Raw genomic sequence first — 120,865 nt, 5'->3', positions numbered from 1 at the left:
CCTCTGGACCATCGCAACCAGATAAATGATCCAGTGTGAATTAGGATTTTGTAAGCATATGAGCTATAAGAAACGGTGTTAGATTGACAGATGTAGTTATCACAAGATCAGAGGTTAAACTATTTTAGTTTCAAACTAAAAGTGCTATCCTTAAAGCTTGTCCACTTGAGCCAAACTTCAAACTGGCCCAACATGTTTTCATATACCACTGATCAGTCTGTCATGTTATTTTTCTTCCAACAGAACACTATATATTTTTAAAGTTCTTAACAAAATGATGGTGTTTATTTTGCTTCCTGACTGCTGATCCCCCACATGCCCCTGTTGCTGCCCCCTGCTGTAAGCCAGGTGAGGGTGTAGACCACCATGTTCCTCCTCCAGTCTATTTGCACCATCATCACACAGACAGAACTAACTCTGATAGATCACAGGAGCCATGTTGTTCACTCTTTGGTCTAGGTCTTTGGAAGGAAATGAAGGAATTTGAGTGATTATTGAAATCTTTGCCGCAAAGCTCAATACTGCTGACATAGAAGTGAGGGCAAGTGGAGATTCTGTGTTACAGTTTGTCAGAAATTGTGTGCAATATTTTGTATGTACGACTTGCAGAGGTGTGGACTCAAGTCAGACTCAAGTCATGAATTTGATGACTTAACAAAATCATAAAATACGATCATGATCATTCATAGATATGCTAGCCTATCTATGAAAGTGTTATGTTATGATTAACTCTTTGTTTTCCTAAGAGCCAACTATGTTGCATGCGTTGGAGGTAAGGTACACTCGGCATTTCAGACCAGCAGATAAACAACAGATGATACCTCAAATGATTACATATGGATTAAAGACTATGCTGATCATACAGTACCAATCAAAAGTTTGGGCACGCCTTCCTATTCACTTATAATACATTTCATAAAGTTTATTTGAAAGTAATGAATTAAGACTCACATTTAAAAAGCATCCTGCATTTCTGTAATTTTACTGTTATTCTGTTTAAAAATATAAATTGATTTTTAAAATTCTATATTTGGTGCATAGTGACTTGTGTATGTCACAAAACTTAGGAATTGAACTTGACTTGCGACTTGCACACTTGTTGTTACTAATTGTAATGAACTAACATTAACAATGGATCTATTCATTTTATTATTTACTCCTGTGCTTTTCCTACAGTCACATATCAAAATGTCTTCTGTGAAAAGGGCCTATGACTGTTCCACCTCTGACTACTGCTGTACACAGGAGAGGTGATACAAAGCTGTCCTAATGCAAACAACAATATTATTGGGAAAAAATTCTTAAATTGATCATTTAAAGCTGCATTTCTCAACTTCAACAGAGTGTAAGTGAGATATTTCAGGTCTGAAAAATGTAGGAGTAAAAAGTGTTTACTGTTGTTGTCTGGTTCATTGACATCAATTCACCTTCGCTGAGAGATATTTGACCTTCATCATTTACTGCTGTCCAGGACTAAAGGACACTGTCTCTCTACTGCAAAGTGATCTGTTTCAGTGTTTTCCCTATACTTCACTGTTAATTAAGTTAATTGTTATAAATCTACTCATATTGATTTATTGATTGTCAATATTATCCACTTATTCAATTTTAGGTGAATTCTGGGGGCTGTACAAAACTATGGACATTTAAAGGTTGTTACGAAAATGGTTTGAAACTTTTGAAATGCCTTGACATAATTAATAAAAGATGGTAATGTATCTTGTGAAATTCGCAATTCTCTCTCTCTCTCTCTCTCGCGCGCGCACACACACACACACACACACACACACACAAACAAATGCATCTCTTTCTCTTTTTTGAATCTGTTTATTGGGTTTTCAGAGCACAAAATGCATTTCTTATGGCACGTGCAGTGTGTCTATCCTTCTGTCTACATATAAACAGTATTTCAATAGTTTTTTTTTATTTTTTATATTTGTTTATCTTTTATGATGATTTTACAGGTTACTGCTGCTTGGAGTACTTCCTGCAAGTCTCTATGTTGTTGTTATTCAAATATTGAAATACAAAAGAGGAAAAAACGACTCTATTCACCAACTACGACGATAAAGTAGGATGGGTGAGGATCTTTATTTGGCGTTTAACTGACATAGTTTGTTTGGCTCGCTGATTGATTGGCGTTTGGTTTAACCAATAGTAACAGGGCAAATAGCATAACCGCGAGACACTGAACCAATGAGGTGTCAGTGGGCGGGGCTTAATGCCAAGCTAACGTAAGCGTTGTTAGTAGGAAGAAGAAGCCGATTCTGGAAGCCATTACGTTGCGCACATCTATTGAGTAAATCCTACTATTTTTGCGTACAATACGCACAATTACCTCTCCAAAAGAGGAATTTCTGCAATTATGGCATCGGTCGCGAAAAAGAGAAAAATGAATTTCTCGGAGAGAGAGGTGGAAATTATTGTGGAAGAAATAGAGAAACAAAAGCATACACTGGTTAACCACTTCAATGCTGGAGTCACCCACATGGCAAAGAATAACGCGTGGGTGGATATACTGAAAAAGGTGAACGCTGTCACCACCTGTCCCAGAGAGTTGCCAGAGGTGAAAAAGAAGTGGTCTGATATGAAGACGGAGGTCCGGCGGAAAGTGGCCCAGGCGCGGGCTGCTATAGAGGGGACCTCCGCTGACTGCACTCCGGTTCCCGTCATCCTCACTGCCATGCAGCAGAGGATCTGTAACCTCCTGGGGGAAGCCACCATCATCAGTTTACCTGCGGGAGACTCGGATGCTGAGATCACTTTACCTGTTACAGTGAACACCGCTACCACGGTCACACTAGCAGACAGTAAGTTGACTAAACTTTCACTCTGAGCATGCACAGGATGCAGTTACAGTCAGAGGAGATGTACTCACTGAGAAGTACATATGTTGCCCTCTGGTGGATCCAGCCTCACAGCTCAGTCAGTGCCTTTATTATTGTCTGAGTGTGTTCCCACAGCCCTGTTACATTGACTCAGTGCCCATTAAACCACACCACCCAACATGTTCCAGTGTGTTCATATGAATACATTTTAAACAGCTCATTTCATTACACTTTAGCCAGATATGTCAAATGTTTCTTCTTTACTTTAAGCTACGTATTTAAAAAAAATAAATCCATTACTTTTAGTTGTTGCAACTCTTTATCTGTTAAATTAACTAACAATTTAAACTGTTTATTCATTACGTTTAGCTAACCATATTAACCATTTATCCAGACAAAGACCAATCAGCTGTGTGACCACTGAGTCTAGTTTGCACTGTTAGTTTCTTTTTGACATTGTGAGTGTATGTAACATGCTGTTGTGTGTAGCTTTGAATTTTGTGTTTTGTATGGTGGGTTCTGTGTGTTTTTTTTGTTTGTTTTTTTTGTTTGTTTTTGTTTGTTTTTGTTTGTTTGTTTGTTTTTTTGTTTTGTACTGTTTTTTGTTGTACTGTTGTTTTGATTGTGGGGGACTACGGATGCAAATTAGCTTCGAGCTAACTCCAGTGCAGTGCGTCTTTAATGTTTAAAACTGGACACTGTCCCAATCAATAAATCAAATCAACATACAGTTACTTTTAGCTAACTGTTTAGACTTCTATGCTCGCTTGCTAATATTATAATATCTAATTTTTCAAATTAGTTGAGCCACAATCTTTCTATGTACTCCCTGGAACCTGCAGCAGTACCCCCTGGGGTACAAGCACCTCTCGTTGGCTGAAGTAAACTGTTCAGGCTATGACACATTATTATTATGTATAAGATTCAGTTCAAACTACACTGTTGACTGGTCTTGGAAATACATATCCAGCTGTAGAACAGATGCTGCACCACTTACAGTTCCTCCTGAGAAAAAAAAATGACAATAAACACGCAACCAGAGAAAAGATGAGCACATCAATATGGTTATCTTTGGGTCACAGGATTACATGTATTTCACTTGTTTTATTGAACTCGAGAAACCAGGCCTGGTAAGGATTAGGGGTAAGAGAAAATGCACCACAGTTAGAGTGATAAGAAGTCAAATGAAGAGGGCATGAATTCAGGATTTGATGTCACTCATTAGGCCCTCATCTCCCTCACTGAAGCAACATGAAATCAATGAAATCACTGTTTGGTTGGAAGGTAAAACTCACCCCAAAACTCCCAACTGTCCTTCCAATTTTTTATCGCACTCTCATAAAGTTGGGGGACTCATAAAAGAAATGTAATTGTAGCAGAGGCTGAGATTTCCTTACAAGCTCCAACAACGCTGTATCCTACAATTCCCATAACGCAACACCACAGTGTGTTTCTGTTAGACCCTCCTTTCCTGGTAAACAGCTTGTAACACAAGCTTTCACTTACACATTCATAGTCTCCAGTCCCAAGCTGAGTTTTTTTTTTCTCAGAGCTCTCAATGACAAAACTCTCAATGTTTTCACCAGCAAACTGACATGTAAAAATCAGTGGAATGCCCCTTTTAAGTTAAGAGGTGTCCTTTATTAAAGCTAAATATCCACACTGATCAGAAACGACACCTGTAGTTGACAAATAAAATGCAGTTAATATGAAATTTCACATTTACAGAAATACAGACTTAAACTGTATAAAGAGTAACCATTCCTGTGATTGGCTCCTGTCTTCTGCTCTTGTTCATCACCTGGTAGCTGATGACTAGGTGTAGTGAGGTAGGAGAGGACATGTGGCACATTTAGGAGAAAATGATTAAAGGGCCATACAAGTGTTTCTGCAGGTTTTAATTGCTTTATGATTGAGTGTTTTTAGATTGTGTCTTTTTTTTTCTGTGATTGCCGGTTTACTACAGTCTTGTGTTTTTCGCTCATATTCTATCTGTGTGTATTTTAGCTCTTCCAGCAGGCACAGGCGCAGTTTGTGATGAAGCGAAGCCATTGAACGGTGAGTTTTTTTTACCTTCTGCAAAAATTCCTCCATACATGCAAGAAATGGGACGAATTTTGAGCAGTCAGTGTATTTCCTCACTCCATCCACATGATACAAAGTAAGGTCTCCCAACATTGATTTGATCATTGCATATGATTTCTGATCAGCACAGACTACTGTGTGATAGCCTTGAAATGACATCTATTGCTTCTCCCTTTGAAGAATCTATGAATATATGAAACGAAATGTGTCCTACTTAATTGTGAAGTCCTCTCTCAATGTATAGGCTTCAAGCTTCCACATCACACTTGTGTAAGTTGTATACTGAACCACGATTGGTGCTAAGCTAGTTGTGCTGTCATAAATCTTGCTCATAGATACACACCTTAAACTCGAGGTGAGAAACGTTCCCCCTTCAGCAGATGAAAACAAACTCTGCACCTACATCAAGCAAAACATATTTTTTGAGTGGAAGGGGACTTTAAGTTTCCTTCTCATGGAAAACAGTACAAACATTTAGATATTCCTCAAAAAAAAAATAACAAAATGAGTTAAGAACACTCTTAGACAAGAGGGCATCAATAAAATGGCTTTGAGAATAAATCTTGAGATGAGACATACACAATCACCAGAGTTTGATGACCTGACCTCCAAAATCTAGGAGCCAGGACAGCAAAAGCTTGATCACTGTGAGTCTTGAGTGGGACACAACCAGGAGCTCTTGTTCTGATGACCTGAGAGGCCTCAGTGGACGTGTGTGTGAACAGCAACTCACTGATACATGGTGGAGTCAAATCACATGAAAACTGAAACTGAAATCCACAATAATTCTGTTGGTTGATCAGAGCTTTTAAATGCAACATGAACAGCTAGATGTATAGACCACACAAGATTTGATGCGGGTGTGCGTCCGGGACAGTTTGTGCTGATTTTCTGTCCCTTTTCCAGCTGAAACAACTTACCACACACTGGAGGACGGAGGCGTGGTGGAGTACTGCACCACCACCGTAGGCGATTCTGCTCCCACTGTTGTGGCGGCTGTTGAGGCTCCAGTGGAGATGCTGGCCTCGTCTTCAGCTTCCCCACCGCCGCCTCAGGGTCAGGCCAAACCCCAGGAACTGAAGAGCCGCATCGCCCTCAACTCAGCCCGCCTGCTGCAGGAGCAGAGAGTCACCAACGTCCACATCCGACAGATCGCCCAGCACCTGGAGGGCCAGAACGAGCTGCTGCAGATGATGCGGCGCTCCCAGGAGGCTCAGGCGTTTGCCCAGGAAAGACAGGCCCAGGCCCTGGAAGGTACCCAGGCTGCCCTGCTCGCATTAGTGCAGATGCTCAGGCCTGCTCTAAAAGACTTGCGCAAATTCCTTCAGAGTGGGACTGAGGTCGCAAACTCCAGCAGCACAGCAGTGGGAGCGCCGGCTGACGGGGCAGGAACAGAGGACCAGAGCAGGCCCAAAACACCGCCACCGCCTCCACAGCCAGCTGAGGAGACACAATAGACTGTTTGTGTGTGTGTGTGTGTGTGTGTGTGTGTTTGTGCTTGTGTTTGTGTGTGTGTGTTTGTGTGTGGTGCACTGACTCCTGCCTGCATTGCACTTACTGTAGAGGAGTCCATGGACACAGACTTCTAAGAACCATGAAAAACACGTCAGGAGTTGCCTTAGGAAGAGCATGTACAGAATTTTATCTGTTTTATGATTTGTTACAGGAGCCAGAAAAAGTTATGTTACCACATTATTTTTTACTTTTTACATTCTGTCAGTGTTTGGCAGCATGTTTATGTTATTTAATTCATCGGATTTGATATTGAAATGATGTTTTTAATTTGAGGTCATCCCCCTGATGTGGGCTGAAGATGAAGAAGTCATCCTGCATTTTGCCTAAAATGAAGAACAATCAGTCTTGTTTTTAAGATTATAGTCATTTAGGTTCTTCAGTTAGTGTGCACCACGACTTCAGAACTGAATAAAATTTGAAGAAATATGAGCTGCCTGTGTTTTCCCTATAGGCTGCATCACTAATAATCAATCAGAAGAGGTCAGTGTGTAAGCACGTTTCATCACTGGTGGATCAGCAGGAAAAACTGGGAAGGGTGTGTTATGTGAAATAGAGTATATGCTTTTTTAATCAGGAGTACTGGAGTCATATACCTTGATTTTTTGTAAAGTGAGTCAGATTTAACAGACGGGTTAAGCTGGTGTATGGTCTGATTTTATACATCAAGAAGGCTACATTATATCAACAAAAGACAATGTAAGAAACACTGAAAACAGGGTCAGAAAACATTTCTACATGTTTATAGCCCTCTACCAACAACAACCTAAAGACATTACTTAATTAACTATTTTAATTAATTAAACACTGAAAACGGACTAAAATAATGTTTCACCCTGTTCCAGTTGCATATCAGTTGCTCCATATCAGCTGGATGTATAAATAGATAACTGTCTGCTAACATGTTAGCCATTACAACTTTATAAATGATATGTCAGATATTGTGTTTTCAGGGTTTTTTCGGAGTTCTTCTGCCCCCAGGTGGCCATTATTGTAGCTTTGACAAGGAGTATATAGCACCAAGGTATAATACTTATGTTTATATCCTTAGCACAGGTGGGCTTCAATAATCCACTTCAGCCCTGTGGCCATGAAAAACAATGCACTCCAAAGAACCTGAGTAATGTGTTGTGTTTGTTATCCAGTAACCATGAGGCTCATCCTGGATTATTCTCTATATGTCATCTATATTTATGGACCATATCTATGTGTTAGCCAGCGCATATGTCAGCATATCACACAAAGCTCACCACATTTTCTCATTGGTGTTAATTATCTAACAATATGTATCATAAGATCAGTGGGGGAACAAAACAATTCTGAGAAACTCAAAAAAAAAAAAAAAAAAAATCTGAGATTTATTTATTTTAACGCAACTCCCACTAATCAGACTTCTAAAATCAAATCAACAACTAAAGTTGGTATTTTGAGCAAATTTGATTCTGATAAATTCATATTTTTTGTTTAATATTTTTTTTATTAATATTAATTAATTAATTTTCTATTCATTAATAGCGGTGGTAATAGTAGTGTTTTATTTATTTTTTATGTTTTGACGTGGCTCTGATTCTCTTCTACACACACACACACCTACTCGAACTTTGTGGACGGCCCCTAACCGGCCCCGTGAGATTTGAGACGTTCACGGAGCCTCTCTTGACTGACTGTTGAACTCTACTGGAGAGGGAAGAGTTGGGAAGAGTTGGTGAAGATGCATTGAAGCTGAGAAACTGCCAAGTACCCAGACTCCAGTTCTCTGCCGCGGTGCACAGCTGTACTGTTTACTAAGTATGAGGAGCAGCAGACCGACGGAACGGTAAGCTTTAGTGGACGTTTGCATAATAACAAAGTTACAGCGAGTCGCCGAGTCGTTCTGGTGTTTGCGTGGCAGCTGTCTGCACTGGGAGAGTCTGTTAATGTTGGAGAAAAGACGAACAACCACACCAATTTTTGGGCATAGTGTCTAAAACCATCATTTGAAAACACTTAATTCATTAGCCAACACTGGTGTTATAACCAGTATGGAAGTGTTGTCATATACATGCAATGTAGTGAAGAAAATGACCGCATGATTTCCACAGCTGTCATTGCTGCAAAACCCTCAACATGCAGTTGCAAATGAAACCCAGTTTATATTGTTTAACAGTCTCTTTTTTTTTTTTCTTTTTTTTTAAAAATTCCAGGTCTAAACAACACTACAGAAATGATTAACCCAAATGCAAAGAAGGATTTTCAACCTCCACTTTGAAGCCAAATACACTTTATTTATCTTTTTTTTTGTTGTTGTTTTCATTCATTGGTGTTCATCATACAATGAGCACACTCCAGCAGCTGGGGACAATGTCTTTTTTGATGAAAAAGAAGAAGTTCAAGTTTCAAGTGCATTTCACGTTGGAGGAGCTTACAGCAGTGCCCTTTGTCAACGGAGTGCTTTTCTGCAAGATCCGGCTGACTGATGGTGGGGACTTTGCCATCTTGTCATCCAGGTATCTAGAACAACCTTTCACTTCCTTGTTGTAACCCATGAAAACCTCTACTGCATGCAGAGTATTGACACATTTGGGAATTGAGCTTCCTGTCGAAAGTAACTGACTTTGCCTCCACAGGTGTTATATTCAATAGTTTCAATAGTTGATACTTTGCTGTTTTCTACAAATAGAGCTTGAGTGGATTATGCTCTATGCCCCGCTCTGTTTCAAAGGATTCACCTCTGTTTGTTGTTGGTTTTCCACCTCAGATAAGGGAGGTAATGCATTGTGACAGCTGTAAAACTGGTATGAAACTGAATGTCTTGCAGTTCAACCTTTAGTACACTTTGTGTTATTCCTGGGAAAGTTGCCTTCGTGCTGTTTCTCAGCTCCACCCTGTCGCACATTCACACTGGGAGCTGCCCAGTATCGTCTTTGAGCCGCTCTGCTGGAGTATGTTGAGATTAAGTGGTTTGCTCAAGGGCCCGTGGGCAAAGTTGTTGAGGGAGTCAGGAACAATAATCATTCAATCCTTCATACTGTTGGGATTCAAACTGGAAACCTTCCAGTCCCAGCTGGCTTCTCTTAACGTCTAGACAGTCCATGGTCGGTTCACTGAAACTACAAAAACACAGGGGCTATTTCTTGGTTTAAAATGAGTTCCTATAAAAACTGTTCACAGCAAGGTCTGTGGACTACTTAAAGTTGCTATTAATTTTTTAAAAATGTGTATATATATATTTTAATACTGTGATCACCTCCTCTGTGTTGGGCTGGAGGCAGAAAGCTCAGACAACTTCAACAAATGAAACTAAATAAATGTAAGTTTAGTTTTTTGTAGTTTGAGTGAACTGACCCTTTAATTATTAGCAATTAGTGGTTTCATAACAGATCAAAAGGTGACAGAATCACACACCCCCATCCTCTAGTGATTGGTATACACACCACTCTGGCATGACCTAAGTAAGACTCAATCTAATTACATTTGAGGCCAAAATGAGTAAGCTTTGGGGAACTGCCCTGACAGGTCTGCAGGTCTGCAAGAATAACAGACAAACCTTTAATGGGCCTCATCAAAGTTTTTGCTCGTGGTAACCCATTTGGAGCATTCCCCAAAGTTTCAGATTTTAAAAAATCAGATTTCCTCCCCTCCAGGCAGCCATCATTTTTCATTCTTTTCTTTACAATTAGGAAATCAGCTCGCAGACACTATAAAGTTTCTTGCTTGAAATAGTTATGCAAATTACCACTCAACAATAACTTTACTTTGACAGTTAATAGTTAATAGTCAACATTTTGACAAATATGCTTATTTGCTTTCTTTCCAAGAGTGACATGAGAGGATTGATATCACATCTCGGTCAGGGCGTAGTTAGCCTAGCTTAAGTAGCAGTAACAGATAGTTCCAGCACACAACCCCCTCACTTGTTTATTAGTGAGCTTTAGAGGTGTTGGTAGGCATTTTTTTCCCACTTTGGACAGAGCATCTACTCCCAGTCTTAATGCTAAGCTAGGCTAATCGCCTCCCAGCTCCAACGCACTGAAACTATTCCTTTAAAGCAGATGCTCACTGTGATGAATAATCTAAACAAGGCACGTTTCAAGTCAGTGCACGTTGAATTTCATACAATAGTGAAGTAAATAGAAAACAGTGGCTGCCTGGGAAATATGGTTAGCAGTTTATAACAGCATTTTGCAAAGTGAGGAAAGACATAACCTCTTGAAAGACAGAACTGAAATGAAATGAAATGGTAAAAAACACACCCAGCTGAGGACAAAATAAGCAGAATAAATAACGAATAAGGCAACATGGATGAAATGAATAAAAGTTTATAGAAAGTATGAAACTGTCTCAGACGCTCCTCACGCAAGCTGCAGAGTGGAAGCTGTGTCACCTTGAATGTAAATTCATGCTTTTATATCGTCCCATCTTGACTATTGTAACTCCCTTTTCACCTAAACTATTGACCAGGTCCTCCAAAAGGTCTCATGTTACACTGATTGCTCTTCACTGTCTCCCCATCAAATTTAGAATCCAATTCAAAGTTCTTGCGATCACCTATAGAGCTCTGCATGGTCAGGCACCTGCCTACATTAGAGATCTACTGCAGAGCTATGTTACCAGCAGGTCTCTAAGGTTCTCTAATCAGGGTTTGCTGGTTCTTCCTAGACCTAGGCTTAAAATTAAAAGAGACTGTGCTTTTGAGGTTGTGGCTCCTAAACTTTGGAACTCTCTCCCATTGGATTTAAGATCTATGGATTCTGTGGACACCTTTAAAAAGCACATCAATACCCATTTGTTCAGACTTGCCTTTGTGTATTTTTTTCTGTTTTTATTGTGTTTTATGTCTGTATGTATGTTTATGCTTTATTTCCTCTGTGAAGCACTTTGTGATGTCTAAAGTTACTCACTCACTTACTTACTTACTTTGGTCTTTAACCTGGACACAGGAGCAGTCAGGAGCTTCCTGCATGAGGGTCAACAATTCAGACAGATAACTGGGCCGAGTAGTGCAAAGCCTTTTTAAAATAATCGCTAAGATCTGTAGGCCAGTGCTAAAATGGACGAGCAACTAGCAGATCCGGTTCTGCGCCAGCACATTTACCTGCATGCAAATAACTCAGTTACTGTTTGAATACCAAGTATTTATGACACACAGTTACCTAACTTCCCCAGTAACCAAAGTTTATATGAAATACGTCACGTTCATGGCTGGACGAATGAGCAGTGAGCAGTGAGCCCTCTGGGTAAGGCTGCAACTAATGATTATTTTCATTATTGATTAATCTCTCCATTATTTTCTCAATGAATCAATTAGTTGTTTGGTCTTTAAAATGTCAGATAATGGTGATAATGTCTTCTTTTGTTCCAACCAACAGTCCACAACCCAAAGATTTTCAGTTTACTATATAGAAGACTAAATAAACCAGAAAATATTCGTATTTAAGAAGCTGGAAACAGAGAATTTGGACATTTAGAAAAAAAGACTCAAAACAATTTATTGATTATCAAAATAGTTCAATTGTTGGCAACTAATTGGTTCATTGACCAATCCTTGCAGCTTTACCTCTGGGTATAGTTGCTATAGCTATAGTATATCCATCCAAAGAACAGTGAATGATGTCAGTCAGTTATTCAACATTAAAGCCAATCACATATTCCACTAATCATGATGGAAAGTGCCCCAGAATGGGCCATATTTTTTGACTTGTTTGTATTTTTACATTATTTAAAGATCATTGCTCACCAACATAAGGAAAAGCATCAGCCCACTTTAAGCAGTATTGCTTTGCTGACATATAAAAACAATATGAATGCAGAATTTTGCGCACAACACCGCACACTACTCTTTCTTTAATGCTCCTTGAATCCTTCAATCAAAAAAGTAATCTAACTGTACTGGAGCTGGTGCCCCTAAGATCATGATACTGTTCATCTGCTGCCAACATTTAAGTCAGAGACACTTGAAAAAATTTCACTCCTATACTTAATTCAATAGAACACAGGCGTTGCCCCTGACATCCGGCACTGTTGCATAATGGATAAATAACAGCAGAGAGAGATTCAATAAAGACCTTCAACTCCTCAGCACAACACAAGGGACTGATTTTGTCAACAGGATCCTTCACAGTGTAGTAGTAGGTCTTTGTCAGTAACGTGCAATGTTCAGATGTCAAGAATAACTTTTTTATACAGTCAGACTTTTAAAAACATGCAAAGGCACTGAGTCTTGAAAGAAACAATGCACTTTCTGCCAAAGCACTTACAGGTGCCTGATTAGACCAACATTTAGTTGTGTTTACTTTGCTGGTATGAAGGAGAATTGGTCTTCTTTATCTTATATTTGCCTGCTGATTAATATCTTGCACTTGACTGCATATTTTTCTCTGTACACTGCAAGGGCCAGACACCGCAGATGCAGACTGATAGACTGAGTTAATATTAGGTACCTGGGATAGCTAGTTACTTTAAAAACGCCTTTGGCTCAGTACCCACAACTCATGAAAGCATTCAGCTTCATTAAAGGAATAGTTTGACATTTTGAAGTACACTTATTTGCTTTCTTGCTGAGAGTTAGATGAGAAGATCAACACCACTTTCATGTTTGTACACTAAATATGAAGCTAGAGCCAGCTGGAAATAAACTTAGCTTCCCTGAAAGCAGGGAAAATAGTTAGCCTGGTTGCTCAAATTTTAGATGTTTTATACAAAGTTTTGTCAGAGCTCTTTGGTGTTCCACATCATTTGGCATCTCATCCCAAATCTTGCTCTTGGACTCTGTTTGATCTTATCTTGATTAAATTTCCTAAGCTAGTGAAATGGGAGATACTGTTGGTTGTTGGTTTCCACTACCAATTTGCATTTGAAGATTAACTATTATTATGTTAGCGTCATGCGTCTAGAGATGGCATTGTCAGTCAGTTGGTTGGTCGGTCCAACACTTTGGTCCAGACTGAAATGTCTAAACAACTACTGGATGATTGCCATGCAAGTCTGTACGTTCATGGTTCCCACAGGATGAAGATGAGGTCATAAGTGCGGTGATCCCTTGACTGGTCAAATTTGTAATTTGTCCAATACAATATTATCGACTGTACTTGTGCTAATTAGTAGGTGTTAGCATGCCACATTATAAACCTTGTACCTGCTTCACATCCACATGTTAGAATTGTCATTGAAAGTGTGTTAGCATGCTCACATTAGCAGTTAGCTCAAAGCATTGCTATGTATAAGTACAGCCTCACAGAGCTGCTAGCATGGCTGAAGAGTTTTGTAGGTTATAGATCGTCATTACTGATAAATTACATTTTCCCCTCAGATCAGCTCATTGATTGGGTTGGAGCCCCTCTGAGACTTGTAGTAGACTTCTCTCTTAAAGTTGTTACATATGCAGTCTTGTACCTTGACCTTTCTCACTGAGTCATGTCTTTTAAGTTGCAGTGTCTAATTGTTTGTACTGATGATTCAAACAGGAGAGTAAAGCCCAACCAAACGTTGTCTGTGCAACAAATGAGTAGAACTGCCAGTAATAACCCTAACTATTTAGCTTCTTATTCTGCCAAGCATTTAAGGATATGGCTGGCAATTTTCAGTACTTTTCTTATAGTGTGCAGAGCCAAACCAACAACTGCTCCTACTTACAAGTATTGTTTATGTATCCAAAGCCTGATATATCTTATTCCTCTGTGCTGTAGAGCTCCGTCAGTGAGCCACAATGTTGCACTGGGTGACATGTTCCTTCACCACGAAGATTACGGTCACAGAAGTTTGTTTAGAAACGGCTCCAAAGAGTTATAACAGCGATCGAGTTTTCAGTCTCTGGAGAGGAGATCTATGTAAGGCAGATTCCACTGCGCATTGGTGTGGCTACCCCCAAAAATGTGTGTCAGTTTCACACTTCATAAAAACCTAGACAAAGAAATTTTCAGTTTTTTACATTGTTTAATATCCTTTGCATTTTAAACAGTAAAATTAACATTTTGACACCTGTTTAAATTAACACAGATCATGTTATTTTATTACCTCAGACCACTAATTTCCAGTGGTTGTGTAAGGACTAAGGTTATAATTCCGTGTACTAGTATTCAGATGTCTCACACGTGTGTTTATCCTAAGAATGGATGGTTTGCTTTGTAAATCAATCACACTGACCTCAGCCAATGTCCTTACTCAGCATAGTTTGGGTCGGCTGTGTGTATGCGTCATGTAGGCTCATGGCTTGACTTTTGAATTGAGGAGAACTCAGGAGCAGCTGAGAAGCTGTTTCTAGTTGTAGTAGTAGCTCTAGAAAAGGGAAGTATAACCAGTCTGATCTGATAGTCACTAACCAGTGAGTCTTCCCCATCTTCTGTCTCCTATGACTAGAAATTCGGCCTTTTCTGCTTTCACTATTTAGTGTCAGGTGTGTTTACACCTTTGGAAAGATCAGACTGGAAATATCCTACAAAGATATATATAAATATAATGTTACATTTAGAAATGTTATATCATGTTTAAACATAGATATATACTCTTATAATTGTCTCAAAGCTGAACATGTCTGCTTTAGTCAGCTTTCATAGCCATGTGGAAAAGGGAACCTACACAGTGAACTCAACATATTTTTATCAAATTACTACAATCTTGATTGTTGCTGATAGATGTTCTAAATCAAATGTGCCAAGATATGAGTCATAAGCCTCATTTTTGATTGCTTTTCCACTTCCTGTTTCTGTTTTCAGAGCTGGATATCTCTTCAAAGATGCTTAAAAAAACAAACCTGAATGCTCCTCTGCGTCACTGCGCTGTTATCATGAGTTTGAGCAAATCATATTGTGTCAACTTTGCCACTATGTAACCTGTGAAAGTAACACTTCAGCTACAATGTGTCAAGTACTGTAGTTCTGAAAGGTGACTTTAAAATGTTTGTATCTTTCTCCTTTGCAGGGCCGCAGCTGTAGTCAACATGGATTTACAGCAGTTACAGTAGATTCCAGCTATATAAGATATAATGATGTTTATAATACCATGCGTTCCAGCTTTAGCTCTAAATAAGTCTGGTGGGGAGAGGCTGACTTTGTGTCATTAAATGGGAATTATGCATTTGTTGCTCAGTCATGACATTACATGTGGTTCATAGATTTTTTATGCCTCCGTGCCAGCAACAGCCATGGCCGGAGGCATGTTTTCTGGTTGTCTGTCTGTCCATCCCATTCTCGTGAACAAATATCTCAGGAACGCCTTTCTTCACATTTGACACAAACGTCCACTTGGACTCAAGGATAAACTGATTAGATTTTGGTGGTCACAAGTCAAAGATCAAGGTCACTGTGACCATAACTCAAGAATTCATACACTAATTATAACAAAGTTTCACACAAATGTCTAATAGGATAAAATGATAAAGTGATGAGATTTTATATCCAAAAGGTCAAAGATCAGCTTCACTGTGACATCATAATGTTCTGCAAAAAGATTTTTCTGGCCATTATTCAACGTCATAACTCTATAACATAAGGGGAGATTGTGATCATATTTTACATTTTGTCAGATACTGAATTGGTGACACTAATCTTAGGTGCCCACCTTGAAACTGTGGTGATTGTATAGATCTTCTGTGCTGCTGGGTTGAAGATGTGTGTGAAGCATCCACGTTTTAGAATTTGTAGCTTCTTTGCATTTTGCTTTCCCAAGGTACTTAAATGAGTCCACCCTCTTCACTTCCTCTCCCTGGATGACAACCAGGACAGGGGGCCTCCTGTTCCTCTGCTAGTCCACCACAAGCTCATTGGTTTTGCTGATACTGAGGTTCAGGTGATTATCGTTGCACCATGAGACAAAACTCTCTATCAGTCCTCTGTACTTCTCTGTAAAAATAGTTAGTGAAGACTGCATGTTTCTCACTGGAAATCATTCACTGGAATCATACATGTCAATATAGTGATAACTTCCATTTTGCCAAAAAATACACTTAATACCTTTTATTAAATTCCTTCAAAGTCTTCACTACAAATTTTATATGATTCTGGACAGACATGGATGTAAACTGCAACTTAAAATGGAAAAGTACCAAGGGTTGTAGGGTTAGGTGCTGATCACTGGAAATAGACTTGAAAGTAGGAAAAAAGTGTCGCACATTCTGGCTTCATTTGCATTTCTCTTTTATTCAGATGATGTTTCAGCTGAACTGTTGAGAATCCTACTACTTTGTTTCATGGTTTGTTGATGTTGCTCCTCGAGCCAACAGATGTCTCCTGAGGAGCAATTTTGAAGAGCTGGCCAATCAGAACAGAGTGGGCTTCTTGGGGGAGGGGGGGTGCTTAAAGAGACAGGATTTAAAACAGCCTGTTTCAGACAGAGGCTGAACTGAGGGCCAGAATAAGATAAATAAGGAGATTTTTTAACTTTCTATCATGCAAAGACATTCCAGTAGAGCCCCAGATGAAAAATAAAGACCTGGAAATGTGCATGATATGTCCCCTTTAATGTTGTATAAGAATCCAGGGACTGCTCCTTTCAGTCTCAAACCCACATTTAACCTTTAAGCTACCTCCATCTTAGGGCATACATTTACTAACTAAAGTACCTATACATCATACTCTACCAGTTAACAGATCTAATAAAAACACACCTAAACACACACACACGGCAACCAGAAGACATACACTCACTAGTTGCATGTCATTTCAAATTATTGAAAAAGTAATAGCCTGGTTAGGAGATTTTAAATGTGAATGTGTGTGTGTGTTTGCATGTGTCTGCTTGTGTGGGTGTGTATGTCAGGCTCATTTTCAACTCCCTCTCATTCCTCCACCAGAAAAAAAAACAGAGACAAACCAATGGGAAGGCAGAATTTGTGAAGTGGGGAGTTTTTAACCTAAACACATTTGTAACATTTGTAGCACTTAAGTGTTCATGGAAAACACATTCATATCCACTTGACATAAGTGAGTATTTCCTACAGTATGTAAGTAAAGAAGTGCAGATCCTGTGTGGTTCCAAGTTGGTACGATAGTGAAGATACCATGGTCTTAAAATACAGTTTAAAAAGTACGCTCATATACTGAATTGCCATTTCGTTTCACTTCATTCATTCAGCCTGACATTGTGCTCATCTTAGTCGTTTTCTGTCTGGGAGGGGCTTACTTTCTCCTGTTTTTTCCTAACCAATTAGTAGCGAGTAATGAATCTGCTGATGTCAGTCGACATTTAAGCTGCAGTAATGGTTATCAGGAGGAGTTAATGTTTCCATGACGATTGAAGAAAAGTGTTGATTTAAGAAATGATCCCTATTCTTAAAAGTGCCCTGTAGACTTTTCTTGTAAACAAACAGAAGATATGTTAACATTCACTTCTTCTCACCAAAATGCATTGTGTGTATCCTTGAGGACTGACACACATGTAGAGTGCATTTTCTTCATTATAAAACATTATCAAAACCGATTTTTTACATATTGTAAATCTTTCTTTGTTTACATCTATGTTTGCTAGCTAGCAGTTTTCTTCTTCACTGCCTTTGTTGGTTCACTGCTACATTTGTTAGCAGAAAAGCATGAAACAAACTTTGTGAGTGTGCATAATGCAAACAAACAGGGACCCACTTGTAAAAACATTGTTTCATAGTTCTATGTAATAATCATCATTTTCCCATTCACAAACTATAATCAACCAACGATGTCTACTGGATTTAAAAAGCATGTATTGGTCACTAAGACTGACTATGACCCTTATAAGCAGTCATAAAGGTTGTAACCAAGCAGCCATGTAAAGCATAGCCTCATGGTGAGAAAAAGTGTTGCTTGTATCTACCTGCCGCACAATGGTGTGTTTGTAAAGGCAGGTTGGGCTCTAAGAAAAGAAGTGGCAGAACCTGTTTGGTCATTTTCTGCCTCTCTCCCTCCAGGCTTGTTGTTTCAAGAGCTGTAAACTTCTGGTCAACCTTTAGATAAGTGCAGTGGGAAAAGTCCCTCTGATAAAGTTAATGTGAATGGAAAAGAATGCCTGAAGATACCGAATTCAAGCTCTTATCATAGTGTGTGTAAAAACAAATATGGGTAAGAAACGTAAAAGTTATAGTACACGTCATCATTGCGTCTTTCACTCCATTACAACAATGATGAATGCCACTTAAAAATATGACGAAGAAAAAGGAGATAAAAAGAGACTGGGAATATAGGAAGAGCAAAACAAGGCTTAAGGGCCATGCTCCAACACGCAGCAAACCTGCTTTATGATAACTGATAGTGTGAGCAGACTTTAATTTTAGTGTATCTCAGCTATTTCTGTACTTCTTCGGTGTTTGAAATCGAGTTGAAGAACTAATTAGAATAGAATATAACAGTACAGACTTAAACCATTAACCAATGCAACCATTAACCTAAACGTATTTGGCAGAGAAAACATAGAGGAGACAATTATCACCCAACTCTACATTTCCCCTCAGATCTACTGAACATTTTAGCCTCTTTTAGCTCATTGTTTTGGTTTTATGGCCCACATATCAACCTGGTTTCCAGCAGCAGCAGGCAGCTTTCTAACAGTTGCTGAAAAATTAGCAGCTGGACCAATATTTTTCTCAGGAGTTGGTGAAGACCAAAACAGAGCTAAAAGAAGGGTGAATATTGGACTTACATTCATCAGGTGGACACAAACAAGACTCCAAATGAATGCTAATGTTGCTCTGTGTCTGCTGGATGTGTAAATAACTCACTATTTGCTAACTTATCCACCATAACAACTTTATAAGGTGATAATATGTTTTGTTTTCAGCTTGTTCTGCTGCCCCCAAGTGGCTAAAAACAGTTAATGCAGCTTTAATTTAGCAGTTAAAATACTTTGGTTGAAAACCAAGAAACTTGGTTTTGCAGTTTCAATATTTTCAGGATTTATTCCTTAAGTAGCCTAACTGTGCAGACATACACCCATGGAACAGACTAAAAGTTGAGAAAATGATGCATGCAGTTGTGAGAGAGAGTGTGCATGTACATAAGAATATAAATGGCTATCATAATAAAAGTTGTTAGTGAGGTGTACCTTGCTGGTTGGCAGATTTTCATGTTTGCATTGCACTTCCTACATTTTGACATCACATTCCAAAGAAAAAGCACATGGAACTATCTGTTATCAGCAAAGCGGCAGGCTGAGTCTGCACTTCTGCGTTGTGCAACTGAAGTGCTGATCATGTAGAGAGCTGGATGATTCTCCTGTAATGTTTCCTCTGACATGAGCTGGGTAGAGACAGATAACATCAGAGTTCACCATCCAAGTTGAGACAAGTCCAGTGTGTGTGTGTGTGTGTGTGTGTGTGTGTGTGTGTGTGTGTGTATGTGTGTGTGTGTTGTGAGAATAAAGTGTGGTGTGTAGTGAAATGAGTAAACTCTATTGATCGCTTAAGCATTCATTTCCTGATAACACTGTTGTGATTTCAGCTGGAATAGCTTACCTCTGCTTCTTATTCATCAGTTTAGTGAGAACAGCCTGTTTGCAGGCTGGGAGGTACAAGCTCATGGGACATAATCCCATGAGGCCTTATTTCACTCCGTGGCCTCCCAAATTCCACAAGTGAAAAGATGAAGAGTACACATTCTTTTTTGGCCTTCATTTCTCTAGCTAAAGTAGTCTGAGCTCCAGGCTGTTTCCTGGCTCCACCCTGCTTCACATCCACTGTTTGAGGCTGAGTGCCTTCCACAAGGAAATGTCAGTAGTTGTTGATGGAAGAAAGAACTCTACTCGTGTAGGTATAAACCACTGTCGTTTGAGATCAACATGCTAGTTACACATATCATCACCATTCACTGTTGGCTGGCTGCAATGACAAACATTGGCTTAATATCTACAGTATCTACGGTTGCTTGAACAAAACCTGAAGACTACAAGTTTGAAAAATGAAACAAATCTGGGGATGTGAAGTTAGACCAGACCTCTGTAGCCCGTTGCTCAACTCAGCTGGAGGTTAGCAGCTACCGGCAACATTAACTGCTACTAGCATAACACACCCAAATCTCCAACCTAATGCCACTTTCACGCATTGCCGCATTGGATGGAAAGGATCGGAAAAATATGCAAACGTTCATGCCATCTGACAGCTCAGGATGGTTGTATGATAACTGAGTTGGTTTTATGAGGGTTTAAAACACTTTGCATTGTCATAATTATGTAATATACATTAAATTTAGGTTTCATTACGTTGAACCACAGACATTGGCTGACGTGGCGTCCATGTTTTTTTTGCCAAGTCAGATACATCAGAGCTCTCAGTGCACATTATTACATAGATTCTTGTTGGAATATAAGGTTGATTTTCCATCAATACACATGTTGTGTGCAAAGTCAATTAAGGCAAATTCTGTGGCCCTTCCTCAACTGTGACCAAATATCCAGCAAAATGCTTTACTTACATTGTGTGAATGGCACTGTTGGACCGGATAAGATAGGCAACAAAACATACATGCTCTTCCTAGAGCATTTATGTAAAAGTGACTTAAATTTGAATGACAAAAAGCCATCATTTCTACAAACTGATGAAGCTTGCAGTGTTAAGTATTCTATGTCTGAAAAGCTGAAAAGGGCTTAAGAAACATGCCACTATAAATGGTTTTCATCAGTAGTTTTTAAGTTTTCTTGTTTATCTGTTAGTTTTGTGAATATCTAATAAACCCATAAAGAAATTGGACGTAAAGAAAGGCCATGGTTAAAGGAACAGGATGGGGAGAGCGAGAAATGTCCCACACCAAGTTACATGCAGATAAACACCGAATCTGTTTTCAATCTGTGCAAGTGGAAAACCCCTTAACAGACTGCTTAGTCTGACGTGTGACATCCCAGGATGAGATCATCTGGACCATCAACTGTGGCCTTGTGTATTTTTTTCAAAGAAAAGGCAAGAAATAGAGTTAATTCCTTACTGTTGATTCAGGACTTTAGAAAAGAATTCTTTTAATGTCATTTTCAAATACACATTCAAATACATTTAATCTTTCACATGAGCAGTTTGCAACATATTTGGTGGGAGGTTGTTTCCTGCTCTTCAGATAGGATTTTTCATCCATCTCTTTGGTTGCTCATCAGGTGTGACAATACCCACAATTCATGTTGTTTACTTTTTAGCCCATAAGTCAAATGTACTGTGGCCTTGTTTGTTTTCTCTTGTATGATGCAGGACAGAGGCTATGTACCTGCTTCAAGGGTTATCTCCTACTGGAAGGCAGAACAAACAGGTCTCCTTTTAGTTTAGTTAGTGGTCTCCATTTAATTCTTATAACCTCTTTGACTTATCATTTGAATCCCACAGATACAGTGGCCTTGGAACAGGGAGTATAGATATTTATTGTGTCAGAGGTGTTGTTGTAGCTTTACACAAAACTGTATGCTTTGTTAAACATTTGTCTTCCAACAGTCTAATCTGATCCGTGTGTGTGTGTGTGTGTGTGTGTGTGTGTGTGTGTGTGTGTGTGTGTGTGTGTGTATGTGCAGGGAGGAGGTGCAGCAGAACTGTGTTCGATGGAGGAAGAAGTTCTCTTTTGTGTGTAAAATAAGCGCTAATCCAATCACTGGAGTGTTGGACCCCTGCATCTGTAGGGTCTCTGTACGCAAGGTAAACTGCAATTCCCAGCAGCCATCTCTCTTTGATTCTCTGGGTTATGAATTCAAAGGCAATGCTATTCCCACCTCACTACCCAGTAATGCAATAATGGTTCCTCACTGTTTTGGTCTTTATCTTTACAGGAGCTCAAAGGAGGAAAGACCTTCTCCAAGGTAAGTTTATTTTCTCATTATGTGATTAGCAACTGCTTGTATACATTATAACATCTGTAGCTCAAATCCATTTCAAGATATGAAAACTCCAGAAATCCAGCTCAGCACAACTGCACTAACCTGTTGGACCTGTGAACTGTGGATCATAAAGTTGAGAGAGCCTCGCTTCCTTTATAAAACACACTTTTACAGTGTCAGTGATGGTAAAAGCTGTGTTAAATGCCAACCATGTCAATATCACAGGCCTTTGTTACAGAGGCATGTGACAGAGCACAGTCAGAGGGTAATAACTGTGTGAAGTGGCTTATAACACATCACAGTGTGTGTGTGTTTGTGTGTAGTGACAGCTGAACTTGAAAACTTGAAGCTGCTGTTTTAGCTACATACTGTAAGTGCTCAAGCAATGACAAATAATTTCAATAATGTCAAGGCCCACACTGATTATAGTTATTTTGTTTTATTCTTCCAGGTTAATGATTAGGGTCCCTCGATGCTGAGTAATGTGTGAGCAATGTGTTTGTTATAGCAGTTTGGAATGTCTCCACTGTCTTGTGATGTTAAAACATCATTAAATATCAGTCAAAGTAATGGTTAATAGAAGAAGTTAAGAGTATATGTCTAAAGTCCCCACAGGCAGGAAGGTAACTAAAAAGATTATTAGTCTATTTTGTTTTCCCTTAAACATGTTGTTTCAGTGAGGTCAGATACTGCCATCAGAAGTGAATATAGCATCAAGATAGGTGTACTGTAAAAGAACCAAGGTCAAATCACCTTTAGATCTTTTTACCTTGAATTTTGTTTTGCTCATATTTACAACCATGCTTTAATTGCTATAATACACCTCAAGGTATTCAAGTTTATTCAATACATTTTTCTGTGGTTGTTGTCAAAATGATACATTCTTGCATTATGCATCCATGAGAAGTAAAGATAGATGGCAACAAGGAGTAAGACTGAACATATTGTAAGTACAGTGTACACTTATAGAAATAACTGTGTATTACAAATAGACATGTTTCTTTGATTGAAGTTAACTGTTCCTGGTCTCAACTGAAAATGACATTAATGGGACAGAGTTCTCGCTTGCTACTGATTGGTCAGAGCAAAATAAATAATACTACCCCTCCCAAACAGAACCAGCTAACGTTAACCCAATGTCAGTGTGTGACTGAATGATGAAGTTACAAGACAACAACAGGACATTGACCATCTTGTGGGTCAAGAACAATAAAGTAAAGAAATGACTAGCATATATGGTACTTTATAAGAGAAGTTTGCTTAGAATCAGCCAGTGCTTAAGGAGCTGCAGCAGCAACTCTGCAGAAAAAAATGACCACCGTCTCAACAAAGAGTTTTAGGAAGCACAGACATGACGAATTTGCACAAATATGTTAATAGGAACAACAAAGACAATGCAACACACTTACACACACACACTCACACATCCTCACCACAAGCTGTGGCCCCTCAAGTGGGAAGAAGTGCTGACTGGACAGAAAATCATGAATGAGGAGGTTAAAGGAGGTTATTGACTTTTACATAAAGTCACTTTCTCCTGTTTCCCTTCATTCGCGGAGAAAATGAGATCTTAACCAAAAAGGATGTTTGAAAAAAATCTCATAAGAAGAAGAAGAAGCGTTCCTGCTGATTCAGAAGGGAACATAAATAAAAAGAAGTGAACCAGACTTGACCTGGATGGTCTTTCCATCTCAAATCCTTTCATTTTTCTGTTGTTTTATTGTGTCTGTCTGTCTGTCTGTCTTTCTGACTCTAGCTAGGCTTTGCTGATCTGAACATTGCAGAGTTCGCTGGTTCTGGTTCCGCAGTTCGCTGTTGCATCCTGGAGGGCTATGACACCAAAAACACTCGGCAGGACAACTCTATCCTCAAGGCAGGGCAAACACAGACACACACACACAGACACACACCCAGCACCTACACTTGGTAACACACATCTGTGTCGTTTGTACAGGTAACAATTGGGATGACTCTTCTTTCTGGGGATCCCTGCTTTAAAACGTGAGTTCTTCTTTGTTTTCTTGGACTGACCCACACATCTATAAACATGTTGAATGTGATTATGGTCACTTTTTGTCAGCTTCATTATGTTTTATGCATGTGGTTTTTCCATCAGGCCTCCCAGCACAGCCAAATCTGTCTCCACTGGGGACGAGGACCCCACCCTGCAGCTGGACTGTAAGGGTGAGAGCACTGATGACAAAGTGCAACCACTAGGGAGCGTCATGGAGGGACACCGAGCCTTCAAACCCAGACAGTCGTCAGTACGTAGCTCAGGTAACTGCTCAGCATTACCAATATTGTTCCCTGTGTCTTCTAACTGAGTTGGCTTTCACAGAGACAGCTGATTGCCCAAATGCAGTGCAACGAAATGGTCTGGTACAATCATGTGTAGAGGATATTCCGGAGGATCTAATAGAACTTACTGAGCAAGTGTACACAAAGTCACATAGTGGATGAGGGGCCAAACCATTTAAAATTTTATAAACCAGGCACAAATTTTAGAATAATCTAAAATTCTCAAAGCTCAGTAAATTGTATTTCTCCAGTACCCTACAGTGATGGAAATGCATTGGCTTTTTGTCCAGAGTATTTAGAGTTTGCATCATTGACGCTGACGATGGTGTCCTGGAACGTGCTCCAGATTGTGTCATGTAATGCAGACTGTAGGGCAGTCTCTGATTGGCCTGACCACTTCCTGACCTCTCATGTCGTAGTTCCTCAGAAAGATGGCCGCGTGGTTGTTCTTCCCTAATGTGGGTAGCGATTCTGCTCTGTAGCCGTTTTTGAATGGCGTGTAGCAGTGATCCACAGTATTTATTCTCTGTGTGGTGCGGTCAATATGTTGATGGAAGTCAGGCATAACCTTCTTAATGTTAGCCTGATTGAAGTCTCCAGTACAATGAGTACAGCATCAGGTTTACCAGTCTCTTAGCAGTTCAAGTCTTTGAAAAGATCTATAATAATATTAGAATATAATATTGATGAAATGACTGCATATATGCCACACATAGTAAAATGATGCTTATAGTATCTGTGATACCTGTTTTTGGTGATATCCTGCTATTAGATGTCAGTGTGTGTTTGCTGTATGTGTGTTTGCAGGGCTGCCTGAGGAAGGAGAGAGTGTATCCAGCCCAGACGAGGTCTTTCACACTGGTCATTTCCGCAGCTCCAGCTATGCCAGCCAGCACAGCAAGATATCAGGTCAGAGAGCTTTCTTTCCTCATCCTCCCATCAGGGTCAGTAGCATTTACTTCCTCATGTTGAGACCAGAGAGATGCTCTGATAGAACAGTCTCTTCGATCTGAGATTGCTGTGACTAATATGATTTATGAAAACAGAAAACTGACCTGGAGGTGAATATGATCCACATGCCCACAAACAGACGTCTGTTCTATAGTCTTTGATGCTTTAGGTTGTTCATGTTGTCCACTCAGGTATTTTGGATTGAATTCTGGCTTGAACATGTATGGATGTATTTGAGAAGTTTCCATTTCCAGTAAATAACAAGAAAAAGTAGTAGCTCTCTTAACCCCTGGAAATTGGCTGAAATGTATATATGTGATGTACAAAAACTACATACAAGCAACTGCAGTTGGGCCTGATTTCAGAGCCAGATTGTTGTTGTCACGTGATTCCAGCTGAAGTGCTCTTCAGTGCAGCCACAGTGGAGGAACTACAGTGACTGCAGGAGCTTCTGTTCATTCACATTAGAGATTTAATTTATTGTTTGATAACTTTCCTCTCATCTTTTTTCTTCTCCTCCCCTGTCATCTTCTCTTTAGGTTACAGCACAGGTCACTCTCGATCCTCCAGCCTGACTGACCTCAGTCACCATAGGAACGCCTCCTCCAGCAGCAGCGCCTCATGCGGCTTCGCCCACCCGGCCCAGCTGCCTCCCTCCACCCCCACCGAGCCGCGCCAACAAGCAACTCCCACCAGACCAGAGAGACCTCCTCCCCCCTCTGCAGCAGCCCTCATGTCCAACAGATCCTCCAGGTAGATACACACACACCTGTGCTTTTAACAAAACACACCTGCGCCTGCACGTTTTCCACAACAGTGTCACACAGGTGAGAAAGCAGAGGATCTCACTGTGAGGCATGTCTGGACTCCATCACCCCGATAGAAGTCAAAGTTGAATCCCAGGCATGTGTAAACGTACATGCCTGAAATTCTCCAGGAATTCATCCTAGTCTGAGAAGAGGAGTGTGTGTGTGTGTGTGTGTGTGTGTGTGTGTGTGTGTGTGTTCTGTTGGTCACATGGAGGGGCCTCAATTTGGAAGTGAAGCAGTACAAAAACAGGAGTGGAGCAGCTTCATACCCTGAACACATCATCTTCTGTTGTCTAGGAGATACTGTAAAAATAAAGATGTGTCAGAGCATGTAAATAACTGGACTAAAATACACTCACAGTATGTGTTTCAGTGTTTGTATTCATTCCTATTTGTATTCAGTCAGTCAAAATGACAATCAGCACCTTCACAAGTGTTGTCAATTAGTCTGGTTGATTAGGCCTCCACTCAGGTTGAAGTTGGATGAAATTATTAGGACATGTACAAACAAATCTTAAACATCACCTCTTCAAAGTGAGCTGTCTATACTGAATCACCATTGTCAATGACTCAATCAGTAGTGTTTAGCTGTAGGGCTACTCACTGGTGACTCAGCTGTGGCGAGCAATTCATTTCTTCCTCATTTAAAACTCATAAAACTGCAAAACCCACAGAAATAATCATCATGTGATAACTGTTGCTATTACCCTTATGAACAGTGCTTGTATAGGCCATTGCTGCTGTGTGGGACCGAACACATTTCCACTGAGAGTGAAAGCAGAGATGTTTGGGTCTGCATTCACCCTGTCTTACAGATGAAGGTAGTCTGTGTGAATGTGGAAGTTGACATTAATTAGGATGCTAACGTAGCACTTCTCTCTGACCTCCACAGTCTGTGTGCAGTACAGTAACTTAGCTTATTTTACCCAGCAGGAATAATTTGCTAGCCTGTTATTTAATTAATCAAACTACATTGTTTCTTGCATTTTAATCAGAATAGAAGCATCATTTAAGCTAGTAATAGATCAGACACACAGGACACTGTAAAAGTGGAACTTTGGCTAGGAAACGTAACATAGCAACAAGCTAACAGAGATCAGCGGGGTGCCAGCTCACCATCAGCCCTGTGTAAGCAGATCACTTGATCTTCAGTGTTACCTGGTCAGTCAAAATGTGATTAAAACATGAGGATTTAATGGAGATAAATTAAACTAAAACTGATTTCATGGAGCAGAGGCTTGTAACTTAGGCCTACACTTCCCATTTTTTTAAAGACTCAGTTTCTTTTTAGAGCAGCTGATAACAGAACAGCTCACAGTGAAGAGACGTCTGTAAAAACTGGACTAGTGGTTCAATTTTGTTGAAATATAAAGTTTAGTAGATTAAACCTATATTTTAATGGCATATGATGACTATATTTTCAACATATAACTGCTTTTATTGGATCAGCTGGACATATTTCTTGGCACGCACATCCAGTGAGATCCTCCTACATAAATCACAGGGTTATATGTGAAGTGCCGCCTCAGTAATGACGACTGGGCTACATCCTCCTGCAACCTGGATTTGTCTATTGTAGTACATGTGCATTTGAACAGTGAACTAATTACATAGTGATTACGAAACCATTCAAAACAGCGAAGTGATACCACTAGAAGCTATTCAACAAACTATGGGCCAAATCCACAAATGGATTAAGCCTGCCAATAGTACTGTGAATTATGCAGCATTTGCACCTGCATTCTGCTCAGTTTTAAGGTCCTGTTCACAAAAGAATTTTGCCCTCATTTTGCATCTTGAATATGACCTAATTTACATACATGCAAATGGCACAGGCACACCATGACGCTATTTGCTTGGCAGCGCAGTTTGTAGTGCATTTCACCTTTTGCGGATGCCTTCTTGTCTAATTTGCACAGATTTGTCCGCAAAAGCCGCACAACCCTTTTGTGGATTTGGCCCTAACTGTATTAATATAAATGATAAAGATTTGATTTGTCCTGCCCTAACAGGTGCAACAAAACTATCAGAACATGGAGAGCTGAAGAAAGTGTTTCCTGTGTGTTATTTTGTGCAGTAGTAGCTCCCCTTCGTGTTCAAGCAATTAACATGATTAAAGGATCAAGCTGGAGATATTCTACATTTTTCTTATTGTCAACAAATTTCATGAAAAAACCCAGACCCACAATGTGTTGGTCTGTCTCTCAATACTTTCTGACCTCATTATACTGTCTTTGGCTCTCAGCCTCAAGTGCACTGGTTCCTACTGAAGTAAAAAATCGACTCATAAATCTATAGTGTCATTTTAAATAAAACTCAGTTATTTACTAAAGCAGCTGGGCACTGTAGTTTTTTTTAACAAACATTACTCAAACAGGAGGAAATAGTGCATTTGTTGGGGACTATTTTCAGCGGTGGATGAATCCACATTTGGTGCTCTTGTGAGTATTTCTGGCAGCAGGAGGGTGTGTGTAGGATTAAGTCAAAATAAACTACAGTGTGTGTTCATGGTAGTGAAGGAACATGTCACCTAGTGCACCAATGTGACTCATTTACATGTTTTTACTAGTTTTTGGACAACAATGGAGCTCTATGGCACAGAGGAATAAGATATATCAGGCTTTGATACTCAGACAATACTTGTTAGTAGATCAATTGTTGGTTTGGGTCAGACAATAAGAAAAATATAAAATATCATCAAATTTTAAGGGGATGATTGGTGCTGCTGTGTTTTCAGATATGAATCTTCTTTGTCTTGACCAACAACAGGAGGAAGAAGGACACTGTGGAGAGGCAGCCCAGCTGTGTGGATGACACCCGCATCGATGCTGATGACATTGTGGAGAAGATAGTTCAGAGCCAGAACTTTTCTGACAGCAGCAACAATGAAGGTTGGACAGAGTTTCAGCTTGTGAGATTGAAGTTCAGTAGAACTTTTGAGTTTTATTGTAGTAACTTCTCCTCTGCTTCCTTGTTCCCCTCAGACAGCAACTTGAGATTGTTTGTCAGCAAAGACGGGACCACGGCCCTCAGTGGGACACAGCTCGCCAACAGGTACACTGTAGTCTATTTCCTTGATCTTTTTGTAACTTTTGATCAATCCAGTTGCTCATCTACATGATCATGTGTTTCTGTGTTCTCCCAGAGTGACACCCGGTATCTTTGAAGCAGTTGTCATTGAGACTCACTGAGAGATGCACCCTTTCATCTCCAGCCTGGTCAACTGGTTAATGATTCTATGACATCTGATTGTCCATGACTGTGTATGTATGTACATACCTGTCTCCGGTGCACACAGCTTGATATAAGACTACTATGATATATTGAGCCTATATAGTATATTTAATCAGGTGGAGGGAGATGTGTTACACATGATTACCGTATTTTCTCAAATAGTGGCCTTTTTTTTTAGCTTATATAAAAAGGGAACCAGGCCGTGATTTGTAATTTGACTTGTTTTATAAGTACATTTGAAAATATTCTGATCTGCTCTGGTGTCCCATATTAACTAGCAGTTCCTGTTGTTTGCTGTTAATGCAAATTCAACATATACTCTGTCTGTTTCACATTAAAATGCCTCCAGCAGTCCAGAAGGAACAGTTTCTTCCCTTCCCTGGGAAGCTTTTATTGTGGAACATCTACAGGAAGTGTTGGATTATATTAACACTAGCTGATTGTGGGCAAAGTGCATTGGCAAATATTTTTAGACTCATGTACAGGTTAGTAATTAATGCTCTAAAATGATAATGTATGTGCACCAATTACCACTTCCTTCTCTCTCATTAATGACAAGTTATGCCATAAATAGCAGGAACTGAAGGTTGTTGTGGCTACTACATTTCAGTAATAGTGGCCGGCTTTGGCAGCTATCCATTTAGTGCATAATACAGTGCAAAAGAAACACTAAAAGTCATTAAGAAAATCTAACTTAAATGAGCCGTTATGTTCCCTTAATTCATGTGCATACTTTTTTTTGGGGAGCTTTCATTACTAATTTTACTAATTACTGAGTTAGTATTTTCCCTCCTTAGACTGAGAGATGAGTATTTCTGTTAAAAACAGATACTGGTAATTTAGTTTTTTTCACTTTTTCAGGGCTGTTATTTAGTGCCGGGTGCTATTTGAGAATTTACAGTAATCCAATAATCATTTTCTTTACATTGGGTGTGTCTCAAACTAGTCCCTCGTTCCGTAGTTCGTCATTTTCTACCAAGATCCACTAGACAATTTGTGGAAACTTTGTTTCCATTCAAATGTAGTGCAAATTTGAAGCAAAATTACAGGAAATCTGCAAAAGAAAATGCAAGTGAACACGTTTCCATCCACTAATGTTATGTGAGTTTTAAGAATTGGTCTCATCAAGATAAAGAGTTGGTGACATTAATTCTCCAGTCTGTGCCATTAAACCATTGCAGATGAAAAGGGCGAAATCATTAAAGACCACCAGTCAAAGCTCAAATGATAGAAAATCATGTAGAAAACATGATGGAAATACGACATTCCTGTTAGTTTCATGTATTCTCTTGAGGAATGTTACGGTCTCCTCATTGCTCCACACAGATCTGATGTTTTCATGTATCATGTGCACCATCATTTATTCATTTATTATTTGGTTTCCATTGCACCAACTTTTACACCTCAGCCAAGTGCAAAACATTCTTGCACTATTTTGACTTTGACTTTTATTTTATTTAGAACTTTCACCACATTTTCATGTGGAAATTGAAAATGTGCATAAAACATGAGGATACACTTACAAACATACAAGATCCCGCACCATACTTTATTTAAAATATATTGTAAGCATTGTTACAACTACAGGTGTAGATACTGTATGTTGCTGATGTGACATCATTGTCCTGCGCTGCCTTAAAACTATGTGACATGTCACTGACCAATCAGTCTTCAGTTGATCAGTGAATTAGTCAGAAATCTACTTCGTCTTCACCTTCACCTTGCTCAATACTATGTACTGAACAAGGGACCAGTCTGAATCACACCCACTGAAACTTTAATGAGTTCTACTTGCACAAATTACTTGAACAATACCCTGAAAACCACTGCATTGTGGGAATCGTAGTGCAACACTGAAATGATGATGCATTGGAGAGGTCCTCGTCAACTCGTAAAATGGAACATTTCTTAGTTTACCACCAGGAAGTGGTACCTGATCAACTGACAAAATACAACAATGTACCAGGTTAATTTCAATATAACTTGGATGTCTCTATCATAAGATATATTATCAAATGTAACAGCCTACATGCAGTGATGAACATCATGTTCAGGCTGCTAACAGGGACAAAGAGTGCAGTTTATGTCTGGCTTTTTGACTTTTCGACTGGTCCAGTTCACATGATGGACTAACCAGTGACTGATGACCACTTGAATCAAATTCCTGGTAAATATGACTTCATCAGATAATTTAACGAGCTGACAAGGACCCAACAAATGCGAGAGCCATCAGTGGCTCTCACAGAGGGCAGACGCTCTGTAGAAAGAGTGAGTCAAAATCAGCCTGAAACTGGAACAGAAACATAAATCCTTTTATTATATTTTTATGTTATTTGATCACTGTATATACATATTATATATATTATACTATTTTGCACACATGTACTTTCTGAGGAGGATTGTTAGAAACCACTAAAGGGAAATTGAGATGACATTGTTTTCTGAAATGACTTAAGGACATGTTATGGGTGTTTTTTTTTTAAATTTCTTTATTTTTTTCTGTTACATTTTAATGCTTGAGCTCTTGCTAAAGGACAAACTGTCATTTGGTGAATCTGTCAAAGGCTGTAACAAAGCCTGTGTTCATATGGCTGGCCATATGTAACCATCCATCCTGTGCACTTACTAAGTACTTATTCACTCTTTGAATTTCAAATTCTCTCGTAAACTCATCAAGAATGTGAGATTTTCTGGTGATGTACTTGCTTACCTGAACTCTATCTGCTATTCACCCAGCAGTTTTTAAACTTTGGTCAGATTAACTCATCCCTGTCACAGCCTTTGATATACATTACAGTAAGTACACACAGATTAGTCGAACCCAGAAGGCAGGTATTACATGAACGTTAAAAGCATGTTACATTGCAACAGGCTGGATAAAAAAGGTTACTTAAAACTGAATTCATTATTTTTTTAGCCACTAGGAGGCAGCAGAACAAGCTGTAAACACAACATTGCCATGTTATCACCTTTATAAAGTTATTATAAGGAACATATTAGCATTTACTCAACCAGCAGACATGGAGCAACATTAGCATTCATCATTTAAAGTTGTGTTTCTGGCCTCCTGGTAAATATAAGTATTTATTCTAATTTTAACTCAGTTTTTGGTCTCCAGCAACTCCTGAGGGACATATCTGATGCTTTAGCTGCTAAATGCCCCACTATGCGAACTTTGCTTGTCTGCCATTTGGTGCTTGGCAGGTAGGGCACATTAGGTTTATCAGAGCTTTTTCACTGAATACAGCTTCCTGCTGGCACTGCAAACATGGTTGATGGGCTGGAAACCCACAGAAATGAGCAAAAAGACACTAACAAGCTCCATAGAGCTGAGGAAAAGTGCAGAGATGGGTGATAATTTCCTGTTGATTTGTCACTACAACTGACCCCTTTCGTATTACACAGTCATTTGATTTTTTATTGATGTATAAAAAAAATTGTTGACTTGGTTTGGATCCACAGCTTGTGCTGTTTTGGAGAATCTGATCTCTATATTGGCAGATGGATCACTGATTGATGATCAGTTGACTGCTGCAGGACCAAATAGTTTCAGGGTATTTATTTAAGTTAGTCAGCCAACTCATTTATCAGTGAGACAGACTCATGTTAATGGACCTGACCAGATGAATACTAGCCTGCTATAGGCTGTTGCCCTGCTTACATTCTGGCTTCACAGTGACACAGTGATTCTGGCACAGCAGTTACCAAAAAGACAAACTGGAGGACTCATTGCACTTTGTAGTATTAGCGGTTTTTGTTCTGTGAGGATGCTGCAGTATAGCCTACTGCAAGTTGTAATTCAAGAAATTCCTGTTTTCAATATCATATTTGAATGACATGTGTAAACTCAATCCCTGCCACTTTGTGTAGGGGGCTAACAGTGATACTGTGGCCCTGATGTTGTGAGGTCAGGCCCACAGCTGCAGCAGCACAAAGCCTCTGTTGTACCAGAACGGACAATATACAATGGATCCTCACTGTGTGTTTGTGTGTCTGCAGTATGTGAATGTTAATGCTGATACTGTATAGTCAGTGAGTGTGCCGTATGCATGCAGGTCATGCATATCCGACGGTCAGAGAATGGAAAGCTTTCTTTTAATTTTTGCTCTGATCCCTCAAACCCTGGTTACTACTGGGTAAATACTGCATAAGAATTAGGATCAATTGTAGGTAAATACTGGTGAACACTGGGGATACTGGTGTAAACTTTGCAACTGCTTTTTATGCTTCATAAGGGATTCCAGCCACAGCAGTTTTCCATTGCTGTCCACACTAAAACACAAAAAACTAGGAATGTATACGGTATACAGTTCAGTGCCTATAAAAAGTATTGTCATTTCTGTCTTTAAACAAATGTGCTTTTCTCTTGCAATAGCTGTCTAAATTTATCACTTCATGGTTATATAAGGTTATATTCCATATGTACATGGGCTCAGTCCTTCCCTGTACATATGGAAAATACTGTACATGGTGGAGAGATCTCATCTCAGTATCATTACACACATAACCCTCCAATCTATTTACTTTCCTTTACTTTCAGACCAGCAGGCTGGTCTACAGATTTGTACAGAATTGTCTGTAAAAGTAAATACTGTATGGTGAGATGGGAGTGAAAGGATAAAGTCATTATTTAACATTGAAGGGCATGTTCATTAGAGAATACTTACAGTAAAGGGAACAGTTGTGTTGGTGAGTTGACCGCTACTGTGATTTGTTCTAGAAAACCTTTTTCCTTCCTTTGTACTTGACAGTATAACCTGTGATGTTATTAACTACATTTATTCAACTTTCAAAGCTTTCTGCATGTGGTGAAAGGGTTTTTTTTCTTTCCTGATCATTGCATAATTAGATTGTCATTTTATTGCATTTGTAGCTGTGACATGGATTTGATTTGCATAGGAAGGAGGTTTTGGTAAAGAGAATATAAAAACTACTCTAACTTTTGTAACTTATTAAATTCAGTTTGTACCTATACTTGTCAAATTAATATATGAAATATATAAAACACTTCTCTTAGCATAAATATATTAAATAAACACCATTCTGTCTACATTTTAGGTATACTTTTGTTTTGTTTTCTTTAGAAGTTAACTTGTGAATGGAAAATTTTTATCATGTTTTTTTTTTTCAAATGTAATTCCACATACAAATATTTTCTCTCCTTTTATCAAAAGGTCAGGAAATACGTGTAAAAGTCACATCAAGAGTTGAGATGATCTGTCCTATTAATAACTGTGTGTAAACAAAGGAGCAATGGATTATGAATTATTTGCATTAACATGCACACCAAATAAAATTGCAAAGAATTATCATCATTCTGTGTTAAATGTGGATTTATTTAAGACCACACATCATTATGCAATCAAATAAACTGTAAATTGTTGAAGGTGGTGAATTTATTCAACAAAGCAGTGTAACAGATCATACCTGAGATCTCATAATAATAATAATTAATGTCAATTAACAATATCAGGTCATAACTTGTGATGGTGATAACATAAGTGTGTTGTACCAGTGTAACAGAAATGTCAGTGTGTGACCAAATATGGTGAAAGTTGGCAGTAATGACAATTTAAGGCATAACATTTATTTTCCCTTCATAGAACAGCCATTTTAAGTGGTTGTTGTTGATTGTATGGTCATAGTAAGTGATATATAATCAATACTGTAGCATGATTACAATATATTATTGGATCAAAGATGTAGAACATCATTTTGGTCGCATCTGAAAGCAAGTTGGTTGTGTATAAGAGACATTGTATACACACTATCAAAGTATTTGAATAGAAAAAAGTTCAAACTGCAAGGAGTCGTGGACTTCAACATGACATATGTGCAGTTTTTAATTCCAAATTTTATGATCAGTATATATATAAATTAATTAGTCACATTTTAGTCGTTTATTTTTGTATTTATTTAGAATGTATAGTTTAGATGGAACCAAAATATAAGATATTGAATGGGAACCTGCCAGTCAATTAAAGTCAGTACATTTACTCAAGTACTGTACTTGACTTTACTTGAGTATTTTCATTTGATGCTACTTTATACTCCTACTACACTACATTTCAGAAGGAAATCATGTTCTTTGTCTTCACTGCAGGTATTTAATAGCTATAGTTATTAGTTGCTTTTCAGATTCAAGATTTAACATAAAATATGTGTTCAGGTTAAACTACCCAACAGTGTATAAAACAGTTCAAATAGACTCGATCTTGACCAACTACAACATTATACTGCTTACATGTTCATGCATTAACAATAATAAGAGTAACAGTGAGTTTTGCTTATAATCGATTATCTTTATAGCGTTATATTGCTACTTTCACTTATTGATCAGAATACTTTTTCCTCCTCTGGATATTGTACATGGAGCTGCAGCTGCTGCAGTTCGCAGATTTACCAGCAGACGGCAGCAGAGACTCTCAGATGCATTTTGTCAGCCGGATTTATCACCAGGAAGAAGAACAGCAGGAAACGTCAGCAAACAACAATACCTGTCCGAAATGGTAAGAAAGATAAGCTGATTAAACTTAAACAGGTGAAATAAAGGCAGCTATTTGAAGCTGTAACTCATTAAATCTTAGGCCGGCTAACGCATAAGTTAGTGGAAGACATTTTCACATGTTAGAGACATTCCTGTTAACGTTAGCTTACACTTTGGTAGTTTGCGATACTTAAATCGTTTCTAATGACAACATACTTTCGTCTCTATCTCTAAAACGAATTTGCTTGATATTCGCCAACTGTAGAAAGTCCGTAAACAACTCAAGATCTTCACGACTCTCGACTTTACATCAGCTTTTTAACGCCAGTCAGTCATGTAAACCAAGAGGTTTTATAGGAATTATCCGGATAATTATGTAAAGTCTTCTACGCCGAATTTACAAGAGAGCACTGTTCATTCATAAATGAAATGTATTTGAGGCTGTGCTGCATTCGTATGTTGGCAAATAAGCGAACCCGCTTTTATTCTACAGATATTTGAATGGAGTTTGGCGTGGCTCCCTATACGAAGACTAAACTGTGAGAGCTGTGCTCTCAGTGCAGTTATGTCCCATGTCCAACCACTTTCTCAGTAATATTGAGTGGATGAAGATATTTCAGCTCAGCCACATGTACTCTTCAGACAGAAGCAGAGCCTATGGTACTTGAGAAATGGGACTGTATTCCGCCCAGAAATTTACTGAAAAGAATTATATGAGCAAGTTTTGTTCATTTAAAGGGGCACTCCAACAATTTTACACACAAAGGTCAGTTTACTAATCATGAGGACTACTACTCAGTCTGTGAAAACAGTTGTGTCTTTTGTGGCCCTGGAGGAGCTTTCTAAAGTCTGAGAAAATTACTCTTATGATGTCATCAAGGTTATCTTGAATGAGGCCTAAAACTCAAGCATGGGTATGGAGGTTGCATGATGGGAAATGTAGGACCCAGCATTTTTAAAGTTTGACTCATACTAGGGGCTAAAAGCCAGGATATGCCACTTTTAAATCAGTTTCACACCTTTACTGTCCCCCAACTTTATGGAAGTGCAGTACTACATTATGTCACCGAAGTATTCCTTTAAGTCAAACACTATGTATCTTGCAACAAGCACTTTTATCCTCGAATCATTCATGATTAGATTTTACATATCAGCTGCCAAATGCTTTCTGTTCAGTCGGTATTTGTGTGTTTTCAGGCTACAGGAGTGGATCAAGCAGCTGGCATGAGTCTCGTCGTCTTCAGCCTCCTGCTGTTTACATACTATTCTGTCTGGGTCATTGTCCTGGTAGGTGCCGCTTCTGCCCCTAAAATCCCATTTGGGGACCATCACTCTAATGTCCAGATCAACACAAGGCTTATTTCAAGGCATTTCAGACCTTGAACTTTGTCTCCCAAACCACACACTACGATTCATCAAACAACCAAAAGCAGGAGGCCGTTTCTTAAAGTTTGCATCACTCCTGGTCCTGTTGCATATATTTGTCTGTCAACAGGACACACTAACTGGAATTTCAATGTAAGCAAACCTTTTAAATGAAATATAGAGTATGATGTGGTATTTTGCCCTTTTGCAGCCTTTCGTGGACAGTGATCACGTACTGCACAAGTATTTTCTTCCCCGGGAGTACTCAGTCATTATTCCTGGCGTTGCAGCAGTAATACTGCTCCTCTGTATAGGTGAGTAGACTATCTGTACCTTAAAACACAGCACACACACACCCCAATGTTCACACTTATATATGGACTCTGCAGTCAACTCCTTTAAATTTTCTACACACAGTGCTGCTTGAAAGTTTGTGAAACCTTTAGAACTTACTCTGTTTCTGCATGAATATGACCTAAACGTGATCAGATTTTTACACAAGTCCTAAAACTAGATAAAGGGAACTCAATTAAACGAATGAGACAAAAACATTAAACTTATTCATTTATTTATTGAGGAAAATTATCCAATCTTACATATTTGTGTAAGGCAAAAGTATGTGAACCCTTGCTTTCAGTAATTGGTGTGATTTTTACTTTTGTGTCCATTAACGTTCCCAGTAACTGTTTATCAGCTCTGCACATCAGCTTGGAGGAATTTTAGGCCGTTCCTCCTTATACAACAGTCTCAACTCAGAGATGTTGGTGGGCTTCTCAACATGAACCACATGCTTCAGGTCCTTCCACAGCATTTCTATCAGATAAAGGTCAGGACTTTGATTCAGCCGTTCCAAAACATTAACTTTCTTCTGATCTCACTATTCTTTGGTAGAGTGACTTGTGTGTTTAGGGTCGTTGTCTTACTGCATGACCAACTTTCTGTTGAGCTTTAGTTCACAGACATCGTATTGTAGAATTTGCTGATACAACTCAGAATTCGGCACCTTCAATGATTGCAAGCTGTTCTAGTCCAGAGGCCATAAAGCAGCCCAACCCATGATACTACCACAATCATGTTTCACAGATGGGTTTAGGTTCTTATGCCGGAATGCAGTGTTTGCTCATCACCAAACATAAAACTTCTCATTCAAGCTAAAAAGTTTGATTTCGGTCTTATCAATCCACAGAACGTTTTTCCAATCACCTTCTGGCTTATCCATGTGGTCTTGAGCAAACCGTAGATGGCAGCAATGTTCTTTGTGGAAAGTATTGGGTTTCTCCTTGCAACTCTGCCATGCACACCACTGATGTTCAATGTTCTCATGATGGTGGATTCATGAACACTGACTGTAGCAACTGCAAGAGAGACCTTTAGTTTCCTAGACGTTACCCTGGGGTCTCTTATGGCCTCCTGGACTATTACACATCTGCTCTTGGTGTGATTTTTGTTGTTCGACCTCTCCTGGGGAGGGTAACAATGGTGTCTTCCATTTGTACACAATCTGCCTGACAGTAGACTGGTGGAGTCCAAACTCTTCAGAAATGGTTTTGTAACCCTTTCCAGCTTGGTGAACATCAACAACTCTTCTTCTAAGATCCTAAGAAATCTTCTTTGTTCCAGGCATGACACACTTCTACAAACCTGTGTTGTGAAGCTCAGAGTTTGACAGTGAAGACCCAGATCTCTTTTCTTTAAATAAGGCAGGGCCTGCCAGACTCACACTTGATTGTCATTCCATTGATTGAAACACACGACTCTAATTTCCCCCTCAAATGAATTGATAATCCTCAAGGTTCATGTACTTTTGCCACACACAAATATGTAACATTGGATAATTTTCCTCAATGAATACATTAACAAGTGTAAGGATTTTGTCTCATTTGTTTAACTGATGTCTCTTTATCTAGTTTTAGGACTTGAATGGAAATCTGATCACATTTTAGGTCATATTTATGCAGAAATAGGGAACATTTTAAAGGGTTCACAAACTTTCAAGCACTGTATGAAATTAAATGAGGTGTGAGAGTGTATCATTTCAACTTCAAACTTAATACCATACTTGTCTTCTCCACAGGGGCCTTCACTGCAGTCATCATATGGAAGAATCGCAAGCCAAAGAAAGTGGACTAATCAGGATATTAGAATGACTACTGTGGATTTAAGTATGAGATGATGGAGTAGCGCCACAGCTATTTTTAGGCCCTGTTTACACCTGACATTAACATCCGTCTTGGGTGATCTGATCACAAGTGGACAGCTTTAAGTACGTCTGTTTACACCTAGTATTAACACGCATCTCCACATGCGTCTTGAGTGACCACTTGTGATCGGATCCCACTTCCCTGCTCTATATGCATATAAACACGTGCATCATTTCCGTTTGCAAAGACCAAATTCGTTGTTGTTTTTAACTGACTGGCGGGAGGACCGTGGGTCTGTGTACCCTCCGTCCACAGCTGTGTTCAACTTGTTTGATAACAGGATAAATAAATCACGAAATTCAAATGCGTGTCCTATTGATTTACTCTAGCGCCACTTCTGAGCATATATATATATATATATATATATATGTATGTAAAAAATACAGAGTTATATACAGCGATCTCCCCGCAGCGAGAGAGAGAAGCTGTGCGAATTTACGCACAAGGCACAGCAGCTTTACCTCATTGATCATTTAAATCTCCAACACGCCGACAGGATCGGTCAGGATCTAATGTTAATAATGTTCTGTGTTCTTCTACACATCCAGTAGGTCAGCTGTTACACACACAGTCCAGGTTCATACAGTGAAACTGTTTGGAGTAAAGCAGTCGTCCTCTCGATAAATCCTGAGCTCATCATGTCGAGCAACGCAGCAAAACTAAAAACTGTCGTTATCAACTTGACAGGAAAGAAGAAACTATCCAGCAACGTTTAACTTCTGAAATATTCTTTTAGACAGACAAGCGAAAAATGAATGGTTTTATTTCAATTCAAATTGATTTGATGAGGGAAACGGGTTAGGGGAACGGGAAAAATGGGAAGTGGTTTACGTTTTTTAATTCACATGAAAAATGGAAAAAGAAAATAATGACTTTCTTCCTGTTGTCAAACAAGTTGAACAGCTTTGGACGGAGGGTTCACGGACTGGGAGGCAGCAATAGGCGCTCCTTCAATGTGGTCCAGGCCGCATTGTGTTTACACTGCTAAATGAATGTGGCCACATGCGGCCCAGACCACCCACGAATGTGGTCTGAGTGATCGGAACTCAATTCATCCTCAATGCATCTTGGGTGCGTTTACACCTGTATTTAGAGCTGCCCACTTGTGATTGGATCACCCAAGACAGATGTTAATACCAGGTGTAAACAGAGCCTAAAACTCTCTCTGGTGGCCCGACACACAAAAGTCATTCCTCCAGTCTCTGATAATGTCTCCTTAACAGCTGACATTCATGCTTACAAAGTTATATTTGTTAAACAAAATGATCTCTTGAGATTTATTTTATATTTTGGTTCTATTTTCAGTTTAATTAGAGTTGATAGAATTAGTAGTAGTATGATTTTAAAGCTACTGTTTGTCGAATGAGAAAACTTTTGACATTTCTTTAAAGCCAGGGATAGTGACAGTGAATGTGCTGAAAGCAATACATAGAGTGCACCAGCTCACTGAGATTATCTATTTTCTTTTACAAACTAAAACTCAATAACTTGAGAGGTCACATAAATGAATCAACACATAGCGGCTTTAAATTTGTCCAAAGGTCTTGAGAATGCTCAGTGATTACTGTTATCTGTTGGGTAGTGTTTAGATCAGTCACTGTTTTTTCCCTCTTGTAGGGAGAGGACAGTGTTACTGGAAAGTTGTTTAGCTCAAGGGTTTACGACATTGTGAGTTCTTATATCTTAATATCTTATTTCATTGGGATCCAGTACATAATCCCTCAGACCATCTATTGCAAAGGGAGAACCCCCTTGGAAGTTTGCAGGAGTCTGAATGGACTGATGTCACTTGTGTGTCCTCAGATACCGCACTGACCCAAACATAAGATGATCCTGATGATAAGACACTTCCCCCGTCTGACAGATGTTTTTTTGAAAAATACCACCTGAAGATCCAAAACACTTTGAGATTGATCCTGTTGGGAAAACATCCCAGAGACACAGACAGAGAGTCCTCAGCCCTGAAGCCACTTCCCCTGCAAGAGTGGAACATAAAACACTTCTGGGCAGAATGTAAATGTCAATCTCACGTTTGTGTAGCTTGTTTGATGTTCTTAAGTGGAGCTGAATGGATTTTAGCATTTTTCATCGTTTATCTCCTCATCATGACATTCCATGGCAGCGGTATTTCTTGGCTGCTTGCCAGATGATTCAGTACTCAATCTGTTTCTGCACTAAGGATATCACAGGGACCTTACCACTCATTTTGAGTCATCAGGAATTTTTTTTTTCACCGTGGAAATAAAAAATGTTAAATGAGCAGTCAGAAGCTCCTGCAGGCTAAACCGGGCTTCCTGAACACTTTTAGAGTGAATTAACTCACTACAAACTGCCTTGAGGAAACTCGCTACTCGCAACTTTAAAGGATAGGTCCACAATTTCTCGAGTGTGTCTTAAAACAACAGTCAGGTGTCCATATGAACAGTGAAAGAGGTTTTCCTAGCTGTAAACGTTCCCCCTGTTCATACTGGCTATTAAAGATCCCCTTCAAATGTGCTTTCAATGTAAGTGATGGCAGTGTGTCCACACATTTGTTTAGTGCAAAAAAGTAAAGCTTATATGAGGCCTCAGCAGTCTGATTTAGTCATATCAAGTGGATATGTGCCACATTTACAGTCTTTTTAGCGTCAAATTCCCTCTTTGTGTTTCCTCAGTGTTTCCCTGTTGAGCTGCAGGTGGAAGAATAGTAACAAAAAGAGGAACTTTGGCTCTAAAAAGACTGTAATGTTGAAAGATATCTACTTGATTTGACTCATTTGGACAACTGAAGCTTCATATCAGCTTCAGATAAACTTTTAAATACATTTTTGCACAGAAGGAGGACTGTGGATTTTGTCCCCCATCACTTCCATTGTAAGTGCATTATGAAGGGATCTTCTAATGGTCAGTATGAACAGGACGAGTGATTACAGCAAAAAAAAAAAAAAAAAGCATGTTTCACTGTTGTTTTAGAGGAACTTCAAAATACTTTGAAAGTCCTTTAAGGCTACAAACAACCCATAATGCAACACTGTAGGAGATGGCACCCTCCTGCTAGAATATGTGGTGATGGGAATGTGTAAATGTCCAGTCCTCAAACATGATAAGACCCCCACTATTTGCAGCATAATTTCCAGAAACAAAGTACTGTCTTATATTTGGGTTCATGTGGTGATTGACAGTAACACAGCAGGATGGAAGGAGGTGAATATGTGTCACTGTGTGAAGAAATGTCAGAATTCCAACTTCAGTAAAAGTAGCATGGCTCTTAAGTTCTGTCTTTACTATGACTTACTGTATGGGAGTCTATTTTAGTACTCTGTGAAAATGTGAATTCTGTTAATTGTGAATGGTTTTGGATGCAAACAAGCATTTTGTCTGCAGTCTGTAGCACAAAGATACAGTTTGTGGTTTCTCTGTTGAATAAAATATTCCTGCTGGGAAACATGTTGTGTTTATTGAATTACAAATGTTCAGTTTATATAGAGCTATAACAGCTTTAGTCATGGTGGTAGTGACAATAGCTGTAAATACCTACAGATAAGTGTGTCTTCTGGTGTACTGCTGCCTCCTTTATTCAGTGGGGGGAACCACAGCTGAAACAGTATTTGGATAATATTTCAATATTTCATTAACCATTGGATGGATTGCCATGAAAATTTGTACGGATATTCATGTTTAATAATAATATATCCCAATGAGTTTGGTGACCACACGACTTTTCTTCTAGCTCCACCATGAGGTTGACATTTGTGGTTCGAAGTGAAATATTTCAACAGCTATTGGAAGGATTTCCATGAAATTTGACACGGACATTCATGTTTCCCTCTGGATGAATTGTTAAAACTTTGGTGACTGCTTCACTTTTCATCTAACACCAGCATCAAGTAAAAAAAAATCCACTTCATCCAATACTTTGGTTTACCATTAAATACCTGCAAACTAATGACATACCCATTAGCCTCAGCTGTAATTTAGCACTTTGTGCTCAGTGATATTTAGCATATGTTAGCATGCTAACAAGTTATACTAAGATGTAAACATGATGAGTATTATCTGCTAAACATCAGCGTGTTAACATTGTGAGCATGTTAGCACGCTGATGTTAGCATTTAGCTCAAAGCACCTTTGTGCCTGAGTACAGCTTCACAGAGCTGCTAGAGCTGTAGTCTCTTAACGATAATTCTGGTTTATTTTAACCCAGCATATTACCAATAAATGTAGCCATTGTGGCTCTATGGGTCATGCTAACTTGCGCTCACCTGGTCCATTATAGAGATTATGGGAAATGAGGACTCACTCAGAACAACATATATCGGGGCAAGCTGTATGAGCCTCCTATAGATTTTTCCAAATAAGATTTGTACATGAATCATTTCAAACACTTGTCTCTGAGAAAGTTGAGATGCTCTGAGATAATGAGCAGCTGGTGTGCCTGTTGCCTTGTGACATCAATGTTATATATTTTGGAATAAGTTCACAATTTTTCAAGTCTGTCTTAAAACAACAGTCAGGAGCCCAAATGAACATTGAAAAATGTTTTTCTTGCCATAATCATTCCTCCTGTTCATACTGACCATTAGAAGATCCCTTCATGATGCACTTCCAATGTAAGTGATGGGGGACAAAATCCACAGTCTTCCTTCTATGCAAAAATGTATTTAAAAGTTTATCTGAAGCTAATATGAAGCTCCAGCGTCCAAATGAGTCAAATCAAGTAGATATCTTTGATGCTAAATGTGGCAGATATCCACTTCATGTGACTAACTCAGTCTGCTCCAGATAATTGACACACTGTGGATTTTGGCTTTCATCACTTACATTTAAAACACATTTATGGGGATCTTTTAACAGCCAGTATGAACAGGAGGAATGATTACAGTGAAGAAAACCTCTTTCACCGTTCACTTTCACTGTTATGGACACCTGACTGTTGTTTCAACAACTTGTACTATACACCAAATTGAATATGTTGAACCATCACTCTCCTTGCTGCTGCTGCTGCTGCCACCCCCCTCTGCAGCACGGCTGCAGTCGTGTTTACACTGAAAACAATGGAGGCGATGGCAGCAACCACTCACTGTCTGAAAAAACCTTTTGTCTTGTTTTAGGTTAAAGGTCTTATTCATTATGGATTATCATCAAACCAGTTAGTACACCTTCACCCTCTCACTCATCTCCCTTATGCGCTGCTAGAGAAAGGTCATGTCTCCATCCTGTTTCCTTGTTTGTTCTGTACTCCAAACAAGGTGACAGGATGAAGAGTAAACTCTCCAACAAACCACCACTCTGTCTGCTGTCTCCTTGTTTATACCGTCTCCAATGGGATGGTTTCCTCAACTGTTTGATTTGATGCCATGAGAAGTGTTTTTCACAGGCACTGTAGATCTGCAAAATATTCTTCATTCAAGATGCTGGAAAAGGTGACAAGTGGTAGAACAGGACCAAGCACAAACTGTACATTTCCATTAGATGCATAGTTGCAGTTAGAACATCTGACTTTTAAGAAGAGCACCAAGGATCATAATATGGTTTATCTCTATTTTGAACTACCCAAATAATGATCATTTAGCCTCAGTCTTGTATAAGTTGACAGCAAATACAATATTTAGGAATTGTAAGAATTGAGGGTTAATCTGGGAGGAATTTCTGAATTTCGACATCAATATGGATAGCTGGGTAATGTAGTATCTCTCTGGAGGGTTAATCAAAGGGGAATATCACTGATTTTATGTTAATTACAGAGAATACACAGGGTGGTCTTTGTGTGTGTGTGGGCTCTTATTTAGAGTAAATTCATGAATCATTTTTTAATGTTGTACTGGTGCCGTGGTGCCGACTTCAGCTGTGTTTTTTTTGTGTTGTTAGGTTTTTTTTATTATGTCTTTTCTGTTTTTTGTTGTTTGTATTCCTCTTTCTCTTAAATGGAAAACATTTAATAACACTAACAAAAAAGACGGGTATGAGTGTTTTGATTGACTCTAGGGCTGCAACTCACGATTATTTTCATCATTGATTAATCTGATGACTTTTTTTCACAATTAATTGATTAGTTGTTTGGTCTATGAAATGTCCACAAATGAGGAAAAATGACTATCTTTGTTTCCTAAAGCTCACATTTGAGAGGCTGTAATCTGAGAATGTGGACATTTTCTCTTGAGAAATGACTGATAAAACTCATTAATCTATTATCAAAATAGTTGCCAATTAATTTTCTGTTGATTATCTAATTGATTAATCGACAAATCGTTGCAGCTCTAACTGACTTGGCAGTAAGAGTGGTGAGATCAGTGTGGAACAAAGGGTTTGGGATTTCACATATGTACACAGCTGCATGTGCCCTGTTTCAGATTATGCTTCTGGCATGTGGGGTTTCTGTCGAAAGTGTAACATGATTGATTGCAGAGCTGTTGCTGTTTCTGGCAGTTCATAAATTTTGGGCACTAGTGGTAATTATAGTCTGTTTTGGTTTTGGATCAGACTTACGTAAATGCCTGAACAGCAGCTCACCAGAGAGGTCTGTAAGACATTTTCCATGAACATTCTTGGACTTATTTTTATTTTATCAATCAATCTTTATTTATATAGCGCCACATCACAACAGAAGTCATCTCAAGGCACTTTTCACATAGAGCAGGTCAAGACCGTACTCTTTAATTTACAGAGACCCAATAATCCCCCCATGAGCAGCGGTAAGGAAAAACTCCCCTTATATGATCCCTGCAGTCAACAAAAGCAAATAAGTTGCTTGCTACAGAGGGAAGGCACTTTAGCCTCCACAGTTATGTTATATATTCTTTTTCTCTGTGTCTTTCTCTGTCTCCCTTTTGTTGTGCATCCCTACACTATCCTGATGCCCCTAGCTTTTGCCTATACTGCCAGCTGCTGGCTCTGAGGGACCCACAGCTATATTTATACCCTAGAAATACTTATCTTCTTTCTTATCTTCATCATCTTCTTTCACTGGAGCCCTGATAGCTGGAGCATAACCAGCTTTCATCAGATGACTGCATGACTCAGCAGGGTTTATTTCCTTTCTATCTTTGGCCACTTTGTCATCATCCTAACAAACATTTTTACTCTTAATCCTTCTTTGAATGTATTTATTCAGTTAATTGATGTATTAATGATAATTTACTAATCCTTTAAGTTGTTTTTTTTTATTTTAAATCTCATAATTGCCAGCTAATTACTGCATTTGTGTGACGTAAACCTCTCAGAGTCAGATAGTCGTATGCGTGGCGCAGTGCGCGCGGCTGGCCGGTCAGTCGGTGACAGTGTGTGGGTGTGATCTGAACCGCAGGGTGAGCCAGACTCTCCTCCGTATCATCACACTGCAGGCTGACATGTGACACACACACACACACACACACACACACACACACACACACACACACACACACACACACACACACACACACACACGCTGTCACATACAGACTGACACGGACAGACCGAGCCGGACGGCTGCGCATCGACCTCTGCTCTGCTCTGCGTCCACGCGCCACACCGAGGCAAGTAAAACGCATTTATCTGAGGATATCAGTCCCTATGCAGTATTACATTTTATGAATAGTAGTTAATTTGTAGCTTGGGTAATGTTTTTTTTTTATGTTGGCATATCTTCTGTGTTGCCTGTCACTGCTACAGAGAAGAGAGGTAATGAACTTTATAGCGATACATCCTTTAATATCTTCCTCCTTAAACTCAAGAGAATTCTCTCAACATGCTGATACTGAGTGGCAATAGTCTATAGGTTCACATACGATGTCACGGTGTGGGATGTCATTGTGGGACAGCAGAATCAGGTTTTGTTATCCTCACTGACTAAGCATTTTGATAATCCTCATCAGCTATAGGAGGCAGTTCACCAAACATATGTAGGCTCCCATATACAGCTGCAAATACCTTTCTGAAACAATCACAATGAACTTGTCTTTCATTAATACTTTCAATACTAGTGATTCATTGTGAAATAGCTCCTGCAACACATACTATAACTGTAGAAGTGGACATGCAGTCAGTCATCATAAGGAAAACACCCTTAAATGGAAAAGCTGAATTAGTTGAGATGGATAACTTGAATGTTGGAGTGTAAGGGTGAGTAAAAGTGAATTTTAGGGGCTAAAACCCAGATCCAGGACTTGAAAAGACAGCCTCTATCCTTGCCGTTTACCAGTTACCAACATGTGTGCCATGTGAAAGGGATGGCAGCTGTTGACTCAAGAACATGTTATTAGACCCAATGTCAAATTGCCAGGCTGAAAAAAAAAGATAGAAATGCTACATTTTATCTCAAATTTCTGTATGTCCAAAAACATGAGATCATATGTACAAGTTTCCCCTCACTTGGCCAGTCCCTCTGAAATAACTCCGTGAAGTCTGCTGTCTATAAGGCTGTCTAATATTCTGCATCTAAATGATGGGCCAATTCATGAAGTCTATTAATGACATAAAGCCAAGAACCCAGGTTTACTCCACATCTTTGGGTCTACGTAACTTGATTGATCTCAGGTTATTTTGACTCATCCATATGGTGGGTGCACATTATAAGATAACAGTAGAACTGCTTTTGTTAAGCACATAAAAAGGAAGGAGAATTCTGCATATGCATCACTCATCAAGGCTCTCGATTCTTGTCCTAAAGATATTTTTCTTAACTAAATTCAACTACTGAGAGCAACTATTACTCTGCCCATGAAAGTTGAATGGTAGAAATTCTATTCTCCATTATAAACTAGATTAAAACATAGCTAAGCATTCTTGTTGACAAGAAGTTGTCAAGATGTGCAACTTTAATTCCAAAGAGAGACCAAAGAGACACTGGACTATAATGACATAATACATCCTCTATCCACTAGTGCATCTTATATATATTATTATATTGGTGAAATCATCACAGTTACTTGGGAGGACATTAAATAGATTACAGTCAGGCCTTAGTTCTCAGTGGAGGAGTGCTGCCAACAGTTTGTATGCCTGTATGACCATCAACTGGATCATTCTGCAGGAATTTCCCTTTTATTGCAGGTGGGCACATGCCTGGGAAGTCCTCAGAATCACAGGGAATGTTACAATAGAGGTTTGTGGCGAAACTGTAGATTCAGATGAGATAGTCATGTGCAACCATGTCACAGACATTTCACAGGAACAAAGAGCGTGACATAAACATTAGCTGTAATAGCCAAGTTTATTTTTCTTTTTAGGATCTGGTGTAATGACCTCATTTGGCGGGGGAGTAACAGTGAGATTGTGGCTGAGATTTCAGAATTTTGTTGCTGCAGAAGTGCCTCCCTTGCGTTGTTTTGAATTACACAAGCTAGCAAAGGGCCAACTGTCACACATACTATTTATAACCTTTGTAAAATCAATGATAGATATGTTACAAAAATGAAAACTATCAAGTGTCAGGCATTGTATGGAAATAATTATTTTCTAAAGGCACATAAACTTCCTGTTCCCGCATGTCCAAACTCTGCCTGACTAAATGTTTTGATAATAATGCTATTAATATTAAGAATAAGGCTTGTTACTGCACACATTTTGGCATGACTACGGGAAGTAACATTGTGAATATGTTGCATGTGACACCACAGTTGCACTTACAGCAGCTATAATCAATATTTTCATTTTAACAATGGATCACACTTGTATGTGAAATGGGTCACTTGTAGTGACAAACCCACAGAGAATTATTACCAGCTCTGCAGGTCCCCTGCAATCAATCAATCAATCAATCATGCAGGATGAGAGAGATGTACTGCGTGGTACAAAAGTGGTGATGCAACGTGTGACTGATGGTGAACAGTCATGATGAATAGTGACTGAAAAGTCAATATCACTCTGCTTTTAGCACTGTTGTTTCCACCAACTCCTGAGGGAAATATCTGGACTTTTAGCTGCTAAATGCTCCACTATGTTTATATAATTAGACATTAAAGTTGCAGGCCATAAAACCAAAACAATAAGCTAAAAAGCTCTGTAGAGCAGAAGGGAATTGCAGAGATGGTGATAAATTTAGCACTTAAACACAGTGGGACAACATGAAACAAAGGTACCCTGCAGGATTCAAACTAGGAGTGAAGAGGTCAGTGGTCACTGTCTCAATGTACATGTGTACATGTCTTTCAACATGTGACATGTAAACTGGTAGATTTAGATATAAATGCATATTTTTATAGACACTTTTTGTCAACTCTAGTGTGTCTAGGCTTTTTTGAGTGTTTTCAACTTACATACTTCTTATGATAAGAAGTATGTATGGCAACTTTTCTAAATTCTGCTTTAATAACACGAGGTAGTATTGACAACAGAATGATTCTAAATGAGAATTTTATCCAGCATCAGGTGTCGTTCCAGAAATAATGACTCTGCCTATCTGCACTGCACTTAAAGATGTGATGTGTTCAAACCCCTCGCAGACTAAACACTCAAGCGGACCATCAAACGGGGTCACATAAGGTTATGATCAGACAGGAAGCCTTTGTTTCATGGCCAAATGCAAAGGGAAGCTGTGAGCCTCGCTAGTAACAGAGAGAAGAGCTCAAAAGCCGCAAGGAGCGTCACATCATGCTTGTTGCTATGGAACTATCCAATGGCATAGCTGGTTAACTCACAAAAGGGGTTGATCTACTGATGTGATTACAGTGGCAGCTGAAGAAGTGGTGGTTGAGTTTTAAGGTGGACATTAGCTCTGGTTGTTGAGAAATCATCAGTAATGTTTAACATAATTATAATTAAATGGGTGTTACCATCAGTATAAGAGGATATAAATGCATTTTGACATATTTTTTTCAAATCAGCTAATTTTTTCCCCTCTTAGTGTAACAGGGAGTCATCTTAGTAATGCACACAAAGCAGAAGTAGTTCTACATCCTTCTTTATTAGTGTTTAAAAAGGAGCCAATGAGTTTTGTATTCACTTGATGGAGGTTAAAGAGTCACTTCACCCAATTAACAAAAAAAAAATAAAATAAAAAATGAAGAAACAAACTGAAGATATAAACATTAAAAAGTGGGTCACAAATATAAAGTTTCATTTCAGTCAATGTTACTCAAACAGGAGGAAATAATGCATTTGTTAGGGAATATTTTCAGCAGTGGATGAATCCACATTTGGTGTTCTAGTGAGTATTTCCAGCAGCGGGACAATGTGTGTGGGATTGTGTGAAAGTAGACTACAGTGTGTGTGTTCTGGTGATGAAGGAACATGTCACCCAGTGTAACAGTGTGACTCATTGATGTGCTTTTAATAGTTTTTGAACAACAGTGGAGCTCTATGACTCCGGGGGTGATGATATATCAGCCTCTGATACACACATTATACTTGTTAGTAGATCAATTTATTGCTGAATTGGGACTTTTTATGAGATTTGTTGACAGTAAGATGAATACAGAATATTGTCAGATTTGTGGGTAGTGTTTTTTTTAAACATTTTGCACTTGCACCATTGTTGTCCGCTATTCTGCTGATTCTTTGTCTTCATGTTCATTTACTGTCTTATGCTTCCAAAGATACATTAAATCATGTGGTATTATTGTACTTTTGCTGTCTTTCTCCACTTACTGTTAAAATGTAGACATAGTTGAACATTTCAAATGTGTTTTAATGAAGAGTTGTTTTGGTTGGAGGACCAGCGTTATGCCATTAACCACAGCATGGCCTATGAAGCTATTATCCCTTTGTGTCTGTCTCCATAGTTACCTTGTTAAAGACTCAACTGAGAGTCAGCTGTCTTTTGTGTTTGTCACTAGCCTCTCTGGCCTCTACTTACTCTTTGATTTCTCTTTGCTGGAGCTTTGAAAACCTTGTCTGCAATCACAGTGCCGTGTCAGGTAATAATAATAATACATTAATTAATACATTAATAATTTGTACATTTGCTGCAGTATTAATAACAGAACACACAACATAAAGAGAATAGTCATGAGAGTTAAGATGAAAAGGTTAGGGTAAAAGTGACTGCACAGCAGTCATATATTCTTGATTTGTATATTTTTCTGTAACCCAGATGGCGGCTGAGTCAGCAGCTGCGGGTGGCCTGAGGATGTCTGGTCACCGTCAGCGCTCCGGTGAGGTGAAAAGGAGGAGGTGGGGAGGTTTGAGGCAGCAGTGGAAGCTTCTGGGCTTATTTGAGATCGATCAACACCATGAGTTCTACAGCCTGACCTGCATGATGAAGGAGGGATTGGCAGCAGCCATCCAAATCACAATCGAAAAAGCACCTACAGTGAGTACGGGTCAGCAGTGGCAACATTTCACCTCATCACCTCATTGCATATATATATATACAGATGTCACTCCGTTCAACTGGCGCACTTCCTGCCATGTTACCAGTGATGTTGTGGCGGTAAAGAGGGAGGTTAAGTGTGGGCTGCACTTGATAACACAGATGCTGGGCGGCAGCAGAGTTCTTGAATCCTGGTTTCAGGGTTTTAGGATAATACACCCTCCGACCACAATGTGGGTTGCAATGGCAGAGTGGTGCTGTCCTTATTTCCACTTCCACTTTGACTCCATGGGAAGTGAAGACTGTAGAAGCAGTGATTCAAAGTTTATGACGAGCCTAACTTCGCTGAAAACTTAAACCAAAATATGAGATATTTGTGTCTTTTATGTTTATGGTGAATGAAACTTGCACTTTTCTTTGTTTAAGCTGATATTTATCTGCTGGCCTTGAATAGGGCCAGCAGTAGGTAAATGTTCCTGACATTTATTCAGCTGTTTTTTCACTGTGGAACCAGATGAACGGTAAGATACAGTGTTGATTTATCTGTCTACATTGCCTTCTATCTCCATCTAAGCAATCATATTCATAACGTAACATTATTGATAATCTCTCCACGTGATAACATTGGTAATATTAATTACCAAACAAATGAACGTACTGCTCTGTCTTCTATATTTGTGACTGACAGTAAACCACTGTAGCATTATTGTCTCTGATGTAGTCAGACAGATAAATTGATTCAGATAAACAAAGCCACACCAGGCTTTGTCTGATAAACAGTAGACAGAGATGTGTACAATGTAATTCAGTAAATAAATGATAATATAACTCAGTAATATTTGAAGTGTGAGTTATATAAATGACCTGTGTGGGAATTCTGCACCTTGTTGTCTGAGCTGTCAGAAACTGATCTGGAATCTTTCCAGAATGATACTGACACAAAACAGAAGAGTATAGTTTGTTTTTCCTTTTATGGAATACACATGCACTCTGAGATTTAACTAAGTTGTTGACCTTTTATTCTGAAATGTATTATTTAATTTAATTAATTTAATTTCTCTCGTTTCGATAATAGGCTGCCTTTCATGCTAACACCCTACCCCTAATCTGTCTTCCATGTTTTTATAACAGCAGATTCAGTAAATCAGTTCAATTTTAGGCTTATCTTGGACTTTTAGCTACTTGAAAATCGGTGCAGTTCAGGTATGAGGCAGCATGTAGAACAGCAGGACTGACTGATATGTTTGTGATTGTATTAATGTATTTTATATCTGTGGTTATATTTTTTTCTTGGTAAAAGCAGAGTCACCTCCTCTTGTCAGACTGCAGCCTCAACCCCCGGCTCTGACAGTACTACAACCAGCCAGACTTTTTGTTTTTCAACATCATCAACATATGCACAAGCCAACAATATTGGCTGTGTTATGTATGATTTGATCAAATATATTGAATTATAAGCCCAATAAATGTCTTCAAGATATCTATTGTCTGCCTTGATTAGTTGCGCGAATAACATTCAGTGATCTTTACACAGATTATATAATATTTATCAAAAATGACAAAGTTAAGAAAATGTATGAATGAAAAGATGAGAACCAACAAATAGTTAATAATGATCATTAGTTGATAGTAGTGATCATCGTCACTCTGGTCCAGGACACTGCTAGTTGTTATTATTATTATTATTATTTTTAGTTCTAGAAAACACCTTCTGGTGCTACTTGGACATGTCTTCAGTGATGAACCCAGGCTCATAGGATGTTTCAGGTCTTTAATCATCAGACACCCTCACCGGGGCGACCCAGCAGGGGATGATCAGCCCCCACCTTGTGTCCAAGCGGATCCCCCTCCAGAGTAAGTTCCAGCAGGCCCACTTGCTTTGTAGACTCCAATGTTAACACCATGGGTGGGGCGGAGTGGTTGTGATGTTTTCTGGGAACTTGAGCTGCCTTCCTAGGTTGACTTGTAGCTGCCTGTCCCATGTGGTGGCAAGAAGCCCTCTCGAGGAGCTAGGCTGATGAAGGTGATGGACTGTTTTGGGGCATGCTGATTCTTGCTGTTTTGAATTACTGTGCTGATTGTGTCCACAAAAGACCTAAGGACTTGGTCATGGCGCCAGTGGTATTGCCCTTCCCCCAACACCTTTGGGCAATAACTAAGAATGTGCTCCAAGGTACCCCTCTTCTGGCATAGAGTGTTGCCATGCCCCAGCTATGCAGGTTGGCTGAGCTTGGGAGAACGTCATAGACTGATTGGATGAGATAATTGATGTGCGATGGTTTGGCTCTCCAGAGCTTTGTCCAGGTGATCTTGTGAGGTTCCGCATGCGCCCATGTGGCTGTGGCTCAGGAGGTGGAGCGGGTCATCCACTAATTGGAAGATTGGCAGTTTGATTCCTGGCTCCTCCAGTCCACATGTCGATGTGTCCTTGGGCAAGATACTTAACCCCATATTGCTCCTAATGGCTGTGCCATCAGTGTGTGAGTGTGTGTGAATGGTTAGTGTCTTCTGATGGGCAGGTTGGGACTTTGCATGGTAGCCCCTGTACCCATTCAGCATATGAATGTGTGTGAATGGGTGAATGTGATTCGTAGTGCGCTTTGAGTGGTCGGAAGACTAGAAAGGCGCTGATAGGCTGCTGATGGGGAGATGCAGCTTGGTGGAATGCCCATACAGGGCAAAGCTGCTTAATGACCAAGTGAACCCCAACCACCTCCGGAGAAACTCACTGATGGTCTTCTCTAGTGCGTCCACTGTTGTCATTGGCACCTTGTAGACTAGAAGGGGCCAGAGTTACCTTGGCTGGACCCCATGTTGGTATGTCCAAGCTTCCTGGAAGCCCTGATTTGTCAATCGCAGTGAGCCAGGTTGTCAAGTCGCTCCTTGTTTGTTGAAGCACAGCTGTGTCCTTCAGGGAGCTGTTGAAGATCTTGCCCAAGCTCTTGACCAATTTTTCTGTCACCATTGGAATCTGGGTCCTTCCAGGGTAAAGCGGAACTGGCTGGCCACTCTTCCCTTCTTCACGACCAGAGACCTGGGCTTGGCTGGTTTAAATCTCATCCTTGCCCCTGAGATCAGCTGTTTGAGCCCTTGAAGGAGCCATCTGCACCCAGGAATGGATGTTGCTGTCACCATTAGGTCATCCATGAATACTCTTATGGGGGGCTGCCGTGTACCAGCTAAAAAAGATTGTAATATTTTGCCCCTGTCATGTATGTTAATAGAGTGGACAAAATATTAGGAACACTATCAATATAATGCACTCCAGTACATCACCACCACCATCACCCACTACAACCTCAATAATAAACATAAAGTAATATTATCACCTTTCTGACAATATCAAAAAAGCTGAAAATGTATAAGCTTCGTAAAAGTAGAATTTATGGCAGAGCTGTTGTATTGGATTGCATTAGATTGCACATGTGTAGTGCTGGTGGGGGTATATATTAGGGATGTGCAGAGAGCCCAGTATTTGTATTTGTATCTATATTGGTTGAGGCAGCAAAAATATATATATTTGTATTTGTATTTTAATAAAAGTGGAAATAGGCATAAAAATCCAGTTTTGTTTTTTATTATGCTTTTAATTTTAGGATGTTAAAGTGTTAAAATAAGTGTTTATGAAAAAACTATCTTATGAAGGAGATCCCAACACTGGGTCTCAAACTCAAGTCTCCCAGATCATAGACGACTGCACTGACCTCTGAGCTAAACCAAGTGCATTGCCAACATGCAGACAGACCTCTACTTACTAATACACCTATAACACAGAGACAGCACAGTGTGTAATGTGTAAAGAGGAACTTCAAAGGCGATTCTTGCTTTGCACATTTCATTGACTGCCTATTTTTTACAACCTCACTTTGTGGAAAGGAGAAGGGGAACAACGGGTTATGGAGAGTCCCTTGAGAGCACGTTGCTTGTGTCAGTAGCTCAGCTTTATCTCTGGCGAACACCCCCAACTCCAGGAGTGATGTCCAAATAATGAAATGTGCGTCATGCAGCAGATGGGTGTGACTCCCCTTGTTGAGACCTGCTGATAGATGTAACAACGGAGCAGAAGAGAGAGACTGAGATAGTCATTTAACTGACCTGCGTGCTGGTGTTTGACATGATTTTTTTCCTTCCTGAAAACAAATAATTTCTAAAATATTTGTATGAAATAAATGTTTGTAAAAAAACACTATTTTTGCTTTGCCAAATAACATATTTGGATTTGGGCACACCCCTTGTATATATACAGTGGAAACCACTGATACTGATCACGGTTACAGTGATCAACTGCTTATATGGATCAGAAAGCTTGGGACAGAATAATTCCTATACAAATACTATTTAAATAATTTGTTTATAGTAATCGCGTAATCCACTTACAGTGTCTTTGTCTTTGCATACATGACAACATATGGAAAAAATTTGAATAACTATGGTAATTCTATTTATTTATTTTTTACTTTACTCCCATGATACACGTACGTGTGCTTAGTGGCTGCCGTGAGACAGGTTACTGTGAGTGACTCAAAAGAAAAGAAAGTAATTTTCTCTCAGTGAAAAATACAGTCTCTTTGAAGCTTATGACAAGCTGCCAAAAACGAGACGAGCTGCAGCAGTGAAACAACAAGCATTTGAAACAGCTGTACTGTGTTTTGAAACAGTCAATAAAATTCAGTAAATAGTGAATCTGTCCGTTTCATTACTTTATATTCAAGTAATAAATATACAATTGTCAATTAAATGGTAATCTGAATGAAAAGGAAAAGAAAAATTTTTTGGTTATAATAATAATCTGCTTATAGTGATCAATTTGACCTGGACAGACGTGATCACTATAAGCGGTTTCCTCTGTACATACTGTATATATATAATGTTTATTTACTCTATATATACACTCTCATATATACTCTTCTCATGCTATACTCCTGTGCCTTGCTTCAGTTTGTCTGTCATTAAGTTTGTGGTTCTTTAATTAAACCTGAAAAAAATAATAAATGTCTTAAGTGCAGCACACCCTGTCTGTGTTGCATTATCATGTGAAAACACTGAACACATAAGTCATACAGACAGGACAAGTACTCACTAGTCACAAGATCACTTGCCATGATCCGCGGTTCTAGGGAGTGAATGTGATGATGTGTTAAGATGCCACTGATGTGTAGGCTCAAACAGAAAACAATAGGTGGAGATGGGCAGTTGCTTAGACAGGCAGTCTGTACAAATGCCGTTTTCCCATCTTGTCCTTTCTACCTGTGTGTCAATATGTCATACATTTTCCAACTAATTCTACTGTACTGGGACAAGATGTACCAGCTGTCATTCTGGGGAAAGCACGCAGTCATTGTGCAGTACCACTACCTGATGTATCTATCCCTGTGATACCACTGGTTAGGTTTAGACCATGTTACAAATCAGTGAACAGCATAAGTGAAGTACTTTGATTTATCAGGTATTTAATTCACTCAATTAGAAAAACTAATCAAATTGATCACTATGAGATGATTATTATAACCGTTTTTGTTTTTGTTTTCTTTTTCTTTTTCTTTTTCTTAACTTCTCATGCAGATTACCATCTAATTGACATTTGTATATCTATTACGTAATAGAAAGTGAAACGGGCAGCGTCGTTATTTACTGAATTTTATTGACTGTTTCAAAATACAGTACAGCTGTTTCTAATGCTTGTTGTTTCACTGCTGCATCTCATTGGCTCATTTTTGTCAGTTTGTCATGAGCTTCAAGGAGACTTTGTTTTTCATTGAGAGAAAACGACTTTCTTTTTCCCATCATGATTTCAGTGTGTATGCAGCACCAGTCTCAGGTCACCAGCTGGCAGCAGACGGGTTGTGTGTTTAGGCTGTGGGGGTGAGGCCTGCAGCGAGAAAGTTGAACCAGAATCAACTTTTGGAGAAACGCAACCTGTAACGCTGTTTTAAAAAGATGAGAGAGAGAATGAGAGAGAGAGAGAGACAGAGAGAGCGAACAGTGGTAGCCAGAAAGCTGGTTAATGAGAGGAATAAAACGTTATTTTCTGATTGTTTCATGGTGGTTACAAATGAACACGCCCACACCCCGCACCTCCACACAGACCTGCAGAGGTTCCCTGCAACGCCTGATAACGGTGCCGCAGCTGCTAAGTACATATCATACGTGTATCATGGGGGTAAGTTAATGAATTACCATAGTAATTCATTCTTTTTTTTTCCATATGTTGTCATGTATGAAAAGACCCAAAATGAACACTGTAAGCGGACTACTTGATTACTATAAGTAAATTATTTAAACAGCATTTGTAAAGGAATGATTCTGTCCTGAACGTTTTGATCCTTATAAGCGGTTGATCACTGTAACCATGATCACTATAAGCGGTTTCCACTGTATATTTAAACAGTTTTTATTTGCCATTATTTTTCCCTCTGTCCTGCTAATATGACTCTTCAGCAGTCTCAATTATCCAAAGAATGTGGGTATCTACCAAACTTACTGTCATTTTCAAATAAAATTATCTCTTTATTTTACTATATCTGTCTTGGGAAACTCAAAGAGGGAATTTTGTACTAAAAAGACTGTAACTTTGGAAGATATCCACTGAGACTGCTGAAGCCTCATATCAGCTTCAATTGAACTTTAGAGTGTATTTTTTACACAGAACTAAGACTTTAGATTTTGACCCCCTTCTCTTTCATTTGAATCCAGTAGGGTGGGATCTCTTGATGACCAGTGCGGACAGGGGTTGTAGTAAGATAGAGTATGAACATCTCATTAAAGAGAACTAGATGCTGCATGGCCAGTCATCTTGGTTGCCAACAACAAAAAAAACCCCACAACCCAAAAAGTATTTCCCTTTGACTACTATTATAAAATAGCTGGCTTGATGCCTTAAATTGAAAGCATAGTCAATTATTACTCTTTGTATAATTTTGATCCATGATGGTTTAATATTTAGAGATATTTAGAGTTTAGAAAAGTTATTTTGAAGGTATAAAAGTCATTTTTGTTAAAACCATAGTCAGATCAACTTTAAAGGACTGTGGACACACTGTGGATATTGACCCCCAACACTTACATTGAAAGCATATTTGAAGGGAATCTTTTAATAGCCAGTATGAACAGGAGGAATGATAACAGTGAGGAAAAGTTCTGTCACTGTTCATGTTGGCACCTGACTGTTATTTTAAGACAGACTTGAAAAATTGTGAACCTGTCCTTTAATGTGTGTGACATCATCCCAGTGTAAGCTCCAGTGAAGGAGCACCAATGGGTGAAACTTGAAGCTAAGCCAAAGCTCCCAGGCTGCTCTACACCTGCAGCATCTCAGCCTTGGTCCATTCAGGCAGGCAAATGTGGGTCATTCAGGCCCACGTCCCCCCGCCACTCTTGTGGTGGGGTCTTCCATTTTTCAAAATGTTTCTCTGCAGATTCTTGTTTTCCGGGCACAGTGCTATCTATGTAAACATCCATCAGCCTCATGTCTAATAGTTCATTCGGGCTCCTACGACCTGAAACTCCCAACAATCAGAAAAGCTCAAGGAGGATTTTAAAGACTTCCTCAACACCCTTATAGACTAAGGTAATCTCCGGCCCCCTGCTTTCCCCTCGTTTTGGTGATATTAAATTCAGTCGTGTTTGGCAACTTCACATTTGGCTGAAAGGTTACAGCAGTTCTATTGGCATCCCCTTTGTTAACGACTTCACCACCTTCCTGAACCGACCATATCTCTTCAGAAGAGATGGTCTACATCCTAATAGATCAGGCTCACAACTGCTCTCACTCCACTTGGACCTTGCCTTAAAATCCTGCATATCTCAAACTCATGCAATCTCATGACATTATACTGCAATCCCTATTCCTGTCCACATTACTCAGAGATATGTGAGATTTACTGATAAATGTACACTACACTCAGTTCGCCCTGTACCCACTGGTTTGTGGGTCATCAGATCAGATTGTAACTGTTAAGTATGGTCTCCTCGAAGTGAGATCTCTGAATAACAAGTATTTTATGTGTCATGATATTATTTCCTCCCATAATCTTAATTTTCTCATGTTAACAGAGACATGGTTAAAATGTAATGATGCCACCTCCTTGACTGAAGCTTCCCCTCCTAACTATTCTCACCTATCTAAACGTCGGCCGTCAGGCCAAGGAGGTGGTGTAGCTGCAATATATGGCATTAAGTTTAAATGTACTCCTATTTCCTTTGGTGAATTTACCTAATTTTAATATCTACTGTTCTCCATTAATAACAGACAAGAACTAATTGTCTGTGTGGTACTGTACTGCCCAACTCAACAAAAACCTAACTGTCCTTTCGAAGCTCTTATCATTTATAATCATTTATAATGTCCAGATCATTTATAATGTCCAGATGAGAAAACTGTTATTATGGTATTATTAATAAGTGGGTATTAATAGACATTAATGCTGAATAAGAAAAGAACAGAACTGTTGATGGAGTAGTATACATCTACATAGGTTACAAGAAATTGCAGTACAGAAGTGTCCAAATGATGTTTGAGGTCATGTAGAAACACCGACTGCATTACAAAATCTGTCCACTAGAGGGCACTGACAAGATTATTTTTGTACTGTAAAATAGTCCACGGTCACAATTCTATTCAATAACCAAATTTTAGGATGTTCTTTTCAAAAATAGTTGTTATGTCATGCAGTCATTTTTTTTTGAAGGGGCACAGTTTCATGATGCATATGTTAATGTTCACCCTAAACATAAGCCCCTTTGATGCATGCAGTCTATCCCTGAAATGTTCAGGAACATTTCCTGCATGGGGTCATGTGTCAATGGGAGCAGGGATTGATATTCAGGGAAATCTGTGTCGCCAATTTCCTACTAGTAACATTTCAGGGGAAATGTTGGTCCTAAAAATCACTAGCGGTGCCTGAAAGGTTATCTCAGGGGTACTCAGTGGTAATGTAAGCTGTTTAGCTAGCAGCACCGTTGATTATTTGAAGTGAAGTAAAGAAAGCTCACAAAAATGAAGCTACTGTTTTTACTGACACTATTTATATACACTGTTTTTTAGAATGCATTTCAGTGCTGCAAATTTGTTTGGACAAAAATAATAATTTAGCTTCTAATAATAGTAAATGACAACAAGCTAACACTAATGTTAATGAATTGAGAGTTATAAAGTGTTTGCACCTATGTCACAGTTTGGTCAATAACCCGGATGGTACCTGGATGATACAGGCATTACGGAGGTACTGGGATGTAAACAACAGAATGGGTTGCATGCTGAATGTTCAATTTAAGCTGATTTTAGGATGTTTAAACCACAGAAAACTTCAGGAAAATGTGTGGGAGCTACTAAAACTTACAGAAAAGGACTTAGTCAGCAGGAAAGGGTGTGATATTTTGAGAAACTAAGGTTAATAGGTGGTGAAGATCCGTACAAGCTGGCTCCTTCATCTTGGAATGATGACCCAACAAATTCTGCCTTCTATTTCCTATCCCGACATAGTGAACTATCTTATTTTTTCACCAAGCCCATACACAGCTGAAGACCTTAAATGTTACAAAGGTTTGGAGGCCTACAACCAGATGGTGTGTGGATGGGTGAGAGAGGCACAGTATCAGTGCATCAACGATGTGTATTGTGAAAGCCAAGGTAGGTGATGCAATAACGTCACCAGATCAACTGTTCTTTACATTTAAAAAAAAAATTATTTAAATTTAGAATTTCAAGTCTAATAGTCTACTAGTAATTTTTGGATCAAAATTCTGATCAGTCATAAACATATAAACAATTAAAACCTCCCTCTTCAACCAATTTATTAAAGAAGTCTATTGATGAGAAACTAGTTTGTTATTCTTACAAGCTTATATCTGGTTGTCTTGTCTTTTATTCATGTACTCCATTCCCAACAAATACAAGAAAACCCCCTGGAACCCTGGATAATTGCTGAACACAGTATGTGTATGGCCAGCCATACACATACAGTGGCCAGCCAGTCTTCTAAACTGTGGTTTCAATTTCATGCTGGTCGAATTACAGCATGTTGCACTGATCCAAACAAACCAGCCCATAGCTTGATCAAAAGTGTATGCTATCCCAAATAATGCAAATTTACACCAAAAGCCAGCAGATGTTAGAAATTTGCATATGACATGTTTACAGATGAACATCAGAAATTTGAGAGTGCACAACACAGATTTCTTTATAAATCCAAGTGTGCCATTCTTGGGTGCTTCCCTAGATGGCCTCGTTTCTTGTGATGTTTTGGTGTCAGTTTACTTGAAATTAAATGTCCATTCTGTGTAAAAAGTGATAAGTTAGACAGTGTTATGGGATTTTACTTGCAGAAGGATGGTGAAGGGAAACTGACACTAAATAGAAACCACCAGTATTTCTGTTCAGTACCAGGTGTAAACTCAGCTTGGTGTGTGCAGACTAGAATCTGCCTATTTTGTTGTTTGGACAGAGAAAGATCTGCATGCTGAGCACATTTTATTTGATGAAGAGTTCTGGGACATGATATATCAGAAAAGCAAGCACATTTTTGCCACAGCCATTATGCCAGAGTTAGTTGGCAAGTTCTAAACTAGGCTTTCATCTACCATGGCTAACGTGTCCCCACAACCTGGCGTATCTGTCCCTGTTGACTCAGATGGTTCTGATAATGTCATGAGTACCAGCGGGCAAGAAAAAACCTGGTGTTCCTGTGGCCAGGTTGAGTTTAGTCAGACGATTTTGTGTGACAATGTGAAAAAGTCATATTCAGTGGTTTCACTATTCATGTGTTTATGTTGAGGTTGCGCCAAAAGGAAAATGATACTGTCCCAACTGCCATAGGTTCCCTCAGTTTCTGCCAAAAAGGGTCAAGAAACATGTTAAGTAAAAAACCTCAGTTATGCTATTTTCAGTAAACCATTATGTAGCTTCATACATTTTTATTGACATGTCTTCATTTATATCTGTGATGTACAGCCTAATTCAATCGAGGTGCCTGAAGTGCTTAAGGACAAGTTTCTGGACTGTGGTTGAGCAATTGGCTTGGTGTAGCCAATCACAGTTCAGAAACTTGTCCTTAAGTACTTCAGACACTTTGTTTAAATTATGCTGAAAGATTTATTTAAATATTTTATTTAATTTATTTCCGAATTGTACCTTTTGAAAATTTAATGTGTGTTTTTTGAATAACTTTCATTGATAATTGTTTTTGTGATAATTTGATTTCATAATTACATGAGTACATTTTTTTGTACAACTCAGAATGCTATTCTGGATCGAACTGCGACTTCCTGCAAGTAAAGGCTGGGATTTTTACCTGAGCCATTATACAACCCAAAGTGTCCTGAATATCAAAACCTCAGTCAGTGAGAATGAAATCACCAGGAACAATGTTGTCCAAAATGCCACAGTTTTCTGTTATGTACTTATCACTGACTCCTCCTCCCCATGCATTTGATATGTAAGAGACTGAGCCCTGTGGTGTAATACCAATCAAAAACTGTGTATTGGTGCTTGTAGGAAGATCATGTTTCTGCCCTGGTTTTAAGGTTAGATGGACAATCTATAAAAACCTCAAAGCAGTCGATAATAGCAACACATTTTTTCCCAAAATGTTGTCCAAATTGCATTGGCATGGTTTTTGCAACTGTTCTCTTTCTGGCCATATAACAAGTGGTTTCATGCGAATAAACATGACATCAATGACATCAGTGAATAGCCTAGAAGCAGCGGTTATTGACACATTGAATGCATAAGACACGTTGTACAGGTCGGACTTTTTACCTGGAATACAATAATGAGAAGTATAGCACACTTTTGAGGCTAGATTTTATGAAAATTTTACATAAACAATAGAACTCTCGTACTGCTGTAGTAGGCTATGAAATGAGATCAGACATATGGATGGATATGGATATTCAGCCAAGAATGCAAAAAACAGCTTTCTAATATCAATATGCTTGCATACTATTATACTATAAAATTAGTTAATAGTTGCAGTTATTAATACTTCACCTACCTGACAAGAAATGCACAGAACAAACTTGAATGTTGTCAAGATTCTTGCCCTGAAAATCCTGGTTCAGTTTGGCTAACCACGGAAGCCTCCTTTCTTCAGACAATTTTTTGCACTATTGTCCCTGATTTGTAATAATTTTTGGCAGTGTGTGTAATAGGAGAGTTAAATACCATACAGAAAAGCAACTTTTGTTTATTTTCTATATTATTAAAGCTAATTTAAAAACACTTATTGTGAAAATAGAATTCAACAATATCTAAAGCCATCCACTCTCACTTAAATCTTAATTTTGGTGTTGATAGATGTCTGTCAACTCTAGCTCACTAAAATGACAGAAAGAACTCCAGAGAAAAATGGCAGTTACTAGCAGTAATACCTAATAGCTAACCCAGACTACAGCAGCTGTTTTACTCCCTTGTGTACAAATGTACAAATGACACAGCTGAATGGGGGTAATTCCTTCTGAACAAGGCCTTAAACCTGTGAGTGGAATGCAGTGTCCACCCCGCTGCTGCTGCTTCACACCTAATCCCAGCCAAACACAGCCCGCTGACTCAGCAGGTTATTTCATGACTGTTCTGTCTGTTGTCTGTAAAAACACAACACGGACACATACCTTTTACGTGGAACATACAGTGGTGTGTTCATTTACCCTTAACTTTTTATCTTACTGCTTTAAAATAAAGTGAATGCTGTCATCAACTCACACACATTCATTGATAATGATCATAATGACTGATATTTAATTTCAGACCCCTCAGACTGCTGTGCTGCTGGCCAGCCATAAACCCACCAGGAAACTGCCAATGAACAGGTCTCGCTTCCCAAGACAATTTGGACCTCAGTAGTGAGAGTTGCAACCGAGAACAAACGATTTTTACGTTATACACACCTCAGCACTCTGAGCTTGTATTGTCAACCACCTTGTAGCTTAGCCGCTGTTGCTCATAAAGATTTCCACTCACAAACAGTGCTTACAGTTGAGTGGGGCAAATGGGGACATTTTAGAAACTGACTTTGTCAGATGATGTCACATTGCGTTCTGAATACAGACTTTGTTGTGTTGTTGGCTATTTGTTAGCAATGGGTGTGGCTCAGGCAGTTAAAACCCATTAATTAGAGATAAATTCCACATGCTGTAATTTTGGAGATGTAATGTAGTTGTTCTGTAGTAGTTTTGCCCAATTAATAGAAGCAGATATGGACTATAAACTTAATCATAACAAATGTAATTGATTTCTACAGACATCTCAAAAGTGATCAAACGGAATGAATTTGTGTCAGTGTGTTAGCATATGGTCTAAGTACATGCTAATGTGAATTAATAATTTCTGTATTTCAGCTGTATAATATTTTTAAAATGAGTAAGGATTGTGTGTAGGCTGATGGCTTCATGGATTAAAAAAAACATTGTTTAAAAATTAAAGAATTCAGATTTCTACTGAGAACTGAATACTACTTTTCCAATCTCAATCTCTTTCTAAATTATGTATGTAGTTATGTATATATATGTGTATACACACACACACACACACACACACACACACACACACACACACACATATATATATATATATATATATATATATATATATGTTAAGCTTAGACAGTAAATGATTTGTCTTTCTTATTCTCAATGACATCTTTGCTCTTTCCCCCGCTCTAGAATGAACTGTCGGATGATGATTTCAGATTAGAGATCACTCAGATTCATAAGGTAGGTGGATGCGTTTGTTTCTTAACTAACAAATTCATAACTATGTTAAATGCTACTGCCTGCTTAGTTAGTTGTGTGTGTGTGTGCAGGATTTTGCAATGGAGACGTTTGCAGGCCCGGTGTTTGCCAGTCTGCGTGGCTCTTTAGGAATGACAGAGCAGGAGTATCAGCAGTCGCTCTGCTCTGAAAACTGCTACCTCCAGTTCATCAGCAACTCTAAGAGCAAGGCTGACTTCTTCCTGACGTAAGTCAACACGCACCAACTGTTACTCACACACACACACACAACTGTTCATGCTCTTTTCATGATATTGTTTTTTGGACTGAAATCCTACTTGCCTAACCTCTAAGCCCTGAATTTAACTCTGACCATAACTCTGTCCCTAACCCCAACCTGTAACCTCAGCCTTAAACCTAACACCATGTCCAGAAGAACTAAAAATCACCTTACACATGCATAATCATGGTAGTGTACCTAAGTGTACACAGGGCTGCTTATATTATCTTAAATTATATGAAAGTAAGTTGTTGCAGCTTTAAAGCAGGGTGGGGAATTATATGACTATGTCTGGTAGTCTCTTGTTGGGAAAATTTGGTGGAATAACAACTTTTTATTGTGAAAAAGGTCAGAGTTACAGTTACAGTTTTTCTTTATTGACAAGATAGAAATCTACTTACTCTGTGCCTTTTAACTTCTAGAAATGATAAACGCTTCTTTTTGAAGACCCAGAACAAAAGGGAAATAAGATTCCTTCTGGCCAACCTGAAGATATACATGGAACACTTGAGGAAATACCCCCATTCACTGCTTGTCAGGTTCCTAGGTATACACACACACACACACACACACACACACACACACACACGCAGAGCACATACACACACGCACATACACACACGCACAATGCCAAATTGTATTTGATCAATATCTAAACAGCATAGAGAGTGAGAATGTGCCATATTATCACATTTGTGATGTGGAGATTCAAAAAAATCTCAGTGTTACATGTGGCCTTTTGACCAGAAACCACATGATGTCACAGCAGCTGGTGGGAACCCCCCCTCCCAACCCACACACATACACACTCAAAAATATTAATGGGCTGCATTTATATAGCGCCTCTCTAGTCTTCCGCCCACTCAAAGCGCTTTTACACTACATTCACCCATTCATTCATATGCTGATGTCACAGGCTTTCATGCAACGTGCCAACCTGCCCATCAGGAGGAGTTTGTAATCATTAACACACACACATACACACACTGATGGCACAGCCTACAGGAGCAATTCGGGGTTCAGTATCTTGTCTAAGGATACTTTGACATGCGGACTGGAGGAGCCAGGAATCAAACTTGTGAGTAGTGGAAGACTCGCTCTACCTCCTGAGACACAGCCGCCCCAGTGTGTTTTGCTTATTGTTCCTTCACTGTTCAGATTTCACATTTATCTGCCGAAGAAGTAAAGTTTTTCTGTTCTCACCTTAAACCTGCAAGCATGATTTGTGACATCACAACTAGTTTGTAGCCAATTGTGATCCAGCAACTTGCATAAGTGTGATGTGGAAACTTAATGCCTCAACTACACATACACTGAGAATGGACTTCACAGTAACGTAGGAGATAACTTGTATCCAGCAGCAACATGTCTCCTTAACAGAGACTTTTTAAATGCAGGACCTGACAAACTGGTATTTTCCATTAGTGATTTTGTTTGTGGTCTTGGTTTAATTTTCACTCAATGTAAATTATTAATGCAATGCTTTTTAGCCATGCTAATGGCGTGGCTCTAGGGGTGGCAATGTCTGTCCACTACCTTGTCATATGTAGAACCTAATATTTTCTGTGGCAGAGCACACAAGGCATATAGTGTCTGTATTTAGGTTCAGCCCCTGACAACAAGATTTCAGATTTCTGATGTGGTCCTCTGTAGAAAACTATTGCCTACTCCTGCTGTAGACTCTTTTTTTCATTTTGTTTAGCAAAGTGCCACACATCTGCTGGATGTGTAAATATGTTTAAGTCAGATTTGTTACAATCAACTGAGATACTTCTGTTTTTTCAAGGTGTTCACAGGATCAAAATCCCACACAGACGAAAGGTACTGATCAAATCTAATCACTTTTGTCTACGTAACACTATAATTATAGAATTTTACAAAGCATTACAAAACCTTTCTACACCTGTCCTTTGCAGAAATACTTCATTGTTATGCAAAGTGTGTTTTATCCAGATGATCGAATCAATGCCAGGTAAGCTTGGCTTTCTTTCCCCCAGAAATACAAAGCAAATTAGTACTATTAGTTTGGTTTTAACAACACAGAAATGGTGTGATGTGTGCTTTGTGTTACCAGGTATGACATTAAGGGCTGTGAGGTGAGCCGCTGGACAGATCCTGCACCAGAGGGAAGCCAGATTATTGTGGTTCTCAAAGACCTTAACTTTGAAGGCCAGTACATCACTCTGGGTAAGTTAACAGAGTGTGATGTTTGTGTGTGATGTAACTAATATGCTACTGTGTAATAGTAATAAGGGTAGCATTATTGCTCCCCCTTCAGGCCAATCCATATGTGTTTCTATCTGCCAAAATACAGATGGGTGACAAATTAAAGGAAAAACCAATATAAAGAGTCTTAGCAAGGTGTTGGGCCACCATGTGCCGCCAGAACAGCTTCAATGTGCCTTGGCATTTCGATTCTACAGTCTCTGAACTCTTCTGGAGGGATGAACACCTTTCTTCCAAAACATATTCCCTCATCTGGTGTTTTGATGACGGTGGTGGAGAGCGCTGTCTAACACATCGGTCCAAAATCTACCATAGGTGTTCAGTGGGGTTGAGATCTGGTGACTGTGAAGGCCATAGCATATGATTCACATCATTTTCATACCCATCAAATCATTCAGTGACCCCTCGTGTCCTGTGAATTTGGGCATTGTCATCCTGGAAGAGACCACTCCCATCAGGATAGAAATGTTTCATCATAGGATAAAGGTGATCACTCAGAACAACTTTGTATTGATCCGCAGTGATCCTTCCCTCTAAGGGGACAAGTGGACCCAAACCATGCCAGCAAAATGCCCCCCAAAGCATAACAGAGCCACCAGATCCCCTCGCTGTAGGGGTCAAGCATTCACACCTGTACTGGTTTTTCCTTTAATTTGTCACCTGTCTGTACATCCCTCTATCTTGGATGAACTATCTGCAACATCTAATTTAAATAAATCTCATTCAAATCAATATTGAAGATGTGTGTAAATGCCAGCAGTAACATATGGAGACTTATTGTACATGTTTGCTGTGTATATTGTAATGTTCAGAGTTGTAATACTATTATATGTGTTGTGTGTATGTGCCCAGACCAGCAGCGTCCCTGGCTCCTGCGGCAGATGGAGATTGACACACAATTCCTCCGGAGGCTCAATGTGTTGGACTACAGTCTCCTCCTGGCCCATCAGCCCTTACACCATGATGAGCGCCACCAGAGCCTCTCCTTCGCTACTCTCATAATGAGAACCAAAAAGTCAGTGTTTTTTAGTTGTTTTTCCTGAATTTTATTGTTGGGGTTCTCAACATATTGTGGCCTGTGACCCTGTTTTTAGTTCCCCAAATTTTTAATTTATAGTGCAATTAGAGGTATAATCTATATACACTTACCTGATTGTCAGTATACACTAGTGTCAGTCTAAGAAATATGTCCTGTATTGTGAAAAGAATATCAATAAGTCGATCAGTACTGTAGAAAAGTAATCAACCTTTAAACATTAATTGTTTAAGTCATTTATTAAGCAATAACAGTCTACAGCCATGCTAGCAGCTCTGTGAGGATGTATTCAAGCACAGCAGTGTTGTGAGCTATATGCTAAAAGCAGCATGCTAACATGCTCACAATTCAAGATTCAAGATCTTCTATTGTGAGCAACACAGCGGTTGGCAACACTGAGGGAAGTGAGATTTGTCGTCTCCTAGCTTTAGTTCCAATTGAGTAAAATATTTACAATTATATAGAAAAAGGAGAGAGAGAAAGATAAGAGCTAGAGAAAGATAAGAGAGAGACAAAATAAAAAATATAAATATATACAAATATACATTATATTGCACATTGTGTGAAAGTGTGGGATTGCACATAAGTGATAAATATGTGATTGATTCTTCTGTTAAAAATATAAATATTACCTAGAAAGGAAGAGAGAGAGAGTAAGTGTATGTGTGTTACAGTGCTATGGCTTGTGGATAGAAGCCATCTCTGAGCCTGCTGGATCTGGCTCTGATGTTTCTATACCGCTTGCCTGATGGTAGCAGTAAAGAGTCTGTGACTGGGCTGGTTGGGGTCCTTGATGATTTTTTCAGCTTTCCTCATACTCCTCTGGATGTAGAGCTCCTAAATGGGTGGGAGTTCAGACCTGGTGATGCACTGAGCAGCTTTGATGACTCTCCACAGAGTTTTGTGGTCCTGCTTGGAGTTGCTCCCATATCAGGCTGTGATTCAGCTGGAGAGGACGGAGGCTGGTTTGCTGTCCTCACCACCGACTGATTATGACTCGTCACTCCTGGTGATCAGCTGATGATGGTGGTGATGAGGCCGATGACGGTGGTGATGAGGCCGATGATGGTGGTGTCATTCGCAAACTTAAAGACGGTGTTGGAGCTGTGTGTTGCCACACAGTCGTTGGTGAAGAGGGTGTATAGGACTGGATTTATCTCACACCTCTGGGGTACTCTGGTGCTGAGCATGAAGGTGGAAGAAGTGATGTCACCAAGCCTTCTGGGGCCTGTTTGTCAGGAGGTCCAGGATCCAGCTGTATAGGGCAATGCTGAGTCCAAGGCCCCTGAGCTTGATGACCAGCTGAGAGGGCACACTGGTGAACTGTAGTCCACAAACAGCATATTCCCCCTCTGCTCCAGGTGGATGAGGGCAGTGTGGAGGGCAAGTGAGATGGACCTGTTTTGCTTGTATGCAAACTGTAGGGGGTCCAGTGAGTCCAGCAGGAAAGAGGTAATATGGGCTTTGACTAGTCACTCAAAGCACTTCATAATAACAATGACAATTTTTACATTCATCCATCCATTAACTATACTTACTTATTCTTTTGAGGGTGGTAGTCGTGGTTGGGGGCTAATGCTAACATGCTTTTCTCTAGCAGGTGTAATGTTTACCATGTTCACCGTCTTAGTTTAGAGTGTTAGCATGCAAAAAATTAGCTAAAAAATACTAAGCACAAGCTACAGCTGAGGCTGATGGGAATGTCATCAGTTCTGCATAAACCAAACTATTGGACTGACAGAATGGAGTGAAATTTTGACCTGATGATGGCACTAGAGGAAAAGATAAGGGATGACCAAAGTTATTACAACTCGTACTGTGGAGAAATGAATGTCTGGATCAAATTTAAATATTTTTTCTCAAATATTTCAGATATATGCTCTGTATCATAGTAGTGGACCAAATGACTTAATTTAATATTTTTTATTTACAGTCAAATTTAAATTTAAAGCTGGAAATACTATATATATTTTTCTCAGTTAACAAATCCCATGAAAAGACCCAAACCAACAATGAACTGATTTGTGTGTGTATCCAAAGTCCGATATGTTATTCTGTTATGCCATAGACCTCCATTGTTGCCCAAAAACACACTGGTTTAGTAATGGTTATGCTAATTTTATTTTGACCCACTTCCACATACATACATTCTCATGCACACTCACTAGATGTTTTACTCTGCTGTTTAAGGAGTTGTACTGATAAATACTGAGGCTTTTTAGGAAATTAAACCATGATTATTTTTTTTAACGTTTTTAAAGATTTACGTCTTTGACTTCATTAAACAGCAACAGAAACGATAAGCGCGTCTTTAAATTGAGAGAGTGATGTGCGCATTTACGCACGCGGCACAGCAGCGGTAACCTTGTTAAAATGATCAGTCAGGATCTATTGGTAATTAATGTTCTGTGTTCTGCTGCACATCTACACCATTGAGTTTATATAAAGAGGCCACACAGATTCCAGGTTCATGTGCTGGAATTGTTTGTAAGTCTTTATGATGAAAAAACAGTCCTGTGTAAAACAATAAGGGGCTGCGTTTGTGCGGATGTGCTGTTTAAAGTGTCGTGACAATGAATTATGATCCAGAAGTCTGGTTGGAGTATCACACACACACACACACGCAGAAACTTTTTGGCTCCTGCACTTCTGTAATGAATGTGGTGCCCCTGCCGCAGGCATAGTTGGGAAAGTAATCAGTCACTCAGCACTTCTGAGTGACTGACCACTTTTCCTGTATTTTTATGGTTTACCTTCATGGGACAGCTAACAGTGTGCAAAAGAAGTGAAACTGCTTTCATAAGCTTTATGACATTCTTTGTGGAGTGCAGTCTATGAATAAACAAGCAGAGATTAGTCTGTGACTGTCACACCATGCCTAGACTTTGTGTGTGGGTTTTTTGGTCTTTTTATGTTCTTGTGTTCTTTGTGGTCTCCTGGTTTGCACTTCTGTTTAGTCCTTCAGGTCATATGTGTTTTTTTGTTATATTTGGGTGATGGGTTTGGACTGCCTTTTGTTGTTTAGCCTGGTGTGTTGTATTCTTTAATTTAGGTTCATGGTGGTTCTTGGACAGGTTGGTGTGGGTTGTATTTAGAATATTGTGTTTTCTGGGTTTTAGGTTTGTTACTGTGTTTCCCTTGTGCGTTCATGTACTCCTCCTCATCTGCCCTGCTTCACCCTTGTTAGCCCTGCTCTGCTCAGAGTCTTCCCTACACCTGCCCTGTATCAGTCTCGTCAGCCCTGCCCTGCTTCCTGTGTTTCCTCAGCCAATCACTCCCTTGTGTAATGTCATCTGTCCCCCATTCCCTCATTAGTTTAGTCTGTATTTAAGTCTGGTTTTGAGTTGAGTCTTTGTTGGATCTTTCGTTTTGTTTCGTCTGCTAGTTCTGTTTGCCTGTTCATGACCACCCACGATTAAAGGAGATTTTTTCATCAAATCTGCATTCCGGCCTCTGCGTTTGGGTCCACTGCTGCTTCCCCAACCTGACAGTGACAGCAGTATCAATAAACATAGATCCCTTTATTGTATAAAATAGGTTTAAGTGGACCAACGTACCAGGATCTGTATTAGACCCCACTACAAAAATACAGTTTGTTGCCTGCCTAATATGTTGATGCCACATAGCTGGCCTCTTTATATTCTTATTTCTGTGATGTTTTCTTCTAACTTCTTCTAAATAGTGTTAAAGGCAATACAAATAGAGAAAAACATATTTTCCATAGAGTGACATGTTAAAGCTAAAGATTCAAAGCCAGAAATCATGATTCCCACTCAAGTGTGACTCAGCTGTAACAAACTGCTTGCTGCCACGTCTAGCGTATGGGATCCTGATGTGCTAGGACCCCTAGTAGGGGTAGGCAGGGTTGTGTACTAAACCAAACTGATTACACACACACAATTTTGAAATTGAAGCAATCTGACTCATACATAGTCCTCTGATGTTTTAGAAAGGTTGTGGAATCAGCACTGTCTGCCCATGACAAATTCAATGTTTCAGACAAAAGGAGCAGACACTGAGTCAATGTCTAACTAAAAGGACTGGCGACATTCTCCTCAGCCTCAGATATACTTTGTGTTCAGTGCTAATTTGCAAATGTTAACATGCTAACACCAACTAAGGGTCGATTTCAAGTGTCTTATTCAATCGTTCCTTGCTCCTCGCTTGAACCACCAATTTGAAGGTCGTCCCAAAGCTCTTATTTCTGCTCTGAAGGAGCGAGGAGTGAGGAATGAGGAGGGATCTCTGAGGAGCCATGAGGGAGGATACACAAGAGCAGCCTTCTCTGATCTATGGAGGTCTTTTACCAGATCTTTCTATAAGTGCCGGCTGCCGGCCAATCCGCCCACTACTCATTTGCCTATCTCATTTGTCTATCTGTCTGTATCAGTTCCAACATGCGCTATATGAATGTGTGTGTGTGTGTACTCAGCTGAGAGGTTGTGTTCTGCTGAGCAGAGAGTGGAGAGTCAGCACAACGAATGTTGATCCAGGACCACATTTGTGATGTTGATCCAGGAACACGTTCTACTTGGCTAAATCACGTCGTGCTGGAGAGTCATCTTCAGTGTTTGACAAATATTAGCAAAATAATTGATGACAAACCACAGTAAGAATTGCATTGATTGCACAGACAGGGGACATCAGCTACTTTGGAAAACATCGGTGGCAGCAAGTTGATGATTGCGCAGTAAATATTAAAAGGTCCACTGAAAGTGCTGCATTTGCCATGTACACCACACAGATGTTTATGGGCTTAATGAATGAACAAATTATCTTTATTTACATTACGCTTTTTACAGCAAAGCCATCTCTAAGACGCATTGCAAACACACACTAAAACAGGCAATATTGTCAAAATAACAGGCTTGTTTCCTGTGAGGAAAATGTAGGCTGTGCCTCAGCCTCACGCTGTAATTTTACAGTTTAAAATTTGTATTCTTTCCCACTGTCCAATCCTGCAAACTAATGTCAGATGCCCCAAATCATGTTTTAAAAATAAAATATGATGTAATGGAACTTCCTGCAGTAATATATATGATATATATGTTTTTCCACATCATACATTTTATCCATGGTTTACATTTTTGGCTATCCTGTCACTGAATAATTTTCTCCTGCTTTGTGTGTAACTAAGTGAATATTCATTCTTAAATTATACCTGCATACTACCCATAGGTGTGGAGTATATCAATAGAGAAGAAAAGGGAGAGGAAAGATGCCAGCCAAAAGGAAGCAAGCAAACTTATTAAAATATGCAATAATTAAGATCAGTGTATATGATGGAATAGTGGCATTAGAATGTGCCAGAGGCCACCAAATTTGCGCTTTACGGCCAACATTTTTCTTTCTTAAAACAACAGTCAGAAACCCAAATAAACACTGAAATAGGTTTTCTTGCCATAATCATTCCTCCTGTTCATATTGACCATTAGAAGATCCCTTCATAATACACTTATAATGTAAGTGATGGGGGACAAAATGAACAGTCCTCCTTCTGTGCAAATATGAAGCTTCAGCATCCAAATGAGTCAAAACAAGTAGATATCTTTCAACATTACATTCTTTTTAGTGCCAAAGTTCCTCTTTTTGTTACTATACTTCCACTGCAGCTCAACAGGGAAACACTGTCCGAGGAAACACAAAGAGGGAATTTGATGCTAAAAAGACTGTAAATGTGTCAGATATCCACTCGATATGACTAACTCAGACTGATAAAGCCTCATATAAGCTTCTGCTCTGCACATGAGATTTGTTGACAATAAGAAAAATACAGAAAATCACCAGCAAAATCAGTTATGTATTTTATTAAATCCTGCATTGTCCATGCTTATTAGCTTGAAGTCTTCCTCTTCCCTGCCTCTGCTGGCGCATTGCTTCATTTTTTCACACATTACCGAAACCTGTAGGTCAGTGGAATAATGTGCATGTGCTCCATGAGACAAACAAATTGGGGGCACACTGATAAAAAACTGCTCCATCGTGCTGCTAGAGGACAGACGTTCCACAGGGTACAACAATTTCGCCTTGCATCATTTGTGCAAATTTGACTGCTGTACCGTTTATATGTTTGTTCACCCTAAACAGACAATTTACCAACTAAACATTAGCTGTAAGGTAGCTAGCAATGGACACACTGACCAGGTCTGTAGGAGTACTTGTGTGTTTGTGTTCAGCTCAGCTTCTTACTGAACTTGCCAAAAACTCTGTTTCTTTCTGTTGTACATTTATGAAGCAGATTAATTGAGCCTTGGCATACTTGCACATTTTTCACTCAAGTTGAAACATTTTCAATTCATATGCTCTGGATAAATTTGCATCTATTCACGTCTTTGCATGTTGCAATTGTGCTGCCTCTAAAATTCAATTCACGCAAACTGTCACATAAACACACATTCACAGAAAATGGCTGCTAGCATGGCTGTAGACTCAGTCTTCTTTATAGTACCCCTGCAAAATAATCCACAATAAGGCTCATTCTCACAATATATGGTGAGCAGTAACACTGTTGTTCATTAGCTGAGCCTTTTTTTCCAAATGAGAGAGCATGCCTTTTGATACTTTCCCTTTCAAAGTATGTTATTGTTATATGGTTATACTGTATGATGTTGTGGAAATGTTCTCACGTTTGTTGTTCTCAGTCTCACCTTGTACTTTTAGCCCGGGGGACTCTAACCCCTATAGCTTTTATCAAGGACTTTAACCTGGAAAGGGACCTTGGCAGTAGACTCTAACCCTGCCTCTTTTCTGTGCACTTTTTAGGCAAGAGAACACTTTTCTCTCCCTTTGGGCAAATTCACTAGGAATTCCCCCCCTAAGCTCAGAGTATCTATGACACCATAAACACTTCAAAAACCACCGATGCATGCCTTTGAACAAAACTCCCTATCTTCTAAAATTTTGGAAGCAAATAACAAATGAAATTTCCACAGAATGAATCACAATTGTCAAGCATCCCTGGGTGAAAGCCCCCAAATGTTGTGGGAATTTTCTTGATAAAGAGGCACATGGACACATAAAGAAAGCATTAAACATTGTTACTTGTTGAAGCAGTTGTAGACACTGTACAATCCATCACAACATCAGTAACAATTATACAAATGTCCAAACACAAACAAAAATACAATCATCTTGTATTTTTGGAGAGAAAGTATGTTGTTCAACTGGCCCTTTCTCTAAAGATTGTGAACCCAAACTAGACAGCTTTATACCTCTCCAGAAGCAGAGCTAAAAACAGTCTGGTCCCTAAACAGACACTTCCACAAACCGTGGACCTTCTTACAAACAAGTATGGTCACAAAATCTAACAGACCTCATGGTCAATCAATACCTTCAAACATGGCAATTCTTCAATTTTAACTTGTCTAGGTACCTCCACACAGTCTCTAAAACAGTAGGCTTAAGACAAAGATATCTCTAGCTAACTCCAGAGGTCAGCAAGCAACCCTCAGATAGAAACAGGTTCAAGAGTTCAACTAGCCTAGGAGAAGGATTTCTTCACCAACATGTATCCCCAAAATGACAATGACATTACATCACATTCAGTTGATAACAAACATTGACTCTTTAGTTTAAAAACATTTTTAACATATATACAAAAGATTTATAAAATAATAACCTACTATTCAATTTCCTTTCACATTCCCTCCTTTTATCATTTGATAATCCTTTGTACATATCAGAACTCAAGAGACCCCAAACTCAATACATTTTCTTTGAAACCTAAGCACCTTAACACTTAATCATCATTACATTGCAACAAAAACACTACAACTGATGTAAGATTAAACCTCTTTCAACACATTCCAAAAAGGTGAACATGACATGCCCATTTGACAACCCACAAATCCTTGACTCTTCTTACATTAAGACATTCTCAAACATGAAACTGCATGTATTATACAACACTCAGTCTACAATAACTAGATGAAAAGTGTCCCATGATGATGAACAATGTCCCTTGCTGTGATGTTTCTTCTTGTCCCAGAGTCATATACCTTGGTTCAATAATGACACTCTTACGAAACCTCTAAATACTGTCCCAGAAACTTGAGTTGGCTTGTCCCAGCCTTGTGAGACCAACTCTTGCAGTTGCCTCGCCTCTGTGTAGGCCTCTCTGCTTACTCTGCCCCACAAAACCTTTCAAAATGACTTGACACTAGATGACGTCTTCAACAGTCCCATTTTGTCCAACCAAACTGTCCAAAACTCAAACACAGTTAATTAATAATAACATCACAGTTGAAACACAGTTGATAACAAACACTGACTCTTTAGTTTAAAAACATTTGTAACATATATACAAAAGATTTATAAAATGATAACCTACTATTCAATTTTCTTTCACAATGACCATGCAACAATAACATCACTTTGTATGATGATAATATTGTATATATATATATTAGAGAACTCTGTCTTAGTCGTATGTTTATGTGCTTGTGGGAAGGAAGCAAAAACACAAAACGTGCCATGTTTTGGAAATCATACATGTTAATTATTGTATTGCATTGCCAAACCAGATTTGAATTGAATAATTCTGCGATACATTAAGTTGGTTTTTTGCCTTGATTCTTCTGAAGGTTTGCCTCACTCTCTGGAACTTATGACATAAGTCATAAAATGAAAAAATATCCTCTACTACATCATTTTAAATATGATCTTTTTGGCATTTTGCCTTTATTTGACAGTCAGTGGAGAGAGACAGTAAACACAGGGCATGTCATACCCCTAGTATGACATGCAACAAAAGTCCCCTCATCACGGAGTTGCCCTGTGAACGTTGTGATTGCATGGTATGTGCAACCACACCACTGTAGAGGCATGTTTTCAAGAATGAACTCTTCCTAATCCAGACTGAGCTATTAAACTTCTGAGCTGTTACTTTATCTTGTCTAGACAGATCAAAACATGTTTGATGAATTGATAGATGAACACAGATGAATTGAGAGCATAGCTGCATTATTGTGCTTAATCATTCTCATTCTCTTCCCTGTAAATCATTGGTTTCAGATCTGTGAATCCAGGCTCCAGCCCCATCCACGCAGGTGTTGCTGCTGTTCCAGGGGCAGTCCCAGAAGATGACTCCTCTTTACTTTTATCTGAAACACATGGCGGCTGTTTGACACAAGCACAGGTGGGAGATGCACCAAGTGGTGGCACTCTGCTGCCTCACTGTCTGTCTGGGCCAGGCAGTGAGGCAGCAGAGCTTCCAGACTTCAGGGCCCAAAACCGTCGTTTACTGCCCAACTTAAAGAATCCTCTGCACATCATCGATGGGCCTGACCAGCGCTACTTCATTGGCATCATTGACATTTTCACAGTTTACAGTTTTAAGAAGAGGTTGGAGCATTTATGGAAGAGGCTGAGACATCCAGGCCGGACCTTCTCCACTGTCAGTCCACAGACTTACTGTGTCAGGCTATGTCAGTGGGTGCAGAACCATACCAAGTAAACCCTGTAGACCTGATATGAGTGGGGGGCACTGTCAAACTGAGCATGTCCAAACAACCAAATGTCAACCAAAGTTCACACTCATGCACACACATGAATCAAGAAACAAATTTATATACTGTACATCTGTTAAATGGTTCCAATCCTTTCGTCTTTCCACATGTTCAGGACACATCCTGTTCATTCTCACGGGTGTTGAATTAAAGTTACTGATGGGAACAAATTGAAGATGAGAAACAAAAATTCCTAAATAAACCTTCTCTGTAAATAAGGCTCAGGAGCAAACATGTGCATTCATCAACGAAAGTCATTTATGTATAAAGATTAGCCTCAGCAGCTGCAAATGCACATCGTCACAGCTGTAACAGCCCGGATCAATGTGTGCCAAAGTGGATGATCTGCACATACTGACATGGGTAGATGGCAAATTTTACATCATGAACATGCAGATGCTTAAGCAGTAGAGGTCTTAGGTCCTAAATAACCCCCTGAGAAAAGAGTCGCTGGTGCACACTTTCTAGTCCACCATGGTTCCAGGTTGGGTCTAACTTTTCAGATTTATAGTTGGTTTGCGCTGGTCTGAATTGGTAAACATGTTGCATTTTCTCCTCAGTGCAGTTTCTTTTCACACAGAAAAAAAATCATATTTACCACAATGCTTCAGTAAAAGCCACATGAGAATGTTGACTCAACTCATAGTCTAGAGTGGGAGTCCTAAAGAAGGTCCTATCTGAAGAATAATTTGTTTTGATTTGTTTTGTTCCACAGCCAAATACCTGATACAATTGCTATTTTCAGATATGCCCAAATGCAGGGCTGGCTCTGACTATGTTGGTGCCCTAGGTGAGATTTTAATTTGAAGCCCCTAAAGATTTAGATTGGAGCCCCCAAAAAAGTGCAAACTCCAGTCCAAGAACTTCAGATATGAATTCACACTACAATCAATTGCCACAATGGTACCTCCAGCCCAGACAAGGTCCTCCCAGTCCTTCAGAGAAAAAGAGTGTTTAGTGGCATTGCCTGAGGTAGCACATGAAGTTCGGTGGCTTTCATGCGAAAACTGACTGAACAGTAAGGCTTTGGAAAATCTAATCAGATGACAATGCAAGTTAATGAGACAAAAGGCAGGAAAAACATAGGGAATAAGAACATTGGGGATAAGAAGGGAAACTTTCCAAAAAAAAAAAACCCTTCCCTTATTTGGAGCCCTTAGCAACTGCTTAGGTCAGCCCTGCCCAAATGAACTGTGCTGAAAACCATTCAACTAGATTAAACAACACTGGTCAGAAAATACTTTTAAATATCTGTCACAAGTGTGAAAGGAGTGGGGGAAAGTTGGATATAATGTGCATCACATAGTGCCTGTTTAGACAGCCAGTTGATTAGGGCCTAATTGAGAAACATTGAATGAAGTGCTATACATGTGTACTGTAATGTAAGGTTTGAAAGTACCCCTAAAAGCCAGAGATTCACCCAATACACTACACACTACATTACAATGTTGTCTGGTTTTATTGCCAGGAATCTCCAGTTTAGCTTTTAATCTCTTCAGAATTTCTTGATTTTAACCTTTTTGTGTTGATGATACAGTGTTCTTTAATTAAACTGTAAAGACTTGTGCTTTCTCTTCATCCTGAAAAAAATGCACATCCTGAATCACAGGGCATGCAATGCTTTTTATTATTTGTCATTTTGACATAGTCTCAAATTCAGCAGTGGCTCTTTAGAAAATGATTTTTAAAATTCACCTTTAACCTTGAAATATGAAACTTCAATTAAAAATGTTTTATTTCTGATTTACCACCGAGTCAGATTTCTGTGATCATCTATAAATGTCTGAATAGAATGAAAAGAATGAAACTGTGATAAAACTCAGAGGTTGCATATTACTTTTGTTGATGCTACAGTCGGTCAGCAGCTTTACAGAACTGTTTTTGCTGTTTAACTTACACAATACATGCCTGTGCCTGATGTCTGCAATTACTGGAGAAAGTACATTCTGTAACCTTTGCCTTGTGGATAAAGGGTAAATAGGGTGTTTAAGTTGTTTATGAATGTTTGTTATTTGATGTCAGTTTCTTTTGGTCATTCATTATCTCACACAGGCAGCACATTCACTGACAAGCATAAACAGGACCTGAATATTCAAGTCTTAGTCACTGTGGGCGATTCCCCATCAAGTGTTTTGTAAAAATTCCACTATGTTCTCATTGGAACAAGACAGTACTCCAGCAGCTGCATAGGATGTGACTAATAGTATGTCCCCAGGAATGGTTACTGTGCAGCCCATATGGAGTGAAAATACATGTTAAGTCATGAGGAGCTTATGCAACATTAGTGCTGCAATATTAATTTCAATAGAACAATAGAACACAGCACATTTAACAGTTAATGACTTCAGTGTAAATTATATGGGACGGGTTCACGATTTTTCAAGTCTGTCTTAAAACAACAGTCAGGAGCCCAAATAAACATTGAAATAGGTTTGTTTTTTCATGTTGTAATCATTCCTCCTGTTCATACTGACCATTAGAAGATCCATTCATAATGCATTTAAAATGTAAGTGATGGAGGACAAAATTCACAGTCCTCCTTCTGTGCAAAAATGTCTTTAAAAGTTTATCTGAAGCTAATATGAAGCTTCAGAGTCCAAATGAGTCAAATCAAGAAGATATCTTTGATGCTAAAAAGACTGTAAATGTGGCAGATATCCACTTGATATAACTAACTCATACTGATGAAGCCTCATATAAGCTTTGGATAAACTTTTAAATGCATTTAAAAGCAATGTGTGGACACATTGTGGATTTTGGCCCCCATCACTTTCACTCAAAACACATTTGAGTGTGATCTTTTAATAGCCAGTATGAACAGGAGAAATTATTACAGTGAGGAAAACCTCATGGTTTTCATGTAACATTCAAGTTTTAACAAATACACTGAATGAAGGCCTAAACAAAACCAATTGAATATATTTCCTGAAAAGTAATAACGGTGAGAAAGACCATAATGTTTGAGGGGTGGTTGTTTCTAACAGTGACAGAAAATGCAATGTCATCATGACATATAGTTTCTGACCACATGATTATTTTTTTCATCTGCTGTTTGGTTTAGAAGGGTGTGCAGGTAAGCCAAGAAAAAGAGGAAGTATGTACTCAGTTTGTTTGAATTACCGTCCTGTTAACATGATGATACATAACCACACACTTCTGGATGGTTAAGATTAAGGGGAATGCAAGGAATCATCATCCAACTGTGCGGCTCTACTAAGTTTAGCTAAGTGTTTTGGTTTTACATTGTATTGGTTAGACACACTGCTCTCAAACCAGCCGCAGTAGGCAGATGTTTTTAGCAAATAAGCTCTGATAAACCCACTGTATGCTACCTGCTCAGTACCAAACTGCTAACAAACTTAGCAACTAGCTGTTGAAGGAAGTCAGACGGTTAAAGAGTCACATATTTTCCTCAAGAATTGGTGAAGACCAAAACAGAATTTTGGACTGACATTCATCCAATGACCAGAAAAATGACTCCAAATTAATGCCAAGGTAGTTCCATATCTGCTGGATGTGTAAATGCAGAACTTAAAATGTCACTATCGTGTCTGTCAGCTTATTGTGAAACCCTCAAGTGGCCAAAAAAATAATGCAGCTTCATTCATAACGACGTAAAATACCCAGTGTATAAAACATGACAGGGCTGTCAGTCTCACTGTGACATTTTTGTAGTTATCATCTCTGACTTAAGACCCAGTTTTGATGCCACACACATAAGCCTCTTGACACAGCAGGGATACAATAATTGTTTTCCCAACATCAGGCCAACTAGTCATCTGGATTTAAATTTCCTGAGACTGGCTGACTCCAAGATCTGACTCAGAACAGCAACAGGAAATAAAACAGAAACAGAAATTCCCTTGTGTTTAATATTTTTGCATTAGACTAACCAGCTCCATTCAGAACTGTTGATGAAGTAGGAGCCAAAGTCAAAGTGGTTTAAGGATGTGAAGAGAAAAGGCCAGCCTACCCTGGCAAATGCCTTTTCAGGATCTAGTGTTAACGTGATGGCAGAATTTTTAATCTGTGTATCAGAGTAATTATGTTAAATAATCCTTGCATGTTTTCTGAGGAATGTCTCCCTTTGATGAAACCAGATCTGCAAGTTCATGTTGGTGTGGGTGAAAGGGTGGGAGGCGTGGAGTACAGTAAACATTTTGTTACAGTTAATGATATATGTAGATATGTATATCAAATGGGATTCATAGGTCCTTTGATATGGCAGGGCTGACCTAATACTGTAGAGGAAACAAAAGAAAAGTAAATAAATAAATAAAGACAGCAACAAAAAAGGAAAAAGAGGTACTGTGAACGGGGTTGGAGAGAGGAGCTAAGTGGTCTAATGAGGGATAGTACTGAAATGGGATCATTGGACATATAAAGTGGGGTAAGGAGTTTATAAATAATATAATATTATGTAATCTATTATAATATGACATTAAATAATATGATGATATAACAATATAATAATACAATACAATATAACATAAAATTATACAACATATGACTGTGAATAAAGAGGGTAAGGGATTTAAGGGGAGGAGGGAGATTAAGGGAAAAGGAAAATTCATATATATATCTGCTGTAACAGACACAGCCATTAATAGTAGCTTCAATTATATATTAATGAATCACTTTTAGGCCATCGCTATACATATTTACCTATTTTACAGAGCCACACATCTGCAAATGCAGCACCATTCATTGTCTGAAAATAGGCATAGAGGTATAACATACCAACTGTCAATAACTTTGTGGCACATGATGAGCAATTATATAAAATCAGGTTTAACTTGACAGCCTTTTGACAGCCTGTGCACAACTTCTTATGTAGGTCTATAAGAGGAACAGTCTCAAGTTGTTTGATCAGTCTTTGCTGAGCCTGTTGACAGGAATACAAGTTGTTTTTGTTCAGACCACTGAGCTGGATACATAAGGGGGACATAACAAGCAAAGGCATTAGGATAAAGTAAACTGTTAACTTCATTTCCCAAATTCCCTCTTAGTTTAGTATATGCAACGGTTCAGACTACTGAGCAGGATAAATAAGGGGGATATAAACAAAATCTTCAAAAAGTGAATGCGTGAATTATTTCAAAAGTGGAGTTGGCTTTTATTAAATATATATTTTCAATTACATAATTCATCTAGAAATAATTTATTGGGGGGAACCACAACCCCCCTGGGATCTGCACCCAAGGATACAACCAGGAGTGAGACTGGGGTCCCTAAATAGGGTGTTATTGATGAACAGTCTGTTGCAGTTCAGACTCATCTGATTGTTCTTGGCCTTGTTGGAGTAGAAAATGGGGAACAGCACTTTCCTTCCGTCCTTTATCTCCAGAGCGTACTGTTCATTTACTCCGAAGGGTTTGTTCTTTAAATGTTCGAATTTCGCTGCAACAATAAGTCAAGGTCTTCCTGTCTCACTAGAGGATCAGGTCAGTGTCTCAACATATGATTTTCTGCCTCCCAGGCATTGAATTCTGGAAAAGGTCATGCTGGATATGGTCTCATCAGAGAGGTTTAGTTCTGTTTTGAAGAAATCCTTCAGTAGGTCATCTGGGATTTTGTTGGTTGTCTCTCTGATTCCGTGGAATAAATTGTGGTTAAATTGTATCAACTAGTGTTTCTATGGTGTCATTTTCTTTGGTCAGTTTTACAAGGTTGGCACATAGTATAGTGATTGTTTTAGCTTCTTTATTTCAGCTTGGTACATTTGGGCAGAGTTTCTGAGCTCCGACACCTCAGCAAGTATATAGTCTAACTTGTCCAACTTACTTAGCTGCTCTAGGGGCTTCAGCTTTTCCTCAATGAGCTGAATAATACTGTGTCAGTGTCCGTGAGATCTGGGTTTCCTAACAGCTCCCAACTGGAAAGTCTTTTTGATGCCGATCGTGGGCCATATGGAAACGGGAATGGGTCCTCTTTGTTTATTTTGGAGTGCTAAATTGCATAACAGTGTGATCTGAATTTCTAGGGAATCGCTCATGGACGCTTGAGTGCTGCATCTGTATGTCGTTTGGAAGTTCAAATAAGAACCAAGGAAAGAGTCCGCTGAGTCCAAAGTTCTCAGGATCCATTTTGTTTTTTCTTGTAATGATATTATGGGAGTGATGTAAGAGATCAATCCATAAGAATTTAAAGGTGTGTAGGATTTAGTGGTATCTAATGGTGAGGCTGCAAATTGCAACCAACTGAATATTGTGCTCCATATGTAGATCAACGGGCTCATTCTAAAGTAACGGAAACACAACAATTCTTATTTTCAGATGATTATACACTAATTAAAACATACTTATGCATATTATATTCAATTTTTGCCAAGTCCATTCCGCTAGATGCCACTAAATTCTAAACACTGCACCTTTAATTGTTCTTCATTTGTTTGACTAATAGACTCTGGACATAGCCACCATGACACCACCCATTGGTTTCTAAAGAGCGTACAGCGAGCGGCTCCGGCCAACTCCCAACTAATCCAAAGTGGTCAAAGAGGTAGAGCTGAGGTGGGCCAAATGAAGCCTGGTTCCTGAAACACGCCCACCTAGCTCAAAGCTTCCAAGCTAGCTAAGGCTAACAAGCTATGCTATGGGGCTAACCCTGTGGTCTTCTTGCTACCAGTTGCCACTGTCACCGTCGCGGCTTACATTACTTGAGGTAAATTAACCTGAAACTATACATTAAAACTTGAAATAATGATTTATGTTATTGAGATTATACTACAGTTTAAACTTAACTTAAACGTTTTTTAAATATACAACTGTGATAATTTGCAACGCTAAATTTTGTTGAGAGTTGCGATTAGGAATGATACTGTGAATCAGCATAACGTTTATTTAATACATGTTTTTAAGTACATTAGCTAATTGCCATAAAAACCACCTCCAAAAGCAGTGAACTGCTTACAGTTGGCAGTGTCACTGCTTTGGAATTTGGCCTTTAGGGCCCATTTTGTTAGGCCTAAACCCAGCCCTGACCGTCATCGCTAAATTACAACAAAATTTGTAAAAAAGGGGATCAGTTATGATACTGTGAATCAGCATAACGTTTATTTAATACATATTTAAACAACAATTTGAAGCAAATGAATTAACCTGAAATTAGACTTCCTCATAACTTTAGTTACGAGTCATTTTTGGATGTCACTTAATTATACTTTTAATAAGTTAACGTTAATAGGCTAAGTTGCATGTGATAGTAGCTATTTGGTATTCTTACAGTAATTTTTTTATTGATACTGGCTTGAATAGTTTTTTTGCCTATTAAAGAATTATACCAAACAAGAAATTCAAAAACCTGTAGTTCAAATCTTAGTGTGTGTAATGGCTTACATTAAAGATTAGTACTATTGCAAACAGTGTGCATATTTATGGTTTTGACACTGATAGAAGTCCGTGGGGGACTGAAACGTATGTGTACTGCTATCAACAGCACTGTGTGAGATTATTATCTTGAATATGACTGTTGAGAAAGAAAAGTCACTTTTATATTTGTTACAAGATGCTTATTTCTTTCAGTACATTGGTCCTTGAGCTCATTGCTACCTGTGATGCCTCCACCATGCCTGCTACACACAGTATAAACTGTAAGTACCAGTCTTGGCTACTTGATTTTAGACAACTGATATTACATTGTTTGTCTTCAAAGGACAAAAAAATGTATTTAAAGACTGTCATCTATATTTCGAGTTGCGCCCTTGTTCCATTTTATCCCAAAGATATGACATATTAGGATTGTCAACATAAAAAACCTAGCCACCCGTTATAATTAACTTTATATTTTTCGTTACCTGAAGCATTTATCACATTTATTTTCCTCTCATATTCACAGTGTGGATCATTGGTGACAGCTGGTGCCCTAAGAGATGAAGAGACTAATGGAAAGCAACCTCAGCATGCTGGATGTCCCTCACATTAGATATGACTGTTCTGGGCTATTTTTGAAAGATGAAGTTCATGTCACACTTAGGGGAATATAATAATGCCAAATTACAACAAAATCACATCTGTGGGCACTTTTCACACGGAACAGGTCTAGACCATACTCTTTTGAGCAGTGACAAAAAAAGGATAAAACTCCCTCTCAGGTTGTTTGTGGCCAAAAATGGCCACCTCTTGTTTACGTTCTGAAAATGCTATAGAAACGCTGTATATTAATATTATTTTCTACTTTCACTGGTTATTTTTTTAATTGGCATCAGTCCTGATCATGGAATCCAAAATTTTATCAATGCCAGAATTTTAATCCTTTAAATACCACATCCATCCACTCCTCAAACCTCCGCCTCCCATGCAGGTTTGTGTGGGTGCACAGTAGCTGAACCATCCCCTGTGTTATAAACAGGTCAAAAGCAGACCTCAGGCTGTTGATGCGGGCAACTGCATGCAGGGTGGGCCCTTGGGTGGGTGTAGCGCAGAGTCTCCTCAGCGGTGGGAAACCATACAGTTTTCCCATTGAGAGACATCCACCCAGCCGAAAGCTCCCCAGTCTCCGCACAACCCAATCGCCTGAAGAAAAAGTTGGCATTGAACGTTTCTGCAAACCACAGAAACGTTGAATATATATGTTTCAACACATGTAATACGTATCATATCAACATTTCTACAAATGTACCATACTAACATTTCTACCCGTTGAATAATGTTTTATGGTGTGACAATGCTGTGGTTAAGGTCTGGTTAGGTTTAGGCACAAAGACCACTTGGTTAGGGTTAGGGAAAGATCATGGTTTGGGTTAAAATAAAAAATAAAATAAAAAGGGCCGATGTCTCACTAAAAACACCCGCTTTTGTCAGTTGAAACAGGAAGCAGGCATTGATTTCGAGGTGGTCCCGAATCGTGTTCTCAGCTGATTTCCAACTTGCTGCTGAGAAACTTACTAAACATCCACCAACCTCTCCTCCTCCTCCTAATAGGAAAGATCAACTCATATAGAAATGGTGTGAACTACGTCACTTTAGAAATGTTGAGATGATGCGTATTATGGAAATGTTGATATGATACGTTTTGTTGAAATGTTGAGATGATACGTTTTGCTGAAATGTTAATATGCTACATATTTCACGTGTTGAAATGTAGATAAATGCAGACTGTGTAAAGCAACAATAAATATGTCTTCTGAGTTTGTCACCACCAGAGCCAGAATCCAATTCTGAGCCAGAAGACACTGACCTACCTGAGTATCAACCAAACGAGTTAGCAATATGTATTACTGTCTAGCATAACCTAACGTTAGCCACATAAAGTTGGGCTATCAATAAACATAGCAAACATATTTTGTCACTTTATCAGATAGTTTTGTCTATATAGTCACAGATCAAACTGGCAGCCATCATGTGTTTTGTTTCATGCATATTACCAAATATATATATGTGCAAGAATCCCCACCATAATCAATATTAGACTAAAGTAAAATGTAACACGTATTGTCAGTTTCATTCAAATACACATATCTGCAGCTCTTCTCAATGTTTTATGTGTGGTTTGCTGAATGTCATCATTGCAACACACAAGCTGAGCAACAAAATATGCTCTAATCTGTTCAGATAACTGTAAGATTATTCATAATATAGAATTTAAAACTCATATAGTTGACAATCTTTAGTCACACTGCGTATTGAACTGTACTTGTACAGGTGCACCTGTGGAGAATGCAAAACGATGCCCACGGAGGATCAAAATGTCTGCTGCAAGGAGATTAACGCCGTATGTAAAGAAAAACAAATGTATGAATACATAACCGGTAGAGCACTATATCTCTAGCACCTATACACATACTCCAACAGGTTCAGAATAGATGTGGAGAGCTACCTGAGGAGCCATGGTGCATGACGCTTCATCCAGGCCTTGAGCCTGTCTGCCTGAACCCCTACTCCCTGCAGAATGCCCTGAACATATACCAGGCAGACCATGGGCTACTGGACATTAGTATAAGATGATGACAATAAGATATTTTTTATTTGTTCGGAATTTGTACGAATTACATTTGTGTTGATCAAATGAAATGCTTGTCTTTCAAAAACTGGTAAAGTTTAGGACTCAAGAACCAAGTTGCACTCTTTATGCAATCATATTAGTGATGTTGATTAAAATATACATCTACAAGGCGATACCTGGCCTAAAGAAGCTTTGTGTCCTGGTGCTGGGGATACCTGGGCAAGCACAACCGGGTTGTCATACCCTCCTGTGTTGTGCTCCGTATACCCTGATGAAGATGAGGAGTACACAGGATTTAAACCTCCCATTTAAATTTTGAAAAAAATACATCTATGTATGTACATACACACACACACACACACACACACACACACACACACACACACACATATATATATATATATATATATATATATGTATATATATATAATTTAGGTCTGAAGTGGCGAGATAATAAAGAAAGAAAGAAACAAACAAACAACAGATACAAGAGGGTTTTCACCCTAATTAGCATCCATGTCCTCACACTGGCCATCTGTCTTGTGGTTGGAAGGGAATGCTTTGTGAAAACACATAACAGCTGAAAGCACTTGTCTAAGGAGTCAAATATACTGAGGGGGATAATATAAAAGATGAGGAGAAGCTTTAGTTTAGACGTGTCTGAAACGTATGCTGCATATGTGCATAAAATTACATGACAAGTCAAATTTTGAAACCACTCTGGGCAAGTTGAATCAATCTCACTACATACATATGTTAATAGTAATAACAGTAATAACCACACTAGTTATAAATAACTAATAATGACAATGGTTACAACAACAAAAATAATAGTATGTATACATCTGGGAGCTGTTAGGCTTACTCATAGCATTAGTACAAAAACTGTAGAACGTGCAATTTTAATGGGTTGCAATTGGCCAGAAGTGGCCATGATAGAGCTAAGTGGTAGTATTGGATGTATCCAGCATATTATAGACATATTTAAAGAGCTGAAGTTAAAAATAGAAAAATTAGAAAAAAAATCACCACCCTTGGGAAATTTCATGTCATATACATTAACACAGCTAAAATGGTCAAAAAAAGAAAGCGAAGTGGCAACAAATGGCCAGCATAGAGACCAGAGGGTTAATGGACCAGGATCGCCAGGAAAACGATCACTATAAATTGGAGGAAAATGCTTTCACTGACAGGAACTCAATTGACTTAGAGACTGACACAAGTCCATGCAATGGAATCTATGACAGCAAAACTGCAAATGAAGACAGACCTTTTCCTACAAGGATGGACTCCAGTTATGGTGTACCTGAATGTCTGAATGCTAGGATATGGACAAATGTATATTGAGAAGAACAAGAAAAAAATGAGCCCTCTGTCAAGGACTGTTCAATAATGTTCCACATTCTGTGTTATGGACTCTTATGCTCTAATAAGGGTCAAATGTGGCCTGTTTTCACAAACTGGTAAGCAAAACATACTAAGATATTTGCTTTTATGCATGTGTTTTTTTATTTTGTAACAAAGGAGATCATAGTCAGATCATAGAGGACTTTGAGCCCGTTATTGCTGGGTCTATCTGCTGTGAAGCAAGAGCCTTAATTGTCAAACTATCTAAATGCAAAGTTGTGTAAAATGTCAGGTTCATGTGAAATAAATAAATGCAATACTGTTAAAAAAACAGTCTGTGTTTTCTTTCCTTTTATTTTAAAAATTATGACAGTTAATCTACGATAACTTCTGGTTCACAAGTCTATTTATATTTGCACTCCTTTTGTTTTTAATACTGACTGAAAATATTAGATTTGACATTCAAATTTGACTGTTAATTGACAAGCAAATCATGCAATACAGATAAAATGTTAAGCATTAATGCTCAACTCTTTCACTAAGGGATAGAATTCTAGTTTAAGTAGAATATGAAAATACTCCCACACGTTTCAGACTTTTGACCTTTCTCAAGACATTGGATCTCATTTACTAATATGCGCATAGAGATGTTCTTATTTTGCGCACAAAACAAGTGTACATGCAAAATTACTGTCAGATTCATGACACATGCGGACCAGCCAATTTTTTTCTTACCACCGTGTTTATGTTAGTGAATCAGAATCGTTCTAAATTGATGTGCCCACTATCTGTAATTAGCATACCACAATGCTCCCATTTCTCTATATAAGGTAAGCTCTGTTGGAGGGCTGCAGCAGTGGAGAGAGCTGTCACTCATCAAGAGAGCCGTGATGGTAAAAATGTGGAAAAACTTGAAATGCAAACATTAGTTTCAGGAGTAGAGGCCAGAAAAGGCCAATTTGGCTGGTAAACATTGTCATTGGCACAACTGTTTGGAGCCTGATGTGAACCGGACAATTTCCCATCCACTTTATATAACAAAAATAAACACTACGCAAACAACACTTAAAGAAATTGTTGGCAGTAACATGTTGTTTTAGTTCACAAACCAGACTTAATTTTAGAGTCAATTTAAAGTCACAGCGGTTTTATTCAGCAGTGCAAAATCACACTCAGCTGTCTCATCTCAACAATCAAATAGCGTCTCACATGTTCTTGTCTGTATAACCCCAACATGAAAATGATATTTGCAATTTTTGCCTTGACATTATAACAGCAATAATAGACGCCAAGATGACTACACACGTAGCAATCTAAACATTCACTTATCTGTATACATTTCTCACAAAAAGTTTACACCATTTCAAAACAAAAAGGGCAGAAAGACTCATAAACTGAATGTGATGACACACAACACTATACACCAAACAGAGCTGTCTGTCAGTGTTCTTCTCTCTCTCTTTAATTACCTCTACCACTGCTTACAGCCATATGAACTATAGCTGTTATGCAGATCAGCCATGGTACTAAAAACAATAGTGATACTTTTTTTTTTTTTTTTTTTTTTTTTTAAATTTGCACAGTAAAAACAAAGCAGCATAAACACAACAACAAAAGACAAGAAACAAATTGTGCAGGTGAGATTTAGAAAACCCTTAGAGGCTTATTGTAGTAATCTCACCCCACTCCCCCTTTCCCTCTCTCTTTCTCTCTCTCAACCCAACCGGTCAAAGCAGATGGCCGCCCATCTAGAGCCGGGTTCTGCTTGAGGTTTCTACCCGTTAAAGAGGAGTTTTTCCTTACCACTGTCGCTGAGTGCGGCTGATGGGAAAATTGTTGGGTCTCTGTAAATTAAAGAGTACGGTCTTGACCTACTCTTTGTGAAAAGTGCCTTGAGATGACTTTTGTTGTGATATGGCGCTATATAAATAAAAATTGATTGATTGAACACTGTGCTCCCAGAATGCAGGCTTACTGGTGGTTCTCACAGTCACCAAAAGTAGAATGGGAGGCAGAGCCTTCAACTATCAGGCAGACACCCTCTCTATGTTTAAAATTAGGCTTAAAACCTTCCTTTTTGATAAAGCTTATAGTTAAAGCCGACCAAGCTTGCCTTGGACCAGCCCTTAGTTATGCTGCTATAGGCCTAGACTACCGGGGGACTTCCCACAATGCACTGAGCTCTTCTCTCCTCTTCTCCATCTGTGTGTATTCTTTTAAAATTACTGCATGTTATTAATTTGATTTCTTCCCAGAAGTACTTCGTACTTTCTCATCCGCAGGAAACCATAGAAACCATGCTGACGTGTCCCTCTTCTGTTCTTCACCAGCTGTTCCCTCTGTTCTGTTCTGTCCTACCAGTTGTTGCTGCTAGTCATATATCTATTATTGTTGTTCTGCTTCTCTGCGTCACCGACACTCCATCACCCTCTTCTCTGTCTGTCAACGCAAATGCTCAGAGCAGATGGCTGCTCAGAAGCCAGGTTCTGCTTGAAGGGTTTTTCCTTAACACTGTGCGTGCCAAGTGCTACTCATGGGGAAATTGTTGGTTCTATCTCCTTGTAGATGAAAGAGTGCAGTCTGGACCTGCTCCATGTGAAAATCACCCTGAGGTGGTTGTGGTTTAGCGCTAAATAAGTAAAACTGAATGTGTGTGTACGTGCATGTGAACATGTGCGCATGCTTACTGAAGCACACTTGTGTTAAGTCAACCTCTTATTACAGAAAGAGAGAGAAAGGCCGATTATAATCAGATATGATCAGTTTGAATGGTTAAATTTGGTTCATCAGACAGGTCCTAAGCTTATATTTGAAATTATTGAGAGAAGTGGACTGAAATGCAATTTGAATTTAACTGTTCCACAGCTGAGCCCCCCTATATCTAATAGAGAATTGACAGAGCCCAGTATAGAATATTGGGAGGTGTAAACATTTGGTATGTCTCGTATTATAGTTGTGTACATCACCATTAGGCTGGAAAAACGCTTTACAAAGGAAGGGAAGCGAGGCTGGCTGATGAAAAATTTTAAAAATAAAAATACAAATTTTGTTTTTGTTTATGTTATAAATTGTTAGGATCTTGAGCTGATTGAAGAGAGGGGCTGAGTGGTCAGTCCTACTACTAAATGTAGCAGTTCTGCAAAACTTTTCGGCAAAATTTAAAGCTTACGAAGGTAGGTGGGATAAGTAGATCCCCAAATAATATTGCAATGCATGAGGTACGGATAAATTATGCTATAATAAAGACTCAATAAACACTTCTGATGCACCAAACTTCGAAATTTGCCAATGATGCCAATAGATTTGGACATTTTATTGCAAACAAAATGAATATGACTCTTCAAGCTTAGAGTTTCATCAATCAGGACTCCAAGGAAACTCGTGGATGATACCTGGGTAATTGGGTTATTTCCAATGGAGAGACAAGATTTGAGAAATAATTATTTATATATATATATATATATATATATATATATATATATATATATAAGGAATAGGAGTGGTCCTAGAATAGATTCCTGTGGGACCCCACATGTTAAAATAGCACTATCCGATGACCATCCATTCATGATAAACTGTTGATTATGAATATAATTGTAAAACCATTTATAAGTGATGCCAGTAAAACCATAGTTTAACAGTTTTTGGAGTAAGATGTCATGATTAACAGTGTTAAAAGCTTTAGATAAGTCAAGAAATATTCCTAAAAGCATATTCATTGTTATTCAAAGCAGTATGAATTTTGTCAACCAGTTGAAGCTCCGCCATTTCTGTAGAGTCATTTTTCCTAAATCCATATTGGTGTTCATACAGGATGTTCCACTCCTGCAGATGTTTCATCATTCTGTTGCAAACAAAAATCTCCAAAACAGAGATTTGATAACAGACAGAAATAGGGAGCCAATTGTTAAATGAACTTCGGTCTTCAGATTTAAACACAGGAACTACTTTTGCAATTTTAAAAAGGTATTATTCCACTTTCTAGAGATTTTGTAAATATATGTCAATGGCTTGACAATTGAGGAGCTAATATTAATGACCAAACATGACCTGACCTCATCATGACCAGCTGCTGTATCTCTCATATTGGCAATGATTTCCTTCTCAGTAGGAGGATTAAAGCTCTGGAGAGAATGATAGCAACCTTTCAGGAATTCAGATGGAGTTATCCTCTCTGACAGAAAAATACCAATATTTACATAATTATTGAAAGCACATGCAATATCGGATGGGTCTGTGTATACTCTATTTTCATCAACAAATTGGGACGGAAGAGTGGCTGATTTATGCCCCATGTAGTTTTGGGGTTATTTGAGGCTTCATTTAACTTGTTGGTGATATATTTTTTCTTTGCAATTCTAATTAAATGGTTGTATTTGTATCTATGCTTCTTATAATTGGCAATATTCATGGGGATGGATTTTTGATAAATTTCTTATACAACCTATTCGTCTGTGACAAAGCGCCGTGGGTTAAATATGGTTGCTTCAATCAATGATGTCCAACTACGCTACCTGGGGGAATTTCACCCCCAGGACATTCAAATTAAGTGCTCAACTCCTGAGCTAAAAACAGGTCACACAGGGTCGAATAAAACAATGGAAGGGAGTTCGTGATTCCACAATAACTATATATATATATATATATATATATATATACACATATATTAACAGTAAATGCACAGTAAGTATATCAAGAAAAAAAAAACATTCAATCTTTTACACAAATATATCAAAATGTATTATAGTAAAAATTATTGCACAATCCCAATGGCTTACTACCGTTAATTGCCTGATACTACCAGGAGCAAGGGGGGATCCCGAACACAGGGAAAGCTGGACGAAAGAAGAGGAGGAAGCAAATAAATAAACCACCCGCATGTGTTCACAAAAACCCAAACCACACGGTACCGTTCACTACCACAGCAGAACGTGAGGGGTTCACTACCAGGGGGAAAAGATCTCATCGGCCCGCGGCCCAGGCCCACGGCTCTTACAGGCAGAGGCAGAAAATTAATGCAGACACATAAGGAGGGGGAAGATATAACATGAGCTGACCAACCGTGTACCGCACCAGGTCGGAGCAAAGTCAAAAGAAACAAAGTCAAATTGAAAACAAAGTTGAATTTAGAAAAAGAAAAAAAAAAAAAGAGTCAGTACAGTTTAACAGATTAAACTAAAGCACAAGAAATAAGATAAGCAAAACAAAAAAAGAGAAGATAAATTAAAAAAGAAAAGTAAAAGAAAATAAACAAAAAGCTTAAACCAAAATTAATAAAGCAACAAACTATACACTCCTCTGGCTCAGGGTCGCTATGACACCAGCGGTCGATACATCATAAATGACGTGCAGTAGACCAGGTTACAGCGTAGCAGCAGCAACACCACAAACAGCAGCAGCAGGCTGGAGGGCAGCGGGATGCCGCGGGATGCGGCCTGGACACACACAGCCTCCCAGGTACCAGGAGGAGAGTTTCTGTGACTGCCGGAGCCCAAATACGCTGAAAGCATCGATAAATTGCCCGCGCTTCCCCACACACCGGTTTCCGAGCGCAACAATCCTGCTGTGAGCTTCCAGCAGGCCGCTGCAAACACTGATGGGCCCTAGTTCAGCCAGCAGCTTGTCACACAAAGACAGCAGCAAGGGAATGACAGTGCACTGATTTAATCCCAACAACAATTTGGAGAGACTACAAATATTTAAATGAAAAGTTGAGAACTACTTTGAACGGAGCTTTGGCATATCAAGTAATAAACTATTAAATCCATTAATACTGAAATGGTCACAGGATAAACACTCAGAAGTCAAAGAGCTAAAAAAATTTTGAATCAGGGTCAAACAGCTCCATAAAAAAGACCAATCAAGTCATCATCATCACCATCAATGTCATGATAAGGAAATATGGAGACATGCTTAGAACAAGTCCAAGCGCTCCATTCATTTATATTCATTGATAGGTGTGCATCTCAGGTGGACACTTTTTACAGCAAGTACAATAAACAGTGGGATTTGAGAGGATATTATGACAGTGATAACAAAGACAGCTGTAGTCCATCATGGACATGGAAGTACTCATAGGTAGACCAAAATAAATATTGGAATGACTAAGTATAATACTGTGGGCCCTGTCTTACGCACAGCGCAGAGTGGGGCTAAGTGCAGCGCAAGTCTCTTTTAAGACCGACGAATTTGTCATTTTCCGTCCAGCGCCCACGTTATTAAAATAGCGGAAGAAGTCCTGCAGCTGTCGGCTCCTCTGCTCCAGTCACACCCCTTCTTCCGGGACTTTGTATACGGAGCCGCTGTAGAAGGAGGAAAATAAATATCCTCAATCAAGTGACCTATGACTACCACTAGCACACACACACACACCCTCAGAGTAGCCTGTTACACAATCCTTTACTTATCGTAATAGTGCGCGCTGAACCAAGTCTCGGTCATCGACGCCTGGCTCGTCCTGCTGTCGTCTGTCTGCTTCCTCGTCCCAGCTGCACCTTTTCTCCGGTGTATCCACGCTGTTTCAACGAGTAGTCTCCGTCCTCAGGTTCCCACGACCAACTGCAACCGATATTCTGTGGAGCGAACCCTCTCACATCCGTCGCTTCCCCGTGTCTCCAAGTCTCTCCTTCCTTCTCCACCTGCTTCACCTCTTACACTCGGCCAAAAAAGACATGAAGGAACTCAGTCCAGTCCGCTACTCCTGAGTGAAGGGGTGTGTGTCATCCAATCACTCACTGGTGTTCTCACTTAATCCATCATTTGATCACTTAGAGTTCAATGCACTCAGTCCAAATTAAAACACAATATCAGAAAATATAAAACCATATAAAAAAAAAGCATGCAGGGCAACTCACTAAAACCAGATGCATATAATAAAAATAAGACATGCAAAATATAAGATCAAGTAGGATTACAATTATGTCTCAATTTGACAAAAACACTGATTACGTGTAGCTTTTCAGCCTAAAGCAAACAGTCCAGCTGGAACTGATTGGAGGCAGACTCTGAGGAGACATATGCACTCTGTGTGATTAGTTTGGTTACCTCAACAAAAGAGCTCATAATGGTATAACCTGTGCCAAAATGATTGTGGACTGAATATAGCTAAATGTGGCTTGATTGTTCAATAATATAATGTGTAATGCTGGAATAATGTTGGTGACTCAGAAAATTGGGGAGGACAGGGGGAAAACCAACATGGAATCTTACAACAAACTGCATCACTGTCTCTACCTGATGAAATCGGAGGGGTGGGGCTTTCAAAAACAAAAACCCCATAGCATATACATATTGTTTCTTAACAAAGAAGTGCTCATTTTAGATGTGGAGTTGTTCAGAATGTGTCATTTTACCAACAAAGCAAAATTCTAATTTATAGTATTGTTCTATTGTTACAACAGATTTATATTCTAATCAGAAACAGACAACTTATCACATCATCTACATGTGTTTCCTGTGTATTTTCTTAGTATACAGAAATATATAAAGTACCACAAAGCTTATAATCTGATACAAATACAGATCAGTGCTGAATACTAGAAAGACTGAACACTAAAAACATTCACAGATCTAAAAGTGTAGGTTCACATCAGAAAGTGTTAATGCATGTATCAAATACATGACTTACACACTCTTATTTATATGTACAATATACAAAATATAATCTACAAAGCTGACATGTTAACACTTGTTATTCTAGTTACTTTAAGCTTATTACTCAATACATGACTCAGCTTAAAAACGAACTGAAGAAATTGTCACAAGCCAGCAGCCAGACCTCCTGCACACTCATTCACTAATCACACAACATCAACAGGTGACTGAACAACCACTTAATTAAAAACTGGATCAATTCCAAATGAATGAGTGAGTCCAGACAGCTCACTGTAACTTCAACAAGCAAACTACCCACAACACATTATATGATCTCTGCTGCATTCTTGTTAAGGAGATAAATTCACACAACAGCCACACTGAGACATTTAACCATCAGAGATGAAATTAGCGACCAAAGAGACAGAGAGAGAGAAGCCGTATCTGACTCACGTTATCTGACCTCCTCTTCTTTCTGTCATGGAGATGAAGTATTCATGTTATAACGTCCATTTGTTGCTGTTGGGCATCTTGTTTGTTAGTTAACAGAACTTTGTGGCTGCTGGTTAACCAGTCTGATATCATTAGCAACAATGACAAACAAGCTAACTCTCCTGGTTGTTTCTCCGGTCGCTTCTCTCTCCACCTTCCCCTGCAGCGTCGTCCCGCTGCTGCGCTACCCAGTCCAGATCCATTCTCACCATTAACTTAATAGTCCTTCCATGGATGTATAAAGACTCCTTCAGGCTGCTACAACAAGCTAACTGTTGCGTTGGCTAACGCAAGGAGCAATCTACTGCTTGTTATCTACTTCTGCTACTCTGTATTTTCCTTATACTGTGGAAGGGGTCAAGGTCGTTGCCAGTGGCAGGCTATATAAAGCTGCCAGTTTGCATCCAGCACTGCTGCTGGCAGGATTACATGCTGCCTATGGTCCACAGTATTTTATGGGGAGAATTATGACTGTTGTCCTGGTTGGTCTGCACCTAACCTTTGCATCAAGCCTCCTGCTTTAATGTCCAGCCGCTCACGGCCATTCTAACACAGCGCCATGAGAAAGTAGAACACATGATCCAACAGCAGTGTTATATTATATATTTATTCATATCTTTGTTATATCTTCCTATACACACACACACGTTTACCCAGCTATGAGTACTTATGGACAAAGCATGCTATATATATATATATATATATATATATATATATATATATATATATATATATATATATATATATATAAAATTAAATTCACACTGCTTACCAATGACAACTGTCTTCAAGATCAGCTGCTGGGCAAATATTTTTTAATTCACCCTCCTCCAGTTCGAGATTTGCCCTTCTCTGAGATCTCATGCCCTAGAATAATAATAACTTTATTTGTATAGCACTTTTTAAAACACACTATGGGGGCAAAGACACTACAACTTCAGAAAACACATGCAAATAGACAAAACACAAGCAAATTCAGAAAACATCTTTGTCAATTTGACAACACATGAGCAGCATTTAGAAAACATGCAGCAAATACCACAACACAACACATTACAGAAATGACAACAGAAGTGTTTCCAGAAGGCACTTAAGAGTGATGAACATGTCAATAACACAAAAATGTTGAAAACAAGGCCAAAACTCTGTATTACACATTCGAACCTGAGTACCATTCCATAATAACAGGTAAATAGATGTTTACTAATGATTTTGAAGAGCAACCTGTGTATATACAGAACATTGATTTGAAATTTTTGAGAAACATTTAAATAATACATTACACTTGAACTGAACCTGTTAGATTTTAGTTGACTAAATCTACAGTAGATTTAGTCAACTAAGATCTTATGATAGTTAGTCAACTAAAACTAGACTAAAACAAAAACAATTCAGATAACTAAAATATGACTAAAACTAAATGTCAGTTTAGCCGACACACTATGACTAAAAAATCTTAATCTGATCACAATTTGCTCTACCAAAATATGTGTGCTGCTCAGTTCTGAGCTGGTTTTTCCCTCCCTGGTGGGAACAGTAATACCAAGAATGGTCTGGAGATTTGCCATGTTACCCCAGCCCAATTAATTTTACCTATCCAGAACTATCATATAACAAATCAAATCTCTCCACGTTTTAGACATTGTAAGTAGTTGCAATAACATTGTAATAAGTTGGGTCTCTGGTGTGTGCCCCCCCCACCCCCCCATTTTCCTTCCCGTCAGCATAAATAGACTGATGAGGCAATTCTAGACAGAGGAGATTACTGTAGGCGTCGGCTACCGTCCCACTACTGGTCTGTATATAAGTACTCTGCATGTATCACCAGTAAACAGCTTTATTCGGGACCAGCCAGTTTACAGACACTTTCAGAGAGATGGGACCTGTTGTCATGGAAAAGAAACTGATGGAACATAAGATTGCCTCTGGGAATGTGATAAGTATGGGCCCGGATGAGTCTCTGCTCATCCTCATCAAACACTGCCATGACATGAAGAAACAGGAGACGTGCCTCAGATTCATCACTTTGCTCCTGCTGCTCACCTGTGCGGCACTGTTCATTTATACCATGGGTGCTGATTTAAAATCTGGATCCAGTGGACAAGGGGTAAGTTTCACAAGTTTTTCCTCATGTGAGCTTCTTAGAGAGCTTTAGTTGTACCATTGATAATGTGGGCATGTTAAGTCCAGTGATGGATTAAGATGGATGAACTTGAGTACTTTTGCTGTAAGATCTTTAAGTCAAGTCAAATTTGTGCAGGGATAGAAACATGTCTTAATGCGTCTATAAAATATGTATAAGATTTATATTGACACAGTGGTTGTGTCCACATTTTTATAGTGCCACTTTAATTCAATGCAACCTAGATTCATCCTTATAGACAGCAAATCTACTAGCTCACTTATACACAATACATCTCAACGGACATAGAGGACCTATGAACTATAGCTGACCAAATATATTTCCAGGCTAACTGTGATGAAGCTTTTTATCCCAGACACCCTGTTGCTTCCATATTTCAGCCCATTTTACTTGCCCTTTACTGCTATGGCATCACATTTGGACTTACCTTAGGTTCTCATCAAGCTGTCATATAATCTGTATAATGGTCACGATTTTATCAGATTAAAATGTTATTACTTAGGATGAAACTTGCATAACAATGTGTTCTCCCTTATTCCTAGAGTGCAGTTGAGCAAAATCCAACCCACTCCAAGCAAGACAGAATGTACCCTGCAGGTATGCCATGTCATTAAGTTCATGTGTAGAAAAAAAATCTGTGGAGGCTGGAGGATTTCAATGTACAAGTTAAAGCTTACAAGTTGATGTATTCTTCACTGCTCGCCACTATACTATAAAGCTCCATGTACAGTATCTAATTTTGTGCATATATTTCATAACCAAGAGAACATTCTCATGCTTTTGTTGCATGACACAGATCAGGGTTTTGCTTTCCCTGAAATACTATGAGCAGACAAGCAGCATTGTTTTGAACCTTTCTTTCCTCTTTCTCTTTATCCACAGGTGATCCTAAAACAAACTCCACAACACCGCACATTCGTCTAAGTAAGTTTTTTTGTGAGATTTCACTACTATTTCCATGACTCTTTTGTTTTCAATCATATAAATCATGCAAGTTAATGAAATCGTGACAATTTGGCCACAGGAGGAAAACTCCAACCACAACCCCCCAGGTGGCAAACATCTAAACTGTAAGATTAAAAACTTATGCGGGTTGAGTTTTTTTTCCCTTTTTTTTACATTTTAAAACTTGACAAAAAGTTTCACAACAGAGGGAACATCTACATGTATGACACATACATCTGTGTAGGTATAATCACACGCTGCAGCACATTCAGCTGGTGTGCACATGGCCAGATGAGTCTTTGCCAACAGCCAACAAGGGAAACAGGCTCACATAATAGATTTCATGTATTTCATCAGAGCTCCTTTGTTTTGATTAGCGGTTTCTATGTTTAAACATAGTTTCTCTTAATCATGCAATAATTGAGATTTTGGCCACTTGGGGGCAGCAGAAATAAATTCTGAACACAACATTGATGTCACACTTTAAGACTGTTGTTTATTTACACATCCAGTGGTTAGGGAGTATCAAGTATTATATTAATTTTGTTTTTCTGTCCACCCGGTGAATGTAATCCAATATTCACTCTCTTTTGGCTGTGTTTTTTACAGAGCCTCCAAAGTCCCAAAAGATATATTTTTTTTTAATATTGTGTTATTATAAGTTATTATCTCCTGAGGGGAATATCTGATTCTTTAGCGGCTAAATGCTCCACTCTCTTCACCAGCCAGTCTACAGCTAACTGTGTCTGTTAACCCTTTGGTGCTGAGCAGATAGTGTACCGTGGGTTTTAAGTTGTAGGCCATTGTCATTGTCATAGTGAGAATTGTATAATTTATGATCAGACAACCTCAACAACTTGAGAGAATTATGTTTTCAAATGAAACATTTGATTTACTGTGTGTCCCTCAATCCTACAGGGTTTGTGTCCAAAGACAACGACAATGATGGACAACATATCAAATGGGAACGAATGTTTGGTGACATACAATACAATGCTGAGAAAAATGCCATTGTGATTAATAAGACAGGCATATATTTTGCCTACGTACGCATTGCTTTAAGATGCCAAAATGAGGAGGGATATGAAAAGTTCTTCCTAAAGCTGCAACGCTGGAACGAAGGTTACAACAAGACTGTTAAACGGATGGAGGTCTTGGAAAGTATAACATGCACTCAAGGAGAGTCCAGCACTGTGTTTGTGGGAGATCTTTTTGACTTGTTGGCAGGAGATCATATGAGTGTGTTGATTGTAGAGGGTTACAAACTGGTCACGGAATTAGCATTTGGTGCTTATCTCGCATAGAGAATATGCCTCTTGTGTGTGTGTGTGCTCACTGTCTGTTTTTAAAACATAAAAAAAAAAATCCATTTCAGGTTATTTATCATCACTAATTTATAAGCTTTGTGCTGTATGTGTGAAAGTATTTCCTGTTAAGGCTTTAAATAAGTATTCAGGTTAGGAGGATACAGGATGCAGACAGGTGACAAGTTCACCGAAGTGGGGGAGAGTAAGGTATTGTTCCACTATGAACGGCTTCAGTGCTCCCTGACATGGATCATCCAACGCTCCAAACTCCACTGGAGGGATGAACAGTATTCTTCTAAAATATACTCCCTCATTTTGTGTTTTGATGATTCATTTATTCCGGTTTCTGCTTTAATTTGTCACCAGTCTCATTATATGCTGGATACTATATAAGCACTCGAGTATTGTTTTCATGAGTAATATTTTAATGAGATAATATTGCCGCTACTGTATTAAAGTAAAGCATTTCCATTGCCTTTGAAGCTTGTTATCTTGGTGTTAGGATGTTTGAGTCATGGGTATGCTTGACTGAAAATTGTCATCAGTTTTGATGGGGTTTTGGATGAAATGCCTGAAATATGCTCTTTGGTTAAAACAAGATGAAGGCTGTTATTTGTTTTTTGAGATGAGCCACACATTTGTTAATCTCAGAGTTTGCTGTTGGCTATTTATAATAAATTAACAATTGTCTCTAACAGTGATCTGTCAGTTCACCCAAATTACAAAAACATATTTACCCACTTACACCTAGTGGTATCTCACTAGAGTTTTAGACAGTTTTTTTTATTGCTGATGTTGTTTAATATCCTCTGCTGAGAGTTTTATTGCCACCTCGGTACAATGAAAGCAAATGAAACTGTATTTGTTGTGTTGAAAGCATGGAAAATTGACATTCTAAAACTGACAATTAAAACTATAAAGCACTGAGTCTTTCGGAGTCTTTTTAGAAACCTCTCAGAAAATGGTTCTCAGCAGAAACATTTCTCTGTCAAGGTCTGTGGATTATCATGAGTAACTTGGACATTGCTTTTGGAAAGATATGTTACTATTGAATTTTTCCAAATGTCATTTTGGAAAATTTCATCCACCTCCATTGTATTGGGGTAAATTGTAAGTTTGTAGATTTAACTACAGAAGTTAGCTTTGAAGTAAAACTCAACGCCACTGTTGTTTAGTTCTTAGGTTAGCCTAGGCTTGACTTTTTACTTGGATTGCCTACAATTAATTATAGTAAAAACTGTGCTAATTTGTGGAATTTGTCTCTTACAGGCGTCCCAACATGTATAAATATAAAGTGCATGTGTTTGACACAGCTAATCAACAGCATCAAACCAACAGTCAAAAACATGCTAACGTTATTGTGAGTCTACAAAACAGATGTTAAGAATGTAAGGAAACTGTAGTGCTGAATTGTGAAAATACAGGTTTCACGTAGTATTAGAAAGATTTCTATTTATTGTGTGTATTTTTGTTTATTTTTGTATCGCTATTTATTATTATATGAATTATAACGCACTAACTTAAGAATTTTGAATTTACAAAACTAATTTATGGTTACTGTATTATACGTCTTAAAACTCTGAGTTTGTTTGGTTTTTAGGATATAATTCCCTTATGTGCATTATCATGGGTGCATTTGTGTCATGGCTACACTTCTGTCAGAGAAAAAGTATTTCTAATAATTTTTTTGAGGTGTGTTGCCAAAAGATATTTAATTTTTTAAAACCTTACTAAAATGTATTACAATGATTGAGTTTCATGATTATTTTTATTTTCATTGATTACATTAGATTTACTATTTGATCTGATAATACGACTTAAACTTCCACGTTTGTATTTATATACAATTTTTTTTTTTTTTAACAATGGCTCCTATCAAACTCCCATCTGTTTTGGAGGTATTTTTTCCTTGTCGTCTGGGAGAGCTTCCTACAACCTCCATTTTGACAAAACTGTTTCACACAGTGGCTCAGATCCACAATTATGCTAAGTTTATGACCTTGTTTTTGTAGCTTACACTGACTTAAATTAACATGTAATTTATCTTTTTTAATTAAGATACAAGACTGATAAGTAACATGATGAATTCACTTGACATGACAAAAATCTTTTTTTTGCTCTGTTTTGCTGACCACTCTCTCCATGTGCTTGAGTCCAAGATGAATTGAGTAATATGAACTATTCTTTCTTAATTTGTGTTCACATGATTACTTTAGCTTATGGTTACCTAGATAAAGGGGGCGGCTCATTTTACCCACTGGCTCTATTTACCCCATTCTCCCTTACTCGTTTTTTTTTTACAGTACCGTATGTACCATAGGTGCCAGCAATGCAATTCTTCCAGAACTTACGGGGTCAGCATATGCACTGAATTGAAGGCATTGTATAAGGGCTACATGGAGTTGAGCCAGGAGAGGAACTAACCTCAGCTAAAATATATTCCTGTGGGTGTCAATTATTGAGAACACCCATTAGCTTATGGGAAGAAAGCGCTCTAGAAATCAAAAGATAAGTTTATTCAGGTAGTATACTCAATGCAACTAAAACATAGCATATACAGATATAAGTAGTGTGTCATCTGATTTACCTGCCATGTATTCCACATTTATCATTTAGCAATAAGGCAGTAGAAAGATGTTGGCCACCTAACAAACAGCACTATCCTCTTCCTCTTTTGGTTACGCAATGGTTGACACACTTTGTTAATGCTGTAAATCAAGTCTTCATTTTCCCGGGAGATTGTACCCGGTTGCAGACAGAATTACATAGTGACAACAAGGCTTATAGAGAACCAATCTAAATGCCAATGGTGTCATCATTCTAATAAGTTAAAGCAGGTGACTATTTCCACTTTAATATTCTATTTCCCATATTATCATCATCGTGGCTGTCAATTTACTGAAAGGTTTTTTAGATTTTATGATTTTTAATAACCTGTGTCAGGTCAACAAGTTCAGGCAGAGAGTTTGTTGAATCCGATTTGGAACACATTGTTGAAGCATGGGTGGATGCATCTGGTGCATTTACTCTTGCTGAAGCCTCACCACACAATTACAACTTTTTTCACATAGTCATGACAAATGCAGTGGTGGTGTCTTCATTTTTGCAAATCACCTGATTTGTTGCCAAATTTCAGTTGGTAAAGTACACAGCTTTGAATACCTTGTCTTGATTATTCAGGGTGATATGGCAGTTTTATTTTTGATGGCCCCCCAGATATAACTGTGAATTCCTTGACAAGTTTGAAGATCTCTTGTTTGAAATCTGCTCTGATTACAATAATATAGTTATAAGTGGTGACTTTAATTTCCATGTCGACAGTTCTGCTTCCACGAACACAGTCCAATTCATGAACCTACTTCTCTCGATATGGTTCAACATGTTACTGAGCCCACCCACCAATGTGGTCATACCCTTGATCTTGTAATATCTCTGTACTGTATATAGATGTGTTGGGACTATATGTAGACCACAGTTTACCACATGTTTCAAGACCTGAGCCCTGGGGGTTCGCACCCAAAGTGTGAAGCTCCACCCATGGATCCAGGTTATCAAAACTAGAGATGCTGCTTGCTCTTTCACACCTCCAGCAGCTGCTGGAGCAGCTCTCTGCTCTCTTGTGTGGCCTGCTCACAACAGACACACACAGTCTTCTTTACAGCAGAAATTTAGCGAAATGGAGTTAGCTTGCTGCTAACTCTACACAAAGGAGTGACCTGGGCCCTCTGCACGACTGGAGTACTGTCTCCCCAGCAATGCCTGCATCTTTCAGCTTCAGAGCCAAAGCCTTCACAGCCTGACTCACCCACAGATTCACCGGCTACAAAGCAGAACACCACAAAGCATCTCTTCCTTCATGGACTGGTAACAACTTATAGTCAGGTTACTGCATAGCCACACCGCTAGGTTAATGTTAGCATGCTTAACACATGTTACATCCAGTAACTAGGCCTTGCATGCAACTAACCTCATTTTAACCTGGCACCTTTAGCCTACACCAATCTTCCCTATACACACACACACACACACACACACACACACACACACACACACACACACACACACACACACACACACACACACACACTTGTATATAGGTACACTTAGCTAGATTAGTGTTGGGTGTTGCTTTTACCCTTTGTTAAATAAATGCTCTTGGATATACATGTTGTCTGTTTTAATGTTGCACAAGAATGAGTTTTGCCAACCTCTGCTCTGTAAAGAACTCCAAATCCTTCAACCATAACTAACTACTGATATGGTGATTTTGTTTATACTTATTAAATTAATTATTAATCAAAGTCCCAAATTCATAGATTAGTACACTTTGAGACTGAATTGGCTATCTTTTTCCCTGAGTCCAGGGTGGTGCCCTGTTATTATTAATTCTTATTAATAATTTTATTGATTTTAATAATTAACAATTATCTTTGATAATCATTAATTGTTGCTGATAGCCAAACTTGTTGCCACGGCCCAACAGATGTCAGAGTTACTAACATTGAAGATGTCGCTATTTCTAATTATTACTGTGTTTTCTGAGATAATCTTGGTAACCAAAAGTGTTGATTCAAGTAGAACTGTTAGAAAACAGTACATACAAGAAAACACTATTAAAGCATTTATTGACTGATTTTGTTCAACATCATCACCTTTACCAACATCTATCAGTGTTAACTGTGATGATCTCATAGCTACCTTTAACACCAACTTGCTGTCAAATATAAACACTGTTGCACCACTAAAGACCAAGATACTCTCTGGCAAAATTAAACCCCCATGGAGAAATGTTGTTCCTATAAGCTGGCTAAAATGTGACTGCTGTAAAGCTGAGAGAAGATGGAGAAAATCAAAACTCAAATCTGACCAGGACAGCTATAAAATTCTACTTCAAAACTATAACAAGGCCATGGAACTAGCCAAAATATCCCGTGTCTTATTAAAAGTCACAAAAATTAACTAAATTCCTATTCTCATCCATTCACAAACTAATCAGTCCTCCTCAAGCTATTTGCAGTGATGTGTTTTCAAAGAATAAATTGAATGATTTTGCAAATTTTTTCGATGAAAACATTGCTAATATCAGTGACAACATTTTAGAAAACCAGCACAATTTTGATTTACCTGTGGTTGAAATCATCTTTAAAATCCTATCTTGAACACTGGACTTTTATCGTTTTATCATCACAATAAAGCTTAAACTGTCATCACTGTCATCAAACACCAAACAATGCATGCGTATTGCATTATGCAATACCGCAGGTTATTCCTACTTTTGTGCTCTTTTGGTGGTAACAGAGGAGTTGCATGCCATCATCATTAGGAGTGCTACTCCTGATCAGTGCGGTAAAAGACACAGGAAAACTAAGCAAAATAAAACAACCACAGCAAAATAAACAACCACAGCCAACAACGTATGTTCTAAAGTAATAAGTAGGCTAAAATAAATAAATACAATGTAATTTTGCCCTAGAACAGGCATAGCCTACTTATTGCACTAGGATAACTGTAATTATTTCACTAGTATGAATGTAATTATGCACTAGAACATAATTTTGCTATGTTATTACTATAGCAAATTATAGGTATGTGTCTCTTTATAAATACTTCCCCATAAAATAATGTGTTTTCCCAGCAGGATGGGAGAAGACACAAAATCAATGCAACTCTACTGTGTGAGCGTGAATCGTCAGAATGTTTGTGAGTGCGGGCAGGAGTTGACACACATGGCGGGAGTGGGCGGGAATTGATTCACTGGTGTGGGAGAGAGTGGTAATGGTTAGAAATCCAGTAGGAATCAAGATCGTAGTCTTAAATTTACCCAACAATTTTCCCAGCAGCAGTTGGCGACAGCGGTAAGGAAAAACTCCCCTTTAACGGGAAGAAACCTCAAGCCAAACACAGCTCTTGGTGGGCGGCCATCTGCTTTGACCGGTTGGGTTGAGAAAGAGAAGGAAAGATGGAAAGGGGGAGGAGCAACAATCATATCAACAACAATAAGCAGCAATAGCCAGGGAAGGATGCCAACAGGACTGCATAGGGCAACGAGGGCTTGGCCTGCATCTCAGGGTTTGTCCCTTTCATTTCAACTGTCTATCTCTGCCGAACATTATAGTTAAGTAAGTAAACGCTCTTTAACACAAACTAATGTGGGGAATCTTAACTTATCATGAAGTTTCTGTGGAGGTTGAAACGCTGCGTGCCACTGTTCGCTTCAGCTTTCCGTGCAGTCTCATGCAACTTACATTGGAATTTCCAGTTCCCACTTCTAAATACGATTCTCATTAACATCCAAGCCAAAAACATGGGAATCTTTCCCTCCCACATGACTTAAATGCAGCGTCACTATAGTTACAAGAATTGTTTGAGGTGCCACAGTTTGTCACGTTTACTCATCTATAAAGAGTCAAGCGACAAGTAACAGGACAGGGGCACTTCAGAGGCCAATCAGATTTCAACTCGGGCCAGTGCCCCTCTGGCCCCTAAATGTTTTCTGATCTGGTGAAGGGGGTTGGAGCCGCCCTGGTCTTGTCCTTGGCTGGCCTCTGCTCGACTGTCTGTTGCTCTGTCTCTGTTACTCTCCTTGCTCTGACACTGCTCTAAGTCATTTTCACTGGCTGGATGGCTGAGCGTCTTTTTGGCTTAAAACCACTGAATATATATTGCTGAATTAATCCTACAGTCTTTGTCTATAACAGTTACATGAACGTAGTTTGCATTTTGAAACTCTTTCAGTAACCTAGGATGTTGAAGCAGCTTAAAAGTACGTCTTCTGGGAACATTAAGAAGTATCTGTGGTCCCAGAACTTGCATCTAGATGGCGATAGCAACAGCTCAGGAAGTGGCCACGTTGCCCAGGATATTGCAAATGCTGCAGTGCTGCAGAAAATGTCCACTGATTTAACCAACCTTCATGACATACATCGAACTACAGACACAAAATCAATGCAACTCTACTGTGTGAGCGTGAATCGCCAGAATGTTTGTGAGTGCGGGCAGGAGTTGACACACATGGCGGGAGTGGGCGGGAATTGATTCACCGGTGTGGGAGTGAGTGGTAATGGTTAGAAATCCAGCAGGAGTGGAATCAAGATCGTAGTCTTAAATTTACAGAGACCCAACAATTTTCCCAGCAGCAGTTGGCGACAGCGGTAAGGAAAAACTCCCCTTTAACGGGAAGAAACCTCAAGCCAAACACAGCTCTTGGTGGGCGGCCATCTGCTTTGACCGGTTGGGTTGAGAAAGAGAAGGAAAGATGGAAAGGGGGAGGAGCAACAATCATATCAACAACAATAAGCAGCAATAGCCAGGGAAGGATGCCAACAGGACTGCATAGGGCAACGAGGGCTTGGCCTGCATCTCAGGGTTTGTCCCTTTCATTTCAACTGTCTATCTCTGCCGAACATTATAGTTAAGTAAGTAAACGCTCTTTAACACAAACTAATGTGGGGAATCTTAACTTATCATGAAGTTTCTGTGGAGGTTGAAACGCTGCGTGCCACTGTTCGCTTCAGCTTTCCGTGCAGTCTCATGCAACTTACATTGGAATTTCCAGTTCCCACTTCTAAATACGATTCTCATTAACATCCAAGCCAAAAACATGGGAATCTTTCCCTCCCACATGACTTAAATGCAGCGTCACTATAGTTACAAGAAGTGTTTGAGGTGCCACAGTTTGTCACGTTTACTCATCTATAAAGAGTCAAGCGACAAGTAACAGGACAGGGGCACTTCAGAGGCCAATCAGATTTCAACTCGGGCCAGTGCCCCTCTGGCCCCTAAATGTTTTCTGATCTGGTGAAGGGGGTTGGAGCCGCCCTGGTCTTGTCCTTGGCTGGCCTCTGCTCGACTGTCTGTTGCTCTGTCTCTGTTACTCTCCTTGCTCTGACACTGCTCTAAGTCATTTTCACTGGCTGGATGGCTGAGCGTCTTTTTGGCTTAAAACCACTGAATATATATTGCTGAATTAATCCTACAGTCTTTGTCTATAACAGTTACATGAACGTAGTTTGCATTTTGAAACTCTTTCAGTAACCTAGGATGTTGAAGCAGCTTAAAAGTACGTCTTCTGGGAACATTAAGAAGTATCTGTGGTCCCAGAACTTGCATCTAGATGGCGATAGCAACAGCTCAGGAAGTGGCCACGTTGCCCAGGATATTGCAAATGCTGCAGTGCTGCAGAAAATGTCCACTGATTTAACCAACCTTCATGACATACATCGAACTACAGCCTCAGTTGAGGGAAAACTGTCCTCGTTGATTTTGTGGATGTCTGAAGTGGAGAAAAGGGTGGATTGGCTAGAGGATACAGATTAAAAAATGAAGGCGTACCTGAAGGCTAGGGACGTTTCTGGTGACTGATAGTAAAGCTGCTGAGTATGCAGAGTTGCAAGACCCTGATTGGATGTGTGACTTGGCATTCGGGGTGGATATAATGGGCCATCTGAATGAGCTCAATCTGAGGTTGCAAGGGAAGAATGCGTTCATGCATGAGCTGTATTCATATGTGTGAACATTCAAAGCCAAACTGACCCTGTTTTCCCAGCAAATGATCAACAAGTGCTTCACACATTTCCCAACACTGGCTACCCTGGATGTACCACCCTGCCACACTGACAGATACACCACTACTCTAACAGACCTCCACATCGAGTTCAACCGGCGATTCTCCGATTTTGCTAAGATTGAACAAGAACTAGAGCTGGTGTCCTCTCCCCTTTCATTTGACAGCGAGAAAGTGTCCCCAGATGTGCAACTAGAACTGATTGATATCCAATGCGACCCTGCTCTCAAACAAGTTCACTACATCTACAATGGACAACTTTTATGGCTCACTGAGGTAAACACAGTCTTCAAACCTGTGCAGGCATGCACACAGCATGTTTGTTTTTTTTGGCTCCACTTATGTGTGCAAACAAACTTTTTCTGTGATGAACTACAGCAAGTCACTTTACAGATCACAGCTGACGGATAAATATCTGTCCTCTGTGCTGCATATTTCAACATCTGACATGATGCCAGACTTTGATGGTCTTGCAAAAAGAGGTGACCATCTCAATTGTTCCATTAGGCTAAATTACATGAGTAGCCAGTGCTTTTCATGACACACAGTGTCATGTATTTTGTTACATATTACATTTGGAGGGGTTGACCAATGTCATGTTCCATAAACATACATTTGAGGGGTGGCTGTTGCTCTTGTGTATATTTGTCATTTTTCTTCTAAATTCGATAATCTATGAATTTGCACCTGCAATGTGAATAGCCTGGGGCACTCAATTAAGAGGAAAATGATCTTCTCCATTCTGAAATCGAATGTGGTGAGAAGAGTCAGAGAAATTGTGAAAGGATTGGGTGAGCCATGTCTTCGACAGTGTAGGGTCTAGCCAAAGACTAGGGGTTACAACACTTGTTAATAAAAAATTGCAATATAAATGCATAAGGCAGAAATAGTATAATAGTATAATAAAGAAATAGTGGGAAGGGTGCTCATAATATTTGCAGAAATACAATGTCATACAATTATTCTGACAAATATTTATACTCTGAATGGAGATTAACCAAATTTTTTAGCTGATGCAAAAATGATGGAGGCAAAAATACAACAGGTTGGAGATTATAATGCTATCATTGGCGGTGACTTTAATTTGGTAATGACTCAACTCTTGATCGCTGTAGTGCAGTCCCAACTAGGATAGGCCTTAGGCCTCATTGGCAGTTAGGTATATGTCTGGGTTATGTGGATGTGTGATGAATATTAAATCCAAAAGGAAGAGATTATACTTTTTTCCACACCACATACAACATTGACTTCTTTTTTTAATTTTTAAAAGCCTTTTGCAGTCAGTGGTTACTTGTTCAATTGGGAGCATTTTAGTCTCAGATCACACTTAAGTAAGCCTGGAAGGGTTGCCTTTCAGTCATAGAATATGAATGCCTAGATGGAGATTTAACTCATCTCTTTTACTTCTTTTTACTTTATTTTAAAGAGTCTGAGTGTAAGGAGGTGTTAAACAATAGAGACCGGAGCCGAAGTATCAAAATTTAACAGAATTTATTTTCTTGTACAAGAAGGAGCGTTTCGCAGTGCAACACACAGGATGAGGTTACAAAGAAAAAGGCTCCCAGAGGAGCACCTACAACAGGGTTTTATACATCTTAAGTGGGCGTTACAGTTCTTTTCTTAATATATCAAATACAGACTTATAGATAACGTCATGTTTGTTTTCAGTTCTCCCGTCCAGGAGCCATCCTGCCCAACTGACCCCCAGATGACATGTCTCACCCTGTCTCCAACGAATTTTAATTTCTGCATCTTCCTCTTTACAAATATAATACTGAACTTCCTTTAATCTTAGCTGATAAGTCTGCTGATGTTGTAGAGTTGCAGTACAAGACAGGAACAATTCATCATGATCTAGATAAAATAGTAACACCCATACACAGTGTAATCATATTTTTTATAACAGGAGGCCCCAAGAAGTAAAATTAAAATAGATTCAAATAAATTGTATATAGAGTCAAATGAACTCACAACACCTCTGCAGGGATTGCCTGGGAAACTCTCAAAGCAGTACTCAGAGGCTTTGTCATTCAATTTACTTCTCATTAGAAAAAAAGAGCATCATAAAAGCAGGCAAAAATTGAAGATAAAATGGTTGAGGCAGACTTTGAAAGGAACTTTAACATCAAAGCTCTAACACAACTTAAATAGGACTATAATTTTGTTCCATCACAGAAAGTGGAGTTCTCTCTCTTCAGAATGAAACAAAAATATTATGAATCGGGGGATAAAGCAGGTAAATTATTGGCAAACAGAAAGAACTATCATTTTTTACAGCCACACATGAATATGTGGAAACTGCAGCAGCCAGTTGAAAGTGGTGGTTTAGGGTTCCCAAAACTATTAGGGTTAGCCAGAGGCATCTGGCACACTGGGTATTGCCCCCCGAGAGAGCTCCCCCATGGCACAATATGGAGAAATCTGCATCGGCTCGTTTTCCCTCTGTTACTGCTTATCATGTTACATACGAAGGCTGAAGTTGTATTGTCTCCTTGTCAATAGCTTTATACGTAAGCCATTCTATATGCAGATTGACCACTCTTGTTTCAGTGTTGGGTAGGGGTGGGAAGGGGGAGTTTGAGTTGATTTGAAATAGAATGTATGATATGTCATTGTCTGTATGACTGATGTCTATATCATAAAATAAAAATGGCGAGTCATAAAAAACACAGATATCATAATAACTTGAAAGATTGTTCTGGTTGTTTTGCCAGTAAGCCATGTCAGTGAGCCGGCATGCACAATACCAGAGCACACCTAAATTTGCAGCCAATTACTGCTGTCATTACAGTAGTTACACCTTTTTTCAGTACATATATATGAATGTTCTCAGTCATCCAGGTCATGGTATATCTAGAGGGGTTGAGTCAAGAGCAACTGTACTTGTTATAGATTCTTGAAGATGTTTCAATGTTGTTGAGGTCGATGATGACAGCCAAGTGACCTTGGTGACTCTGAAGGTGTAAATGACCCCACAGAGATTAAACGCCTGGGACTCCCCACTAGTTAGCCAGACCTGAGAACATCTTCAAGAATCTACAGAAGAAAGATACACCTACTTTCAGTAAAGTCATATATAGTCTCACTGGGATCAAGATCTCTTTTTCAACAAAGACCTGAGAACAAGACTCATTTATAGCCAGTAACCACACAACCAGCATACAAGAATAACACATATAAGGACAGACAACCAACAATCAATCGACAAATAGAATTAATAAAAACAATTTTAAGAGGCATAAAAAGTCTTGAGACTGTCCACCTAAGAAAAAGGAGAGTTTTATTTGATTCAGCGAATGCCCAAAAACAACATGATTCAACTAACAAAATGACTATGCCTGGAGTAAACACAAAGCAGTATGACATCAATCTAGAGAGACAAAGTCAGCACAAAGTCCGACGAAGTCCACTGCGCTGTTGGTTTCCTGTTTCCTACCAACAATCAACAATGGTTTCTTTGAACCATGACCGCGACTGTTCCCTCACTGTAACCAAGTTATTTTTGGTTTGACCATGGGTTGTAAACCCCTTTTTTTACTGTCGCCATTCAACTTCACATACAGTGATTGAGGTAATATCTGGAATTAACATAGATTAAATTCACAACTTCATACTGGCAGACCCAGAGGAAGTCCATCAGGGCCTTCTCTGCAGGCCCTACGATTTTTGAGAAGTGTAATTTTTAGTTCATAAAATATTACAAATTAGCAATTATAATGTTATTGTTAAAATATTTTTTATTTAATTAGTTATTAAAATTATTTCTGTGATTTTTTAAAAATTGTTTTGTTTCGATTTCAGTTACTGTCATAACCATAAACCCACTATTTGGAGCTGGGACTGGATGTGTCTGCCGCTGCCTGTGTTTCTCCATATGGCTATCTCCCAGGGCCTGCTGCGTCCTTGGTTGCAGGTTTCGCTCACAGAAAGCATATTTGGCACAAACATAGAGTGACAATAAAATTAACCAATCAAAATTTGATTTGTGGTGACTGGGAAATCCCTAGGGCCTACTAGCAGTGTTGGACGGCAATTTTGTAATGGACCTATTTTTAATGACGTAGTTTGCATATTGTTTCAATTTTAGTTGTTGGTGATGAGTGCACTTTAGCTCCTTTTACATAGCCCGTTCTAGGCGGGAATACTGCGCCTGTAATCTGCCTCGCTGTTCTGTATAAAGGTACGGACATGGAGTGGGGGGGCAGAGTTGCTCCACCAATAAACCGGCTATGGAGGTAGTTACAGAGCCGAATCGACTGTGTGTGTAAATGGGACAGCCGGCACGGCGGGACAAGTAGCTGACACTGTTGTGTTAGCCTGTATTCACACCATATCAGGCAGTCTGGCGTATGTGTGTGTGTGTGTAGTGCAAGACCCCATGGTCCGCTACTGGGCAGAGCCTGACCTTAGTAAAGTAATCCACAGTCTGGCAAACAGTTTTACAAAGTCAAAATGTCCACTGTGAGAAAGGTCTATTGTCCCAGGACTCCTGACAACCATTCCATACATCAAACTTAACCATTCCTCATATTTTTCTATTATTTCAGCATGTGTGAATGTAGAAAATCCTCTTTCTTGCGCAGACCTAGGTGGGAGGGACTTAGTCTCAACCTAACGGGCCACACCTGAACTGATAAGAGGTCTGGCTCAGGCCTTTCTCATTCTCTCCCTTTGTCTGCAGCAGCATGCTGACCTGTGTGTGATATTAGCCATCTTCTCCAGTTGACTGTGCATAAGATGCATTATTTGAGTAAGTTAAGGAAATTTGTTGTAGTTCTTCACACTCTTTCTTCTTTTTATTATTCCACACTCCGTAGGTTTTTTAGCCCTTTTCAACTGCTGCATACTTTGTGCTATAAAAACCATTCAACTGTCAATCCGTGCAGCTCATTCAGCAGATGTGTGCTTATATTTTTCTGAAATGTAACATTTTTTGTACTCTGAATTCCTATATGAATTCTCAGAGTTTTTGTCGTATTTAGTCCTTAAATAGATAAAGTAATTATAGTAGGTGATTTTAATATTCATGTGGACGTCGATAATGACAGTCTCAGTACTGCATTTATCTCATTATTAGACTCAATTGGCTTCTCTCAGTGTGTAAATAATCCCACTCACCGTCTTAACCACACCCTAGACCTTGCTCTGACTTATGGGATTGAAATTGAACATTTAATAATTTTTCCACAAAATCCTATTCTATCAGATCATTTTTAATAACTTTTAAATTCCTATTACTGGATTATACACCATTAGACAAAAATGTCCTCACTAGATGTCTATCTGATAGTGTTGTAGATAAATTTAAGGAAGCAATTCCATCAGTACTGAATTCAGTGCCATGTCTCAATACTACAGAGGACTCTTATGTTAACTTTAGTCCCTCCCAAATTGATAATCGTGTTGATAGTGCTGCAGGCTCATTAAGAAAAACACTTGACTCCATCGCCACCTTAAAAAGGAAGATAATAAAACATAAGAGGTTAGCTCCTTGGTATAACTCCCAAACCTGCAAATTAAAGCAAACATCGCGAAAATTGGAGAGGATTTGGTGTTCCACCAAAGTAGAAGAATCTCGCTTAGTCTGGCAAGATAGTCTTAAAACATATAGGAAGGCCCTCTGTAATGCCAGAGCCGCCTATTACTGAGCATTAATAGAAGCAAATAAAAACAGCCCTAGGTTCCTTTTCAGCACTTTGGCCAGGCTGACAAAGAGTCATAACTGTATTGATCCATGTATTCCTATAGTTCTCAGTAGTAATGACTTTATGAGCTTCTTTAATGATAAAATTCTAACTATTAGAGACAAAATTAACCACCTCCTGCCCTCAACAGGCACTGTTCTCTCCCCAAACACAGGAACCTTAGAAACAGCTGTAAATCCTGACATATATTTGGACTGTTTTTCTCCAGTAGACTTGTCTGAACTAACTTCAATGATTTGTTCAGCTAAACCATCAACCTGTCTCTTAGATCCCATCCCAACTAGGTTGCTTAAGGAAGCCTTACCCTTAGTTAGCACTTCTTTACTAGATATGATCAATCTGTCTTTAGTAACAGGCTATGTACCACAGTCCTTTAAAGTAGCTGTAATTAAACCTCTTCTTAAGAAGCCTACTCTTGATTCAGGTGTTTTAGCCAATTATAGACCTATATCTAACCTTCCATTTCTATCCAAGATCCTTGAGAAAGCAGTCTCTAATCAGTTATGTGACTTTCTACATAACAATAGTTTATTTGAGGATTTTCAGTCAGGATTTAGAGCGCATCATAGCACAGAGACAGCACTGGTGAAAGTCACAAATGACCTCCTTACTGCATTGGACAAAGGATTTGTCTCTATACTTGTCCTGTTAGATCTTAGTGCTGCATTCGACACAATCGACCATCGAATCCTTTTGCAGAGACTGGAACATTTAATTGGCATTAAAGGAACTGCATTAAGCTGGTTTAAGTCCTATTTATCAGACCGATTTCAGTTTGTACATGTTAATGATGAATCCTCCGTGAAGGCAAGGGTTAGACACGGAGTTCCACAAGGTTCTGTACTTGGACCAATTCTATTCACCTTATATATGCTTCCTTTAGGTAATATTATTAGGAAACACTCCATAAATTTTCATTGTTACGCAGATGACACCCAATTATATTTATCAGTGAAGCCAGATGAACCCAATCAGTTAAACAAACTCCAAACATGCCTTAACGACATAAAGACCTGGATGACCTGCAATTTTCTACTACTAAATTCAGATAAAACTGAAGTTATTGTGCTTGGCCCTAAACACCTTAGAACCACATTATCTAATGATATAGCTACTCTGGATGGCATTACCCTGGCCTCCAACACCACCGTAAGGAATCTGGGAGTTATCTTTGATCAGGATATGTCCTTTAACTCCCACATAAATCAAATTTCAAGGACTGCCTTTTTTCACTTGCGTAATATCGCAAAAATCAGGCACATCCTGTCCCTAAAAGATGCAGAAAAACTAGTTCACGCATTTGTTACTTCTAGGCTGGATTATTGCAATTCCTTATTATCAGGCTGCCCTAACAAGTCTCTAAAGACTCTCCAGCTGGTCCAGAATGCAGCTGCACGTGTACTGACTAAAACTAGAAAAAGAGATCACATTTCTCCCATTTTAGCTTCGCTACATTGGCTTCCTGTAAAATCTAGAATAGAATTTAAAATCCTTCTCCTAACTTACAAAGCCCTTAATGGTCAGGCACCATCATATCTTGAAGAGCTCATAATACCGTATTATCCCACTAGAACACTGCGCTCCCAGAATGCAGGCTTACTGGTGGTTCCTACAGTCTTTAAAACCCAGCTACCACAAGTTTTCTACAGTGAAGTTAACAGTTTGAATCCATCCTTGTAACAAAAACATTCCAAACTGTGATTATGGACTTTGAGGGGAGTTTGTCCTTACCGCTGTTGCCAAGTGCTTGCTCATGGGGAAATTGTTGGGTCTCTCTCTCTGTGTAAATAAAAGAATATTGTCTAGACCTGCTCCATGTGAAAAGTGCCCTGAGATGACTTTTGTTGTGATTTGGTGCTATATTAATAAAATTGAATTGGATTGAATAAGCATTTAACAGACAGGGAGGATGTAATGAAAGATATGAGAAATGTAGGATCCAGTGTTTTGGGGGCTTGGGGTAAGCAAAAGTGCATCAACTTTGTAGGAGAAAGGACAAATGTGACAAAAATCAGACAGCTGCATAAACATACTATAAATTACAATAATTATGACCAAAGTCAGTGAAAAATAAATTTGGAGTTAATGTAACTGGCCAAATTTGAAACTTGAAATGTGGACTGATAGCAGCGCTAGAATGATTCTAAAAAGATGTGTATGTGTATTTATTGGCTTGATCTGAATCTACCAACTTTCATAAAAATTGTAAGTGAGAACTCCCAATGAGAGAGCAAGAAAAAACAGGCAGACACACACAGACTAATACAGTATTATACTGGCACAGTCATAAGAATGTACACAAAATTTGCTCATTAATTTCTTTTAAATTAAATGTGATTAAGCCAGTAATCATTGGAGGTTAGATGATGATGATGATAATGATGATAATACAGCGTGACGGCTCCAGTGTCTCTTCCTTTGATCCTATGGTGTGTGTTTGTGTGTTGCAGGTCCATGGATGGGTGGAGCTGAGGTGCCACTGAGTACTAACTGGGAACACCTGGCCAGTTTCCCAGAGCTTACTTAAGCATGCTTACTCTGGTTCCGTCCCAGTGACCTCTTCCCCAGTTACCAAGCCTTGTTTGTTTTTGCGTTACTCTTTTGGTTTTGTCTTACACTGACAACATGCCCCTCACATTAGTCATCACATTCATACACTTTCAAACATCACTGACACTGATCTTCACACTTCATTGCATTTACTTGTGTTACTTACTCTAATAAATTTCAGCTTATCATTGCTAAATTTGGTGTGAGTTTGTCATGACGTTATCTGTGGAATATGTCTGTAAACATTAGGAGAAAGATGAGACGCCCATTTGTAAGGTAAATACTCTACATTCATTTATGTTTTTCATAAACATAATAAAAATACTATCTTGACCTGATGACCATATTCTGCTTTTCTCCTTAATGCTGAAAGGCCTACTGCTTCTGTGATACAGCACCAGCCACTCAGATTCTAGGAGGCTGCATGAGTAGTTACAGCAATGAAAATATGCAATAGTGCATATAAAACGTGCCGACAGCCTACAGTTAAGCCTACCGTGCCATCAAACATCACTGACACTGATCTTCACGCTTCATTGCATTTACTTGTGTTACTTACTCTAATAAATTTCAGTTTATCATTGCTAAATTTGGTGTGAGTTTGTCATGACGTTATCTGTGGAATATGTCTGTAAACATTAGGAGAAAGATGAGACGCCCATTTGTAAGGTATATAAATCAATTGTGAATGTTCTGAGACGAGCCTTTTCTATGTAACCCTGTTTGTGTGTTGCACTGTGAAACGCTCCTTCTTGTACAAGAAAATAAATTCAACTTAAACTTTGATACTTCAGATCCAGTCTCCATTATTTAAAGGTCAATGAGAAGAAATTCTTTTAACATTTTTCCTTTACCAAACCATAGAATTTCATGTGAATGCTGTCACTCCCACGCTTCTGGAAATTCCACGTGCATAAGGCTGATCCTTTGGTACATGCAATCATAAACTTGATAAGACTTGAGGAGTGCATCAGAGTGAAACGTGAATGGGAGAGAGGGAGAGTGGAAATAACATCGAAAGCTGATGAAATATAAACAGTCAAGCTGGTACATGTGGATCTGGTGTTCGTCACCACAAACAAGAGCTAAAAATAACTAGCCAACCCCCACAGGAGAAAATAAAAGTTTACAAGAAGATTAAGTGGAGCCTGTAACTGAATCATGATGCAATAACTATAGGATTTGATTTGATCTGAAGAAAAAATCCAGTATCCAGTAACTATTGCATCAGAACTTTCAGTTGTTTTCTTTTTCTTTTTGTTTCTGGAAATCTAATCACTGAGGTAACAAGAATGATGACTCAAACGAGGGCTGCATAGTGAGTGATTGTGGGACTTATCAACAGTCACATACTGAGCTGGTTTGCCAAGGGTGTGACATCACCAAGACCAGCTCGGCTAGTTATCTGTCTCTTTTCTCACCAATCAGAAAGATCCTCTAGGAAACAAAAAACAAGACCCTTGGACTTCAAAAAAAAAAAAAATTAAATCATTATCATCTTTCAATCAGTAATTTGGAAATACTCTACATTCGTTTATGTTTTTCATAAACATAATAAAAATACTATATTGACCTGATGACCATATTCTGCTTTTCTCCTTAATGCTGAAAGGCCTACTGCTTCTGTGATACAGCATCAGCCACTCAGATTCTAGGAGGCTGCAAAAGTAGTTACAGCAATGAAAATATGCAATAGTGCATATAAAACGTGCCGACAGCCTACAGTTAAGCCTACCGTGCCATCTTGCTATTGACCTGCTAGAGTGGACCAGTGACATTGTGATAAAGTCAAAGCTCAAACCACCACTATGTGTCCCCCTCATTTGGT

At 39.0% G+C, this 120,865-nt stretch overlaps 5 protein-coding genes and 2 long non-coding RNA genes across 8 annotated transcripts; 6 read left to right on the top strand and 1 right to left on the bottom strand.

The window, feature by feature from the left end:
* Positions 1–2,253: 2,253 nt before the first annotated feature.
* On the top strand, positions 2,254–6,857 carry naif1 (nuclear apoptosis inducing factor 1). Its single transcript, XM_067574672.1, has 3 exons — positions 2,254–2,810; positions 4,836–4,886; positions 5,820–6,857. Exons 1-3 carry the CDS (start codon positions 2,366–2,368, stop codon positions 6,368–6,370), a joined length of 1,047 nt encoding a protein of 348 aa, XP_067430773.1. The 5' UTR covers positions 2,254–2,365; the 3' UTR covers positions 6,371–6,857.
* A 1,209-nt stretch (positions 6,858–8,066) lies between these two features.
* Positions 8,067–34,752, top strand: eeig1b (estrogen-induced osteoclastogenesis regulator 1b). Its single transcript, XM_067574501.1, has 12 exons — positions 8,067–8,241; positions 8,609–8,911; positions 21,846–21,966; positions 22,098–22,127; positions 23,902–24,018; positions 24,100–24,146; positions 24,262–24,422; positions 25,251–25,352; positions 25,934–26,147; positions 28,973–29,094; positions 29,188–29,257; positions 29,349–34,752. Exons 2-12 carry the CDS (start codon positions 8,739–8,741, stop codon positions 29,392–29,394), a joined length of 1,203 nt encoding a protein of 400 aa, XP_067430602.1. The 5' UTR covers positions 8,067–8,241; positions 8,609–8,738; the 3' UTR covers positions 29,395–34,752.
* Positions 34,753–35,867: 1,115 nt separating this feature from the next.
* Positions 35,868–42,914, top strand: dpm2 (dolichyl-phosphate mannosyltransferase subunit 2, regulatory). 2 transcript variants are annotated; one of them, XM_067574259.1, is made up of 5 exons: positions 35,868–35,946; positions 37,122–37,211; positions 37,501–37,603; positions 39,364–39,451; positions 41,294–42,914. In XM_067574259.1, the coding sequence occupies exons 1-4, from the start codon at positions 35,944–35,946 to the stop codon at positions 39,417–39,419; spliced, it is 252 nt and encodes an 83-aa protein (XP_067430360.1). In that variant the 5' UTR covers positions 35,868–35,943; the 3' UTR covers positions 39,420–39,451; positions 41,294–42,914. The 2 variants fall into 2 exon arrangements, with proteins under 2 accessions (XP_067430360.1, XP_067430359.1); XM_067574258.1 differs by having other exon boundaries at positions 39,364–42,914.
* A 3,292-nt stretch (positions 42,915–46,206) lies between these two features.
* pip5kl1 (phosphatidylinositol-4-phosphate 5-kinase-like 1) lies at positions 46,207–80,440 on the top strand. Its single transcript, XM_067574409.1, has 10 exons — positions 46,207–51,303; positions 51,480–51,698; positions 65,355–65,405; positions 65,495–65,649; positions 66,105–66,229; positions 67,469–67,503; positions 67,599–67,654; positions 67,757–67,869; positions 68,761–68,923; positions 77,957–80,440. The coding sequence occupies exons 2-10, from the start codon at positions 51,480–51,482 to the stop codon at positions 78,396–78,398; spliced, it is 1,359 nt and encodes a 452-aa protein (XP_067430510.1). The 5' UTR covers positions 46,207–51,303; the 3' UTR covers positions 78,399–80,440.
* A 10,425-nt stretch (positions 80,441–90,865) lies between these two features.
* Positions 90,866–98,417, bottom strand: LOC137170889 (uncharacterized). Its single transcript, XR_010924682.1, has 2 exons — positions 96,143–98,417; positions 90,866–96,041 (listed from the first exon to the last, which is right to left on the bottom strand). It is a non-coding gene; the product is annotated as an uncharacterized lncRNA (long non-coding RNA).
* Positions 98,418–99,568: 1,151 nt separating this feature from the next.
* Positions 99,569–103,146, top strand: LOC137171164 (uncharacterized). Its single transcript, XM_067574943.1, has 4 exons — positions 99,569–99,931; positions 100,510–100,564; positions 100,850–100,891; positions 101,831–103,146. The coding sequence occupies exons 1-4, from the start codon at positions 99,701–99,703 to the stop codon at positions 102,214–102,216; spliced, it is 714 nt and encodes a 237-aa protein (XP_067431044.1). The 5' UTR covers positions 99,569–99,700; the 3' UTR covers positions 102,217–103,146.
* Positions 103,147–115,429: 12,283 nt separating this feature from the next.
* Positions 115,430–119,233, top strand: LOC137171090 (uncharacterized). Its single transcript, XR_010924710.1, has 2 exons — positions 115,430–115,532; positions 118,938–119,233. It is a non-coding gene; the product is annotated as an uncharacterized lncRNA (long non-coding RNA).
* The last annotated feature ends 1,632 nt before the right edge of the window (positions 119,234–120,865 follow it).

The sequence above is a fragment of the Thunnus thynnus genome, chromosome 19, assembly GCF_963924715.1.
Source record: "Thunnus thynnus chromosome 19, fThuThy2.1, whole genome shotgun sequence".
NCBI classification, from domain to species: domain Eukaryota; kingdom Metazoa; phylum Chordata; class Actinopteri; order Scombriformes; family Scombridae; genus Thunnus; species Thunnus thynnus.
The sequence above is the reverse complement of the archived record's forward strand: the minus strand, read 5'-3'. Positions and strand labels throughout refer to the sequence as shown.

Coding starts and splice junctions, on each gene's coding strand:
- naif1 (XM_067574672.1), top strand. CDS start 2,366: ATGGCATCGGTCGCGAAAAAGAGAAAAATGAATTTCTCGGAGAGAGAG. Junction 2,811..4,835: donor CACGGTCACACTAGCAGACA/GTAAGTTGACTA, acceptor TGTGTATTTTAG/CTCTTCCAGCAGGCACAGGC. Junction 4,887..5,819: donor TGAAGCGAAGCCATTGAACG/GTGAGTTTTTTT, acceptor TCCCTTTTCCAG/CTGAAACAACTTACCACACA.
- eeig1b (XM_067574501.1), top strand. CDS start 8,739: ATGAGCACACTCCAGCAGCTGGGGACAATGTCTTTTTTGATGAAAAAG. Junction 22,128..23,901: donor GAGGAAAGACCTTCTCCAAG/GTAAGTTTATTT, acceptor TTCTGACTCTAG/CTAGGCTTTGCTGATCTGAA. Junction 29,095..29,187: donor TGACAGCAGCAACAATGAAG/GTTGGACAGAGT, acceptor TGTTCCCCTCAG/ACAGCAACTTGAGATTGTTT.
- LOC137171164 (XM_067574943.1), top strand. CDS start 99,701: ATGGGACCTGTTGTCATGGAAAAGAAACTGATGGAACATAAGATTGCC. Junction 99,932..100,509: donor CTGGATCCAGTGGACAAGGG/GTAAGTTTCACA, acceptor CCTTATTCCTAG/AGTGCAGTTGAGCAAAATCC. Junction 100,892..101,830: donor AACACCGCACATTCGTCTAA/GTAAGTTTTTTT, acceptor TCAATCCTACAG/GGTTTGTGTCCAAAGACAAC.
- pip5kl1 (XM_067574409.1), top strand. CDS start 51,480: ATGGCGGCTGAGTCAGCAGCTGCGGGTGGCCTGAGGATGTCTGGTCAC. Junction 65,406..65,494: donor AGATCACTCAGATTCATAAG/GTAGGTGGATGC, acceptor GTGTGTGTGCAG/GATTTTGCAATGGAGACGTT. Junction 66,230..67,468: donor ACTGCTTGTCAGGTTCCTAG/GTATACACACAC, acceptor TGTTTTTTCAAG/GTGTTCACAGGATCAAAATC.
- dpm2 (XM_067574259.1), top strand. Junction 37,212..37,500: donor CTGTCTGGGTCATTGTCCTG/GTAGGTGCCGCT, acceptor GCCCTTTTGCAG/CCTTTCGTGGACAGTGATCA. Junction 37,604..39,363: donor AATACTGCTCCTCTGTATAG/GTGAGTAGACTA, acceptor TCTTCTCCACAG/GGGCCTTCACTGCAGTCATC.